This window comes from Lygodium microphyllum, chromosome 14, assembly GCF_053477565.2.
Source record: "Lygodium microphyllum isolate KBCC chromosome 14, Lygodium_microphyllum_v1.1.10, whole genome shotgun sequence".
NCBI lineage: Eukaryota > Viridiplantae > Streptophyta > Polypodiopsida > Schizaeales > Lygodiaceae > Lygodium > Lygodium microphyllum.
The window spans coordinates 15,390,821-15,534,999 of record NC_141148.1 but is presented as its reverse complement, the minus strand read 5'-3'; the positions used below and the strand labels follow the sequence as shown (position 1 = coordinate 15,534,999).

General features: G+C 41.4%; 1 protein-coding gene across 7 annotated transcripts; it reads right to left on the bottom strand.

Moving 5' to 3' along the window:
- Window positions 1–39,811: 39,811 nt before the first annotated feature.
- Window positions 39,812–130,319, bottom strand: LOC148025350 (kinesin-like protein KIN-UB). 7 transcript variants are annotated; one of them, XM_087692393.1, is made up of 19 exons: window positions 129,750–130,315; window positions 128,992–129,092; window positions 92,271–92,393; window positions 90,484–90,669; window positions 89,132–89,353; window positions 88,810–88,960; window positions 88,573–88,722; window positions 71,298–71,386; window positions 69,283–69,495; window positions 68,888–69,025; window positions 68,422–68,568; window positions 68,188–68,313; window positions 67,942–68,077; window positions 67,768–67,857; window positions 67,470–67,595; window positions 40,850–40,975; window positions 40,611–40,754; window positions 40,394–40,522; window positions 39,812–40,321 (listed from the first exon to the last, which is right to left on the bottom strand). In XM_087692393.1, exons 1-19 carry the CDS (start codon window positions 129,994–129,996, stop codon window positions 40,161–40,163), a joined length of 2,805 nt encoding a protein of 934 aa, XP_087548519.1. In that variant the 5' UTR covers window positions 129,997–130,315; the 3' UTR covers window positions 39,812–40,160. The 7 variants fall into 7 exon arrangements, 6 of the variants coding, with proteins under 6 accessions (XP_087548519.1, XP_087548516.1, XP_087548520.1 ...); XM_087692390.1 differs by having other exon boundaries at window positions 39,813–40,321; window positions 67,768–67,860; window positions 129,750–130,314; XM_087692392.1 differs by having other exon boundaries at window positions 39,814–40,321; window positions 67,768–67,860; window positions 68,188–68,310; window positions 129,750–130,313.
- Between the last annotated feature and the right edge of the window lie 13,860 nt (window positions 130,320–144,179).

The window sequence follows — 144,179 nt, the reverse complement described above, 5'->3', positions numbered from 1 at the left end:
AGCAATAACTACACCAACATTAGTAAAGAAACTCACATGCAAAGCATTAGTGCCCTTATCCATTGGATCCAACTTTGTCAATAGTACCCATATTCGGTCACCTATATATATACACCCGATAAAGACCCATTAGCATAGATAGAATTTCTTGCAAGAAAATATTATCATATCAACACAAGCAATGATTTGATCAATATGATGGCATGCCTTCTAAATCAATGTTGGAATGCTTATTTGTTGGTTATATCATATTCTTATTTCATAATTTTATGTCATAAAAAGAGGTCACGACCTAGATAAATAAATGTGCTAAGATTAAAATAAGCTTAATGATTGAAAGATGGTGGCAGTTGGTGCAAATGAAAATGTCTTGTGTGTTCTAGTGGCTTTCTCTCCTCCTAGAGCTAAACTAAAAAACATAAGCTCTATATATATATATATTTCATGGGGGTGATCTCCAATGAAGGAGAAGTTTGCTAAATGGACTTGGCACACATGTAGTAGCAAAGCACCACTCCTATAGTATAGATTTGTGGATAGAGTTCTTTTTCTAGTGGTGGTTATGGGCTCTTGTATTGAACAAAACTAGATTATTAACTCCATAGTGGGAGATAGGTACAACCTAGTTTATACTCTATCTTGGTTAGAAAGGTTCTTACTAGAGAGGTTTTGTGGCATAAGTGCCTAGTATGGGTTAGATTCCTAGCTTATTTGCATGGCTTGATGGTAAAGTAATTTGTCTCTACTTGAGGTGTTGAAGAGATGCTTTATGCCCCTACAATCAAACCCTAATTATTCTCAAAGACAAAAGGGGGTTTGCATCTTGCGAGACAAGAGAAAACACTAACTAGAGTTTTCAAAAGCCTTTGATGCCAACATCATTGAGCTAGTTATTGAGGTCAAAGATTTTTGCTTAACCTAATGCTTGTTTTAAAGTAACTTGTCTCTAGTTGAGGTGTTGAAGAGATGCTTTATGCCCCTACAATCACAACCCTAATTAATCTCAAAGACAAAAAGGGGTTTGCATCTTGTGGGACAAGAGAAAACACTAACTAGAGTTTTCAAAAGCCTTTGATGTCAACGTCATTGAGCTAGTTATTGAGGTCAAAGATTTTTGCTTACCCTAATGCTTGTTTTACCTATAGAGAGAATGGACATTTTGCTAATAGTCATCCAAAAAAGGATGATGCCTAGGAAAAGCGACATGAACCCAAGGTGATAGCTTAAGAGGCAAAGGTAGAAGGTGCAATGTCAAACTTGATTCAATTGGTTGATGGAAAGGGAAAGGTCAAAATTGACCAAAATAAGGCTAAAGGGAGAGTGACCAACCTGCCAAATATTAATAAAAAAGGTAAATCTCCATGGGGGAAGAGCAACAAGGGCAAACAAAGATTTTTTCCAAGAAGCTTGCACATAAACCACTATTTGGCTACAAGTACTTCATCACTCTTAAGGGTGACAACAAGACCTTTGAATATGTACATATCTCTACTAGTAGGACTTAGAGTAGGGTATGTTTCATATATTTTGTGAAATGTATGAGGTTTCATGGCACACTTTAGGAGAGAGATATGTTTCTCTTAAGAGAACAAAGCCTAATATTATTGCTCTCTAAGAAGTGAAGATGTGAAAATGTATAGAAGGTTGAATTCACTAGGTATAAAATGTTTGGAGACTATTACAGACAAGGCCGAAGAGGTACCATTGTATTGGTTAATGACACATTTGAGACCCAAGTGCTATGGATCACAGATGCTCATAGTGAGGGTGGCAACGAGCATGAGGATAGGATGCGAGAAGATTGATTTCTTCTCAATATATTCTCCCAACTCCTTAGTAAGAGCCATATTATGCTATAAGCTAAAATCAATGATAAGAAAATGAAATACTGTACTACTTAGAGATTGGAATATACTTGTAATTGAAATTGATAGGTTGCATGGAAAAGCTAATATGTTAAGACAAGAAAGGGATTGTTATGAAAATTTGGCATGAATATACAAGCTTGTTGATCCTATTGTGACCTTTAATAATGGGAGATTACCCCCCTTGACTTGGCATAATAGGCATATTGGGTCAACATGGATAGTAGCTTGAATTGATAGGTTGCACCTCAATCACGACAAATTGTGGGTAGTGTTTGGAGAGCTCCTTCACAATGCTAACATATATCTATTCATCAAATCACCCTCTACTTTTATGTACTATTATGATTTCCGAAGAGAGTGATGTCACAAATGGTCCTCCTCTCTTTTGGTTAAATTGAATTGATAAGTTGCACCTCAATCATGGTAGATTGTAGGTAGTGTTGGATAGCTCCTTCAAAACACTAATAGATATTTTCATCCAGTTAGCCTCTGATTTTGTGTACTATCACGATGTCCCAAGAGAGTGATGCCACTAATGGTCCTCCTCTCTTTCGGTTAAATACCTCCTTTTTGAAGGATGAGAGATTTGTTGAGAGAATGAAGGAGATTTGGATTGATAACATATGTTTAAAAGGAGATTTGATTAGTGTGTCTGGATTAATCATGTAGAGGAGATCACTAAAGGGACAAGGGGCTATGGCAAGCATAAGGCTAGAGAGTATAAATAATTGGAAGCTCTAACTGTTAGATGTAAGGAGTCTTATCTTGTTGTGCCTTAATGCTAATCCCAATGATGTTATTCTTCATCATCTACTCGAGGAGGTGGAGTTGCATGGAGGAGTAAGAATGGGTTGAGGCTAAAGTTGCAACTGAAATGGAATTGGGACCTTTGGGAGATGTCCCAACTATGAATGTATTAAAGAATAAATAGAGAGAACTCATCATAGTGATCAAGAGGGACAATGGAGTCATCCTTAAATATGAGAATGAAATCCTCAAGCTATTAACTACTCATCTATATGATTGTAAGTTTAGTACAATGGTGGGACTTAACATTTTAAAACATTTTTGCATATATTTTCATTAGAGATTTCATCCATGGAGTCTTCATACATTGTAGTGAAGCTTTTTAAAATTATGTTAACATTAACTTCAAAATTTTAATGAAAAAATGAAAAAAACACAGTTAGGATTTAATAATTCATGAAAGCTTATTTAAAATTTTGGAGTATTGGAACATGAGCATATATATATATACCTTCTAATATTGGGAAGTCTCTTTTTTATGGCTTTTCCTTTTGGGCAGAGTACTAGCAAGAACAAAATTGCCAAATCTAGTGAGCACTACCAAAACATGAACTTACTATTTTTTAGAATGCCATTCTTGTTTTTCAGGATAGTATTTTTGGGCCAATCCAAGTCTCTAAAATTTAAGGATCTCTTAAAATTTAGGGATCTTTCCAATATGAGTGTCATGTGAAAGCTCTTTATGAGTATATTGCAACACATTGCATTGCAATCTTCATGTGAGTTTTCCATGCAAAGATATGTGCATTTTAAGCTTTTAGCCTACACATATCCTACACATATACATTGTACAAATACTTCTTGATCATGCTATCTTACTTATTGTAACTATCTTTCTAGAAGATCTAGTCCATACTTCAAGGCATTAATCCTTTCTATGTGTGAGCTTGCATCTAATATGCTTGATTTCTAGTGATAGGTGCCTAATTAGTTCATATAAGTGAAAATGTGTGCATCATCCTTTCTTTCATCCATTGAATGGGCCCATTATAATCTATGACCACTCATTAATGCTGCAATGCACTCTTCTATATATTTAGTAAGTATAAAGAAAATACATTTAGTAAATAATTAAATATATAAAATAATAAAAAGAATAGAAAATATTTTTCTATGACATTATGATAGTCCTTTTGTTTTTATTTCATTATCTCTAAACTTTTTCACATGGTTAAAGAATGTGTGGATAATAAATCTTCATGATTTTTTGGTCTTTCGATTGCATAAATTTTTGTGGATAAATTTATGAATTTTAGCAAAGCTTTTCATGTCAGAAGGTCACTTCTTGTAGTTAGATCACTATGGAACAAAATCTCTTCAAGATTCAAGAGTTTCTATTTCTTTAACTTCTAAATAATCTTCAATAATGGGTTCCTCTAGTTCTGATCCTATGTAAGGCTTTAGCAAACTTACACGAAAATAATTATATTTTTCAATTGAGTAGGAAGCTCACTTTGATAAGAAACTTCATTCAATTACTTTGAAGGGTCCAAAGTATTTATTGGAGAGCTTTGAAAATATGAATTTTGTTCAAAACCTTATTTTAATCTACTTTTACCAAATTTCAACAAGATATATTGACCAATTTCACAAGCCAAATGTCTTATTTGTTTATTTGCTTGCTTCTTTTGTTGCTCTTGGGTAGCTTTAATAGTGGCTCAAATTTGAGTCATTTTTATTTTTAAATTTGAAGCAAGCTCATGAGCAACAAAAATCTTATCTTTAGTGTGAATGATTGGAGGATGAATAACTTTACCATATATTATATGATTTGGAGCTTTTTTGATGATTGAGTGCACAATATTATTGTAAGAAAACTCCAACAATGGAAGATACTTCTATCCTTGTGAACTTTAATGTGATACCAAGTTCTTAAATAAAATACGCCAAAAGTTACTTGTGAATTTAAAAGCTTTGTCCAAGATGATTTAAGAAAGTATACCATGTAATTTGAAGATATGTTGAATGAAAAGTCTTATTGTTTGTGAAGATTTTAATGTTTATGACATGTAACAAAATATTATTACTTGTTAAATCTATCAATTATAATCTAGATCATATCATAACATTAAGAAGTTCTTGGAATACATGTAATAGATTTCCATGGATCATTAGAAACTAGAAGAGATTGTAGCAATTTGAGAGTCTTCTTCCTATCATACTTGGATTTTTAACACACTAAACAAACTTGAATGAATTTATGTGTATTTGTTTGTAATGTTGGTCAGTAAAATACATGCTCAATTGCAGTTAAAGTTCTTAAATTGCCCTTTCTCCATGTCATTAAATAAGAAGATTCACAACTTTCTTTAAGTACTTTCATGGCCAATAAGAAAATGCTCAATCGTACTTAAAGTGGTCACCCTTTCTCCATGTCCTTTATAAGAATATCCATGACTTTCTTTAAACAATTTGTATTGAATAAACATAGTGACACAAATGTGATTATTCATGAGAAGGTAATTATCTTTTGATGGAAAAATTTGGATAAGAGCCTTGTTTCTTTAATATTTTCCAACTATTACAAAATCAACATTCTTGTTGTAAGTATTTTTGATTACTTGAAAATTTTCATGAAGAGCCACTATAATAGTTACAATGTGAGATACTCTAGAAAGTGCATTATCAATTACATTATGTTTTTCAAGAGTGTATATACTTAAAAAATAAAACATAGATAATAACTTTTTTCATCTTGCATATTTCTTTTATAAATGCTTTTAAGTCTTGAAATACATCAAGCTTTGATAATCAAATTTTATGATAAAGTCACTATTTAAAAGATAAATCTTTCATATCTTCAAGGCATGAACCACAACTAAAAGCTCATTTTCATAAATTTCATACATTTTCTCCATATCATATAGATGATAACTTTCAAAGGCTCTGACATGGCTTCTTGACTTAGTACTACATCAATACAATCACTACAAGTGTCCACTTTTACCACAAACAATTTTACCAAATATTGAATGATAAGAATAGGTTTAGAAGTAAGGATTCTTTTCAACTTTGTGAAGGGTACATTCTCTTTCTCCCTTCATTTTAAAGAGCTTTTTTTCTTTGTAAGGTCATGAAGAGAAGAAATTATATGTGCAGAATGCTTGATGAAATGGTGCTGATAGGAGTATAAGCCAAGAAAAGATTCATGTAGATTATGAAGGTCAAGCCATTCTTGAATAATCTTGATCTTTTTAGCATCCATCTAAATCCCTTCAAAAGAGATGACATGTCTAAGATAATTTATTTATGCATTAAATTTTATTATTTTTATCATTTATCAAGTGTTCTCTCTTGTTGAAGTAGGTAGAACAATCTTAAGTGTTAATGGCGCTTTTCTTCATTCTTGCTAAAAACAAGAATATCATCAAAGAAAGTATTGATATTTTGTTGATGATCTCTAAAAATTACTCTCCATCATTTGATTAAAGGTGGATGGATGGTAGTTAGTTAATCCAAAAGGAGCCACCAAGAAATGACAAAATAAAGTATGGAAAATAGTCTTATGTATATCTTGTAGTATTACCCTAATTTGGTGATAACCACTCTTTAGATCAATGTTATTGAACAAATTTGAGTCTCTTAGATGATCCAAATTTTGTTCAATTTTGGGAATAGGAAATGAAAATTTCATAGTGATTTTGTTGAGGGATCAATAACCAATGCACATCTTGAATGTGCCATTTTTTTTTTGAACTGTAAAGAAGTGAGCCAAGATAGAGATAACTACAAAAGAGAGAGAAGATGAGTCAAGAAGAGAGAAATATTGAAAATAAAGAGAGAAAGACAAGAAGAGAGAGAAGGAAGCTGAGAGAAAGGAGATGTAACATGAAGAGACTTTTGTATTGATTGAATGATGAAAAATAAATGTCCCTTACATCTTATTTGTCAACCAATGATGCAACTAGTATTTTTTCATATTATTATTTTTAGTCTCTTACATTTTATCTCCACTTGAATGTTTTTGTCCCAAAAGCAAAATTGAAAGTTATTACAAAGTATGGGATATAGCAAATCAAAGTACTACTTTGTTTCAATCATTACAATGGATGAATTGATGAATATTTCAAGATTTTGGAAAGAATAAAGAAGCTATGATCAAATATATTGTATATATATCAGTGGGGAATGAGGAAATCCAAAACTTGATCATTAATATTTAGTGAAATAAAGGTTGCAAAAATGGAATAGCATGTTGTCTAGTACAATACCCTACTGTAGTAAATCTGAAATAACTTTCAATAGGAAGCTTTGATCTAGGTGCGCTAGATATGAAAAAAATTCTCATTTGGAATACTTTTAGAGCCCATGCAGATTGTGTTTTGTTGAACATAATTAGAGTGAAATTTGCTTTAAAATAGAGAGCTATTTGTAGTCTATCTGAGCTAGAATAGGGCCATAAATGACTTTCTTCAGTCAAGATTGCTTCCTTAAGCTAAGGAAACTCCTCCATAATCGATACTAGCCTTAAAGAAGCTTCTTCTGAGGACAATCCTCACCATTTGATCAAATATTCCTTGATCATTGTTGATCTAAGCTTCTTATCTCACTGGCCAATGAACTCCTCAAGCACATATTGAATGATGCCCTCCTCATCCATAGGTGGAAGCTCCTCTGCATAATCCACAATAAATGCAATAAAAGATTTCAATAGACTCACATGGAAGATATTGTGAATCCTAGTGGATGAGGGAAGTATCGATCGATATTCCAAGTCATCCAATCTCTTCAAAATCCTATAGGGACCACAAAATCTCTGAGCCTAAATCCATCTTTAAGAGTAGTATAATGAGACTTGGGCACTTTCAAAAGTACTAAATTCTCCTTCTTGAAACTTTAGATTATGCCTTTTCTCATCAATATAAGTGTTCATTTGATCCTAGGCTTTCTTTAGATTCACTTTACATTGTTGAAGGAAAGCTTGCATACGATCCAATTCTTCCTTGCTCTAAGGGATGATCTTGTTGTTGAAAATAGCTATGGGAAGGGTACCCTATAGCCATATGAAGCCTCAAAAGGTAAAACTCCTATGTTGGAATGAGTGAAATTTTTATGAGAAAACTCAACCAAATGCAACCATGAATCCCACACATTCTATACATAATGGCAAAAGTGTCTCAACCACTTATTAACCCTATCTATCTGGACACATATTTCAGGATGGTAGGTTGTAGAAGGAGCTAATTTGGTGCCCATCAAGCTAAATATCGCTTGCCAAAATTTTCTTATAATTTGGCATCTCTATTATGCACTATAACCTCCAAAAATCCATATAACTTGAAGACATACTCCATAAATTGATTGACTACTTGAGACATTGTATATTGAACTTTTGTGGGGACAAAGTGAGCTACCTTGGTGAGTCTATCCACCACCACATAAATGCTATTCTATTTTTTCTTGGACATAGGTAATGCAATGAAAAAATCCATATTAATATGTGTCCATTTGGTTTCAAGGACACTTAATGGCTTTGCAATAAACCTCCTAGCTTCAATGTGTTGTCCTTGTTTTGTTGGCATGCCAAAATTCTTAACATCCTTCCAAAGGCCCTTCCAAAGAAAACTCTTAGTAATCCTGTCATAAGTCTTGAAGATACCAAAATGAGTAGTGGTAGGTGAGAAATGCCTCTTGGATATTTTTTTGTGTAAACGAAAAACTATAGAATGACAATATTGCTATGATACCATGTAAGACAATTTCTCAACTGAAATTGGGAGTTCTCATCCCCCCGGGGGTTCCACTAGGGTTTACCGTATGGTACCACGTGAGTGTAAGGGAGGGGGGTTATTTAAGGGAAGGAAGATACATTTTATAAGGTAAGGTCCCATAAATAGGGGGTAGATAAGGGGTATTTTCATATATTTCTTAAATGCAAGTGACGTCTCCTTATTACTACTAGTGAATCCCCTGTGTCTCATCCATAATGCCTTGCTACAATTTTTGAAATATAGGGTTGAATTCATGGTCTAAAGATAGGCGTGGAAGAATGGGAGAGCTTCTTACCCGTTGCTTGCTTGCTCGAATCTTGCTTCTTCTCCTTCACTTCAGCCTTTGAAATTAGCCTCTCTCAGTGGCGCGGCTCTGATACCATGTCAAGAATTGTGTGGTGGGGGGACTTGATTGAGGTGCTGCGCCAAACACACACTGTATACACAAGAGAAAGCTCACTCAAGAACACAAGAAGAGAGATGGAGGCCAAAACTTTTCTTGCTGGTTTCTTCTTCTTCTTCCACACACTATACAATGTACACAAAGTATAGATAAGATACATCGTAAAGGAAAGTGGCCTACTAAGTCAAACAATGCATAACCGACTACACTAATCGACTGGTGCTATGTCTTTGCAGCTGTAGGTAGGTGTAACAAACTAAATATAATAAGTGATAAGTCAGTGGCCATGTGAGTATCATAATGACCACCAAGGTGCTAAGTGTAGACATGCGGACCCATCTAGCCAGGCGGTCCATCATCAATGTCCGCACGTGTTGAGCTTGCCATCTCAACAATAAGATGTGGTGACCACTCATCAATGGCCAACTCTAGTATACTTTTTTTAAATATCTAGTGAGTGCAAAGAAAATAAATTTAAAAAATAATAATTATGCAAGATAGTAGAAAGAGTACAAATTCTTCTCGATTGTTTTATGATAGTATGTAGCATAAATTCATCCAAGGAAGAAGGATCCAAGACAAGACCTTGGATATGATATTTTGCATGAATTATGCTTTGGACATTGGGAGTCGATTTTGTTCTCATAAATATTGACTTTGAAACGTCTTATGACCAAATAAGTTGGGATTTCATAGTAGAAGTGATGAAAATTATAGGTTTTGGAAGATGATACTTGAGCATGATGACTTTGAGAAGTCTTATGACCAAATAAGTTGGGATTTCATAGTAGAAGTGATGAAAATTATAGGTTTTGGAAGATGATACTTCAGCATGATGCTCTTTGTCGACTCTTCGACAATCATTCATATTAATGGGTTCTATATATAGTTGTTTGAGTTGGCTAGGTCCACTCCAACAAGAGCGCTATTTGGCACTACTTCTATTTGGGATGGTGAATGATCTTCAATTGAGGGATTTGGACAAGAAGATTCAATGACATTAGATTAAATGCTTGCTACTAGAGAAGAGCTTGGAGATAGTGAGAAAGCTTGCTTAAGTGTGTTCTGATATGGCAACCCATGGAACAATTAGGATTCAAACCTCCTTACCAAGGATGTTATCCTTACAACTTGGATGAGGAAGCCTCCTATCTTCTATTCCCCTCCATTCCACACTATCTACCATTTCCCTCCAAGCATCCACCCATGCTTGTGCCACTTGTAAGCTTGAGAATTTTAACATTTTCACAAGGAGTAATACGTCCAACCAACCAACATCCTTTAGGGTGCACCCTCTTATAGTTAGCTTTGCTAGCCACTCCTTAAGCAAAGATATCCATGGCTATCAAAACACTATTCATTACAAGCCTTTGAATAAAAGCATTAAGGCATGCTAATGAGGAATCCCTTAATTAAAGTTCGGAATGTACTATGAGCTAACCAATGATTGGATCTTGAGAGGTCAGAATGCTAGGGTTTTGGAATAATTTACGACTAGACCAAACTAAAGCGGGAAACCCTACTGGTGGTTTTGAGGGTTGAAAGGTAGAAACCCTACCTTTAAAGTTGTGCTCAAGGTACTTAGCAAGGCCTATGTGCTTGTAGGTTTTGAGTGTCTTTACTCAACGATGCTCCTTTTGAGGTTTTGTAAATATTTTCTCTTAATACATACTAGCATAGCGCGCAAGGAATGCTATCGCTGCCCAAAGCGAGGCAATAGGGAGGCAAAGCTGCCCCCTATCGCACAATAATGTTGCCATCCTTGAGTGTAAAAATACCACACAATTCGCTTCCATTGCACAACCATAATATGTATATAGCTGTAACATCTACATAATTGCACAACTATAACATGAACACATACTCTTCTTTTGCACTTGACCACAACAAAAGACATATAAAATGCATATTTTGTATCCTTGAGTGCAAGAAACCACATGCTTGCTCACTATCTTCTCTCTCTCTCTCTCTCTCTCTCTCTCTCTCTCTCTCTCTTGCATATCTTCTCCTCGTTCCCTCCCTCCTCCCTTTTTATCTCTCTTCTCCCTCTACAACTCTATCACTTCCTTTCACCCTCTTTTTCACCTCTCCCCCTCCCTCCCCCTCCCTCCCCTTTCTTATCCCTCTCCTCTACCCCCAACCCCTTTATCTCTCACCCTCCTTATATCTCTTCCCCCTCTTTTCACACACACACACACTCTCTCTCTCTTCCTCTCTCTCGTATATGCATGTATAAAAGGCTAAACATGCATTTGTACCTCTATGTACAAACACTCATATATATGTGCAATGACTATGCACCAACCTTGTAAACTCGTATCCATACTTGCTCTGCGCAATAGTTAGAAGTACCTCTTTGGATGTCATAATTACAAAGTCCAAGTGTATCCAAGCATTACAAACAAACTCTCACCATTAATAATATACATAGGTGAAGTAGAGCCCAAAACCAAAGTTTGTTCCAAAGATTGCACCAATAACTTTGCACCAAAAAGTCAAGCATCAACAAACCACAAAGCACTACTCCCTGATTGTGCCTATGCATCTGTATCCAAATGTTACAAAAAGGGCCACAATGCGAATAGATAAAATAAAAAATTTCACATGGAGCCTAACCAAAATAAACCTTTCTCTTCTTCGAGGAATCACTGGGATAATTTCCATTCTTCAACACAACATGGTTAGGCGAAGCAAGTCCCGTTGCCACTCCTTGCCTTGGTGATGGTACAAGGGACATGACAGTCTTTTCTCTCTTTCTTGCACCTAAAATTTTAGAAAGCTACAATGTAAATGCAAATACATCTAATGATTGATAAAGATTACTTAAATTTAGAATAACAATACCTGGCCTAACACTCGCAAACCACTCAGTAGGCATCATCATAGCTTGATGTAGCATCACAAAGAAACCGAGGTCTTTAAATTCATACATCGGCCACCCCCTTGGTATTCTATCAGTGTGAGATCGTCGAACCTCTTATCTTGTTCAGCTTCACCCATATGCACTTGAAAACATTGAGTATATCCACAGTGCACCACCTCAATAAAAACTGGAAGTAAAATCTCTATATTGACATGATCATATAAAAACTTGATGCAAGCGTTCTTCTTATAATTTCATGCATTGTTAGTGCACACAAGATACATTGCAGCTCCCTCTGATACTCAAAAGCTGGATAATAGCTCCAACTTGGAGTAGGCATCCGCAAAAGTTGAGTAAACACTCAAATATAGTGTAGGAAATAATCAGTTACTATCGAGTATATGCCAACCGAATGTGGTATAAAGCCCACTTCACATATGAGCCAAGCAGTGACTACAAAGTTGTCAAATTTCAATGGATACATCATTGCAAAAAAGTAAGCATACCATTGCACCCTCCAAAAAACACATCTCAACATGCATCCTTGCAAAAAAGCTATACACCTTATTGCATCTTCTAAAGTACATCATTGTATACAATGTTCGTTGTGACATTCACAATGCTGCCATTTTCATCCAACAAGACTTTCACACCACATGAGGATTTCACCCTTGAAAATACAACATACAATGGTCCATGTGCAAATACAAGTGTCTTTAAGTAAAGACCAACAATAGAAAAAGTTTGGCCTTGCGACTTATTGATTGTCATAGCAAATGCCAATCAAATAGGAAACTGCCTCCGCCTCATAGTAAACGGAAATCGCAAAGTACTAGGAATAAAAGTGATTCTAGGAATGAAAACTTGTTTCCCTACATTTGTTCCCATTATTATCTCAACATCTATCACCTTTCTATTGGATGCCTTACATATCAACCGTGTACCATTACACAGACCTTTTCCCAGATTTAAGTTCCTAAGCAGAATAATATGTGTATTCATCTTTAATAGCAATAGATGGGGAGGAAACCCACCTCCAAGATCTAGTGTATTTAGATACTCTACAAAGTACAAAAATGAGCAGTCATCTCTCTTTGCAATTGAATCTGCACTATAATAATGTATAACCTCTCCACGCATCAATTGTAATGCATGATGATTCAAAGAAGCCACCTTTGTATTTCACACTACAAGTATAGCATGCTCACTGAAATATGCTCAAAAGTCTCTCACATTGGATACTTCACTGTACACACTATCAACCAAAGTTTCAATAGAGTGTCATTTTAATACCATGACAGATGGAATATGTAACTTATCACAATTCTCTGTAATACCCACTCCATCCCCTATCCCTTGAATCCAACCAATAAATCCATTATCCATTACATCACCAACGATTGACATCCGCATATTCCTAGACAACCTTAGTACCTTAAAACACTACCACAAATGAGAGTAACATAGTGTCGCATTATCTTCACGGGAGCCCTTCATCACAACAGGTAGGATCTATCTAAAATCACCTCCAAGTAAAGTGACCTTTCCACCAAATGGTTTATCACAACTCATAATATCCCTCAAAGTTCTATCAAATGGATACTTGTGCATCATAAAAGACCAAAATTGTAGCAAAAAAAGCATGTAATTGGGCACCAATCTATAAAGAGGCAGCTTCTTCTAAGCACATAGCACACTCATCATCACTCTCTAACACACCCTTTGCAATGCAAGCTTCCTTAAAAGTATTGTACATCACATTGCCAACAGTGCGCAAATCCTCAAAAGACATACATCCGCGAGACACTGTTAAGAGCATTCGCAAGTAGTAACTCTCACCATATGTAGGCAATATAAAGTATATTCGACCACATGTATTTCTGTGCTTTCTCTTTGTCCACATCTTTTGTTGTGCATTCCACACCCAGAACATCGAGAAGTCTTGATAGCAAATATAGCTCAACCCTCTAGATGAACACGATTGCATACAAACCACTCCGTAAGAGTGGTTTTCTTAATATCTTCATTTTGTATAACATCTGATATATTGTTACTATCTCGAAACACCACACAATTCTCACCAAGTAAGTGCATCTGCACCATTGTATATTAGGCTTCTCATTGTACAATGCATAGTCATATATTCGCCAATATGTTTCTGAAGTAGAAACATATCGTGCATCTAAATAACTCTCGATCTCATCCACTTCACAGATGCTCGTACCATTCAACCCTAAGCTTCCAATCGAAAACTTAATGGTTACTGTTAACCCCAAGTCAAAATGGAGAAAAATGAAAGCGAAAAATGGTGGAAAATGAAGGAAAAAGCAGAAAAAGCATGGAAGAAGAGAAAAGACACACATGCGACCTCTAAAAGCTAAGTCGAGACCGAAGGTGCAATTTTAAATGAAAGGCACCTCAAAAAACTTGGGAAACTCTTGTAAAAGAGCACCAGGCTCCCTCCTGTGCCAATTGTAAAATATTAGACGGTCATAGGCTAGAGGCGTAAGGCTAGAAGAGGGAAATTGAAAAAAGACCTTGCCACAATGGCCGGTCATGTAAAAAAGGAAATGGGTGCCCATGGGATTTTAGGGTTTGTATATAAAGTTCAAAAGTGAATGGAAGCTCATTCTTTTGGTGTGTGGCTAACAAGAGCTCTCTTCTTCTTCTCTTCTTCGCTTCTTCTTGCTTGTGTGTGCTCTTGAGAGAGGGAGTGTGAGAGTGTGAGGGAGTGAGTGTGTGGGAGTGAGGGATCAAGAGGGTGAAGCTCTTCACCATCTTCCTCTTCTCTTCTTCTCTTCTTTTCTCTTCTCTTCTCTCGCGTGCGCGGCTATGGAGGATGGAGCTTGGAGGTGGAGGAGGCTTGAGGATGCTTGAGCTAGCATCAAGAATTATGGAGCTACCGAGGTGTACGAGGGAGAAGGCTACTCACATCGGCACCAAAGTAAGCTCACTACACTCGTAGGATCGATGGTGCGTCTGCTAGGTGAGAGATAGCCATTAGAGCTCGCTTAAAACACTTGAAGCAATAAGCGGTCCGTGGGTCTTGGCGGTTGAGCGTGGACTCCCACTACATTTTGGTTCCATTGCCGGGACCAACGGATTCAAGCTTGAGCACTTGCGCGCCTCATATCGAGCATCGAAGTAGGGGATTCATCCCCGAAATGGAGCTTGAGATAGGTAGGAAGTTGGGTGTTTTTGATCTTCAAAACAAGTAAGTATTTTGGGATATTTTGGTTGTTTGATAATTGGAAAACATGGAGAATCTATTTTAGTTTTTTTCCTTCGATTTTTGTTGCATTTAGCATAGGCTAGAATTAGGAAATCAAACTGGAGAAGGGTAGGGTTTACTGTTTCAAAACAGGGCAAAACAGGGCAAAAATCATGCAAAAATGGGTAAAATGCTCGCTAGTGATGCCTAAGATTGGCAAGTGAGTGATTGGGGGCATCAACACCACACTTGGGAAGGGGTATAAGAGCCAGGAGGCCAAGGGAGAGCTCATTTGTGCCATTTCAATGTGAGAGAGAGAGAGAGAGAGAGAGAGAGAGAGAGAGAGAGAGAGAGAGAGAGAGAGAGAGAGAGAGAGAGAGAGAGAGAGAGAGAGAGAGAGAGAGAGAGAGAGAGAGAGAGAGAGAGAGAGAGAGAGAGAGAGAGAGAGAGAGAGAGAGACAGAGAGAGAGAGAGAGAGCTCCAGCCCGCATCGATTCGATCGCATCATTGACGCTCTTACCAGCCTGTTCAGGTATATGAATCTCTGCCTCTACTCCCCTAGATAGGATCTGGAAGTGCATGGCCATGGTGCTTGCCTACATCTTGTGAATCAATCAAATTTGTGTTCGCGCTGTTTACGCGCGCCGCACTCGGCCCGTCCGAGTGGCCTTTTCTAGGCCGAGTCCCAAAATTGACCCTTGGCCCCTGTCACTCGGCCCACTCGGCCCAAACCCTAGTCGGTCCTCGGACCACGACTGGCCCTCGGACTGCCGTCCGAATCAAAACTATCCGAGCCCACCCATTCGGCCCGTCTGAGTCAAACTTTAGGCCACGTGGCACATTCGGCCTCAGCCCATCTGAATGATCCGTCTGAGTCTCAAATTCGGCCCTTGGCCACTTTCCACATTCAGCCCTCGGCCCAAGTGCCATTCGGCCCGTCTGAATCAAAACCATCCGAGTCAAACCCTGAAATTCGGCCCTTGGCCCTGGGCCTCGGCCCGTTTGAGTAACCTACTCGGACCTTACAATTCGGACTAGTTGATCCGAGTGTAACTTTTTATCAAAATTTTCAAAAATTTGACTTGACCCGGCAAATACGCAACAGCGCAAACTATCGAAACCCTTCAGGTGCTCAAAACTTGATTCTGGCACACGTAATAAGAAAAAATCGTAGCGCGCAGCCGCTTAGCAGCTAGAAGTGGGCAGTTGTGAGACCCAAGGACTTAGACGCGAACCGCTGAGTTGTAAAACCTAATTGACCGAAAACGAACAAGGCAACATACGAGAAAAACCCTAAACCCTGACAAAATGGTCAGAATATTGATCTACAGGCCTATCAGGCCCGAAACAAGCGAGAGTGTATAAGATGCTGAGGAATTGCTTGCTGCACTCACATTGAATTTTCACACTTGAAGTACACTTAAGAAAGCTGAAAGCCTGATTGAGCACAAGTGCACGAGAATCGACACACACACTGAGTGATCATAAACTGAGGTTTGTATTCAATAACTAAAGGAACTCACTCAGATAAACCACTCAAGGAACCCACCAATAGGAGAGGACCCAAGACATAGACAAACCATCAAAGCGCAGATTAGGACCAAGCAAGGAGCGCCAACGATGTGGATTTAACAAGTCTACTGAACCTAATCGATAGCTTGGTGGAGCAAGACAACTTGACAATGGTAGAGGAAAGCTCAAACCGCTAGTCTAATGAGGAACTCGATTTGAACGTCTTCCTAGATGCTATTCAGCAGCAGTTGGTAAGCAGTTATGATGCACACGCCCGGTATGAGCACCGCGGTAGGACAACAGACGCTATCATCTCAGATCTAGAAGAGGAGAGAAACCTAGCCCGCAAAGCATTGCAAGGCATAGCCAAATATAATAGGGATCAACAGGCTAGAAGCCAAAGGCAAAGTACGGAGTTGCACGAGGTGCAGCGAGTGTTGAACTTAGCAGGTAGGAACCGAACAGATCACGAGAGAGCCCTAGAGGGGGACTTGACATTGAGCGAGCTTCTCATGAAGCTACTGCTAGATAACACGGCTGTAGAACAAAGTGCCGCGGCACTAGCGGCATCGCTGCTCGCAGGACTAGGGGCGAACCAAGGCTCAAAGAGCCAGTCTAAAATACTGATCGTTGCCAAGCAACTCGACAAGTACCAACCTCATGATGACCCATACAACTTTGTTGAGTAGTTTGAGCAAGTCTGCGAAGCCAACGGCCTCAATGACCTAACTCAATGCTTGCAAGCATTCGGGCTTTGCCTAGGCGCAAGGGTAGGACATGGTATATGAGCCTAGATGCTGTAGAGCGAGCCAACTCCACTGGCCTCAAGGATCTCTTCGTCAAGAGATTCGCCGAGCCCGGATACTTCGATAACCTACTAGTACGCTTGATGAACGTTAAGTAGAAAGAGAAGGAGGACATCCGCGACTATGTAACCCATGTGAGGAGTCTCTTCAAGAGAATCCCTCTGGGTGAGCGATCGACTAAAAGAGCAGTTTCGTCTGTATTCATCAACGAAATTCGAGATGAGGAGTTATATAAGGCTTTGACAGGCAATTCAAGCTTACAGCGAGACGTGGTAACTACAGTGTTTGAGGAAGCCATCAGAGTCGATGATCAGCTGAAAGAGCGGAGCTCTAGGAGCTCGAATGTAGAGGAGACCAACTCGCGAGGTTCAGAGAGAGTGTCAGCCCTCTAGTGAGCGATCAATCCCATCATCCCAAGATAAGGGGAAGGCCACCGAGACAGACCAAGGCTTGGCTGATGCCAAAATGGAATTAGCCAAGTTGCAAGACATGTTGAAACGACCAATGCGCCCGCATGTCCAATGCGTGTACTGTGGAGGAAACTACTTACCGGCTGAGTGTCAAGACCCTAGGTCAAGACCTTGTGCTAACTGCGGTAGGTTTGGCCATGATGTCGCGCATTGTAGATTACCAAGAAGACATCCATACTCGCAACCCTACAGCCAGCCTTACCTAGCGAACAAGCCGTAGCCATTCTTTGGAAGGGGAGCCCCATTGGCCCTTCCCGCGCCTAACGATGTGAAGCCAGCTGTTCCTAAGATGGAAATAAATCCTACGGGCATCCCTAGACTGCTTGGTCCTTACATGACCCATCCACCGAGCGATGCTCCAGTCCACTACGTGGAAGAGCCAAGTGAGGAAGAAACTTACATATACCCTTACATCTCGCATGATGACGAGGGCAACGCTGTCCTCATGGACTATCGACCCGTGCCAGTGATGGTGTTAGGAAGAGGACGAGGTAGAGGCCTAGGAGGGCAGATGTAGGATCCAGTCATCTGTTGGACTTATGGTCACCTCGGTCATGTCTCATCACGCTGCCCTAAAAGAGATCAGCAACACAGAGACAAGGCTGATCGAAGGTGCGCAGAGTGCGGAATCACCCATCTCTTCATAGATTGCCCAAAGCGAAAGCCATCTTCTAGCTCAGCCAATGTACCATCTGTCCCATTGGGACTGTTTGGTGTTGAAAACCTCGATGGGAAGGCCACACCTATCCCATTGCGGGTCATGACCCGAGCCCAAACAAAGCAGGCCGGCATCTCTCTCTGCCAGGACCTAGCAATCTTGATGTAGCCTCGATAGGGAAGAAAAGCTGCAGGCAGAAAATGAAGAGATTGGAAGCTAAAGTCGCACCAAAAATCGAGGGTGCTATGACTCTGCCTGCTGGAAAGAAGATTTCAGACGCAGAGGCAGAGACTTCATCCCTAAGACTACCGAAAAGGGAAGCGCTAAGGTAGGGGAATACCCGCATCCGAAGCGACAGTTAGAGGCCATAGAAAAGGTGAAGGAATGGGTGAAGGAGGCTCAAGAGCATCTCAAGGACGATGAGCCCATCATAGAGGATGAGATCGATGATCTCTCCAGTGTAAGCACGTCAATATCACCGCCTCAACCTAAGTCGGCAGAAGCAACCGCGCCACAAGCAATGCTACTAAGACCAACAAGCCTTGATGCTATAGAGCCACAGATCAGTCACGGCCATTGGCCAGGACAATCCAGGTTAAGGGAGAGATGAGTATCCAATGATCTCCTGACCACGCTAGTAACTATCCCTGTAACACTTAGCCTAGGAGATCTGCTTAGGCAGCATCCTACCCTATGGCAAGATCTTAAGTAGTGGGTCGAAGGGTCACGAGAGCAGGTCACGGCAGACCCTCAAGACCATGATGCAGAAACGCAAATACCGAGTTTGACGCTGCACTCTGTGCCTAAATCCTTGCATGTCAATGCCTTCTGGGAAGGTTCTGAGATGCATGCAGTCTTACCGGTCCTAGCCCTAGGCGACACAACAAGAAAGGAAATCGTAGACACGGGAGCTGGGGTTAGTGTGCTTAGCCACGCAGTGCTTCAGACTTGGGGAAACTCTCCTATCGAAACTGCTAGGTTTAATGTCACACTAGCGAACGGTATAAGAGTAAAGACATTCGGGGTACTTAAGAACTGGCCAGTGAAGATTGCAGGCGTCCAATTCTCTGTTGACTTTATAGTCATGAAGGGAGTAGACTACGATATCCTATTAGGTCGACCCTGGATGCGCAACGCTAGAGTCATCGAAGATTGGGGTAACAGATTGATCTTCCTTGGTAATAGAACGGATGTCATAAGGATAGAGATGGATACTTGGAAGACCTCACCAGTCGACCTAGACGCCATCTCTGCTATGCTCAAGGGTAACACTCAGGTCAAGGAGCCCTACAGGCCCTTGACCAAGTATATTCCATGCCCAGAGGATGAGCGGGATTGGATGCACGTTCTTGCTACAATCGACCTGCCATTTTCAGACCATGAGGTGTATGGGCAAACCATGAAAACGATCGGCAAGCCTAGCGACACACTCTCCGTACCAGTCTGCATGATGGCAGGAATCCTTCGGGGAAAGCCTAAGTCTGTCAACTTCCAAGTCCCAACTAACAAAAGGGAACTCCAGGAGATACTGGAATACTTGACAGACAAGCTAGCTGGCAATTTAGCTGCAAACTTCAAACCACTACAGGATCTCTTATGTGAATCCAAGTGGCAATGGACCAGAGTGCATGACTTAAACCTCATTTATAACGGACCCTACTCCCTGACCAACGACAAGAGGTGTACCAAGCCCTAGGAGATGACGAGCAGTCTGATGAAGGGGATTCTAACGACAAATACGAAGACTGCCAATCCTTCAGTGATGGAATTGAGGGTGAAGTAGATACCGTAGAATACGACACTAAAGGACAAGAAATAGAGCAAATACGAATAGACTCCAAGCTGCACAAAAGAAATATCTTTAGGATAGAGCGAGGGGTCATGCGCAGGGAATGTGACCGCGCCTGGTTGGAACACATAGGAGCCATAGACCTTGAACAAGCAGGCTTAGCCTAGCCAGGGATGACACCAGTCCTTAGGACAGAATCACCATCTGAACTACGTCCACCAGGGGAGACTACCTCTTCTAGCGAAGATAGGGAGTTTGACTCTGAGTCGGAGGTTAGTTCGGACAGTGATCCAGAAATCCCTAGGCCACCCACGGCTAGATGCACGAAGGGGGACCTACCCGTCCACTTGAGGCGCAGACGGTTAAGGCAAGAAAATGTAAAACAACCTAGGGATACGCGAATGAAAGAACAGCGAAAACCGCAGGACCTCCCTAAGCGCTTCACAAAATTCAAAAAAGGGGATAGGGTAGTAGTTCTGTTAGGTGCCAAACGTCAAGGACAAACCAACGAACCAATCGAGGGACCAGCCAAGGTCAAGGAGGTGAATCTGGCCCAAGAAGGGGAAACACCCCGACCAATCTTCATTGTCGACGACTTGACTGAGGAAGAATAAACTAGTCTTGTCGCTCTCTTGCGAGAGTACATAGACGTACTCACCTGGTCCTTGGAAAAGCTTAAGGGGATAGATCCGAGTGTTGTGACTCACAATATACCCATGACGCCAGACGCAACGCCGGTCAAGCAGCGACCGTACCTTATGAATCCAAAACACACTCATGCTGTCAAAGAGGAGATTGACAAGTTGATGAGAGCGGGATTCATTTATGAAATCGAGCACACAGACTGGGTATCACCCATAGTCATCGTGATGAAAAAGAATGGAAAAATCCGAGTGTGTGTAAATTACAAAAAGATGAATGCTGCTACGAAGAGGGATAACTATCCATTGCCGTACACCGAGCACATGCTTGAGAGGGTGGCAAGCAAGGAAGCCTACAGTTTTCTGGACGGATTCTCAGGGTACAACCAGGTGCAAGTGCATCCTGCGGACAGGCACAAGACTGCCTTCGCCACTGAGTGGGGCGTCTTTGTTTACATAGTCATGCCCTTCGGGTTGACTAACGCCCCTGCCACTTTCCAACGCCTCATGTGCACCATCTTTAAGGACATGCTTCGTAAGGAGTTAGAAGTCTTTGTCGATGACTTGTGTGTCCATTCGATCTGGATCGAACACTCAGACAAACTCCGCGTAGTCTTTGAACGGTGTCGCTTATATCGTCTCTCCTTGAACCCCTTAAAGTGCCAGTTTTGGGTAAAGCATGGATGTATCTTAGGGCATGTGGTGTCGAAGAACAGCATTGCCACTGACTTCTCGAAAGTCAAAGTTATTGTTGACCTTTCACCCCCAATTAATTACAAGGGAGTTCAATGCTTCTTAGGCCATACGGGGTACTATTGACGGTTTGTACTGAACTATGCGTTGATCGCTAGACCATTGTACAAGCTACTGATTGTCTTCGAGTGGACCAAGGCATGCCAATGAGCATACAAAGAATTAAAAAAGGCTCTAACCACAGCACCAATTCTACGAGCCCTAGATTGGACCACTACCTTCTACATGCACATCAATGCTTCTAAGTTTGCCATGGGGGTAGTGTTGTGCCAACTTGGTGAGCACAACTTAGATTATCCAGTGAGCTTTGCTAGTAGACAACTCACTGAGATGGAAATGAACTACTCGACAACATAGTGAGAGGGATTAGCCATGGTATTTGTTGTGAAGAAATTCCGGCATTATCTATTGGCCACACCCTTCATCTTTTTCGTGGACCATTAAGCCCTGCTCTATCTAGTAAACAAACCTTGTGCTACAGGACACATAGCTCGATGGCTCCTTCTGCTCTTGGAATTCGATTTCTCCGTGGTTGTGCGGAAGGGAAAACAACACTATATGGCTGACTATATGTCACGCATTCCCACGGGAGAAGCCGCTGGACAAGGTATCATTAATGAACTACCTGATGCCCATCTATTCCACCTATCCAACGAGAGGGATTTATTTAAGGCTGATCTAATGCCATATTGGACGGATGACATAGTCTAAGTGCTTGAGCACATACTACCTGATCGACCAATAGAAAAAGCCTGACTTAAGCGCTTAATCCTTAAGATCCAGCCCTATCAGCTCTAATTGCAGGCCAACTCTATAGGCTGGGGCAAGACAGATTGCTACGTAGATGTGTATGTGAGCATGAGATGCACGATGTGCTCTCTGAGACACAAGTGGCATTGCGGGAGGACACTTTAGCGAAGACACGACAGCACGGAAGGTGCTGCAGTCTCAACTATGGTGGCCCATGCTTTTCCGCGATGCCACACGATTCGTCAAGCATTGTGATGAGTGCCAATGGACAAAAGTCTTGATTCGCAAGGATCAGATGGAGTTGGCCCCAATTATTACTCAACCCTTCGAAAAATGGGGATTCGACTTCATAGGACCCATCAGTCCTGCGACGCAGTACTCACAAGCCAAGTACATCATTGTGGCCACGGATTACCTCATGAAATGGGCAGAGGCAAGAGCCACACATAAAAACAACGCTAGGATGACTGCCAAGTTCTTATGGGAGCAAGTAATCTCGCGATTCGGCTGCCCCATCAAACTGGTCAGTGACCAAGGCACGCACTTCATCAACGAAGTGATAGCGCATCTCCTATCCACCTTTCTCATTATCCATCATAAATCATCGCCATACTACCCTCAAGCGAATGGTCAGGTAGAATCCACGAATAAGATTTTCGTTCAATGTCCTCACCAAAGTAGTCTTAGCCTCACGTAGCGACTGGGACAACAAACTTATGGCGGCTTTGTGGGCTTACCGTACAACTTATAAAACGGATGTCGATCAAACCCCGTTCAGGCTGACCTATGGAACAGAAGCAATCCTACCCTTAGAATTCTTTGTTCCTAGCCTGAGAATAGCCCTTCAAGAACGATGGGAAGGGAAGGAGGCATGGGCGCAACGCCTGGTCGAGCTTGAAAGCCTATCAGAGACCCGTCTTCTAGCCACCCATACACTTATATGTGAGAAGGCCCATCGCAAGAGTTGGTTTGAAAAGCATGTCAAGCAACGCGACTTTGAACAGGGCGACTTAGTGCTCCTCTACTCCGTTAAGGGACATAAACAGAAAATGAAATTTCGAGGCCTTGGACCCTTCAAAGTTCGTGCGATCAGCCACACAGGCAATGTTGAACTCGAAATCTTAGACGGTGAGGGAATAGGCTTCTTCAATCCCACCCATCCTTTGCACGAGCCCCCGATGTTAGAACCGCCTGTCAAGGTACGAGTGGCCACAAAACTGAGATTGATGACGAGGATGAGGAAGCCGTAGAGCCCGCATACCTCCATATAACGGTCACTGCAAAACAAGCTTGCGCTTTCAACGCTCTTATCGCCGATGAGGGAGCAGACTTCAATATCCTATCTCACGATCATTGGACCAAACTTGGCAGACCACCACTTCAGCCCATGAATGCTAAATTAAGCCCCTATGGGACCTATTCCTACGCACTCATCGGCAAGTGCAAAGTAGCCATTTTTATCGAGTCTGAGACTGTCACAATGATTTTTTACGTGTTGCCAAACGCTAAAGACGCAGGCACGGAGTCGCTGCTAGGGCGCACTTTCAAAAAGCAGACTCACTGCAATGTCAATTATGAGTCGCAGCGCATCCACCTCGCAATAGGCAAGGTTCACATTGTCACAGCTTTCAGCAAGGGTTGCACAACTTCATCACCATCCGCAAAGCCACCGATAGAATTCTCCATGACCAAATCTATGGAGGGGGGTAGCCTCGAATTCAGGAATCACAGCCCACAGTAGCAAAACATTAGGCTCAACAGCTTAGATTTCAATGGAAGCCCAAGCAGTCGCAACCGCCGCCTAGGAGTCAACACTCCTATCCTCATAGGACAAAAAACTCTAACCCTAGGAGGCCAAGATGCAGTCACAAAAAGTGCCGCATGATCAAGCAACGATGGGTCCCTAAAGCCCTCTTATGTGCGCAAGGCTACTACGAGGGAAATCCCTGGGTGTGGATCCCTAAGACCCACATGGCACATGGCACCATTCATACACCGCCCTCAAGCTTGATCAAACCGCGTTCCATAAACCCTCAAAACCACAAGCCGCAGTGCTCTCCTGAACCCCAACCATCAGCCTCATCCACAACTAAGCCCAAGAGAGTCCCACAAGCCTACCGACCTGAACCGCAGGCTCCGTCACAAGAGTCATCACCTGCCGAAGTCAATCTGCCTCCCCAACTCCAACCTAAATGCAGCAGCCCATCCGTCGTGGCTGCTCCTAATCCACTCAACATCCAAGCGGCCCAACCACAAACTCACAAACCCTCCCAATCGCCCATCTTCGTTGTCAAAAGCTCTTGTTCTATCAAACCTCAACCACCTGCCGGCCTTACGCCCTCCTATAAAAGAAATTCCTTTTTAGCGCTAGTCGCTGATCTCGTTGAGGACACCAGGGATGATGTGGTGGATTGTATTAAAAGATTAGATGACACTTTCATGTCACTCGCGCTAAGCTACGACCGCTTGGACTTAGGTCTATTAGAAGAACCCTTTGCAACTGAAGTGCAAAATATGCCTTGCTCTTGGGAAACCTTTGAATTCGCTTTCACAAAAGCTGTTCGCTCCGCGGTTGAGTTACTTAACAGCAAAATCTCCGAGGAGCAAGCCATCAACCAGCACCTTATCATGTCATATGATCCACGAACCACTTCTGGTATCAGTGACCAAGAAATCGCGGAGTTATCACAACTCACTGATACTATCTCACCCTTCTTGAGGCAGTGGTACCCTCTTAGGTTGCAATGGGAAGTTGACGGATGTCGCATAATGACCAACGCTGAGCAACGCCGCGCCATCAAAATAGTAGAGTATGATCCCACTTACGTCGCGCACACCTCGTATAGAGTGTTAACCACTCTTTGGGGCCGACCCATGGAAGAACACCTCAAAGGACACCCCTACCTCGATCACTTGTTGATTGAGAAAGAGCTACGCATTGCTAGCCGTGTCAACTCTGGTGACTTCCTCACAAATGTTCTCACATACATCACGCACGTGGGAATTTGACCCTTTGATTTGGACCGCGCAGCTCAATTAGAATACAATCCAAATTTCTATACTTGGCTCCTTCACAAGTAACTCCTACCCCAACATACCGAAAGCCCTTGACCTTTTGACCCTCAATCCTAGGAAGGATTCTTCTCAAGATGGAAGGGGAGGGGATAAGGTGAAATGAATCAGATGAGAAATGAATCAAAGGGGGTAAATCAAAGCAAAATCAGTGAAAAACATAAACATATATTATGAAAAAACAGATGGGGTAGAAAAATGGGCATGAAAACTTTGAAGTAAAGTGCAAAAAGTCCAAGTCTAAAAATCAAAATCTACATTGCTTCTTAATGAATTCATCAAAAAAGCATAGAGTTTTTCTTTTCCAGCAATCAGCAAATTAATATGTGGAAAGCACTAACGAAAGTTACGATTTATGGCAGGAACATAAAATGTTGCAGCAAGACCGCACCCACTGACTCCAATTCATAGACGAGGAAAGGGAGCAATACCGTATCCACCTAGAGAACCGCGCCTTTAGTCAACTTAAATTTTGAACCATCCACAACATAGAAGTTGTGGTGGCCAAGGAGGAAGCAGCTAGGAGGGTGGTTGAACAATGCAACCTTACGAAGTATCTTGAAAAGTTCTCGCATGAGCCGAACCACCTGCAGTGCGTGGAGTTCCTCAGAATGTACAACCCAGATCAAGAATGTGGCACTATGACGGTGGGCAGAGGAGAAAATGCAAAGCAGGTACATGTCCGCTTAGACCGAGCCTTGGTGGAGAAGGCTTTGGGGTTGGTGCCAAAGATGGAGAGGAAACAGAAAAGGGATGTTTATGCCATGCTTAAAATGAAGAAGGAAGATGTGCTCACAAATGACGGCATAAGCATCCAAGATATCCCCGACGCAGAAGCCAGGATGCAAGCCAAGCTGATACATGTGCTCTTCTCTAGCCAGCGCTACAATTCATTGATGCATCGAATTAGCGTACCTGTGTTGGAGAATGTAGCATCCCATACCCTAGATGAAGTGGACTGGAACGGGTATGTGCGAAAAACGATCGACCAGGCAGCCAAAGCTTTGGCCCTAGGAAGTGTACCAGCAGGAGGAGAATCCCCGGCCTCTAAAGCTACAGAAAGAAAGAAAGCCTCCTCCAAAGCCTCCTTCATCGGGTATGCAGGTGTCTTGACTACGCTCATCCAGGAGGCAGTGAAGGAAGCACATGATGCAGAAGAAGGAGAAGGAGAAACGTCAGAAAGGTCGCCTCCTCACTAAGACAAGGATAGGTCCATTGATAGAACTGAGACAGAGGAAGAAGGGGAAGGACAGACAAGCAAAAAGACAACCAAGAAGCCCAAGAAGAAGACAACATAGAGAAAGAAGAAGGATGACGAAGGCAGAAAGAAGGAGAGAGAAGGCTTGGAAAAGGCAAAGAAAGAGTCTCTAAAAGAGACCAACGAGAGAGAGAGGAAGAAGAGACAGGAGAAAGAGAAGGAAAAAGAAGAATTACAGAAAGCAAAGAAGGCATTGAAACAGGAAGCAGAGGAGAAGAAAAGAAAGGAAAAAGAAGAAAAAGAGAAAAAGAAGGAAGAGCAGAAAAAAGCAGAGGAGGAAAGGAGAAGAAAGGCAGACGAGGAAGAGGAAGAACTAAAAAGAAAGGAGGAAGAGGACCTAGATGAAGCCACACACCGATCCATCGATCAACAAAGCCGAGCTGATGAATTGGGGAATTGGAGCCCACAGAGAGAAGAAAGGCCAGGGTCTAGCACACAAGTGCTAGAGATCGTGCCACCTATAGTTACTGAGGGCAAGGGCAAGGCCCCAATTCATCCAATTCCTATCCTCATGGTGCCTTCCACTGAACCCACCACCATCACCCCTAGCATCCCGACCAGTGCCGACGTATTAATTTTCGTGGCATGGATGCAATACTTCATCAACAAAGAGATGGCCCAAGGACAGAGCACAGGAACCATGGCCACAGAACAAAAGAGACCAGCTACTGATGCGGAATCCAGGCAAGATCCTAAAAGGCAAAAGGTAGAAGCCTCAACCTCACCCATCCACACAATGATGATGCCATCGGCTAACTACGACGAGTACGTCGCCGAGCTGCTGTCCCAATTGGAGAAAGCTGAGGAACGTAAGATAGCCGTGGTGGCTAAGTTGACAGCTGAGAAGGAATCAGTAGCCGCCTTCCAACTGGATAAAATGAGGATGATAGCTATGCAGCAAAGGGAGATCGCATATCTCAAACAAGAAATGAAGGCTAAGGATGATAGGGAGGAGCATTGGAGACAACAGCTTGAGAACAAAACACATGAGCTAGTGAAGATGCAAAGAGAGCACAAGCTCTTGATAGTGCAATATCAAGAGCTCGTTATGAAATCTGCTCAGGTGGATGCGCTCGTGGTTGAGATGAATGCCAGAGATGAGGAGAGAAAACAAGACATAGAGGAGCAGCAAGAAGAAATTGAGCGCCTGACAGAGCAACTAAACTCTGAAAAAGAAAAGCAAGAGAGACTGGTCAGGGAGTTGGAGAACCAAAAGCAAAGGCTCATGACACTAACCCTGAAGCAAGGAGAAAGCATGAAGGAGATGAACAAAAGAGCAGAGGAGTGGGATGTGCACAATGAAAAGAAGGTGAAGACACTGGCACGGTGCCTTGCTCTGGTAGAGAAGGAGAAAATCATTGCAGAGAGCAAGGCAGAAGCCGCCCAAGTGGCCTTCGGCACCCAATAAAAAGCCTTCCTCGACACCATCCTGGACACCACCCGTTCAGCGCAAGGAGAGTCGTTGGATGTGATGCAAAGAAAGCTCAGCATTGCACGCAAAGCCTTACATGATGGATTGCAGATGCCACTCCTACTTACGGAGGGTAGGCTGAGCTTGGACGAGTAACGAAAATACCTATTGCTGGCCAGCCTAATCCCCCAGGAAATCAATGCCCTTGGATTTAAAGAGGAAGCACCACAGGGAGAACGGCAGGGGGAGGAAGCAGAACTTGAGATCGACATGAACCGATTCAGGGAGGATGTAGTTCCACAACCCCCCTCTCAAGAGCCACCACAAGAGGACACATCTGCGGAAAGACAAGCCACATCTAGGGAAAGATGCAAAAAGCTAGTAGAGGAAGCCAGGAAACAGTTGAGAGCCAAACCAGCCATGCTGCCATCTGGACCCCTCCCACCTTGCCCTGATGATATCCCCGCGGGATTCCACGCAGAACTGGTGCTGTGGGAGATACAAGAATAAGGAAAGGATCCATTCACCTTTAGTTTTCTCCTATCCAACAATCTGCGGAGGGTCTTGCCGCTCAAGGTGATGGATGAGGTGATCGCAATCGGTGGCCGATTGGGGCAAAGATGGCTAGAAGAGCGAGAAAAAACCCTGACCTCTTGGGGAACAGAAGTGGCTGATTACTGGCAAAACAAAGTTTTTGAAGTCCCACACACTGTACAAGGCTACAAAAGCCAACCCGTGTGGAGGAGGCGAGTATGCGACATCAGTATGCTCGGATGGATGGCGTTTTGTAACACCCTGCCGTTCGAGCGGAACAACCCCACCTACATGGCATACCCTTAAAGGGTAGGTGTGGATTTTGATGCCACCCTCCACGGGCGGTACGACTTCCCTATTATTTATAACTCTAATGTAGTATCCTTCGAGCATGCCCTTCTCTTTACCTCCGAAAGCCTAGATGATTCTATGACACGCATTCTTGCGGATTTCTCCTCATGCCCTGACCCCGCCTTTGTAACAACTTGTAATTATCTTAGGTTACTTAAGCTACTCCTTAAGCAGGACCCGACTCCACAAGAGCACGGCCTACCTCCCCTCTTCTTTGACCCTAATGCTATTGACAGCTGCACCATGGCTCGTCTTATGATGAGGGCTAGTCTCCTCCCCTCTTTTTGCCTAGCCCTCCTAGAAGATATGAATGACAGCCAATTCACTAGGTGCAATCACCCTTTCCTCTCCACCACTTCTCTCCACGTCCGCATGAATCTGAAAGGATACATGCAAAACCACCAGTTTTTGAGCAAATCCATCCGACCCCCTTCCCCTCCTCATTCAGATGAAGACAATTAGGCCTAGCTATCATTCCACAACTGTTTTTTTTTTTAAACAAAGCAAAAAAAAGAATATTTGAAAGAAAAAACACACAAGCACTTACTTGCAAAAACACTTAAACACTACATAGAGCACTATCACTGCACCTAGGGGTTCTCAAGTTAGGTGTGCTCGGTGGCTTTGGTCAGTCGGCTCCGCTCCTAACCCCCTAGCCCTTTTTGCTTCCCCACTTCATGCTTAGGGCACATCAAGGGCAGGACATACCTAGGAAGTTAACACTCGCCTATGGTTAACCTGTCACCCTAAGCCACTTGCACTGCATCTTCTCCTTTCTGGCATCACACTAGCGGCAAACCACCAACTTCCAAGGGCCCCGTCAACCACTCGCTATCCATCTGGCTTCCCCACCAAACATCAGTTTCCACACGCACCTGAATCTACATGTGGCCCTTCCCTTTACACCATCATTGCCCAAGTGCCTACCACCCTACAACAACACAAAAGTGCCATGGGACTGGCACCCGTCTCGGAGGGGGGTAATGTTAACCCCAAGTCGAAATGGCAGAAAATGGAAAAAATGAAGGTGAAAAATAAAGAAAAAAGCGAAAAAAGCATGGAAGAATAGCAAAGACACGCAGGCGACCTCTAAAAGCTAAGCCGAGATCGAAGGCGCAATTTTAAATGAAAGGCGCCTCAAAAAACTTAGGAAACTCTTGTAAAAAAGCGCCAGGCTCCCTCCTGTGCCAATTGTAAAATATTAGACGGGCACAAGCTAGAGGCATAAGGCTAGAAGAGGGAAATGGAAAAAAGACCTTGCCACAATGGCCTGTCATGTAAAAAAGGGGATGGGTGCCCATGGGATTTTAGGGCTTGTATATAAAGTTCAAAAGTGAATGAAAGGTCATTCTTTTGGTGTGTGGCTAACAAGAGCTCTCTTTTTCTTCTCTTCTTCTCTTCTTCTTGCTTGTGTGTGCTCTTGAGAGAGGGAGTGTGAGAGTGTGAGGGAGTGAGTGTGTGGGAGTGAGGGATCAAGAGGGTGAAGCTCTTCACCATCTTCCTCTTCTCTTATCTTCCCTCGCACGCGCGGCTATGGAGGATGGAGCTTGGAGATGGAGGAGGCTTGAGGATGCTTGAGCTAGCATCAAGAATCGTGGAGCTACCGAGGTGTGCGAGGGAGAAGGCTACTCACATCGGCACCAAGGTAAGCTCACTACACTCGTAGGATCGACGGCACGTCGGCTAGGTGAGAGATAGCCATTAGAGCTCACTTGAAACGCTTAAAGCAATAAGCAGTCCATGGGTCTTGGCGGTTGAGCGTGGGCTCCCACTACAGTTACACGATCATGTCCCTTGTATATATACTTATACAAATACTTAACGGCTGCCATTGTTGAGCATAACTCAACATTTATATATACATTGTATTAATTACTTAAGTAAGGATTGTATGGAACAATCCATTGATTATCAATAGTATTACCCTTTATTGTGATTGTGTATCCATAATCCCATCTTCTATAAGCAGGATAGCCAGAGCTATCAATAGTTGTCACATTCACAAACCTCCTAGGAAAATTTTTAGTACATTGACCATCACGCATGCAAGGGCTCTTGGGATTCAACACACCGCAAGGTCCATGGACATTGCACTTCGAGATAGTTTCAAACAAAGCTGAAAACCTTGCTTTATTAGGAAATTCAGCACAAACAAACCTATCATAATGGCATGCTTCGGAGGGTTTAAAAGGGTACTCCAAAATCAGCAAAGTATGAGAATGCAGTAACCCTCGCTTTTGAAACTCAATTACACTAACATAGCCTATAACATTTCCAAACAAATTCCTTTTCAACAATGTATCTATCATATCAACATGTTTTTTATGAAAGACCCGAGTAGTCAAATCAAGACGATCATAAGCAGTTTGTCCGAGCAGCAAAGCATTAGTTATATCTGACCACTTGGGATTACATGTCATTCTTATAAAGAGATCTGGTTTTCCCTTGCTCCGCTCTATAGCCATGGCATCTTGATACAAGTGATACATGTGCCTTGGCCCACCAATAAAAGATGATGGCAAAACCACCCTTGTACCAACAGAGGCACTAATAACTTGTACTGGCCTATTATCCATCAATCCCATCATATCTGGCAAGCCTTTATAAACTTCCAAGCATAAAACTGATTGATTACGACGACACCAAGACAACCTACACTGCTCCACACTAGAATCAGCATCAATGATAAACTGTTGCAACAATTGACCACCACGCAACATGCAAACCTCAGTGTCCTTATGCAGATATAGTTGAAATGCATAAAATTGCATCTGAGTAACACAATCCTTATTAGACAATCCATGTACATTAACTTGAATATTAACATTACTATAAGGCACCTTTACATACCAACCATCATCACCCATAGGAAAAAGAAGAACATATAGCATTGGCATATACGCCCTATGCAAGTTTGAAATAGTAATGCATTGTCCATCTTGACTATAAACATGTATATCTCGATAATTGAGACTATTCTCATTGCCTTGTCCAAGCATGATAGTCGCAACTTCAATTGCCATTGGAGATGAGTATTGTCCATTAGCCTGCTGAATGCCAAAAATAATCATTCTTAAATCATGCAAGGGATTGTTTTGCAATTGCATACCCACGGATCTAAAAGCTTGTGCATATACATTGTGTTGATGCATCATAAAATGAAGCTCCCCAAGTAAATTTGGCAATAAATTAGGCATAACACCCAATCGATTAGATAACTCATGCTCAATATCATAAACATAAAGTTGTGCAAATCTTGGCATTTCCCGTCATTGCACATTAGGAGGCAGAGGGCCTATATGATGATAAACGGAGTTATGCACTCTAAAGGTATAAGAATTCCCCGTAACAAACAAAAACTCATCAACATTGGCACCAAGCGACACACATGCAAGAGCACTATTATAGACCTGTATATTATTCTTAAATACTCTACTTTAAGCATACATACCATGCAACAAATCGTGCAATGGTTGCGGTGGACATTGCAATGGTGGCAACATTACTTTTCCATTCTGACAACAATGTTTACCAAACAAAATTGATCCTTGTACTTGAGTCTCACATCTCCACAATTTAACAGAACATCACTTACACATCTCAGAAAGACTTCCATAGAATGTACAATTGGGTCTTGAAATAGCAATATTGTAGTTGCAGGATGAATATCCATTGTAGGTAAAGCATGCAAAATGGAACAAAAACCTCCATTTTGAGGGCTAAAGGTTGGAGCACTATTGACACACGACTCATTAATCACATGATTTTTTTGGATTTTGGCTATTTTCAATATTGCAATTATAATTCATAGCAAAAGAAAATTGATGATCCATCAATTCACTATTCCTATCTAGAATCCCCATGCAAGAAGGCATATTTTGCATACTATACAAGCTACTCTGAACTCCCTCATGAATCACACTATCATGACTTAGAGTTTCTCTGCATAAAATATTTTGGCACCCAACCATAACAGAACACATCTCTTTGTGCCCCCTTCGACCATGTTTTGCTCGTAGCTGAATCATTTGAGTCCTAAGCCTAGCAACTTGTCGTTTATGCCACGTAGAGTTTGAGTCTATGCCTATGAACACGTAATACATAATCTCTGCCACCTTCTATGCCTATGAACACGTAACACATAATCTCTGCCACACTATCATGACTTAGAGCTTCTATGCATGAAATGTTTTGGCACCCAACCATAGCAGAACATGTCTCTTTGTGCCCCCTTCGACCATGTTTTGTTCATAGTCGAATCATTTGAGTCCTAAGCCTAGCAACTTGTCATCGTCTATGCCGCGTAGAGTTGAGTCTATACCTATGAACACGTAACACATAATCTCTGCCAAGTTACCGATGTGAAAATCCCATATTGATTAGATTCTCACAAAGCCTACATACCAAGAGAGACCATGCATTCTTTCAAGGAGAGATTTGATTGGGATTTGTATTTTTAAAAAGACTTAAAAGTAGAATCAATCCAAAATCACAGAATTCAAAACACTGCAATAATTTATTAAAATTAGCACAGTGCTACGCGCAAGGAACGCTAGTAGTCAAAATAAAAACTATATATTTTTATATTCTACGTATAAAAATTATATATTTTTATATTCTACATATAATTAGATATTTGATCTAAAGAGAGACAAATCAAATTTCTATCTAACCAGCAAGCGATCCCCCAAGCCTATAACTCAAACCCAAACATATCATTCAACATGAATGCGCAGTATACCCAAAACATTAAGATTATGAAATTATTCCCAACACCAACAATCACGAAACTATGCCAGTACTTAGTAGAGACCTAATGAAGATTCAAGAATTACCTTTGCCATAATGAAAATAGCAGTAGAGTTATCTCTTCACAAATTGCAAGAGACAATAAATTTCTCTATAAGTTAATCTTGAAACTTGGCACATCAAAAGTGCTATATAATTTCTTAGCCCATGAAATGCAACTTCACAAAAAGAAAGCACACAACATTACAAAAAACACATGTTGATGCACTTTAAAACGCAAATTAAAAAAGGCCTAAAGACCATAACTATATTACATTGCAAAAATCAATTAAGTTTTCTCTCTAGATATTGCAAGAAAGAAACATCACATTGTATGTACCCATTAGATTTCACTCATTACATTTCAAAACCAATACAGGCTTCACAAAAAGAAAGCATATATCACCATAAGAAAGAGGCATCATATCACATTCAAAGTACCCAATACACTTTACTCAGTCTAGCTTTGCCACATCAAAACCAATGTAGGCTCCACAAAAAGGAAGCACATATTACCACAAAAAAGCGGTGGCCTAAGTACTTTAAATCAATAAGTGAGATAATAATAGCTTATAAGCTTGATCCCGAGCAAGTCCTCCTTAGTTGTGACTATTCATTTGACGACTCAATTGTTTCACCAAGGCATTAAACCTATTAACATTCGTTTGAAACTACAAGAATAGCAGTCGATAACCTCTCTGGCAAATCACGCGCTCTCGCAATTATCTCCAAGTCCCCAAAACGATGCCCATATATCATTCACCAACAAATTCATCAACCTTCTTGTCTCAGAGACAATTGTCGAAAGTTCCCTTCACCACCCAAACCACTCCAGACTTGTTGAAGAACACTTTGGGTGTACTTTGTCTCACACACAACACTATACAAATCCTTAGCTTGTTCATGTAGCTATGCAGAGTAAATGGCAAGTGCATAATCGACATGTGTGCATAAACTCATCTACAATTCCATCAACTCATACATCTTGGTCTTGAGACGTTTAAAATCCGAAGAACTTGAAGTAGTCTTTGTGTTCCTTTGAACCCTTGCTGCTCTTGTAGATTTAGCGACATGCGTTCCATGTTGCCTTGGCACCTCTTTCATTTTTCGCACAGTAACTTTACTAACTCTATTAGACTCCACATTTTGGCTGCAACAACATATACAAATAATTATCTCCAAAAAAAATACACAACACCTTAACGTAAATATAATTAGAACTATCTCTCATACCCATGTGAACATCTCCAAGCAGGCAAGCGTCGAAGAGATGATGTCGTGGTTGTTTTCTTTAATTCCATTGTATCAGTTGCAATCAATAGCGTCGAATGCAGTATGTCTGGAATATCGTCCATGACATTGCTTTATTCCATGATGACTACACAAAACTTTCAAAAGAGCATAAGAGTTTCAATATAGAATCAACCAAAGCTTTAATGAAAACCTACTAACAAACCAACCTACCACCGAATCCAATTAATTAATCAATAACCTATCAATAAAACTAATAATTAACCCAAAATTAATAGTTTCCATCTCTCTCTCTCTCTCTCTCTCTCTCTCTCTCTCTCTCTCTCTCTCTCATAACATAAACTCACCAATATACATGTGCATGCTTACTAACACAAACTACAATGATAAACTACTAACAAACCAACCCACCAACAATTTCAATTAATTAATTAAAATCAATTAATAAAACTAACCGATCAATAATTAATAAATCTCTCTCTCTCTCTCTCTCTCTCTCTCTCTCTCTCTCTCTCTCTCTCTCTCTCTCTCTCTCTCATAACAAACAAACTCATTAACACAAATACGCATGCTTACCAACGTAAAGTTGATAATAATAATAATAATAATAATAATAATAATAACGATTATGATTGAGATGATAAACTACTAATAAACCACACACACACACATTTTTTTTTTGGTAATATCCAGTGTAGTATATTTATGTGCTCACAAATTTACAAGCTGGGGACCCCCGGAAAAGGGGGCTATCCCAAACTATCAAAAACATAAAAAGAAAAGCTCTATGCAGGAAGCATCCATGTCACCCTCATCATAGCTGGCATCATATAGAGATTGCCGCAGTGAGGCTCGGAAGGATTCATATTACTGGTGGTTTTGGCGACCCAAGTATGCCAAATTATGATTACTCCAGATTGTCCAAAGAGCCCAATATCTCACCCAAAAAAGAAAGAGTGAGTATTGAGACAAAGAACACATAAATCTGCCAAAGAGCTAGAAATGTTTCCCAAAGCTATGACTCCAGAAACGAAGCCGAAGCGATTCCGAAATTCTCCTAAGGAGGATCCTGGAACAAGGACAATGCCAAAATAAATTAGGGACTGTCTCTGAGGGAGCCAAACATCTCAGACATCACACACACACACACACACACACACACATAAACACACACATACATGTATGCATGTATGTATCCATAAACACTAAACCAATAAGCTAATAAAAATAAAAATAATAATGATGATGATAATAATAAACCACTAATAATAATGATGATGATGATGATGATAAACTACCAAATAATATATTATTAATACTAAACTAACACCGACAAATAAACATACCAAAAAAATAAATATAATAAATACCAATCTCTCTCCAATAATAATAATAATATATTATTAATAAACCAATAAACTGATAAAAAACATCAACAATAAATTATTATAAACATAAACAAACATCACCTAACTAATAACTAATATTATTATTATTAACTAATAAACATGAACCACTAATAATAATAATAATAATCATCATCATAATGATGATAAACTACTAAATCAAAAATGAAACCGATAAACTAACATAAAATAATAATAATAACATAATAATAATAATATTATTATTACTAAACCAATAAAATCTTAATTCACTCACTCACTGTGTGTGTGTGTGTGTGTGTGTTAGGAGGGGGGGGGTGGGAAGGGGGAAAAGTCTACTAATAATATAATATAATAACAACAAATTATTATAAACATAAACTAACTAACAACTAATAATATTATTAATAACTAGTAAACATAAATCACTAATAATAATAATAATATGATAATAGTAATAATTTATATCTATAATAATAATAATGATAAACTACTAAATAAAACATGAAACCAATAAAATAATAATAATAACATATTATTATTATTATTATTACTAAACCAATACTAATAAATAAACACACCAAAACAAATAAATATAATAATAATAACAATAGCAATAATCTTGCTTCAATAATAATTTGTAATAATCTATATCTATAATTTATAATAATAAAATGATAAACTACCAAATAAAGCACTAAATTAATAAAATAATTTAAAAATAAGAATAACAATAATAATGATAATGATATAATAATAATCTATACGACAATGATAATAATAATAATAATAATAATAATGATGATAATGATAATGATAATGACAATAACAATAATAACTAAACCAATAATGTGTGTGTGTGCGTGTGTATGTGTTTTGAGGCCGGCGAGGGGAGAGGGTGCAGTCTACTAATAAAATAATAATAATATATAATCTAATATAATAACAATAATCTCTGTCTCTATCTCTGGGGGGGGGGCGGCCGGGGCGCCAAACGTATGGGAGTGGGGGAAATCATCAGGGTCGTCAATGGTGGCCTGACCTGATGCACCTGCTGCGCTTGCCTCCCCCTAGCCTACGACAACTGCTGCTGACGACCGTGACGCACCCCTGACAACCCGAGAGAGATTTACCTAAACGTCGATCCTCACATCCTCAGCACCCACTTAATCTCCCTTGGCACAGCACACGACCAACTCTCCTACTCGATCTCCCTCGGCACGACGCACGACCAGCAAGCAAGAGAGCAACAAGATTGCAAGCAGGTGCAGGAAGCCACCAATGAGTAATGTGGTAATGTGGAGGATGGCACGATGAGCGAGAATGAAGACCACACCTCTTCATCATCATGGCATATCCTTTTCCATGCGAGATTTGAAAAGTAGGCTCGGTCCACGGAAGATTTGAAAAGTAGGTGGTTTGGGCATCACCTAAGGTAGAGTTACAATAATAATATAGTATAGATTATTGCATTACGAAAAACTTACTATTTTAACAGATTTATTGACTTTATTCATATATAGTACATCGAGTCACGTTAAATCTCAGTTTGCCTAGTGATGTGGCACTCAATCACAACCGGTGACACGAGTCGTACGACGTTGCTGCTGCCAGGACCGGTGACAGTGCAAAGCCATCCCTTTGGACCAAGCTCTCGCTCAGCCCTCAAATTTGAAGGGCTACCCAACTTTTCATTTAGAAGGTCTTAGAGGACCTCTTCTTTTCTTTTTAAAGAGTTTGGAATGGCATTAACTATTTTTCTAAAATTCTTACTTTTTTTAAAGGGTAATATATGTATGACCCTTCTCTAGAAGGGCAAAACCCCCTTTGAAGGGTGTTGCAACCTTCAAATTTTAGGCCTACTCTCGCTTAACGGATCAAAGGTATACCGGGGATAACAAGCTGATGACCCCCAAGAGCTCTTATCGACGGGGTCGTTTGACACCTCGATGTGGACTCATCACATCCTGGGGTTGAATAAAGTCCCAAGGGTTCGGTTGTTCGCCGATGAAAGTGGTACGTGAGTTGGGTTTAGAACGTAGTGAGACAGTTCGGTTCCTATCTACCGTTGGTTTGTTGAGAAGTGTGAGAAGCTTACCCTAGTACGAGAGGACGACCAAAAAGGTACGACAGGAGATGAACTTGCGCCTCCTAGCTGGTAGACAATCATCTAAGCATCTCATCTGGGCACGCACAGTTGAAATACAGTGGATTTTCCAAATTTATATAACTTAAAAATAAAAACGAATGTGACCGATAGCCCATAGCAGGCCGATATATAACGTCAGCCACGTATGTCGGCGTCCTCACACACAATGAAGGCCTTGTGGTAGCTAGTGCCATCCGTAACCTGGCGCCGCTGTGTGGATGCCCCTGCCAATAGCCACATCGTACGACAGCGACCGTTGGAGCTCCGATGCCATCCTTGGCGTGTCCCATCAGGTGACAATACCGCGACCTGGAAGGCTTTTGATAACGGAACCATTATAACACACATTCAGGTTATATTCAAGCCCCTGCTCCCCCTCTCTCAGCCAACATGGAGAAAGGTGGGGGGCACTCGCATGGGCATGGATCCGGAAATAAGGTGATACAAAATAGAATAGAGTTCACGATGGATCGATCATCCAAGATGTCGTGCCTGTCAAGTACCTCCTCGACACCCAACATATTGAATCGTGGGAGTAGGGCCCGTAAGACCGTCCTCACGTTTTGCAAGGGCAGGATTAAATGTCCATGATGAGGCTAGAAAATGATCCAAGGGGGCTCGCATGCATGTGAAATTGTAATATTTGCATCGATCTATTTTATTCCATTTTTTCTAATGTACGAACTACAAGCGTCTAAAGTAGTTGTAGGAATGAAATGATTGAACTCCCGAGCGTGGATGCAATTGAGTGTCAAAATCGTCCACAGAGCCCAGAATGTGACCCAATAAAAAAACTAGGGAGTACTTTGATTGTCAGGTGCAGGAATGACTTTCAGTGCCAATAGGCATGTCCGGACTTTGATTCAAAGGAATCCGTAGGGCCTGTCACAGATGTGGAAATCCAGCGAGTGGTACAGCCGGGAGGAAATCGTTAAGGAAGGGTTGGAATATTAGAGTCATGTTGCACTCAATTCGAAAGGAGACATGGTACTATCTCTGTGGCATGTGAACATCCGAAACACTGTGGCAAGGCAATGCAGCGTTTTGCTCGTAGCACTCGTTACAGTTCAGTGTTGAAATGTAAGAGATGTCCTAGTGCAATGCAATAATTAACAGTGGCCGACTCCTCAGGCACAGTTGAGACTACCGGCAATGAGGTGAACCATCATATGTCTGTTGCAGAGAATCATCAAATATGAACAAGACATTACCTACTTCCTAAAGTAGCACTGAATATCTGATAGTTTGACCATCCACAATCTCAAAACCATCAAGAGATTAAGATTTGTCCACAATATGCAGAACACGCTTGTATATTTAATGACATGACCACCTATGTCTACTGGACTAAACTTTCAGATAAGGTTCAAACTTTCATATAGCCAATTTCTTCTCAAACAGGACATCCAAATGGATACCCTTTGATTCAATAGAAGAATTTCAAGATATTTTTGCACAACCATTTTTTACATTGGGAAAGAAGTGAAAAAATAAAAGCGAGGCTGCTTAGATCTCTCTAATAGGGACTTCCAAATTACAGCCATATCCACTCTCTTGCTTCTAAATGAAGTTTGACCAACGAGTCCATGGTCAAACCATTATTTGCATATCCAATTGGAGCTTCACATGCATTAAGCAACATATTTACAAGTGAGACCATGGAATATATAAGTTCGATTTTGCTGTCCAGAACTGCCAAAGAAGTGCTGCACGTTTACTTCACTCAAGGACATGCAGTCTCTTCAACTCCGTCCGAAATACAGGATTGGACATTAGCATGTGATGAGCAAGACTTTTAATATCCTCTCGAGAGGACTCCTTCGAAATGCACACAAGCTCCCACAAGGCACCACCAGCAACAAGATCCTTTGCATTAACATCTGATCAACATGCCAAGTAAGGTGGCAGGAAAGCTGAGCCTAGCTAAAGAACCCAAATAAGCTCATACTTACCTTGCTGTGCCAAGTGACACAGTGCCAGCTCTATATGCCTCCGAATAGGTGACACTTGATTGCCAGCATTAGCAACAATCCATGGCAAGGCACCTTCATCTATAAGTAATGATCGCTGTGCTTTTGCTCCTGCACACATAAAAATATCCAGGAATGCATTCATTGGAACTAGAATCAACTCGCAAAAAACTCAATTGCTATATACAAGCCTGGATACCTTGTGCAGCACCTCTAGACTCACATTTTGCAAAGTTTGCTATCCCTCGAGCAACTTGAGCAAGAACATCGGTATGATGAGACTTGACCATACTCAAAAGAGCCTTGATGCCCCCATCATCTCTAAGCTTCATCTGCAGCTTATCTGAATCAGCACCATTGTGCACTCTCATCATTAAAGAGGTCTTTGTGGGCATTAAAACACAAGATTCAGACATGGAAAGATTTGTGCAGCTATACCATTCCCACAAAGATTGGCTATCGCCCCTGCAACCATACGAAGAGTCTGTGGATCTTCAGCATTAGCTGCTGTTTTTGACAGTAGTTGTATGCCTCCGTGCAACATAATTAAATCTTGATTTGTTTCTGCAATAAAAGTGACACTTAAAAGGTCAATTTATCTGGTTCTGGCAAAAATGTTGTTTCACAAGCTTAGCTGCAGGCCTCATAACATCACAATCATGTAAGTTATAACTCCATATTCAATGCAAAAGATTAGTACCAAAACTTAAGCATTGAACTACGCAATGTCACACTTGTGTTTTGCTAGTTAATACAAATAAATAATTCCCCTTACAAGGGCAAGCATCGATCATCTAATTATAGAACAAACAGTAGACTATGCTTCTACTTCAGATGAGTCGTTCATAGGTTCAACAGTTTGTGACGAACCGTGAGCAATTCCAAGCTCCCATTCCCTCCATTCCATGTTGTTATGACTTTTCTAGATAGCTATTAATTACAAAGGTAACAAATTCGATAGATAATTGATTATGCAAATTAATTAAAAAGGACACAAATTCTTTTTTCCCTTAAGGATGAGCTCAATTACAATCAACCTGAGAATGAGAAGAAGCCTTTCACTCTGGAAAGATTGGACAAAGAATATACACATGCACATATGCATCACATGCATGTACTTTCTATGCAATAAAATCATTGATTTCCTTACAAGCTAAGCTTGTTCTTGACCTCACATTGGGATGTGCCCTTCTTTAGGTATACCACTAGATTGGGGAGGAGGATACAACAAATGAGCAAGATCAAAGTGGTGCTAGTTGCACCTCAGCCAAGGTATATCACAACCTTTCCTTGCAAAATTTTGGAGGAGATTGGAGTACAGCTTTAGACGAAGGAACATTTCACTCTTTCTTCAATTACTAGCACACAAGAGTTTAGCAGTTCATGCATGGCTTGGGTATGGTAGAGACTCTATCCCCTTGTGCTAGATGTGGAGAGTATGAGGAGACACAAAGGTACTACATATGGGATTGCCCAAGGGCTCACAAGGTTTGGAGGAGACCCCTTAGAATGGTGTTTCATGGCACTTTGTTTTATGGCACCATAGTTACACTAGTACGACATAGGAAAGGTTTGATACTATACCATACTTTAGGTACCGTACCTTACATATTAGTACCATAAGGTACCAACTTAATGGATACATCTTTCCCATTCAAACTGCACTTTGGGATGAGCTAAATGCTCCTTATATTAATATAATTCTTCCATGAGATTAGGTTATTTGAGATTCAAACAATTTCTCTCAACCTTCTCTCTCTCAAGCCCACACTTCTCTTATTTGTATGATCATTCATGTATGATGTATCCACTCCCATCTATGTAGTTATAAGTTGTAGGTAGCAATAGCGCATGTTGCACATCCAACATTAGGTTTTGGCCTGTTACCCTCAAGTACTCATCTTATATACTCTAATAGCATTGCTAGTTAGACTTGAAATACCTATTCTAGTATCTTTAGTCCAAAATAATAAAGTTTTTTTTTTTCCGTACTACTATCGTGCAGTACCTTATAAAATCTTAAGGTACCATTTAGTACCATATTTTATCATACCGTACCGTATCGTACCTTTCGTACATGACAACTATGTATGGCACTGTAGAATTTATAGTTGCTACATGGAGAATGGTTACTTGGGTCACAAACAAAGGCAATTGTCATGAATAGTGTGTACTCACAAGTATTGTCATAGATAGAATTATTGCTTGGTACATATGGACAACTAAATGTAGCCATACTACTGATTTTTTGAACATATTGCAAAGACTCTCTACAGGATTTGGATAGAGATCGTGCATACTCTCTATGGGAGATGGGAGAGAATACAAGGCAATTCAAAGACTTAAGGAGATAAGATGCTTTTCTGAGAACATGGAATTCAACTACTTTCTCACTTTTCTGAAACCACATGGTCTTGCATTATAGACCTCCTCATTGGTTATTCATTCAATCTTTATAATGGACCTTTCCTTGTTAGATATTTTTTTTAAATATGGAAGTCTCTTACAAGGCTGCATAGTATTTTGCAAATTACACTTGAATATCTTGTTCCAAGAACTTAGTAATTGAATTTTCTCTTTTTTTGGAAAAAAGAAAGAAAGAAGAGCTCAAAAAAGAGGTGTTGTAATTACAGGTCAGCTATCTTGTAAAATAGCAAAGCAAAGAGAAACTTTGAGAGATTTGATGCTAAGGAGTATAAGATGATGGTGGAGATGGTTGGAACCAACTTTGGGGCTATCTCCAACAAATGTATATGATTTTATAGCAAGGATCTGGCAATCACTCAAGAGGTCACATAGCTTACTAATATACGAATACCAAGTGAGCCATCCTATACCTTTTCGACACATGCACTTGACACTAGGCAAACGCCTTCTTCAGGGCATGTCATAGCTAGTCACCAAGTCAAGCACTTGGTGCTCGGTGCCGCATATCATAGGTAGTCAATCGCAAGCCTACCCAATGCCAACCAAATATCAAACACCTCACTCATCCTTCTATTCTTCCACTATGGACATGCATGCATTTAGTGGCAAGACCCACTTTAATCTAATGCAGCATATTTCGGGCTCCCAAGATTTGTGGAACTTATTCAAGGGTTGAAAACCCAATCTGACCCCCATTGGTCCTCGTATGAGGTAGTCCACTCTTTGAAAATTAGAAATGCCATAGCTATTACCAAGCGCATGCAAGGTTTCATACTAGACATTACTCACAATTACAATAGTTTGATCTTACACATAAGCATTGGGCATACTTTTTGTGGATCACTATGGAGCTCGTGATCATACATGACATATCAAACTTGACATCATTGAGAAGGACAACTTGATAGTCAAGTCGGTCGATTATTGTCGTTTACTTGCCAAAATTTATCATTGGCCACCAAAGTCGGATGAAAGCCAAGTTGCTTCGTCCTTGGATAAGCTAAGACCCAAATATTTCACATTCATGCAGTAGGCCATCTCATAGCCCCAATTGGCCACATTCTATCAAGTTGAATATGAAATATGGTAATACTCAAAGTTATTCGATCAAAATTCATAAGAATCCTCTTTGTCGACTTTAGAGGGAATCCTTGTTTTCACCTTTCAAACATAGTTTCCATACATTTCAGAAACGAAAGTTTCAGAAACTGTAAGAAATGGAGTTTCAAAGTTTCGACAATTTGAAATTTTTGTGGAAACAGAATTTTAAAAAATACCAATAAACTATAATATAAATAATAATATGTGTTTATAAATATACTAAGCATACTAGAGACTAGAGTCATTGAAAAATCTTAACTTTTAATACAAGAACCCAAGATCCATGATTCACATTGCACAATTTCACATTGTTATCAATTTTGTAGGCCACAATTCAAAATCAAGCATCCATAAAAACATCATCGACATCAATGGAGGTGCTATCATCCCGATCCTCCTTTAGCTCATCACTATACACATCAACTAATAAGCTAGAAGCATTAGAAGTCCCTAAATTTTCTAAATCAACCAAAATACTAGCTCCATCTAAGGCTCTCCGACGCTATGATGCAGTCTTGTTACGCATGGTATGACTCGAGGCTATCATCTCCTCATAGAGCATAGTATATATGTCATGCTTCTTTAGTGTGATATATGGAATAAACTTCACCTTCTCTATATAGATCTTGTCAATATTTACGTATGTTTTATCTAACATAGAGAAATATATATATATATATATATATCTTTAAAATTAGCATTCAAAAGTCAAAGACCATAAGCTATTAAGAAGATATACATACAACCACTTGTGTTGCTTGGTATGAATAACATTTCTCTGAAGTAGTTGGAGATTGCAATCACAAAAGACTAACCTCTCTAATTGAGCAATGGTAAGCTTATTTCTTTTCTTTGTACGGAAAAGAGCTCAAGTACTCCAATTTCTCTAATAAGAGCCTGAGCTAGTCTCATGAGAGCACTCATATAACAATGCGTTTCTATAAATCAAATACAAATAGAACCATAAGAATTAAACTATGCAATGATAAATTATATAGATGACATTATGTATAATAAAGGGTTCTTTAGATTACAAATTACTAGTGTAGGTGCATAATTTCCATACTTTTCCCACCATGAGACAGGTTGAAATTAAGTCTCTCTTAACTTCGTAGTCTCTCTACCAAAACGCAAGCTCTCATTGTGGAATGTTAAGAGATCATCATCAGTCCTTTGAAGTATGGATGCATCACCTCTTATAACCTTTGTCATATACTCCAAGAATGCCTCCTCTAGCTCCTCACTCTCACATTGCTCATCATCTCACCAAAGAGGATGCAAGGCATGGGCCATTGCATGAATTGGTCTATGAAACCAATTCCATCTCCTCTCCTACACAACCATAATTTGTGCAATCCTAAAGAATCAAGGTGTCAACATTGAATAAACATGTGAAATATCAATCCAAGAATGATTATTCAAATTTCATGTATATAATATCAATTTGTAAAATAAAGAGTACTTACTTGTCCAAGGGCAAAAAGTTGCTCTTTTTTAGAGCCTCTCCTATCTTATCCATATACTCATAAAGGAGACCAAGTTCTACCCTCCATATCAATGATGTGTGACACTGTGAGAGTTTCCACCATAGTCCCCCACCTCTTTTCACCGAGTATCATTCATGACATTTGTGACATGCCCGACTAAGGAGCCCTTATCAGCATGATTTAGTAGTCCCTTCAAAGACTTTTCCTAAATGATGTTGCCGGGTAATCCTTAGAATGACAAGGGGTTTATCACCTAGGCACTCTCGAGTCCACTTTGCGACGAAAGGTTTTGGCCATAACCCATAAAGATCGACCTGAATATGGGGTCTTGATTCAACACTAAGATCACCTAGTAGCTTGCGGTTCTTGAACCTTTGCATTCACAAAGACAACTTCCTTAATTAGCCATCAAACACTGGTTCCTTCACGTAAATTCTGTCAAGGACACAAGACAATATCAAAGCAATCTTTTGAAAGAAGATATAAAATAATGTACTTGTCTCGCACCTTCTCCAAGGTGCAATGCCAATCTAGCATTTCGTCCCATAATTCCGAACTCGTGTCTAGTTTTAGACACACAATCCACCAATCCGCCCTTATCTAGCATCAAGGCCTTCCAAAAAATCCATCTTGGGTCACACAAGGGTTAGAGGGATTTGCGACCAGAGCCGCACTGGTATCCTCATCACCTCCTAGCCTAACATCCTCCCTACGAAGAGACCTCTCACATCTAGAATTGGTCCTAGCCTCCAGCACGATCAAACAACCCCTTGGTGAAGAGCTCCCGCCACTAACCTTGGGGGAGGTTTAGTGCGTAATCAAAAATCCACCTATGAGGACACAAGAACTATCATGTGCAAATACACAGCTAAGTAATTAACCTATAATCAACAACTAGGAAAACATTTCCTCTTCATAATATTAATCATAATAATTACTTCGAATACCTTTTTTTAAAAAAGACACTTATCTTGGATAGCAAACTATCTCTTTCACAACAAGACTAGTCTTTTCTGTAAAGACAATTTCAACAAGCCCAAAAAAAAAAAAAAAAAAAACTTTGTCCGATACTTTGCAAGAAAGATGCAATCTACAACAATTTATCCTTCCATTAAAGTGCAATTTCAAGTGGTACATGCCAATCACATAGTAGAGTAGCATGTTTTCAACCTTGTTTTTTAAAGTATAATGATTCGTACCCATGCACAACTCCCTTTGTTTCAATCCCATGAATATTTCTTATTTTAATAAGAGACCTTTCCATCATTCCTATGCAATGGTAAGCTAACTTAGTAAAGAAAGCAACTTCTAGGGGAGCACTTGGGGTTTCTTTGCAAGTTGTGGATTACGGTCTCTAGCTCGATACTATCAAACTTTAGTGGTACTTTCGCTTATGAAGGCCTTGGTACTTGTACAACTTGAACTCCCGTCTTGCATCTATGGATTGCCTTCCAGTTTTGCTCGATACTACTGGACTTTAGTGATACTTCCACTTATGAAGGCCTTGGCACATGTACAACTTGAACTCTTGTCTTGCATCTATGGATTGCCTTCCAGTTTTGCTTGTTGCGCAATGATGATCAATGGGAGAACTTGTGAGGTGATGGAACTTACGCATAAAATATCCCTTTCTTCTCCCTATTCCTTACTTCTATCTCCTCTCTTCTCTTCTCTTCCTCTACCTTCTTCTAATTTCCTTCTCCTTTCTTCTTCTCCTCTCCTCCTCCTCTTCCCTTTTACTTTTCCTCGTCTTCTTATCTTACTCTTCTTCTCATCTCTCTTCTTTCCTTCTACTCCTCCTCCTTCTCTCTCTCTCTCTCTCTCTCTCTCTCTCTCTCTCTCTCTCTCTCTCTCTCTCGCATGGATCAGCCATGTATGACTTCAGTAGATCATTGGAAGAATGTTCAAGGGATTTAGCAGAGGCTATACATGGATCAGCCATGTATGCATTCCCACACACCTTGCCCCGATGTAGACCCACACGATCTACTGCTCCCCAAAATAGCTAGTATGATGATGAGTGTAGAGTTACTCGAGCTCGCTTACAGAGGGAAGTGGAGCTAGGCACTCAGACACATCGCCAAGCAAAGGCATTCTTCAAACGCCTTGTGCGGAATAAGAAAGCAGAAGTAGAGATATATCAGCTACTTTTGGGGTGGGATAGCAAAAGCGCATGGAAGATGTCTCATGAAAGACAGCCCCCCATACAAATTACATCACCAAGTGCTTGGCTTGACTATGGGAGACAGCTGTATGACCTGCTAGGACAGCCACCTATGCAGCCCCCACAAGCTTGTAGGCCAACACAGTGGTCATTCTTCACATGGAAAATGGCTAGGGATGCAATTTATAGATTACAAAATGGAAGGGCACAGGATGAAGATGGACTAGTAGCAGAACATTTCTCACATGCTTGTGACATATTAGCACCCATATTAGCACATATGTTCAATAGAGCAGTATGTGAAGGTTTCCCTATGAGTTGGTCAGACAATACTATAATTTCGCTATTTAACAGTGGTGATCCCCTGATTCCTAGCAACTACAGGACTATCATGATCGGTCATACTCTGGCCAAGATATATGGTTCTATATTGGAACATGAACTCAATGAGTGGGCTGAAATGCAAGGCAAGAGAGCACAAGGACAGGCAAGTTTCAGACGAGGATATACCACGCTAGACCATATTCTCACACTTGAGCCATTATTAAGGAGGCTCGAATCCAAGACAAGAGGATCTATTGTTGCTTTGTAGACTTTTGCAAAGCTTTTGATACAGTGCCTCGTACACGCATCATGTAGAGATTGCAGGACATTGGAGTACCAGAGGGTATACGATGGGGTGTCTATGCATTTTATGAGGGAGTGACAAGTCATGTACGAGCACCTGGGGAGCTATCTGAGAGGATTGACAGTACCATAGGAGTAAAACAAGGATGTCCACTTTCACCCACATTGTTTAGTCTATACATAGATGAAGTGTCTTATTACATAGACCGAAGAGGAGCTTGGACCCAGCCTAGCAGGGGTGTTGATACCGATATTACTATATGCAGATGATATTGTTCTCATTTCAGATTCACCGGAGGGATTGCAGTCCCGTGTAGATGCTTTGCACATCTTCTGTAGAGATAAAGACCTCACAATGAACCTTGGGAAGACCAAAACCATGGTTTTCAATACTTCAGCAACATGGGTTACTAGATCTATGTACCAATTCACATTTGGGGGAGACATACTGGAGCATGTGAGGGAATGTCTATTTGGGAGTCACCTTCTTTGGCCCACGTTTTTCATTGAGAGGGGCATCAGAGGCACACTTGGCACGTGGATACGCAGCACTAGGGGCACTCGAGAGTCAATGTGCTCACATACAGTTCAAGGAGCCCCACACCAAACTCTGGTTGTTTGACACCCTAGTCACACCTACATTACTATATGGAGCAGAGGTATGGGGTTGCAACTTGTACCACAGGCGTCTTAGCCCACTCACTGATAAGATTGGAGTAGAGAGGGATTATTATGATGATTGGGATAGCATGGAAAGGCCATTGATCATGATGATAGCCTAGGTCTCTTCCTCCTGGAGCTTGAGAGGTGCCGAACTGCACTACTGTGAGACAGGAGGTCAGCTCACCCAGAGGGACACGCACAAAGAGCAGTGACAGACTTCTTTTACAAAGCCGACCCTACTGACACTGCCCCTAGCACAGATAGAGCCACCCCGCCAAACACCTTATAGGCCACACCGTGGAGTCACATTGGATAGAGCCATTTCCCTTCGTCAAGCACGACGACCTCGTCTACCAGGACCACATCCGAGGAGGCCACACCACAGTCGGATTAGAGCCATTATCACAAGACACCGTAGACTCACCACTAGGCATATCAATGAGGCAGCTAGTGACCGCATCATAACTGAGATCATGTGCAGATCTTGAGATCAGCTATAGTTTATAGTCCCCACCACACTTTTGTACATGGTTCTATCAAATCTAGTTCTCCTTTCCTTTCCTTTTCTTTCTATCAGTGGAACAACACTACACATGGTTCAACCCTAGTATAGTCCCATCATATAGTTATTTTCAATATTGTTTCATAGGCCACCCACTTATTTGTAATGTTATCTTTTCCTTACTGATGGGATGACATTAGACATGGATGTACTCTGGATTTTGTCTCATAGGCAACATTGGCCTTATGTAGACGTTAATCTCTCTCTCTCTCTCTCTCTCTCTCTCTCTCTCTCTCTCTCTCTCTCTCTCTCTCTCTCGTAACAGCGGTTGTGTTACAGAAATTGAATCCTCTCCCCAAAAGCCCATTAAGCTATAATAATAAGGGTTTTATAGCCTTATACGGCTATTAACCTTCCGCTTGCTTGTTCTCTCTTTGTCTTCACAGTCAGAACCCGAAGGGAAGTTGAATGGCTATCACGGTCCTTTGGTGAGATTGAAAGTGATATGCACGAGGTTGGCTAGCAATCACACAGCTCGATACTGAAGCAAACATCGTGTAATGATCAAGGTGGATGGTCGTACGAACTATTTAATTCGTTTTTCAGCTTTCTTTTTATAGAAAGAAGAATTCACTAAGGTTAAGAGTTTAAAAGCCCACCCCCTCCTAAGTACCCATTCATGCAAATGGGGGGGAGGGGTGCCGAAATGCCATGGTCTTTGGATAATCATACTCATCTCACTATATGAACTCATCAGACCATATAGCGTGCACCAACTCTTTGTAAACACGAACCAACCTCTCGAGCACAATGAAGATGTATGCAAATCTTGTGGCAAAGGGTTTTAAGAGCTCAAGGTGGCTAAACGAGCTCAAGGTGGAAAGGACTTTGGGCCTGCTTCTCACAAAATTGACTATACTTGTGGCAATGCTGAAAATGGTCTCAACCCACTGAGTTTTGTTTGTATGCTCAATCAAAAGATCAATACAATGAGTAGCATATGGCATCCATACAACGGCTGGAAACTCCTCCTCTAACATGCTGCCCATGGAGACACAATTGCTTCCATTATCAATCACAACCTGCAAAACACATTTGGGCCCAATTCGCAAGATGATATCTCACAAGTGTTGTCATATAAATGTAGGTGTTGCCAGCATTGCCAATAGACAGTCATTTTGATGATGAGTGTTAGTAGTTATACAAAGGCCAAGGGTACCATGCTGCCCCTCCTTCACAACCAAGAGGGGGTCATGCTCCAACATTTGCAACTTATTCCCCACGTCCACAAGGTGCTCATACTCATTGGCATTGATTTGCTATCATATAGCTGCTAGAACATCCCTCAACCAACCTCCTTTCATGACACGCAAGGTTATTTGACTAGTCAAGTACCCCTCAAATGTGGGCTTTACTCCTCACGAACTCTTGGTCTTGCTTGAGGATGGACACAATGTATCCTTGAAATGTACTTTTGAAGTGCCATCTATCTCTAGTGCACGATTAGAAGTGGCAAAGTCCACTTTCCTAGGAGACCCTTCGGTCCAGTGGAGTATGGAGTGTAGCACTTTCCATAGTAACCAAAAAACCCATTTGGCTTGACAAAACGCAAAACCTTGAAATACACAAGCATTTCGTTTTCTTTAAAATAAATTTTCTTTTAAAGGCTTTCTTAGAAAAGAGAACATGGGTGCTCTTTCAGCTCACATTTTTTCCACACCCTCCTTCAGCATACCATTACATCCTCCTCATGCATCTCCTCCTCTTCTTTCTCTTCCTCCACCTCCATGTCATCTCTTCCTCTTCCTTCTCCTCACACTCTCCTCCTCTTTCATGCACTCCTTCACCACCTATTCCTTTGCCATGGGCCTCCACCTCCTCAAGTAACAAATGTCTCCCCACAAGTATTCCACTCATGAACATTTGTTTTCACTTTTACTTTGCATTATGCATATTACACATTTGTTGTAGCCTATATGCTGTGATTTGTAAATCATGAATGTAAAATGAATGTTTTTGTTTTAGGTTTTAGACTTTTGACTCTAGCATCCACGTGGTTTTAAAGCATATATTTCTTTCCCTGATATTATTAATAACGGTAATATACATTCTAATAGACAAAATCTTTTGAAACCTAGAAACCTTGAGGTAGCCAACGAAATGAAAAATCAAAACCTTGAAACATCAAACAAGTTGAAACATTTCTCATAACCATAGCGCCTCACTTGGTTCAATTGCCTTTGCCTCTAACTGAGAAATTACCCATCTTCCACCTATGTATCTTTGGATTCGCTCCCTACCAACACACTGCTGCCCACCATCGCACGCCATTGCGTTGCCCACCCGCCCGCTTGCCTACCATCGTGCCCCCTCCCTCAGCGCCTCTGTCCGCCAATCGCGCCCCCTCCCGTAGCATTCCTGCCCGCCTTTTGCGCCATACTCCCCCCCCCCCCCCCGCCCGACACGCCACCATGCATCCTCCCCCAACTGTCTTAGCGTCTCCCTCCCCCCCCCCCCCCCCCCCCCCCCCCCCGCCTGACTGCCTTCACACCCCCTCCTTCAACTGCCTGACGTCACGCCCTTCGCCTCCAGCTGCCTGATGTCACGCCCTTTGCCTCTAGCTGGACATCCATCACGCTGCGGCCAAACTCTCCAGACATGCAACGCGCCCCCCCCCCATGCACAGTTCCTCCCCTACATTGTCCCAGCCTTCATCGTTTGGTAGCTCCGCCCATTAGGCCACCCGCATGTCCCCATAGGGAGCTTGCCATACGTGGAGTCCACTGCCCGAAAACAACCGCCCTCCCCCCCCCCCCCCTATTGCTCCCTCCATCTGCAGCAACACCCCCCCTGCCGGCATCACAGCAGAGTGTTTGGGAGGTTCTCAGCAGGGTCGCACAATGGAAACCTCAGGTCAGATGCCGGTGCATTCTATGAGTGCCCCCCAATCAAATAGCTTGCGCGTCATCCTCTCTGAGGAACAACTCTTAGCCGTTCGTGTCACGGAGCTAGAGCTAAAGGAAACAACGATCTTTGTTCAGGTAATAGGACACTCTCCATCCAGGGCCCAACTTCGGGATTGGCTTCACTCCACACTGCGCATTGGCACAACACAAATCATGGAGGCAGTCCTCCTGGGCCAAGGGATCATGGTTCATCTCACCTCTGCAAATGCAGCTCATGAGTTAGTGGAGAGCTCACCATGTGCCTCCACGAAGGGGGTCATTTACATGGTTCCCTGGTATAGCCGCTTCATAGTGGAGACATTTGAGCTCCACAACAGATTTCTCAGACACCCAGTCACCTTACTTTTCCCTGAACTGGCGGTAGAGTACTGCCAGTTAGTGGACTTTGGATGCCTCTTCGGCACAATTCTTCCTATCTCCTTCGTGGATGCAGTGACAGCTGCAGAAGTCCCCAAGGTACAAGTGGCCGTGAAAGACACAAAGAGTATACCAAAGTTCCTAAAGATTGAGGCAAGAGGTCACTCCTTTAGGCAGCAGGTCACTGTGACTGGGCAACCAGGGCAATGTCTGCGCTGCCACGACTTTGGGCATTAGGCAGCAGATTGTACGCGCCTTGGAGCCAAGGCGGCCCAACTGATAGGCCCGCAGGTGGACGCTGACGGCTTCACACGGGTCCAGAGATGACAGAGAGGGAAATGGCAGGGGGGGCTACAGCCAGCTCCTCAGACATAGCCTCGACAGCAGGGAGTATGAGGGCGAGCGACGCCCCCTCAGCAGAGCGCTCCGCAGACCGTCCCACCCGGCAAGACCGCAATCTCCCACATCCACCACCCGCGCCATAGACTGCCTTACCAGAGCTCCCATAGCCCCCACAACCACCCCCCCCCCACTAACCATGGCTCACAGCCCCCCATCCCAGGGCCACCAACACCCGCCACGTACCTTCGACCATCCCTCGAGCTTCTTCCCCCCACCACCTCCCTGCCGAGCACCCTCCACCCCCCAATTTGCCCCCGGTTCAAGTGATCCCCCCCAGACCCACCCCCCTCCTCCCACAGGAGACGATGAGCCACACAAGCCTACATCCTCCTCACACCAATAGTTTTCCCCCTCCCACAGCCACCAACTCGTTTGCCCCTGCCGCCCGTCACACCTTTCCGAGACAGAGACAGCTGTTGCCACAAGAGTTCTTTCATAGTGGCCCATGGTCCTACCTGAGGGTTGCGGAGCGCGGAGAGTTCCACCACCTCTAGAGGTGGGGATCTTTGTGGTTTGTAAGTCAAGGAGAGGCAAGGTCCATCTACTAGCACCACCGGATGGATCAAACTGCACTTTTTTCCTTCAATCCTCTCAATTAGGGGATTGGACGACGACACAAATAGAGGAGTTGAAGAGTCAGCTAGAGAACCACATCTCCCAGTGGATGGGAGAAGAAGGACTAGCACTGTTTGCACAGCAGTGACTTGGTTGCATGATGGATATTAACTGGTGGGCTGGTGCCGAGGTTCCACACTTGAGCATTATCTTTCAAGCCCCTCCACAGTGGAGAGCTCTGTGGGATGTGATGGAGTAGCCCCTGGCACACGCGGCCCGTTTCTACCAGTGTACAGAGTCACAACTCTCAACATGACTAATAGATACATTGATAGTACCACTTGGAGCATCTATCACCCCTATGGTCTGGCCGAGGGCAACCATGGGGGATTGGAGTTCCCCATCTAGACCTGCGACAAAGCATGCTTGCATGCCCCATAATTTCTCCTCTACATCAGCAGCCTCCATACTGAACAGATGCTTGTTCAGTCAGTCACAGGTTTTCCCATGAGCTTACACCTTGCATCCTAGAATGTGAACAATCTCCAGTAAAGTGGGGCACGTGGTTCCAGGAAGTTGATTGTTCAACAGGAGCTGCAGCCTACCCTTGCTGGACGGATTGACATCCTACTTCTACAAGAGTACAAGTTTACGCTCACCCAGGCCCAACAGATAGGGAAGGTACTCCTAGGAAGCTCGCACACTTACTGGGAGCACGCCATAGGTGCCCACGGTAGGAGTGGAGGCGTATGCACCTCTATTAGCCTAAGTCTCACCGTCTATGTACGAGACCATAGGACGATAGTGGCAAGGAGGGTTCTACGGATCAGACTAGATATTAGGGACTCGTGCCTTGGAGTTCTCAATGTCTATGCCCCTATGGAGGTTAGGGCATGCAACAGGTTCTGGGTGGAGATCGCGGATGGACTCCCAAAGGTGGACTCTTGGATCGTTGGAGGAGACTTCAACAACCTAGAGGCTTTGGAGGACTAGCAGGGCAGAGGCAGAAACTACAAGGGCATGGCTGGGGAGAAGAAGGAGGCATGGGAGGTCTTTCTACTGGCGGTAGGAGCACGCCATGCTTGGAGAGACCCTGCCTTCCACAAGAGGGAGAGGTCGTTGGACTTCTCTTGGGGATACAGACGGCTAGGTGGAGTCCTGCTAGAGCGGTTGGATAGGTTTTATGCGGGAAAGTGGGAAGGCTCTCATGGAGGCCAGATTGGGCAGTTGGCGGGCACCACGTTGTCCAACCATTGCCCGGTTCTCTTGACACTTGATCCCCCAACATCTGCCCTAGACACACGATCTCTAACTCAATCTATAGGAAGAAGGATGTGACGAGACAGATAGAGAAGATTTGGACCAAGGAGTGGGGCATGAGGGACCGAATCGCACAGGAGATTGCAGAGATCCTAGCCGAGTCGAGCAGTATCTGCCAAGAGGCAGCCATACAGGCCAGGCAGCAAAGCTGGAAGGAGGAGAGAGCACTCCAGCCAGACCTTTGCAGCCACGCAGAGATTATTACAAGAGGCACCAAGGGATCCCACCCTCCACATAGGAGGTGCGCGCGCAAGCAGCCATTGCTGGCCTAGAGGACATGAGCTCGAAGTTCTCTTTCCGCACCTTAGCAGCTTTCTAGGCACGGAAGGGAAACACAATGTGCAGGGAGTTTTTCCACGTCCACCAACCTCGCACCTCAAGAGAGCAAATATGTAGCCTTCGAGATCAGTATGGGAGGATTCATTCTAGCCCAGACGAGGTGATGGAGATTGCCACCAACTACTACAGATGCCTTTTCTAGTAGGAGACAGCCTCAGCTAGAGGACAGTGATGTAGGCAGCAGGTCTGGCATCACATCCCGTCCCTCGTCACAAAGGAGATGGGACGCTCCCTCCTAGCCCCCTTCACAAGAAGGAACTAGAGGAGGCTTTCCATACACAGGACAGGCAAAAAATGCCCGGGAGAGGATGGCCTCTCTAAGGCCTTCTTCACTACCTACTAGGAGGTAGTGAAGGACCCCCTATTAATGGCCTTTCAAGAGATTTTCACTTCTGGACTGCCAGGGAGTCTTTCGGCCGGCCTTATCAGTCTCCTCCCCAAAGGGGGAGACCGGTTGAAGCTTTCCCAGTGGAGACCGATCACCTTATTGTCAGTGGCCTATAAGGCACTGGCAAAGATGATTTATAGGCGACTACGCCCTGTGCTTCCAGAGATCATCCATGACACACAAACAGGCTTTGTCCAGGATAGGAGCATCCTAGACAATGTATTCACCTTCTTTGAGGCGACAGAGTGGGCTTAGCACAGTGGGCAGAGACTAGTCGTACTACTCTTGGATTTTGAGAAAGCTTATGACAGGGTGGACTGGGATTTCCTGGAGGGCACCATGATGAGGTTGGGTTTTTCCCAGGCTTGGATTCGCGGGGTCTCCGCACTTTACAGATCGGCCACCAGCAGGATTCTCATAGGTGGTAGGCGAGGGGAGGAGTTTCGACTGGAGAGATTGGTCCAGCAGGGCTGCCCCTGGCCCCGTACCTGTTCCTACTCTTTGCAGAGGCGGTGTCTCATTTTCTCATATCACGAGTGAGCCGATTGCACGGCCTCCGACTTCCCGTGAGAGAGGAGACTGAGTTGTTAGACTCAAAGTATGCAAATGATACAACACTCTACATAGAGGACAATGAGTTGATGTTGGAGACAGTGAGGCTCGCTCTTGAGGTGTTCTATTCTACAGCGGGAGCGAAAATCAATTGGCGAAAGTCGGTTGATTTCCTCATAGACCCAAACTCTAGCACGGAGTGGAGCGTTCACCTGGGATTTAGATGGGTGAGCAGAGGGCAGACCGTCCGTTACCTAGGGTTCCGGGTGGGACTCGACATCACTCCTGCTCAACAGTTTCTTCCAGTCTTCGATTCTATTTGGAGGAAGCTGACCTACTGGGGCACGGCTTGTCTCTCGCTAGTAGCAGGCCAAGCCCTGGTATATAACCAGGTCCTCCTAGTGATCGCCTGGTACATCGCCTTGTGTTGGTGCTTCTCCTCATCTTGCGTAGTGCAGCTTTGCCGCCTAGTACGAAATTTCCTTTGGTCCAGGTCAGACGGCTCCAAGGATTCCAGTGCCAAGGTGGTGTGGGCGACCATCATACGGCATCGGTCAAAAGAAGGGCTGAGAATCATAGAACCAAAGTACCAAAGTATGGCCCTCTTGGGCAAGCTAGTTGTCTGTGGCCTCACACCAAGAGGGCAAACATGAAAGGTCCTATTGCAGAAGGGTCTTCAGGACTGTAGACCGAGGCTTGGCAGTAAGTGGAGGCCGTCCCTGAGATGGATCTTCACGTCAACCCAAATCACCCCACCTAGATCACCTTTCCTACGTAGCTTGCTCCACATGTGGCAGGGCCTCCATAAGGCTCTAATCCAAAGCCCCCCAAGCTACTAGGAGGAGATAGATTATCAACCAGTGATCTGGAACCCCTAGGTCAAAGATCGAGAAGGGGCACAAATTGGCGAGCACCCCCACATCCAATGGGCTGGTTGGGAGGCCGGCCCGGCTCGTACCATCAAGACATGGCGGGAGGTGTATAGGATGGTCGATGAGGAGGTGCTACAGCAAGTATCAGGCTGCCAGAGAGGAGTGGAGCTAAGGAGAAGGGAGATAGACGCAACAACACCTCAGGAGTGGATTGCTCCCCCGAGACGAGAGGCGATAGAGCCCAGGGAGATATGGGCCGCTAGGTTTTCACCGGCAAGCATCCCCCTACAAGTGGCAGGTAGAGCGGGCGGCGTCTGGCCCTTGATAGAGGACAACAGGATGAGGGGATAGCTATCCTTTCTTGGAGGAGGATCCAAGTGATTGGCCTTTAGGGGAACACATGGCGGCTAGACCCTTTTGTCTTCTGGCAAGAGCTCAAGGAGTGGTGCCTCTAGATCTGGGAGGACAGGCCACTTAATGAGCTGGAGTAGGACCCAGGAGAGTGACTATGGCCGGCCACAGCGGTCGCCAAGAAGCCACCGAGATTCCTGGAGTACACTACCAGGATTGGCAGACACGTACTGATATAGGAGGATATGGATTGGGTGCCGTCACGTAGCAGGCACTAGGCGGAGCACGGTATCACAGAGCCTTTCCGACGAACCTTCTAGCACCGCCTATGGGATAGTTGAAGACCGAGGAGGGTATCATATTTCATATGGTTGGTGGCACATGGAGGTTTGGCAGTGGAAGTTGGCTTGCCCAGATGTAGAAGGAGGGAGGTTGTAAGTGCTGCACATAGCAGCCTCTGAAAACACCGAAGCACTGCCTTTGGTCATGTGAGGCGGCGTAGCTCGTGTGGAGAGGTGCATGCCGCATCCTTCGCCGTATAGCACCCAGCCTTGTTGTATCTCATGGGGATCTTTCTGTTGGCAGGAAGTCAACCAGGACCACCACCTTTTGTACGAGGTCAGGATGCAGGACATGATATTCATTATCGAGGCAAGGTCATACACAATGGTCAGTTTGGAGGCTCTACCCATCCGCCAAGTACTGGAGCCCACAGTAGACTGCTTTGAGGTATGGGAGATCATGGGGAGTCTTATTGGTTGGCATATCTAAAAGGCACGGTGTCAGACAGCTTTCGGCGGAGAGAGACTTTCAGTACAGGTGACCTTAGCAGAGCTCTGGACCTCCATCATCCACTCCCTCCACAGCCGATGGGATCAGGTGCAGGGCGAATCCAAGGCTCATTAGGAGCTCCGATGTCATTTCATGCGCACTTGGGGCGGCCAGGACCTGTTTCTCGTGATGCAGGCAGGCAACCCTAGATGGCGATACACCCCCCCCTCCATGGCTTCTTGCCCCCATCCCCCCTAGACCACCTTGAGAGGCTTGTATACATGATGTATTTGTGACTTTCATCAACTCCAGCTAGTCTGTCGAGCATAAGCACTCCGTTGTAATTAGTTTTTCTAAGTAATATAATCAGCCACATTTTACTTTATATATATATATGTGTGTGTGTGTGTGTGTGTGTGTGTGTGTGTGTGTGTGTGTGTACATACATACATACATACATACATACACACACACACACACACACACACACACATATATATATATTTTATATATATATATATATATATGGATTCTAGCAAGGCTCACTCATGCTATACTCACTTTTCCACTATACATTCTTACTCTTAATACTTACATGTTAAACAGCCTATCCTTTAGTGGCTGAAACTCTTAACACTAAAGCACCTAAAGCATTTTCATTGAAGAAGAGGTACATCTATCCTATGGCCTTGTGTGGTACATATGCTCATTGCTTGTGTTTCAACCAAGAACTAAGAACTACAATGACCTATGGGCGTTGATCGAAGCAGAAACTTGGCTAGTTGATACTCCCATGTCGGATTTTTCTTTGCAATTGAGCATTGCAATCTTTGGACCAACAAGGAGACTCATCCTTGATCAAGATCCATGGTCTAGATTGCATCAAGTTTGATACTGACGAGCATCTAGATCTCGCTTTGTTGGACAATGTATATTATGTCTCCCAAATTGGAATAAACATTTTGTCCATTCAGCAACTTTGCTGATTGGAGCAAGCAGTTTTCTTTACTGCAACTACAATCAAGGTTACAGACTCTCGGTCTAGTTTAGTGATTGCTTCCAGCGAGGCACATCCTAGTGGCCTCTACATAATGACTCAATTTCGTCCCCAACCGAGAACTCAAAATTCCACTGCTTCTTGGCTTTAGCCACCACATGGAGCCTACAAACAATGAGCGCCTTTGGCATTATTGTTGTGGACACCTCAGGTATAACTCACTCTATGAGTTGTTGCCATAGTTGAGGGAAACAATGAAACAAAAACAAAAATGGAGATGGCAATTTTTGAGAAGGGGGAAACAAAAACGCCAGAAGCGACTTCCGGCTGTTGAGCTACCTGCTGCAAAGGATGGTCATGCATATCCAAATCACGATACAAAGACTGCTGCATTACCTCATGGCTTCTATCACATTCTGAAATAAAATGTCCCAATTGTCCACACCTGAAACACTGTCCTGCAAATGTGCCCCATTTGAGCTCATAGACCTAAGTTTGCAACCTCGGAACCTGAAAATGAACTTTATTCGGGCGAGGTTTCAATGTATCCCAAAGCATGCATGCCCTATTCTTGTTATGGGAGGCCAACCGAGGCTCCACCAACACCTCTCCAAGAGATCTCAACACGAAGGGAAGAAGTCACCAAAGATGGGTAGGGAAATCCACCACCTTGACCCAAATTGGGCATGCCTACCTCAGTATCTCCTCAGGATAACTCCTGGGTTTCGGTGGTTCGGCGTAATGCTAGACAAGAGGCTCGGTCTACTCCTGTTCACCCAGCTCCCCAAACTATTACCCAGACATTTCAACGCGAAGGTAGGGGATTCTATATAAATCCTCGATCTGCAATTGGTGGTAATGAAAAAAGGGTCTCTGATACAGTTTTGCACTTTGACTCGCGAGGGAGAATGGTGCCTCCTCGGGATGTTTTCCGTACCCAGCAACAGCAGTTTCCTTCTCATACTTCAATTGCTAGTTTGCAAAGGGCAGATCTGGTTGATGTGATTCGAAGCGAGATGGAAAGATATCAGGCAGCCAAAGCAATTGATATTAAAGGGAAAGGAAAGGTGAGGATCCAATAGTTTTCTTTTTTGTATTCCATCATGAGAATTGCGTTATGGAACATTAAAGGTATCTCTTCAAGTAGTAAGTAGTATCAATTGTGGAAAGTTGTGTTAGCCGGCAATCGGGATGTTCTATGTGTCATGGAGCATAAACAACATGCTTTGGCAAGATCATCTTATGTATATAAGGATTACTCGGTTTTCTATAGTGGGTGTGTTCCACATAAATCTGGAGTAATGTTCACTGTCAAATCTTCATTGCAACCATCTTTGATTTCTCAAGATCGTTAAGGAAGATTCATGATTATGGAAATCCAATATGAGGGAGAAGTTTTATGGTTGGTGGGAGTCTATGCTCCTACTTCTCGTGAATGTCGCCAGCTTTGGGATGACTTGCATTGCCTTGCTATGGCTCGTCAAGGCTTTGTAATGGGTGATTTCAATACATGTACATCTATGGATTCAAATTGCTGTCTAGAGCAAAGGCTTTGCACGATAACAACTGTCAATCTCACCAGTTCTTTGCTAGATTACATCATAAATATGCCTGAGAAAATATTGTGCATTTGAAGAATGAACAAGGTGTTATGGTGACAGAATCTGCATCCATCATTCAAATGTGTGTAGATTTTGACAAATCATTGTTAGGCCCTCAAGAGAGTCTGTCAGACGCTGTTCACTCTGCTCGCAGATACATTTGTGATATGGTTAGAAATCAGGTTCAATCAAAATGGGTAGCCTTAATGGAGGCAGATATTTCAAAGGATAAAGTGGAAGAGGTTCTTTCCCATTTGCCAAAATGAAAAAGTCTTGATTGGGATGGGCTTCCTAATGAGTTGTTTTCAACCAATGTTGAGCAACTTAAGGACCCGTTGACTCGCTTGTGTCAGCAAGTTTGGAATTCCGGTGTCATGCCTTCAAACTGGAAGATTGCAGTCATTCGGTTATTGCCCAAAGTTCCCTCTCCTACTTCTTTGAAACAATGGAGACCCATTTCCGTTATGGGCTCGTTATATAAAATCTTCTCAAAAATCATTGCCAACAGATTGCACAAATTATTTTCACATTTGGTTCATCCTCGCCAATACAATTTCATTTAGGGTCGGAGTATAATGCATAGCATTTTGAATGTTTAACTAGGGATTGACTTTGCAAAAGCTTCAGGCCAGTAGGTGGTCATACTTCAACTTGATATTGAAAAGGCATTTGATCATGTAAGCTGGTCTTTCTTGAGGCAGCTGATGTTCACCATGGGTTTTGGGCCTCGTATGGTTTCTCTTGTGGATACTATTGGCCAAGGGGCAGTGGCCCGTATTGCACTTAATGGAGGCATCATTGATGAATTTACCTTATCCCACTCTCTCTATCAAGGCTGCCCTCTCAGTCCTTTGTTGTTTGCATTAGTTACTCACCCAATGCTTTCTTTGTTGCATAAATTGGCCAATCAAAGTGAGATAGTTGGATTGTCTCTTCCCAGTGGGGCCCAACTTGTGTGTCAATCTTTGGCAAATGATTCCTTTATGTTTCTTAAGGATGATCATTCCAATGTTAATCGAGCAATGGTAGCGTGGAAACTTTTTGTTATGCCATCAAGACTCCATATTGATGCTCAAAAATCCACTCTACTCTCTTGTATAGAAAATGATTTGCAAGCTTTGGGTTGGAATGGTATTGTGATTCCCAAGGGGAATATAACTAGACATTTGGGTTATCCTATTGGGGTGGAGGTGGCTCCCCGTGCCTTGTTGGATTGGATGGCATCTCATATTTATGACCGGTTTATGTACTGGAAGTCACAAGGCTGGCCTCTCCATGTGAGACTTAAAGTTGCACAATGCATTATGATCAGTATGATTTCGTTTTTCTTGCCTTTGCTTCCTTGGACTAAGAAGTCCCTACTAGAATTGGTCCAACCTATCCAATTCATGTTATGGAAGAAGAAAGATAATCACTTGGGTCAGGTGTGGATTTCATAGCAACATGTGACTACTCCTAAAAGGATGGGAGAAGCAGCTCTATTCAATGTTAATTTTCATATGGCTGCTTTGAGGTTAGCTCTTCTACAGGCTCTTTGTCTACAAACTCATCCCTAGACAGATATAGCTAAATGTTTTATAGAAAAGACTATCATTTCTCATGGTAACACCGTTATTCATGCTTTTCGTGGCATGTGCTTAACTCCACAAGATCTATTAAGGTCTCTCAGTCTTTTCTCCTTTCCCATATGATCTCATCTTGGTAGGTGATGTTACGTTTCTCGATTTAGCGCCCCTCGGATTCTCGCAAGGAGGAGAATTCTCTCCCAGGTGAAGTACTAGCCTCTTCCAGGTTGTTGGACTGGCTTGACAAAGATCTCCAGAGAGACAAGTTTAACCGCATGGCTCAGGTGGGGTTGCGGTCAGTCTAGGATGGTGTCATTCCAGGACAAGCCTACCTTTATTCATTTCGGCGTATTCGCCAATACTTTCGGGTGCCTAGAGGGTATCATGTTATTTGGATGGCCATACAAGACAAAATTACGAGCTACTATCCTTTGCCTACATTACAGCTCGTCTCCCTGGCGTGATTGAATGAGGTTCCTCAACCTCTAGCTACATCTCATCACTAATATCCTCAAGCACATCACCACAGGAAAGGCCTAAAAAGACTCACATGAAAAGCATTGTGAATCTTCCAATGATCATGTAACCTCAACCCGATCCTTTGTAACACTTTGAAAAGGCCCATAATACCTCATGTTGAGTCTAGGGAAAAGTTGCTTTTTATCCTTCATTTTATTTAACCTGACCTTTTCAAAGCATAACAAGATCCAATCACCATCTAAAAATGCCAAAGCATTGTGGTGACGATTAGTTGCTTTCTTTTACTTTTCTTGAGTCTTTTGAAGATCTATCTGTACTTTAGCATAAGCTTCATTCATACTCTTGACATACTTGTCAACATCAAAGATCTTACCCTTTGTACGCAAAATGGGTGGCACTTTCTCTACCTCTTTCACAATCTCAAATTGTGCCTTACCAATCAAATTATGCACTATGTTGTTATAAGCATATGCCACAAGAGGTAAAAATTGTTTCCATTTGATTTTATACTCAAACACACAACATTTCAAAAGGTCCAAGACAATAATGTTTGCCTCTTTAAATTGCCCATCTATCTATGGATAGTAGAAGATGAGAAGTTTAGGGTCACACCCCTATTCTCAAAAATACATCTCCAAAAGAAACTCATCGTGTAAGGATCCACTCATAATAGACTATGACATGCCATGATATATAAAGATGTTTTGCATGAATAATCTTGCCATGTGATCCATATTTATATTTTTCCTCATTACGAAAACTACAAATAATGGTCTATATGCCACCATTTCCTATACATATCCTAAGAAGATCAAAGATAAAGTCCATGGCTATTTTATCCCATGGTCTTTCAAGAATAGACAAGGGCTGCAAAAAGCCCAGTATCTTTTGTCAGTCAAACTTCACCTTTTGACATACAATACATGTGCGCACAAAGTGATTCACATTATGCCTCAAAGCTAGCCAATAAAAGAAAGTCTCAATTACTTTACAGTAGCATCAATGTCACTATGCCTTGCATATGGAGATGCATGACTTTCAACCATAACCTTGGCCCTTAATTGCTTTGTAACACATAATCAACAATGCATTATAAGAAAGCCCTCTCTAAGAGTACAATGCTTGTGGTGTTGACCATCGAATAATAGATCATAGACTCTAGCAAAGTCCTTATCCTCTACATACCGTGTCTTCATCTCATCTAACTCATGATGATATGTTATAGACACTACTAAAATACGTGGTTTCCTAGACAATGCATCAGCCATAACATTCTTTTCATTCTCCTCCTGTACTATTTGAAAGTGAAACATGGATAAAATTTTGGCCAGGTGTTGTTAAGAAGAGTGCTAGGGTTTGCACTGAGGACACACAAAGTGTACGACCACGACAGAAACACAAAGACACAGATAGACACGGAGGGCAAAACTCAAACCCTAAACGCAAAACTCAAAACTCAAACATAAAAACTCAAACACAAACAGAAGAAGAGAGAGAGAGAACACAACTTTAAAGTGAATGAATGCTGTAAATGAATGTAAGAGTGTACAGTGTACTCAAGGCAGAGCAATGTCGGAGTGTAACGTCCACCGAAGACGGATCCCAAGTCTGTGACCACCAGTCGGAGTGTAGGAGTGTTGAATAGTGAATGGCAGCAAGCTGGTCACCAAAACGCAGCAGTCTAGAGGCTGGAAACTAGTAAACGCAGCAATGTACCACCGATTGGGGGCTGGAAACTGTGCACAGTCTGCTGTAAACAGCAGGCTAAAACAGTGTTTGAGAGTGTCAAGGCCTGCAATGCTGAAAACGCAGGCTGGTTGACCCTGGAGATGATGGACAGCAGGCTGAACGGCAATCTGGGATAGTCTAGAGCAATCGCCAGCAGCTGAAAGCTATCGCCTACAGCAATGGACAGGCTGAAGATGATGTGGCTGCAGTCGATGATGGCTGGACAGCAGATGGAGGCGGGCTGCAGGCTGGAAACTGGGTGCCAACAGCAGCAGAGGGTGTATAGGCTAGTGTAACCTACAAAACAAGGATGACTGCTGAATGGGGGCAGCCTGTCTATTTATAGATGTGGAAGGGTGCCCCAAAAATTAGGGTTTCCACTAAACTTTCTTGAACCACTCCCCGTTTTAGGGTTTCCACTGAACTCTCTCAAACCGCTCCCATTTTAGAGTTTTACTCTAAAAGAGCATTTTTAGTGTGTTTTGGGGCTGTTTAAGAGGCTAATCAGCAAGTAATGCATATTTTAGCTCAACAAGTGTTGCCAAGTTTTATTGAGCCATTCCACCATCACCACAAATTTCCACCAAGTGTTAATTTCATGAAGAACCCAAGTACAATTGCCCTTTTGAGCCATCCAATCCTTATCTCATATAAGAAGGTGGTATATATGATTCATGATGCATTGCCCAAACACAACGGCCAATTAAGCATCCAATCTTGCCAAGGGGTGTTTTGATTCAAGGGGAAAAAGGTTGCAAAGGACGTAAGGAAATTGAAATGGTGTCCCATAAATCATGATAACCCAAAGGTGAAATTCAGCAAAAGCCCCAAATTTTACCAAATTTTGAAGAGAATTTGAAGAAATTGGATAAAATTGTTACCCGATCGATGTCAAATGCTACACCTCAAGCTGAATTGAGCCACAATTTTGATGACCTTTGATGAATTTCAAAAAAGGCCCAAATTTTTTTAAGAAATTTGAGTAAAATTGAGCTCCAATGACAAAAAGCCCCAAACTTTATCGAAATTTTGAAGAGAAATTCAAATAATTTTTGCAAAAATTTTACTAAGATGATGCCAAATACACACTATAGATGAATTCGACATCAATTTTGATGAAGAAAGCCAAATTTAGGAAAAGCCCCAAATGTGGCAGCAAAATTGGAGTGAGCGACAGTCCACCACCATGTAGGCCTATACTTGCATCCGCCTTTGACCCGACAAAACTTTCAGTCGATTAAAAGAATAATTATTTTATTCTCTTATTTTTACACAAGCAAGAAAGCCCTTGTTCATCCATAAGCCCGCTTTCCAAACACAATTTGGGGCTTTTTCCAATATTTACTCAATTTCTACTTAAACTTCTTGAAAACTTGGAGCTTTCCATCAATTTCCCGAAATTCATAACCGAATTGAAGAAATTTGTTGTCGGTCATCACTAATTTCGGGGCTTTTCATTGGAAACCTTAAATTTCAATCATGTCAGCAAGAACATGATGACTGGTCGCGATAAGGGCGGCAAAAATGTGGAGCAAAAACGCCAGTTGGCGTGTCCCTAAGCAAACGAACCAAAGTGGCGCTTGAAGTAGCAGCATTTTGATGCTTGTCGGCTGAAAAACGGCAAGATACTGCATTGACGTGGCTGCTGGGATGTGGTGAGCGCTAAAGGCGGAGCACAGGTCGGCGTTTGACGGGCTTGAACGCTGGCGTAAAAACACCAACTGGGCGGCGTGTCAACACGATATGCAGCAAGGGGCGAGTGATCCGGCAGGCAATCTAACGTCTGACGTCGCGCAGAAGAGGCTGCTGATAATGTTGCACGTGCACAACCAGAGTGGCGCACGGCTGGTTTCAGAATGTGACATAGCAAGTTGGCAATCGGGGCGAATAGATGGCTGATTGTTGGCAGACTGGCGGGCAGTTATCAAAACTCAGCCACTGTTGGCCAACTGCTAATAGCAAAGACGGTGGCACAATGTTAGTGCAGGAGCTACAAGGCAGAGCCTGGGGCAGCGATTAGTAAAGAACAGGCGAAGATGGTGTCACGTAGTGCAATTGATGTGGCATGAAAAGACCAATTGGCGGTGACAATGGTTGAAATGGTGGCGTCCAGCCATCGATCGCCATCCATCGAAGTCGATAGACGCCGGCACAATGGCTAAGTGGATTCGGGCGGCAGCCGGCAGAGGTCTGGCGCTCAATGGCAACGGCTACGAGAAAGATGATGTCGCAATTGAGGCAATTGGCTCTAATACCCCTGTTGGCGCAAGAGTGGAGTAATTGCATGATTAATTTAATAAAGGATGAATAAGAATGAAAGAATTAGTCAATGCACAACAACACGATCACTAATGAGAAGCAATGTATTAATGAGTGAGAGATAATGCAATGCTCAAGGAGATCACAATGAAAATGTCATAAGTGCTAATGAGAGACACTGTCTTTTTTATTTTAAAAATGAAAACCTAATGGCTTAGCCATCATAGGAAACCCTAAATAAAACCCTAACCTTAGTGTCACTTAGTGCCTGGGACACTAGGAGCAACAACCACATTTAATGATAGTTTAAATGCCTAGGGAGTCCCGCTCATGGATCAAAGGGCATCAACACATAGCCCATGAGATAGCCTACATGTTAGGCCATAAATGATAACTACACTCAATTTCAAAATCCTCACATTACATGCACCAACATAGCAACCAGTATTCAATCCTTCACTCTGCAGAATTCACCACTTCTACAACTCAAATTTACTCAAACCATTCCTAGCATGAGGTGGACAATAAGTAAGAAAGAATAGAGATTGTTGATTCATGAGGAGTAGCTCACTTCCACATCTTACCATTCATAGCAAGATTGGCTATAGCACCAGCTGCCACACGACAAACAGTCTCATCTTTTGACCATTCCAAGAGCCTTAACATTGATGCGAGCCCTCCTGCCTCCACTATTTTTTCTTGGTTTGCTTCTGTACATAAGAAATACAGAATAAGAAAGCTGCAGAGAAGTCACAACCATTCAATCTTTAACATCCTTAGGCTTGGAATCTTGTAGAACATCCAGTGAACTAATCTTGTCCTTGTAGATTGATCTTTATGAAAGACATTACTGCCAATGACTTCGTGGATGGATGCCCATACCCTCTGCTGCAAGGTTCGCCACCACTTTCACAGCATGGACTTGAATAACGGGATCCTTTGAATCCAGTGACAGCAGCAGTTTGTGCAATCCTACTATGTTGTCCATATAAGCTAATCAGAAAGTAAGATTTACTAGATATACTTGGACACATCAAAAAGAGTTTTGATCCTTGCCATTCTCGAAGGGCTTGCTGATTGTCACTTTCTGGTGGTCTGATATATCACTGAAATTTGGAGTCTGTACATTTCTGGGACTATCTGACCTGAATGAATTTCCCCTAGAGCCTTGTTTTTCCAGGCCCCTCTTGGCCTATACAAGGGGAAGCTTCCCAAAGTTATTTAAAATGAACAACATCGATACAAAGACTCAAGATGAATAAAGCCATATGTAGTGATTTTAGGCATCCATCCAGAATGTACCTCATCAACATCAAAGTTAAGTTGTGAAAGTTGTTTTTGCAGATGTTTGACTTCGTCTTCCAGTTTTCTTCTGTGTTTTGTCTCCTCCTCCAGTTTTATGTTTAGCATAAGAAGCTCTTGATCCTGCTATACCTCGTCACACCATCCAGGGAATTCAAGAAGTAGGCTTTGGCAAACTGGCTAATCAAAACTGTCAAATGTCAAATCTAAGAGGCATTAAATGGTACATCTTACCTGTGAGGTTCTGTCCTGATCCCTCACTGTTCCCAAGCACAATGCATGAAGCTCCTTTTCTGCCTGAAATCTTAGCTGACTTTCATTTTCTAGTTGCAATCTCAATTCGAGCATTTCATCATCAAGCTGCTTAGCCTGTTGACTCATCTGCCAATCATATGAACACCATGATAAACAACAAAAGAATTGAATTTAATGTGACACAGTTCTAGTAAAAGTGCTTGATTTAAATAATTCAACATATCCACATAGCAGCTCTTGGCTTGTGATACCCGCATTCAAACATAGACAAGAAATAATGTAACCCATGCAAAGACCTCAAACATAACGTGGAAACCTTTTCATCTAACATGGTGATTCTGAACAAAGATCTGATTTGACTTGTTACGAAATTAACGTAATGATGATCACTAAAGCATCATGGAAATTTTAACTTTTCCTTGCTATGGCAAGTTCAAGGATCTACCTCTTTCTGCTGCTGTATATTCTGGATAGTAGTCTTAAGCTCCTTCTCCATCCTTTGCCTTTCTGCTCTTTCCATTTCTAACTTCTGCATGGCCTCAGTGTGCTCTTTCTTATGCTTAGCCCTCTCAATGGCCATTTTCTAGCGTTCACATCAATTTACTCAGATGTTTAGCTACAATTTATTATTTCAACTTTCAAAAACCTGGCACAATATTCTAGTACAAGGCATGGGAATAGAATTGTCTTTACAAAGTAAAATCTAAGAGAAAGGGAGGGGAAAGCAAAGTCATTTCACGAAAAACCAATAAGCTCCTACAAGGTACATCTTAAAGCAGAAACATTTTTCACGAAATGTGAAAGCTCTCTAAGTACTTGAGATGACAAGCTGTAACAAACCTCCAAAGTACTTGCAAGACTCCTTTCAGCTTGACTGACACAAGTCCGTGCTTCTTCCAGCCTTTCTTGCAACTTTTCTTCTGCATCTAGCATACACTTTCCTTGTCTCTCATTCTCTTCTATGAGTTGTTCTAACTCCATCTCCAGCCTGCGGCACAGGCTTTTATAGTCAAACTCTTCCTTGAGTTTCACCATATTTTCTACCTTCATTGCCTGTGCTGCATAAAAGTGGCACCAGAGTCAATACCTCATCAAAATCATTTTGTATTTGAAACATTAAAGCTTATCCATTGTACACACACATCTTATATACCTAGGGGACATTTCTCTCAATCTATTACTGATTTTGTATTTAAACATCATAAATGGATAGATATTATCTGCACATACAGTGGCATTATATTAACAGTCCTCTTAGTTGTTTTTTTTTCATCTTTGGCTTTTAATATCATAGGCTTGTTACTAAGAATTTCAGTCACTTGTCAAGAGTATGCCTCAAACAATTCTCCTTCTCACAACAATAAATCGATATTGAGTTGTGCTCTTTGAGATAATATGATCATTTCAGAATGGTAATTCTTGAAAAACAGCTTACTACATAAAACCATGAAAGACTGGGTTAATGGAAGCAATCAGCCTCACAGAAGTCATTTGGTATCCATAACGTTTTGGAGAAATTAGATATGTATGGGGAACAAGGACCTTCACACCATGGCCCTTAGAATTTCACCTGCTGTAAAGAGGTTTTCCTTTGTACACACAATGGATGGAAACTTTGGGCTTCCAAAAATAGGATATCAACATTTTGCATTTAAGGCTGCTTGAATGACTGTAAGCACCCTCAACTGAAGACGTAATTTTGACAGTCTGATTTACATTGCCATTTATTACAACAGTTCCAATATCTGCAATTCATCTCACTTTACTGATTGTCTGTTGGTTGGTGATAACAAGATGAGAAATCAAGCATGGCACTGGTAGGATTATCAAGCAATGCTCTCTGAAAAGAAGCTTTCATTTCTTGGGTCCCTATCATCCACAATAGTCTTTAGAAGTGCACATAACTAAGGAAATATAGCCGCAAGAACCTTTTAAACTAACAACACATATGTTTCATATGGTAGAGATATCATAGGCCTTCTTTTGACTCCTAGACGGGTCTGTTTTGGAAGTGATTTCCCAGGCGGATATAGAACTCTGCAAAGACTCAAACAATCCAATCTGTTAGACTTCACCTTCCACCTCTCCTCCATATCTGATGTATTTCTCCTCACTTTGCAATAGCATTTAAGCTTAATCTTGGGATAAACCCTCTTAGCAAAGCCTGTCTTTACCTTCTATGACAAGCTATAAACCAGGAAAGTTCCAATATTGTGCATTAGCTTCAGATTGGGATACCCTTAATTTTCTGAAGACCACAGGGTAGTATTTGCACATATTCTACAACATACTAAGGAAGAATTCACTCTTTTTGGCATTGACAGCTGACTGGTGCAATGAAGCTTCTTGAGTTCACCATATAAAGTCTGAGTATACTTTTTATGTTCTTCTTCTCTCTTACATACAGGATGGTACCATCAAAAAATGTCTTAGAGATTCCTTTTGAAAGCTCCAGAATCCCCTAGAATGTTGTAGGAGCATTGCTGAAACTATGTGGCTGTTCAAATGTTTTCCCAATGTATTCTAGTCAGGCAGATTCTGGATATGATGATGCCTGCTAAAAAGGCAAGCTAGAGGAATCACTTCAGGTGTGACGGAAGTACACGTGTAGAATGATGGTGTGAATTGCCCAAGATTATTTATGCAACTTTGCACAAAAAATGCCTGGAACAAACACCTTCAAGAAGGAGCATTGCATAAGTTTGCTAATGCAAGAACAAGCATGTGTTAGAAAAAACAGCCAAGTTTCCATGTTTTTTCTGGCCAAGTATGTAAATTTCTAGATTGGAAACAAATGATACCAAATACCAGATGCCTGTAAAAGAAATAGGCTGTCTGAAAAGCATGAAACTTACTCTCTGTCCAAACATGATTGTACTTGCTGTTTCTCCACGATGTCGTGGTGAAGGTCCTATTGTAATCACCAAGGATGTTCTTGCTGTACCTGCATGTGTGTAAAGAATTAAAGGTATTAAGTCCACACAACAGGGAGAAATTTAGGAACATGCTTTTCCCATTTAAAGATTAAACAAGAAGATGTTTTCCCATTTAAAGATTAAACAAGAAGATGCATTTCATTCTCAAAACTGAATTTGTTAAAATCTTTTACACAACACTTCCTATAGATTCTGCATCTGTACTAAGAAGTCATTGCAGGGAGTTCCAAGTCGATTCCAAATACATTGAGCAGAACAAAATCACAATGAATCTTACTTTTGCTTGCAATAGTTTTAGTAGAATCATCACCAAAAGCAACATGTATAAGGTGCAATCCAAAACTGCCACAATGTCTGCCACACATTCTTTGCAATCATGTCACATGTCTTATCATTCAGATGTAATGAGCAGAATCTGAATTTGAGCTTGGTAATACTGTTCATCGACTCCCCAAGTCATGCTCACAGTTCCGCAGATCTGTGCCTACGTCAGACAAGGCTTTCTGTCCCTGGTCAGTTCAGCCCTCTTGTACAAAATAAAAGTTAATCCCTCAATAGATACTTCACAATTAGTTTCCCTCCATGAAAGCATCAGCATTAGTTTCAAAACCAAGTTTTCAATTGGTTGGCTTCGACTACAATCTTTGTAGCAGATCTACACAGATAGATTGCTAATGTTCCCAAAGTCCCAAAAAGTGATTCGATCTGAGATATACGAACACACACCTATCCCATCAAGTACAGTGTGCAATTGGTCAGCTCCGTACATCCTCACACCAGTCACAGATCATAGCAGCTAAGAAACATGTTTCTTTGAATTTGAAACTTACGAAACGTCTCTTAAACTATGAAATGTTTTTGAGAGTAAAAAACGTGGGTGTTTTTTATTTATTTTTATTTTTTTGGTGAGTTTGAACCCAAAACATGGTTTTTTGGACAAAAACTATTGGGCAATGTTAAACATGATGATGATGATGTGTAATGACTCGTGAGGGCTCAAGATTTTGGACAAGAAACTGATTTTTTTGTGATTTTGTTTAGTTATTGAACTTTGTCAATCTAGTATCTATTCATGTCTTGAGATTTGAATATTATACGACTCTAGTCTCATGTATGAGTTATTTATGATATATTATGATTCATTCTTGATTTTGACATTTTGTCTGTTTGTTTTGAAATGAGAATTATGATGTTGCAACTTGACTCAGTCCATATTATACATAGGCTATTTACAAGTTAAATTCAAATTTTTTTTTATAAATAGACTATTTACAAGTTAATTTCAAAAAAAAATTTGTATGTTATGTATGAATCATAATGCTTGAGTTCTAAACCATAGTATAGCTTATCCAAAGACTGACTTTGACATAAGTGACAAGTCAATAATGGATCATGGATATATAATGTATAACGTATTATTCTCAATTGACTCTATTATCACTCAAGCTCAATTAGCCATTCTTTGTTTAAGAGAGAGTTCCATAGAGGTTTAGAACCTCTTTCTCTAGTCAAAATTATTAAAAATACCTAAATAAAAAAACCCGTGTCTCTTATTTTACCCCCTCTTGAAAGAAACTTACAAAACACGTTTCTGTTGTTTTGTTTCTAAACGTTTCTGACGTTTCTGGCTGCTATGTTACAGATAGAGACTGGTGGCTGTGAAGCAGATTCCCTCTCCCCAAAGGACCGGATCTGCCAGCTCTGCCAAATTGCTCCGCAGACCAAGAAGCATTACATATGAGATCAAAGGGAGCTTCCACCGCCTATCACGAGAGGGATTTTGACCACTTCCAAGATTACAGACTTCTCAGATCAGCACTGCCTTGGACTCTTCCTCTTGGAGCTATGCCAACATAGACAACAGCTCCTCCAGTCTAGAGGAGGCACCTTGGGGATACATGACATCACATCCTTACTAACTTGTTTAGAGCTACAGCTACATTTGACACTCCCCAACAACTCCAAATTGACATGTGGTTCCACCACAAGGAGTCACCTTATGTCACAGGGATGTGAAATTTTAAGATGCTTTAATCTTGTTGATAACATTCAATTAAGTTACTAATCAAATGTTCAAGGTTGTTTAGCACATGTGATGCATATGGCAATTATTCCATGATAACAGGCCAAGGACCCCAAGGATGTAGTGGGTGTCAAAGGCAAAAGTTGTAACAAGTTATACTCGTTGGGCTTCAATAGTCAGTCAGTATCAATTTCAACCCTAGGACAATTGTTTGGCCAATAACTGTCAGTGGTGACACCAGGGACTAGCATTAATTAATTAATTAATGCCAATCTAAGGGTCAATAGAGATTGGGGACCACTCCATGTTGCAAATGGCCTAGCCAATTTAATTATGGATGGGCACATTGAATTTTGGGCAAGGTTTGAAAAGCTGAAATTAAGTTTCAAAATTAGTTAATCCTGAAAATTAATTTAATAGCTAGATAATACTAAAAATTGGGTGCAAACTGAGAAAAAGCAAAAGGCCCATCAGGGGCTGGTGACAATATTTGGAGGCTGGTGACAGCTATTTTGGGCAACCTAGGCAACAGGTAACTATGTCTTGGACAGATTTGACATGTAGCAATCATTCTTGAGGGTTTCTCCCAAGAAGAATCTCTGAATTTTCTCTTTCTGGCATTCTCTCACATTCTCCAACCCATTCTCAAAATATCTTAGCTTATCTTAACCATTTGGAGCAGATCTCGACCAGATTTGGTGGAAAAAAGAGAAAATTCTACTGTGAGCCATAACTTTCTGCAAAAATTAGGATTTAGCAACCACCTTGGAACCCGTGCCATCAATATAAGGCATCGCACACTAAAATCGTTACTTGCAATTTGTGGTATTGTCAAGGATTTCAAATGCCAACCCATCCAGTGTGAATTTGGAGCAGCATTTAGCCATTTGGAGTCCAATTAGAGCAAGTCCTGGGTGAAATCTAAGGAGCGATTTGCCCAAATTTATGTGCTGATTGCATCTATAGCAAAGGGCTTTTGGATCAGCCAAGGAGATTGTGGAATCTAAGCTTGTATCCAATCCATTAGGCAATAAAGCTAAAGAAATACCGAAAGGGGCGCCAGTTTTGGGCATCAACAGGGTGTCTACTATCCAAGATGATTAAGGTAAAGTGTGCATTTCAATTTATGCTTATTTATTGATTGCTATAGCTGAGTATTTGATCAAGAATTACCACCCTATCCAAGAAGAAAGGCTAGTTTCACCTTAGCTAGAGCCATCAAGAGATGCATAATAGGTTGCCCAAAATCCACATCCCCACTTGAGGCACCACCAAAGAACATAGACGATACTAGCATCACGAGATGCCATCAAGCAACCATACCTTAACGCTTCAACTTATCCATGTGGGATAGACCTAGAGATATATTATCGAATGATATCAATCGTCCTTTTATCTCCATAGAACATCATATCAATTCCACTTTGTATCATATCCCTAATTTTTTAGTCCTTCCAATTATCTGGTGTTTCGTTGCTAGATGTATTTTTTCATTCTACTTGGGAAACATGATCATTTCTCAAATTCCTGATATATCTATTTTTGTCTCATAGGCTAATGGGACCTTTATCAAATGTTAATGCATACTATTGAACTAACTATTATTATGTAAGCAAATAATACTTATCCAAATAAATATTACCTTTGACTAGTAGATTTCAACTAAGCCTTCAGCGACAATAGACTCTATCTAAGCCCAACATGATGGTACGTTCTAAGCCCCAAGTGTAATAAGGAAGGTGGTATGCCTTGGAAAGGAGGAACGTGTTCTTGCGAGCTTAAGAACATAGACCTCTCTTTTTTTCTTCTCCCCTCTCACTCATAGACCAAGCTTTGGCATGCTAAGTTTGGTCACCACAACCACATTTACCTTCGAAAAGTGGATCGAGATTTGTTTGCAGCTAACTAGCAAAGGGTGATCGGCCTGTGTAACAACCCTCTAGACTAATGTGTTCTTGTTTTTAGCTTGCTGCCCTTTCATTTTCAGTATCATCTCAACTCCAACTCATGGATACAACCCTCGAGTTCTATCTCTGATGGTTGTCCCCAATGGACACTACCCTCTGACTACTCCCTCAACCTACTCTCTTTCCTTCATTTACAGCATTCATTCATTCATGTCAGAGTTATGTTTCTTCTCTGTTTGTGTTTTTGTGTTTTGACTTTTCCATTTAGATTTTTGTGTTTTGGCTTTTTGGTTTGAGTTAATGTGTTTTAGCCGTGTTCATACATTTTGTGCTTTCTCCACACAAACCCCAACATATCTTCATATGGTATTAAAAGCAATGCTCTTCTAAAGAGTAACTTGTGGCTATCGTGGGGGCTTGGTTAAAAAAATGCTCAACTATAGAATACAAACACAATCATACAACAAATGCACAGACTAGTAAAGAAACACAATTAGGGTTAGGATTAACACAATGACAATGAACACAAAAGATGAAAGAAATCTAAATAATGAATGAATACAATACAATGCTCAATGCAGCAGACACACTATAGGTGAAATATTGACCCCTACACTCCCATATCACTAGGACCAAGGAAAAGAGTATAAGAAAAGGAGTGTACAGTACTTAACAGTTTTGAAACTCAGCTAGGAACCTCCCAAGAAGTTTGGGAGCAACAAACACAACCTTAATGGAGGCTGGGGATCAGTGTCAGCAGATAGGCTATCGTTGCAAAAAACAACAAATGCAACAAAAACTGATGATGTGGCAGTTGGGTGACAGCAGAATGATCATATACAACAGTCTGATGACATGGCAGCACTAGGCGACTCCAAGAACAGCAAAACGCAGATAAGGACTGATCGTACAATTGCAAACACGACACTTTGTCCATATGGCAGCAAGCAGAGCTGATCAAGGTATAGACAACAGTCAACAAGCTCAATAACAAGCTGCAAAGGCTGAGAACAGTCATGAATAGTAGCAAAAGGTGGGACCGCAAACACTTGATGATAGGAAACAGTGGGCAGCAACTCGAACTGAGATATCCTCCGTGAATAGGGTATGGATAGCAAAGCGAAGGCACCTACAAGCTGCAAAAAATGAGATTAAGGTTGAGTGGTGGGCAGACCATATTTATAGGTGGCTAGGTCCTCCCAAATTAGGGTTTGCTTTATAGGACACTGACACTCCAGGAATGCATTTCTTTTTATGGAAATTTGGTACTTTGATTAATTAAGCTTGTTTTGGGGTTGTTTAATATGGCTAATCAATATGCAATGCATCCTTAGATCTAGATCCCCTCTGAGGTCTGAAATTGATACCAAAAAGGGACTCTAGTAACCCAAGCCCAATTTTGTTTTTATTTTCCCAATGTATCCCACTCCAAAGCAGCCCAGGCATTGAACAAAGGGTACATGTTGGCTGCCCAATGGCCTACCAAGACTATAGAGGCAATGGTTATCTTACCAAGGGAGCCCAAGTAATCACCCTAAAGAGGCCAAGCCATCAAACAAAGGGTACCCATGGACTCCCTAGTGGCCTACTAGGACCTACAAGGTGGATGGAACTGCATTGGACTTTTCTTTTTTCTTTTCTTAAAGGGCTTTTAATATTTAATTGGATTTAACAGGATGGTCAAACCCAACACATCACAAAACGGACAAAGCTATCCCAACCACCACTAGGCATCTATGATGAAGAAATCTATGGAGGGTATGTGAAGAAGCAAAAAATAAAGATGGAAGCAAAGAGAGACTGCCATGTGAGCTCCTGTAAATATGGTGGATCCAAGGTCCATGACTCTTTGATGGAAAAATGATAAATAACCACACATATATGTTTACAAGAACAAAATGCCAATGCATGGGTTTATGCAAGAGGCATTGAAATCGTCATACTCATGCAAAATACAATGCAATCGTGCCACTAGAACAATGCCCTCAGAAGGGAATCGTTCACTTGCCCAAGCGCCCTTTTAATAATGAACCAAAATCCTGTCACCCTCAAGAGAAGAAGGTTTCCCCTCTCAAATGAAAGGAAAAGCCAGAGGAAATCACTCTCCCCCCATCAATCTAAAGTAGTAGGGGAGGGTGTAGGCCAATCTTGGGTAGCAAGCATTGGAGAACTGGACAATTGACTACCTTGATCAATATTTTTGCAAATTATCTAATGAAGGTACAAACTATAGGCCTCTATGGACTAATGATAGGGTTACCACCAAGTGCAATAGCACTCTGGTTGTCACAATAGAGAATAGTCAATGAAGCACATGGAAAGTGAAGTGCCACTAGTAAGCTTATTAGCTAGAAAGCCTCTATGGTACCATTGGAGAGGGCCTGAGTCTCTACCTCAGCTATGCAAGTAGCCAACATCTCCATGGGAGTCGTGACCAAAGAATAGATGTAGCCACCGTAAGAATACGGAGTACTAGGATCTTTACCCCAATCCGAATCAATGTATCCCTGCAAAAGCAAACCATGATTGTGTGTCAAACCATAAGAACAAGTACACCGAACATATCTCAATATATGCACACAAACAATCCAATGTGACATCTTAGATGCATTGAAATATTGATTGAGTAAAGAAATTGAGTATGCAAGGTCTTGCCCTAGTATAAATCAACAAGAGTAATTTTCCTACAACTGACCTATAAGTGTGTTTATCGAAGGGCTAACCTAGGGAATCCTTAAAAAGGTTGGCCGGATCAAGAGATGTGGCCACATACCATGTCTACTACTTTTGCTATGAGATAAAAATACTATCCCCAAATCAAACTACCTCTATCCCTAAGAAGTAGGACACCAATCATCTCGAATGTAGAACAAAGCTGAGCCTATAGAAGATCCTCAACCAACTAACGGCGTGACATCTCATAAAGCATGTCATATCCAAGGTGTCCAAAGTGATAATGCCAAAGGTGCTCATTGTTCGTAAACTCCTGTATGGTGGCTAAAGCCTAGAAACAATGGAACTCTAGATCCTTGACTATCAGCCCGAAAAAAAATTTGAGAAATCATGTAGAGGCCCCTAAGACGTATCTCACCATGAGCAATCACTAGATCACTCTAAGAGTCTATGACCTCAACTGTGGTCACAATAAAGAAAGCTACTCACCCCAATCGACAAAGCTACAGAATGGACAAAGGGTTTACCCCAAGTTGGGGGACATCATAGACATCATCCAACAAAGTGAGATTCTAACCCTCATCGATATCAAACTTGATGCGACCTAGACTGTGATTTGGACCGAGAAGTTGTTCCCGTACCGAACATTCCCGACTGCAGGGGGTCAAGAGATAAAAATATCCTAGATGGGAATCATATGATAGATCACTCCACTATCTACAATCCAAACAAGAAAAGATGTGCTTGGTTGGGTAGAGTCAACCTCTACAGTCACCTCATCACGAGGTAACTTGCGAATGTGAACTAAGCTCACAACCTTTGATATCTCAATGGAGACAAGATGGGTCTCATATCCTATAGACCATTCAAACATGCCCTCTGGAGTTGAAAACAATACTCATTGTGATGATTGAATGATGGCAATGTAGGTCATCTAGTCTCACCACTATCCCTATTTTTGGTTGTCACCACCTTGCCTTTTCTATTAGGGTTTACTCGATTGAGGGACAGAGGTCTCAGTCTTTTATTTGGGTCAGGTGCCTCTAGCCTTGGATAAACACTCATCAAAATGGCCAACTTCTTAACTATATTGGAAATACCTATTTTTCTTTGTTGCATTCTGCCACTTGGTTTTCCAAGATGATTGGGAGTTCCCTTGGGACTCACTAGCTTGGTTTTGATTTTGAGTTTGATTTTAATTTTGAGTTTGTTTTTTATTTTGATTTTTTTTGCCTTTTCCTTGCTGCCCCTTCTAAGAAGAGACAATGAAAGCCCCCTCTACAGAGGTCACACTATAAAAATGGTTAAATAATTGAGTATAATGCAATAGGTGACACTCAAATTCATAGAGCATAGGTATTGTGCGGGTCCTATCTGGAGCCACATAGTGGTCAATAAAGTAATCCCACTCCTCTAAAGGTAGGTCAAAGTGTTGTAGCTATGACTAAAATTCCGAAAGTAGACCCTGCATCAACTCAACAATAGCAGAGGCATTTCTAACCTTTCAGGAGCAAACAACCTCTAGTGAAACAAGGCACAGGTTTGGTTGGGGTTTGAGCCCTTAGATAAGATCCCACAAGTTTCAGGAATCAAGTACATGTCTCATCAGATTTGACCAAGAGCTAATGAGAATGAAGAACTGTAATGTTCTAGGGAGGAGATCGATAGTAAAAATAAGGAGGGGAATAGGCAGACAAGGACCCATACATACATGTGGAGAAGGCACAGGGACTCTCACGCCTTGCGCAAATTGTCAAATGAGGCATAATAGCATAACCAAATGGTCCACTACGAATCGCCACGGTAGCAAACTATGGTATCAACTAGTTCATGTCTAGGTAAAAAGGGAAAGATATCTCATGCTGTAAGTATCCCAAAGGTACATAAGATGGAGGCTTAGCCTCCCCCAAAGGTGCATGAGTAGTATTCTAGAAATAAAGATGTAGAGATCCTAAAGCTTGTGGATATATTTGAAGAACCCGAAGAATCCCCCTCCCCCGGTGTAATGTGTGAAGGAACATGTGGTATCTAAAAGTGAAATGTAAATGGTGTGAAATGTAATTGTAGCAGAAGAAGTGGGTGGGATGGACATGTTTTAAAGTATGGTGTAAATAATATGGATGCAAATGCACTAAATTCAATTTGTTGATATAATGATGGAAATTGAAATGAAGATGATGATACAGAATGCATAAAAGATGAAACACCAAATTGATTCCGACTTTCAGAAGCATAATTCAAAGAAGGATAAGGAGAAAAAGTGTTACTAATGTTTTTATTATAATCACCTCTTCATGTATTAACATACAAGAATGGATCTTCAACATTACTTTTTCCATAATCAACATATAATACTATTATCTTCATCATGATCTTTATCAAAATGCCACAAACAAGGAGAAGTAAAAGAAAAAGGAAGAAAATTCAAAACTCATGTATCTTGCACCAGAGTAGATAAAAATATCCAAAAAAAAGAGACATGCTCCAAATCTCTTTCTCTAATAGGGAGGCCCATCCTTAATGGAGATCTCCACCTTGCAACATCACCAAATCTATACACAATATCTAATGAGAAAGAATCATTGTCGAAATGTTTTTCTTCCGTCAAGCTCTTCGATCTTCTTGGCTCTATAAGCCGTGATGAATTACAACTCCTCATTTGTAATAGGATTAAGGTCATGTCTCTTTAGGGTAGTCAAAAGTATCTCCACTCGTATCAAAATCATGCAAGGTAGGTCGTGGAACCCACTCCTACTCCGTTCTCGACATAGGTTACTTTGGCACAACTAGGTTGATATGGGAGTGTTTGATGCGATCTTCTCTTTGTAGTTCTTATTTCTAAAGCGGACCTTTCCAATCAAGGGCCTAGGTTTCTTTAATATGTACCTAGCTCTAGTACCATATAAAGAAATGTTGGACTACAGAATATAAACACAATCATAGGACAAACACAAAGATTGATAAAGAGATAGAGTTAGGATTATGGTTAACAAAAGACAATGAACACAAAAGATGAAAGAAATTTAAATAATGAATGAATACAACGCTAAAAGCAGCAAAAACGCTATGCTAGGTAAAATAGACCCCCAAACTCTTGTGTCTCTAGGACCGGGGTAGATACTATGAGTAAAAGAGTGTGTCATATTCCAATGGATCCCAAAACATAACATGCAACCTCCAAGTAAGTCTAGTAACAATAAATGCAACCTTAATGGAGGTCAAATCAATGTCAAGCATGTAGTCAGAACAAAAAACAAGATACACAAATGACACGTAACCAATTTACAATGTCTAAGACTCCTTCCTATTGGGATCTTAGAGTATCTTTTCAAGTTTGTCCATCAATGGAGACCTTGAGGAGACATTATACTCTCAAGGAGAAGGACGGCACACCAGCTTCTTTTTTACCTTCTTGGCCAGATGTAGGGCTCATGGCAAAAAGGGAGTTCAAAGAATCTCATGTGTATCAGATATTCTACTACAATCCGAACTCTCCTAGGAGACTTCTGTATCAAGCGGGATGAGTTGGTGATGCTAGCTAGCTCTCCATTCAAGGAGAACAAGGTACATTTTGGACAAACAATGACCCATCTTCTTCATCATAGCCAAGCCTTGTGGCAGGTTTGTATAACCCTTTTGAGTTATATGAAATAAAACCCTTCCTTGTTTCTTTGTTTGGTGTGCAAAATCCCGATCATGAAAGGTTTGATTATGTTAACTTCAATACAGAAGGCTCTAGATAGAGGTACATCCACAAGTATACTTGACATTGTACCTTTATTTTCATTTAAGCATGGAGTTGATATTGAAGATTTGTTATTCCCTCCCATCCCATCCTCTTCTGCGAATTCTCTTTCATTTTCTTTCAATAGCTTAGATCTAAACTCCACATCTGCATCAAGCATAATAGAATTAGGATCATCTATTTCCATTCCTAGCACTTTTTCTTTTTTAGTTAGATACCTACAGGTGAGTGTCACTCTGCAACCTGGTACATCACCATCAGGAGTCCCACCCATTACCATTGTCCCTTACACCCACTAGTGAGCACACGTCTATCCTGGGATGAATGTATTGTGAAGATATGCTAGGATTTGCACTGAGAAAACATAGCATGTACGACCAAGACGAAAACACAAAGACTTAGACTAAGACAAGCAAGACTCAAACCCTAAACACAAATCACAAAACACAAAACTCAAAACTCAAAACTCAAACATAGAGACAAACACAAAGAGAAGAAACTCTGAAGTGAATGAATGTAAGAGTGTATAAAATTCGTAAGGGCACAGCAATGCAGTGTCGGAGAGTGATGTCCACCGAAGACGGATCCCAAATGCTGTGACCACTAGTTTAAGTGTTGGAGTGCAAGAAACACCAAACGTTGATCACCAGAGTGTCAAAGGACTGAAGCGACAACAAGAGAGGTGTTTGCTGATGTAGACGGCTTGCAAGACAGCAAAAATGAAAGTACAACAACGCTGGCCCAATGGGAAAGATAGCAGCAGCCTATTGCCTCGCACCAAATGCTGAAAACACAGACTAATCAGGTGCTACGATGATGTAGTAGATGGAGACCTCCAAAAACCAGGGCGATGGCTGAAAACAAGCCACCTAGGGCTAGATAATGATGGGCTGCAGTCAGTGACGGTTGGACAACAGATGGTAGATGGCTGAAATCTACACGATAGAGTGAGAAACCTACACAAAAGGATAAAACCGAATGGTGGGCAACCTGTCTATTTATAGATGTCGAAGGGTGTCCCAAAATCTTAGGGTTTGGGGGGATCACTAAAACTCTCTCGGACCGCGCACCAAATTTGCATTTTCATTAATTAAGCGTGTTTTGTGGTTGTTTAAAAATGCTAATCAGCTGTAAGCATGTTTTAGCTCAACGCCCCCTCTCAAGCCCAAAACTGAGCCTAAAAGGAAAGGCCTGTAATGTTTATCCCAAGGCATCCCACCCCAAAGCAACCAAGGCATCGGACTAATGGTGCACGTCAACTACCCAATGGCCTACCAAGACTATAGATGCGATGGTTATCTTACCAAAGGAGTCTAAGTAGTCACCCCAGAGAGGACAGGGTATCAAAAAACGATGCTTGTCAACCGCCCAATGGCCTACCAAGCCCTACAAAGGCAGATGGAACCACATTGAACTTTTTTTTGTTTTCAGTAAAAAGTTGATTTTAGGGGTAGCAACCATTAAGTAACAATGACCCAAAAGACGGAAGTAGGAATGATACACCCAACACATCACAAAGCTATATAAGCTGACCCAACCACTCAAGAAAGTCAATGACGAGGAAAATGTGATGAAGTATCACGTGAAAAAAATGGTAGTGTAATCCATCAATGGAAACAGCTTAGGATCTGTCCAATAGTGCTCTACACAATGGAATGCATAGTATGTTACAAGCTGAAAAATGCTCATGCAGTAGGTGCCACTTGGACAATGTCCCTCGTGGGAAAATTGTTCACTTGCCCAAGCGCCCTAGTACAAAGATGATGAAATCATGCAATACATAGGAAAAGGTAAAACAGGGGGGGAAAGGCCAATGTTAAAGACAAGTGCCGAAACCTATAGAATACAAAGAAGGGTAGGAATCCCCTCTCAGCTTGAAGAAAGAGGAGCCTGAGGATGTCGGTCTTCATGTGGTACCGAGAACCATGTGGATGAAAATGCTAAAGCATCCCTACTAAAAGAGCAAGGATAGAAGTCACTATCATGATAGCATCAAGTGAGATGTTACATAATCCACCACGAGAGGAGAAGCCTCCATGCTATTAGAAGAGCAAAACTCCAAGTAGATGGAACCATGAAAGGAACGGCGCGCATCTCCTATCTCTAGCTCAAAAAGGACTAGTGCAAGTTGCATGTTAGCCCTACACTGAAAAACAAAACCCTAGAAAGGGATCATAATTTACAAGCACAAATGTAAGTAGTGAGATGCTCCAAAAAATAAAACTGAAAATAAAATAAAAGAAAGCAAAGCTAAGTGCAAAGCAATGAGTATGTAAATATCCAACAGAAGTCTAAAACTAAAAAGCTAAGTGTGTGGCCACCATCGACTGGACAATCGGAGTGGAGGCCGTCACAGCAATCTACTGTGGTTTTCTAGGAGGAAGACCCTGGACCTTGGTACAACACTCCTCGTCCACATGGTCCGGACCACAAGGAGTGTGTGTTAAACCTATTTTTCTTAGAAATTTGCTGCCAAAGGGGTCATGTTTCTTTGTTTTCATTGGAGGAAGTGGTATTACCCTTGTTTTGTTTTGCCTTCGCATCTTGTGAGTTCTTACCACTATTAGTTTTCCCTCCCGAAGAAGAGGCAACCAACCCTCACTCCCTGTGAATGGATATGTGTGGAGGACTTCTTGTGGACTTGATCATAAAACCTTGCATAATGCAAAAACTAACACTCAAACTTGTAGAAGGTTAGCAATCTAAGTAGTGAGATCATATGTAGATAAAATGGAAGTATTTATCGAGCAACTTGTTCAAGAAAAACATGACGAGATCATTGTCTGACTTTAGGGAGCTAGTACTAGCAAACTCAATGAGTAACGGTCAATATTTGGCCAACTTGACTTTCAAATCATCCCTAAGGCTCAAAATTGAGATTGATACATCGAGTGCGATCTCGAGCTGCATAGCAATCAATGAGATGACTTCAATGCTCAGATACAAGGGAAAAATGTTGTAATTGAGAGTGAAACTCAAGAAGCAACCCCTGCATTAACTCAACATTGGTTATAGCATTGCAGGCTCTCCATTGACAGATGTGATAAAGGTGATCTAATCGAGGGGCTCGATATCAACAACGAGATCCCAATATCCCTAAGATTTGAGCACTTATTGCATGAAGTTCAATCAAGTGGTGAAGTTCGAACCGTTAAAACGAGTTTTATCGGTAAAGGCATTATTGGACATGGCAACAGGAGTGGTAGTACTAGGAGATGGAGATGTGTAATGAAGGCAGGGTGGATTAAGAGGATACGAAATGGATTGGAGTACACTTGGGAAGTAATCCCAAAGTGCCCACCATGCATACAAGAAGTGTGCATAACGGATCCAAATGTGGGCAAGGGCGGATTGGATATGGGCATGGTAATTACCTATAGAGCCCATGGTGGAGGGATAGAGACATGGGGAGCAATGGATAGAAATCCCTACGTAGGAGTGATCCAAGGGATATGTGACGACAGTCCATAAGCAGAAGATGGATATCCCTGTGTTTGAAAGGTCGTGTGGGCAATTTGTGAGTGTCCAGGGATAGTGAGGGGGATTCCCATCACAACAATCCTAGAGTGGAAGAATGTGGTAAAGTAGGAATATGTGGAAGGCATAGTGTTAAAGGGTGGCATTCCCCCTAATGATACACCAAGAGGTGGAGTGAATGGAGGGTAAGTAGATGGTGGCAAGGAGAATGAGAAGGTATTAGGAGCAAAGATGGAAGATTCAACCCCTAGTTTGCTTTGAGCGGAAATGGAATGTAGATTTTGGAATGAATATGTAAGGTAAATCAAAATGTGGAGAAGATAGTGGTGGGATGGGAGGGAGTTTAGAAGTGTGGTTTACTTACTCAAATGAAACAAAATGGTAGAGATATACCTGATGAAGAGTGTTTGCTTCAAGAGTCTCCCCTATAAAAGTTAACATACTGAAAACCATTCGAATCATGCATACCAAAAGGAGAAACAAGATAGGGTTTTGGCTCATACAATTCAAAAGAGTTATATGAACCTAACATAAGGACTAGCTAAGATAACGGAGATGGATCACAAGACATGCCGAATATCGTGGTCCCTCCAAGATCAAAGAGATGGCCAATCTCACTCATCAGTCCAGATGAAGTAGTAGCACTTCTTGGAGGAGCACTTCTTGGAGGAGTGTAAAACGAATTGTATGTGATGCGCAAGTACTCTCAAACTCTTCATCTGTAAGATGACTAAAATGAGAAGAAGAAGATGGTAAAGGTGAAGGTGTGTCTACCTCCTCCTCCGAATCATAATGCCTTCTTAGAGCCTCCAATGATGGAGAAGGTTGATAGGGCGTCATAGAATCCAAAAAGACGAAGATGCCTCAGACATTATGAGTCAAAATCAAGTCGTTTCTGAGTCTCACACAAAGACTAGCCTCCACAATCACCGCAAGATACTCTTTAGAAAAGCACCGACTATGATATGATGTGAAGATATGCTAGCATTTGCACTAAGAAAACACAGCATGTACAACCAAGACTGAAACACAAAGACTTAGACAAAGACAAGCAAAACTTAAATCCTAAACACAAAACGCAAAACGCAAAAAACTCAAAACTCAAATACAAAGACAAACACAGAGAGAAGAAACTCTAAAGTGAATGAATGTTGTAAATAAATGTAAGAGTGTACAAAATGCCCAAGGACGGAGCAATGCAGGGTCGAAGAGTGACGTCAACCAGAGACGAATCCCAAGTGTTGTGACCACCAGTCAGTGTCAAAGTGCGAAAAATACCAAACGCTGATCACCAGAGTATCACGAACTAAAACGACAAAAAGAGAGATGTTTGTTGATATAGATGGCCTCCTAGACAACAAAAACACAGGTACTACAACAATGGCCTAGTGGGAGAGATGGCAACAGCCTATTACCTAGCACCAAATACTAAAAATGTAAGCTAATTAGGTGCTATGATGATGCAGCAGATAGACAACTAGATAATGTTCTCATATCTAACAAATGTCAGCAGCCTATTATCATATGGCATCTTCTACAGAAAACTCAACTGCAAAGGTATCAAATCGTTAAGCTGCATTGTGGACTACACCATAAAGGCAAAAAACAACCTTTAGTCCATCATTCATCCAAGGGCACTCCGGCGGCCACAGAAATTCATCTGCTGTGCACACCATTATGTACAAGCATGCAAGCAGGTTAGTTAATATCCAATGTATCTGAAAAATATCATACTCTTACAAAGTATGAACTTTATTGTATGCATTTACATAAATAAAAAGCTGTTTATCCCCCTATGCATTAAATGATTTATCTATAATGGATGTCTTCATGTTTCCAATGCAAAGAATTTCCACACTTGAGCCTCCTTTCTAAACAATCAGCTGTTGGGATAGGAGATGCCATATCTTGTTAATTTTCTGTCCATGCCCTCAACTGTAAGGGCCATAAATGCACTAAACCAATTCGTGTGTTCAGGAGTTTGTTAGTCTTACCTTCTGTCAAAGAATGAGCCATTCACATCACATTTTCCACTGTTACAATGCTTTCTGTGACAACCAATAGTGTCATAAAATAACAAGCTTTAGAGACACAGACTTAACAGTGAGATTTTGCACATTGTTGAAACTGGCTTCAGATGAACCATGCTGAAACTTGTGACAAATAATGCATCCAACACTTGCAACTTAACAAATATTTTCCTCCATAGGAGCATTTTCAGAATCCACAATAATAGAATCTGTAGCCTGATGTATATCCCACGTTGCAAGTTCTAGAGCAGGAGGATCTATGTGCTACACCTATCATGTTAGCCATGATTCAAGGGTTATAAATAACCTGTCCAAAATGTTTCTGCTAGTCCATGAAAAGCATCGTGAAACTGGGAATCTAGCACTTCTACCAAACTAACATTTTGTGTTCTGGTAAGTCCCTGATCCTTTAGTAGGTATGCATGGCAAAAAGTGTGCCATCTTACCACCACAAAATAATGGAATTTCCCAATAGTAGTTGTTTATGCTAAGCATCCAACAAAACCACCTTGAAAATGCCTCTAGTAGTATGTAGTACACAATTACCACAGCCAGTCCCCCCAATCCGGTTTGAGCCTCTGGGCTACATCATTGCAGGAATTCCTTCGCCTGGAAGAGTATGACTTCTGCACTGGTGGCAAGATACTTCTGACATTGTAAACTTCAGTCATATTTCTGTTCGGTTTGGATTTCATGATAGTCATCATGAAGCACCTCATCTGCCCAGAAACAAGGTTGAAAAGAGGGAGAAAACTGCAATATGCAGTGTGCCAGAGACCGTTTGAGAAGGGTGGAAATTTAAGATAACTGAAACGCATCATTTACCTACAAACAGGACTAACTGAATTGTTTCAGTGGCAGGAGGATGTGTATATGGAGGCACAGCTCAAACAGAAGAAGGAAAAGGAAAAACACTCATGAGCAGAAGTATCAGAAAAGGTAAGCCACCATCCTTATGCTCACCATAACCATTGTTCTGCATGGTTAGTGTAGTACAATACTGATTGCAGTCAGTAGAGTGTAACACAAACAAACTGTGGGAGCACATCTACTTCCTTGATCCTTGCACTCCAGCTGAAAAAAATCATAAAGAGATTGATGTAGGGAACATCTAATGACGCCAGGAATGGTCAAACTTTACACCTCTCCTCTTACACGCAAGTGGCAAAGCATCCCTCCCTCCCCCACCCCCTTCCTTGTCTCCCCTCCCTCCCCCAACCTCCGCACATGTGGTTGACAATAATTCAGAGCTCCTTTGCAAGAGCAGTCACACTATACATACTTAAAAGTTGAATATAGAACAATTTTTTTGAATAGCATCTATGGTTAAAGGGTAAACCTCCAAAAGAATCACGAAGAAGTCTTGTAAGCTTTGAATCTCTTGTAGGAACATGCATGCTTCCCTCAGCTAAAGCATTGATGCACTTGCCAAGTGCAGTGAGTGACAAATTTATTGACTTGGCTTCTTCCAAAGCATGCCCCTCACTTCCTACAAATGTGTAAACAGTTCGTGTCCATCCAGGCAATCAGTACTTCATCATAAGATATACTGGAGACATTACAGGTTAGCACATACCAGACTTGTCTAGCCGTTCAGATCCAGCAAGATCAACCACCACAAGTTTGCTCTTTCTTATGGTAGGAGCAAGAAAACCTTTACCCACACATAAAATAGCCCCATTGACTTCTCTTTCTACCATTCTCTTGACATGCCGCTTGATGTTGATCTTTGGTAAGAGTAAACGATCAAATAAGAATGTAAGCATGTCAAATGATTCAAAAGCATAAACATTAGAATATAAAAAAAAAGGTAAATGAAGTCCGGTGAAAAGCCTGGACAGGGAAAGAACCAATTTAACAATGGGATACTATTAAAACATCACCAATCCTGAAGTTACCATCAAAATTGCATGGCTACGTGAAGACTCTGTATTCAGTTTGGTGTTTGCTGCAAAACGGTTCGCTTCACCTAACTGCAGGAGCTTCACAAAGCTGGCTTGGTCTTCTATTTGTATGACAGTAGCTCCAGGCACAGATACATCCCCTGTTTTTGAATCTTCAACAATGGGAATATTGTCTTTACCAGGTGAAAGAAGATCTTGAACGGTTTCCATGTATAACTGATTCAACACATATACAGATAATCACTGGTACGCATTCCTTGGTAAATGTAAGAAAGGAATCACTAGGCAATGATCAGTTAGAAAAACGTAATGAGTATAATGAACATGTAAATACCAATAATATTTCTAGTTTGCAGCATAGAGTAACAATCAGATTCCCTAAACAATTAAGAGTTTTTTTTCCCCTGAAAATTTATTAAGAGTTCTGGACTATATTGACGATTGTCCCAACAACAGACTTCTTGCAGACAAGCATAGCAGATTGGGGTGCTTGGAACAAGACATATTGCAATCAGCCAATAGAGTCCTCTGAAATTACCAGTACCAGGGAAGCTACATGGCAATATCGAAGAAAGGGGAAAAGGCAAAAGCCCCTCTTACACATCTGTAAGCTGGGTCCTTTCTCCTTCAAAAACGGAAGGGAGATTAAGTTGCTCTACTAACATCCAACGACCATTGGGGCTTTTCCATCCCAATCCTTGTCTCTTTATGACATTGCTCTCCATCCAAGCTGCCAACCTGGTAATACCACTCTCTTCTGTTTGGTTGTATACCCTCATACAAAAGACATTGTAGACCTTTGGGAGTTTTATAGAAAGAGAAGGTTCTTATAATTTATAACAGCCCATTGCTAGCTTTTGGTTTGGCAAATCAAGTAAGCTATAATGCACTTCTTATCATTTCTAACAGGCTATGAGCAAGTCGCTAAATGCCAAATTATCTGCAAAAGTATACGTCACGTGCAGCTCTCTCTGTCACTCATCTAAATACACTTGTTTAAACCTCAACATATAAAACAATGTGAAACAGTGACTAATCACTAATTTACGCAACCTCCAGCCATGTCTTCTAATCAGAAACTACTCAAGCTTTGTTAGTTGGCCAATGGTCACTTATACAGATGATAGTCCTTAGGAAGTATGATAATGGTTGGCAAGTGTGATTAATGTATATTATCAGATTGCATTGGAAACAAACCACCGCCAACCTTAGTCTAATAAGCTAATAATGAGAAACTTGGGATTTCTCCCATCTTTTTGAGATGGTCATGTGCATTCAACCTACAGGTAAAGCAAGTATTCGATATATTTCTTTAGAAGCTTGATGAGAATATATAACACCTATACCTGCAAGTATGAGACATCTACAGAATCATGCTCTGGAGATATGTCTGCTAAAATGTCCTCCATAGAACGCACTATGATTCCGCGGGATGAGTTGTCCTCCTCGCTTAATCTTCCTAGTGTAAAAGTCTTGCCTGTTCCTGTCTGCCCATAAGCCATGATTGTCCCATTATAACCTTCCAGAACACTCTGCAAAACATTTGAGGTGACGTCGTCAGTCACTAATTCAAGATCCTTATAACAAAAGCATATTTTCTCAAAATTCTGTGTGTCACAAAAGATTAACATGGTTCATATTTATTCCTCATGATTAACATGGTTCATATTTATTCCTCTGGCATAACATTTCAAATCTATGATGCAGTATGATAGGGTGTCAAGTAAAAGCCAACTATATACTAATTGGAATTTCTTGCAGATTCTATAATTCACTTGTTTAAATATGGAAAGGCAAACTCCAATCTTCTTGCTGGTGCACTACATAAACAGCTACAAATGATTTCACCAAAAACTTGCCACTTACTAATAAAAGCACTCGGTATTGCACTATACAAAGAGCTCATACATTGGTTCGATAAAGCTTGGACCTTAGGCAAGTGAACAGAAAAAGAGGTAACACTTAAGAATGTAATGGTTAAAGTTGGGAATGAGGGATAAAGTGCCTGAAATGAATGAAGACAACTATTCCAATTTTGGACAAGTGAGATCCTAAAATTTGAATGATCAAGTCAACTGGAGGGCAGGGCAGATTGCTTACAGTTGCAACAGCAAGAAACTAGAATGGCCAAGAACTGCAAAGAGGCAGAAAGAATACATGAACCTCGGACTGCTGACAATATGTTGTGGCAGGCAACTTCAGTAGGTTTAAAATAATGCATGCTTATTCAGGCAGCAAGAGTTGTGGTATGCAACTCCAGTAGGATTAAAATAATGCATGCTCATTCAGAAGGCAGCAAGATGAATAATCTTTACGGCAGAAAGAGAAACAGCTAGAGGATGATCAGTGATCATTGATTTCAACAAGAGCAATGGAGAGAAGAAATTCTCTGAATCATAACTTCCTTGTAGCCATTCTCAAGAACGATAAGGTTAGATTCCTAGCTGGGCTATCTTGTAAAATGACAATAGTAATGGCCTCTGCATCTGCCTCAATAAGAGAACATCTTACTCCTTTAAACAGTTATAGACAATTGGAGGGTTATAACTTGCCAGGAGAAAGAAGATTGAAGCTCCCACATGGATCAGAGTAGAGGCCTGAACTATACTCAACTACGCTCCTCCAGGTGTTTTCCAATCTTTGAAAGACATGGCACCAGGATGGCTTGATATGCCAATTGCTTTCATGGCATTCATGGCATAAGTTACATTACTCAGCTGATTGATGCTCCTTGGTAACAGATGCATAAACTGCAACTTAAATTTGTTTACATTGCTTCTGGTGGCCTATTTCAAAGAGCTTTTGTTACAATAAGGAAACCATTTCTAGTACATCCATGAAAGAGACCATTGTTTTTTACCAAACCATCATGTGTGTAGGCATGCACACACAGAGAAGAAAGAAAGAAAGATATATTAACGTCTACATAAGGCCAATGTGGCCTATGAGACAAAATCCAAAGTACATCCATGTCTAGTGTCATCTAATCAGTAAGGTGAAGATAGCATTACAATAAGTGGCCTATGAAACAATCCACAGAGAGAGAGAGAGAGAGAGAATGTGTGTGTGTGTGTGTGTGTGTTACAATTGGCATAGGCACACTCCCACAATAGACATGTAGTAAGTCATTTACCTCAATAACTGGCTTTGCCACAGCTTCGTACACCCGTTTTTGAGAAGCAAATTCAGTTAAAACATCATCAAACTCATATGTTTCACAATCCCAATTGTTTTTTCGCAGCTTCAGTCGCTTCAACTGTCAACAAAGGTCCAAAGAATAAGATATAGACCAAATGTCCATCTAATCTCGAAAGTGATCTGCCTTCAACAATCAGCTTAGAGCTTGAACATCTAACTTTTACAGATCCTTTAATTAGACTGTAGGCAGGAAAGCTAGTGGAATCATCCACATTCATGCACATTTGTAAAGGGTTGTGTACAACTTAAACAATAGTATTCAAGAGTTCCACTGCCAACATCCAGACAAATGCACTACCCAGAGTGTTTACACAACCATCAAGCTCTTGAAGATCCTTTGAATTAGGATTGCACTGTTGTCCCAAGAAAAAAATACCTTGTTCTCAAACCTAAGAAAGCATTTTGGATTAAAATTTGTATAGGCCCAATTCACCTTGCAATTGAGATCATCTGCCCCATTGTAGAGAACATGCAAATGTCCTATAGGTTTTATTCCATGAAGTCAGATCTTTGTACATTGGAACATGCAAATGTGCTACAGCTTTCATTCTCATGGAATTAGTTCTTTGCATGTCAAAATGAAACAAGAATCGCATGAACACTCAGAAGCACAAACGAGCATGCGTGTCCTTACCATATTTGAAGGAAGATCAAAAATGGAAGATATGTGCAATCTCCCCTTCTTCCCCCCCCCCTCCCCCCCCCCCCCCCCCGGGAACAAAAAAAAAAACAAACAAGACACAAACAAAAAACATGGAACCACAAGCACGACTCACCGGGCTCTTGATCAAAGTTATTCCCATTTAATCAGATGGCGATGGGACTTGTACCCATTTAATCAAAAATACCCATCACATTTGCAGTATTCCAACCAAAATCTTTGCAGTTCTTTAATTGATTTTAACACAACTTCTACACATGAAGGAGCTGATGTGAGAACTAATAGACTTTGTGCATTACATGACTAAGAAAAAGCTTAAAAGAAAACAGTTCCTTATTCAAAGCTTAATAGGATGACAATAGAACCCAAAAGAAGTTCCAACAGACCCTTATGTTTTGTGAATGCTAAAGGACAAACTTTAAATCAACATGGTGCGCTATCAGTCGGGTAACAACCGGGGAGGTAGAGAGCACCGCGTCTAGCATGGATTCTGACTTAGAGGCGTTCAGTCATAATCCTACAAATGGTAGCTTCGCGCCACTGGCTTTTCAACCAAGCGCAATGACCAATTATGTGAATAAACGGTTCCTCTCGTACTAAGTTGAATTACTATTGCGGCACCGCTCATCAGTAGGGTAAAACTAGCCTGTCTCACGACAGTCTAAACCCAGCTCACGTTCCCTATTGGTGGGTGAACAATCCAACACTTGGCGAATTCTGCTTCGCAATGATAGGAAGAGCCGACATCGAAGGATCAAAAAGCAACGTCGCTATGAACGCTTGGTTGCCACAAGCCAGTTATCCCTGTGGTAACTTTTTTGACACCTCTAGCTTCAAATTCCGAAACACTAAAGGATCGATAGGCCATGCTTTCACAGTTTGTATTGGAGGTGACAGAATCACAGTGGAAACCAATCAGGAAAAACAGCTAGAAAATGGTCGACACCAAGTGTGTATGGTCACGAGTTGTGAACACTTTTACTCATTATATGCTAGGAGCCCATATCAAGGTAGTCATGTTTGTTTGTGAATAGCTTTTCGATTAGGGTCTCATTGGATTTGTCCGCTTTGCTCACCCAAACTAAGTGCTATCTACGAGCCAATTCTCACCATCCTAGTAGGGGAGTCAAGGCAGGCTTGACTCCTAGGAGAGTTTCATGACAGTATTTCCGAGGCGATTCTTGCAAGTACCTCAGGAGTTAACCAGCAGGCAAGATTTCCACTTTATAGTCATCCTATGTCTGGCCAGGAGTTTCAGAAAAAGGAGGTCTCATACATACAACGAGGCGATTCTTGCAAGTACCTCAGGAGTTAACCAGCAGGCAAGATTTCCACTTTATAGTCATCCTATGTCTGGCCAGGAGTTTCAGAAAAAGGAGGTCTCATACATACAAAATAGTTTCATAGAAGCTTAAGCAACAGCAAGAAACAAGTTTCATACAACAAGGTAAATAAATAAAACTGTGTACAAAAAACTTGAAGCAAAGATGTCACTATATCATAATTCATACTAAAGAAACTAATCCATATTACATGAACAAAGAACAGATGAGCAACTTGACTGCTTTAAAGCTTTTAAATACTCGAAGAAAGTCAGACTTTTTGCCCTCGAAAAAAAAAAGGTCAAAAGTTTAAGAAACATGTTCCATATATAAGAAAAGTTTAGAAACGTCTCATAGCTTTCAAACTGACATGAAATGGGTTCTCTGAAACATCACTAATGGCAGGTGGGCACCCCACAACTTTTAAAAATCTCCAAATCTCTCTCACAATAAGGAATCAACCACAATGGCAAAAAAAATTTGCCATCCTAAAGTTCCACGGCAAGTATAATATCAAGCTTATCCATGCTTGGACAAAGGAAGCAGATAGTGCCCTTGCATTAACGTGGCAAACTGGGGGAATTCAAAATTTAAGTGCAAAAGAATGTTATAAATGGAGCCACTCAATGGTGGGAATTGTATTTACGTACGCACAATGTGAGCACTTGATAACATAAAAGGTCACAAAAAAAAGGTTACAGACCCCCTTGAAATGTAGTTCATAAAGAGTCATAAAGAAAAGAAAGTACTAACCTTTTTGGATTAAAATCTGAACAGAGTACCCCACACAAGTGTTAAAAAGGTATTAACACATGTGTTGTGGTTTATCACATTGCCCAAGGACAATAATTGACCTGCAACCATAAGGGCCTTGTTGGATGTAGTGGGCGACTTATCTGGAACACTATCACTATTCAGGATCGAGTGAGTGGCCACATAATGCGCATGCTGCTTTTCTTGCTGCTTGCCCTCTTTTTGTTTCATTGTTCAACTATGTGACCATTATTACATTTGCAATATGTACACTTTGGCGGCAATTGGATCTTGTTGTAGAAACTCCCCAGCCACTTTAAGGGATGTCACAAACTCGCTGAATTTTGCTTCTTTCAACAAAAAACCTCCAAATTCTTCTTTGCACCATGGAGAACACGACTTTTATAGGTCATTGCATGCCCATCTTGCATTAAAACAACCCCAATGATGTTACCACAGGCATCACACTACACAACAAATGGCTTCCTAAGATCTTCCACTACAGGCATTGGATCTGAAGTCATCTTTTCTCTATAGCTGAAAATTATCGACCCCTACAATCTATCCATCATGTCATTGATCCTAGGAATTGGAAACCGATTCTTGATCATGATCTTGTTCAGTGCGCGATAGTCAATGCACATACACCATGAACCATCCTTCTTCAGCACCAATACCATTGGAGAGCAATAAGGAGAAGAACCAGGCTGAATCGGTAGCTTTTCCAACAGCTCATTAACCTAGCTCATGATCTCCTCCTACTAGGCTTCACTCTCTATGGCATGGTTGCCAAGCCTTTTAGGTGGCAACTATCCTGGTGGTGACTTTGAAAAGAAATCGGCATGCTCTTGCAAAAATGCCATGTGATCCTTATCCAACTTAGACAAATTACTCACAACTTCATTATCATCTTATCTTTAGCAAACACTAAATACACTGAAAGATGATTTTTCATTACTTTGGAGATGACCAAAGCTGATACAACAAGAATGGATTCCCCTTTAAGCTTTTCATCCAAAGTGTGAGTTTTTCCCTTATGCTAAATGGCAATAACTTTGTCATGGAAATTGATCATTGCATGCATACAATGACACCAAGGCATTCCAAGCAATACATCCCATTTCAATGTAGAAATAAAGAATTCCTTGAAGTCCACATAACTTTGAATGTGCAACCAAAGCTTTCCAATTAGGGATATGATCGGCTTTGCATGGCCTTTGCATGCCATACCAATCTCTCCCATGAAACCCATCTCATCCTCTGATGCCTAGAAAAGCAACCATGTCTATGGAAATAAAATTGGCATGCGTTCGTAGATCAAAGAAAAGCTCTATAGCATCATCATTGGGTGACCGAACCAATAGAGGTCTAGGGCTTCTTCGTCTTTGAACCACCCTGAAAGTAGCATTTACAAATTGCCTTTTTGGACATTGCTTTGCTACGTGCCCCTAATCTAACAAAGCATTTGCTACCAACCATTAGTTCCCTCCATTCAAAAGCATTTCTCCAAGACTCTTATTACAACCTTTGGCATCAACTAATATTTTGGGGTCCTAGGTCCCACATGATGAAATAACTACCATGTGCATCACATGTGCTTTACAACCTTGCACATTTTATGATTAAATTAATCAAATGTCACTAGCAAGATTAAAGCATCTCAAAAATTTCACATCCCCGTGACACAATGAAGTTCCTCCTGAATAGATCGTCTCAAACTACTAAATGAAGGTCAAAGCTTTAATCATTCTTGTGCACCACTAAAACTTTAAGCTTCACACCTTGTCATCCTCATTATAATCTTTTGCTTTTGCTTTCAATGACAAGTTATCATAAACATGTGGCTGCAAAGAAAGGTGCTTTGGCTGCATTCCCCTTACGACCAACATTAAATGGAGCATTTGAATGACCAGCATTAATTCCACAAGCCCCAAATATACCAGAAAAGCATGTGCATTACCATACATGCCAGATTGTGCACCAAGCATCATGCCAACATGTCTACACATTGGATTTCGCATTCCAATTTCCATTGCCGAATGCATTGGGCCTTGCATTCCATCCATTGCTTGCTGCATACCATAAGGATTTGGGTCATACATAGCTCAACCTTGACCAGCCATTGCATGGAAAATAGACAACACGCCAACATGTCTACACATTGGATTTCACATTCTAGTTGCCATTCCTGAACGCATTGGGCCTTGCATTCCATCCATTACTTGTTGCATACCATAAGGATTTGGCTCATACATATCCATAGCTGAACCTTGAGCCATTGCATGGAAAATAGATCCTCCACCAAAGTATCTCGGATAGCCAACATTTGTATGCATACATTGCTGTCTAAAATTCATTGGATTAGCTCTACCAAGATGGTCTTGCATCTATTGTGCTTGCCCCATTGGGATCATTTGCTTCTATATATTTTCAACATTGCATACATTTTGAGGCGGAACTACCTCTTCTTTCAAAAGCTCATGTTGTATCAAAGCTTTAGATGATGATCTCTTCTTCTTGTTGCTATTCTTTCTAAAAGCATTCAAGAATTACACAAACTGAGGTTCCTTTGTCACAAGGACATGAAATTTTGATGTTTTGCTTGGCATTTGATTAAGAATAAATCACATGTGCAAATGTGACTTGCACATGTGATGTGTAGGTTAGTTATTTCACTATGTGGGGCCTAAGATCCCAAGATACCAATCAATGCCAGAGGCAAAAGTTGTAACAAGTTGTACTTGAGAGGTGCTAGGTTGTACTTGTGTTTGTTTGAACCTACATCAATTATTTGACCAATAAGTATCAATGGTGACACTAGAAACTAGGCATTATTTAATTAGTGAATACATGTTCAAGGGTAAAAGAATGCATAGGATCACTTAGGGATCAAAATGGCCTAGACATTTAAATTATGGATGGGCACGATCAATTTTATGGGCAAGGTCAAAGGGATGAATTAGTTTTCAAAATTAACTAGTTTTGAAAATTAATTAAACGGCTAAAAATAGCTAAAGTATGGATTAGAAAGACTGCCACTTGGCAAAACTTGCCCATGCAAGTGGGAAAAAAGCTGTTGAAAGTTGAAGAGAGTGGATTCCAACCATTCTCAGTTTGGTAGAGGCTGACAAAGAGGAACACACTGCACCTGCAATGTGGAGACCATAGCAGCCCTAGGAGGAGCAAGTAACAGCAAACAACCCTAGAAAGACCCCGGAGAAGCAAGGGACAACAATTTTGGGCTAGTTACAACCATCCTAGAGCTCCTATGTAGTAGGTGACAGCAAATAGGGCAACTCCGATTAGGGCAGCAACAAATTTAAAGAGTTTTGGCAGTGCAACCCTGAATTTTCTCTCTCAACAGCATTCTCTCTTTTCCTCCAACCTTACCTCAAAATATCTTAGCAATTCTCAGCCATCAATACCACATTTCATCAAATTAGATGGACAACAAAGTGATTACTACTATAAACCCTAATTTGTTGGTTTAGCGGCCACCTTGAGACCGGTGCCAGAGATTGAATGCTTAGGCAGCAATTGCCAAGGATTTTAGAAGCCAAAATTTTAGAAGCCACATCCCAATCAGATTTGGGGCTAGATTTGACCTACCAATGGTCAATTGAAGGACAAGTCCCCAGGTGAAATCAAGGGGCAAACTAACAAGAAATCTTGCTAGTCATTTGTGACAGCAAGAGGCAATTGGAGAGCAAAGGAGATACAAGGAATCTAAGTGTATTCCATCCAGAAGCAATACAAGATAAAGAAATACCACAAGAGGCGTCAATTTTGGGACCAACAAGCTGCCCAGTTTCAAGATTCAGTGGTAATATTGCATTTTTCAATTTACATGAATTTTATTATTGTTGTAATTAATTGGTGGGCCTATGACACCTAATTGGAGGTCAAAAGCTTTGCTCTAGTGCTGAAATGGTATTCAGCTAAGCAATTACAACAAGGATGTCTTCTTGCACTCAAATGGGATCAACTAGTGGTGATACATCTCAAATCTGGAAAAGCACATAATGAATGGGAAATGCAATGACTAATCTTGGAATGGGTTCACAACATGGACAACAAGAAGAAAAAGCGGATGTTGACTAAGAAGGGGGCCCTTCCAAGCCATAGGATATTGGTGACCAACAAGGAAGTGAAGAATATAATAACTAGTTTAAGGCTCAATTGAGGCTAGCAAAAGACATCTTTGCCTAGTTGGCTAAGGATCCACTGTATGAGAGATTTTTGAATTCTTCTAAGAAGAAGAGCAAGGACAAGAAGAAGATGTCATCCTCAAAGGCTTTGGAACAACAAGAAGCTCCCAAAGAGTAGCCACCGCAGCCTCAAGATACACCAAAGGTTAGTGATAAGCCAATCCAATGAGTTTTGGACAATGAGGCATGCATGTATTGGACAATCATGATACTTTGGTGGTGGTACTATTTTTCATGCTATGGTGGGACAAGGATCGCGTACGGGGATATATGGTACAATTCCTTATGGTATGCAGCAACCAATGCATGGAATGCACAATCCAATGTATCCAAGTATAGCTAATGGTATGCACAACGTCATATATGATAGCATTGGCATGATGTATGGGGCGCAAAGTGGTATATATTGTAATGCATCTGCACCTCATAGTGGTTATGGGTCTCAAGAGATGAATGATGGTCATGCAAATGCTTCTTTTGGTGCTAGTTACAAAGCAAATACAGCAAGTGCACCCTTTTTGCAACAATCATTTTATAATAACTTGACTCCCAAAGACACATCAAATGGCTGAACTTATCTATGTTTCACTTTCAAATTGTACACAAAGTGTTGGGGTAAAGGCGCCTCCGCCGTGCCGCCCTGTATATTACTACATTGACAGTACCCGCCACTGCACACTGCAGGTGGCGGGCGCCCGTCACGTCACTTTATTCTTTACATTCATTTTTTAGTGACTAGTAAATAAAGGAAGGCCCAGTCACACATTGTGACTGTTGGAGTTCCCATTTCTTGTCTCTCTCTTTCTTGCTCTTGCTCTCCCTCCATAGCTCGTGTGCAAGCTTCGATCCTTCTCACCTTTCAACTGGTATCAGAGCTTGGCTTCCTCTTGCTTGAGCTCGACTCGGTGCTTCTCTACCTTCGCATCGACTCCCTTCACGCATTGGATCTCCATCCCGGCAGCCATATCCGATCTCCCCGAGCTCCCGTCACTCCCCGGCTTCCCGAGCACCTTCCCGGCCTATTGAGGCACCTTCAAGGCATTGATACTGAGGTATTTGATCATTCTTTCAGGGTTTTATTTCAGTCTATAGGTTGCAAACAACAAGGGCAGCCATGGCTTCAAACCCTTGAAGCTTATTCTCCTCATATTGTGCCTTACACCTATCAAGGCTCAAAGAGGCTTGTCATAGGCCTTTGATAGGCCCTTCTTGAGCCCCCCATTACCCCCTTTTCAGCCCATGTGAAGCAGCAGCAAGTTCAGCACCATCAGGGCAGATTGCACCATTTTTTTCCAAGCTGTTAGCACTCATCTACTTCAGCTCCACACTTGGCCATTGCTTCTTGCTCTCTACCTTGATCAAGAGGGCTATAGACTTCATGTTTGATGTCATTCAAGCTTTGGGCATTGGTCTTGATCATTCGGGGCTGATTTCTTCAGATTTGGAACTATCATAAACTGTCATAACAGGCTGAAAACAAGGCAGCACCATTGGCATTAGCATTTGTTGCTTATACTCCATTCCGGTTGTGCTATTTGATGCCCGTATGCGGTCTACATGATGCCTAGTGCCTTGGGAATGTATGCACATGATTATGCCATGATTTTGGCCTGAAATATTGGCTGATTTGGGACTGTTATTTACTGTTATACAGTGCTGGAAACAGGGCAGCCACACTTGGCATTGGCATTTGATGCTTATACTCTACTCCGGTTACCTTGTTTGATGCCCGTATGTGGTCTACATGATGCCTAATGTCTTGGGAATGTATGCATTCGATTTGCCCATGATTTGGCATTGTTTTTGGGCTGGAAATTGACAGTTTTGGACTGTTTAGAGCTGTTGTACATGAGCGGGCTGAAGCTCATTTGTCACATGTATTGCTTCTCTATTGATACCGGATGTATGCTATGGGTTATGTCATGATGTATTACACTTTGGGGATTGACTTCGAACTCATGATCGTGATTCCGGAATGCTTTTGAGCATCGCATTTGCTCCGTTGTTATCGGTTTGCCATTGGCAGTTTGGTCAACTTGACTGGCATTTGGGCCGCTTATTATGCCTATTGTCTGTACTTGACGGATAAGCTCTATGCATTACATGCTTTGGTCCATGGTTGATATCTCTTAGTTCGTCCATGCTTGACAGATATTTTGGAGCTCCGATTTGGATGTTTTGAGCACTTCTAACTCACAGGGATATTGGCTTTGACTTGCTACTGGATGTATTGACTTGACAGAGATCTTGCCATCATGTATGTCATGCTCTTGGGAAGCGTATGACACATTGACTTGGTCACTTGTCACTGGTACTTTGTCTTGGGTTACTTGAGCCCTTAACTCGATTGTACGCCTTTTGTGCCAGTGGGAGCATCTTGCATGCTTACTTGACCTTGAGCAGGGATTACATGCTATTGGAGCAGTCTATGTCATTGAGCAGTTATGGATGTATTGAGACTTTGGGATTATACTCCGACAATTGGATGTTGCATTGAGTATATGTCTTGGTTCACAGGATGCTTATGAGCTGAGTCTCAATTTCGGATCCGCTTTCTTTTGAGCAGACACCTATTTGTGTCAAGTTTTGGCAATTGGTTCTATATTTTGCCTAGATTGTCTGGGGTGTGCCTCTTACTGGCAGATGCTATTTGACATCTCTCGGTGTTATGCTCATGTATTTTCACTGTCATTTGGCTTTGCTTTGTCCTCTTTATGCTGGCTTTGGACCTAGCATTGTTTAGTTGACATTAGATCCAGTTTTGGGACAGTTTGCTCTCATTATTGCAATTCTGAAATTTATTACAGCAAGCATTTATTGGTGGACTGAGCAGTATTTTTTATGCTGAAATATCCTGATTTGGTGTACCGCACCTAGTACTAAGTGGGCAGCATCTTTTGGCACACTTTTCTCGCCATTTAGAGCTCATTTCAGTGGATTTTGGGCATTTTCTGCAGTAAAACAGCCAGCAGTTTTACATTGTCTGTGCATTTCCAGCCTGCATTATGGCATCCTCTTCAACTGCTAATGCCATATTTAACATCACAAAGTTGGATGGTACCAACTACTCTTATTGGAAGAGTCAAATTTGGCAGGTCTTGGTGCAGAAATCTCAGATTAAGCCACTTCAGTTGAGTGGGGAGCAACCTGAAACTATGGACAATGACGACTGGCTTGAACTTGATGAGCTATGCAAGTCCACGATTGTATTGTCTGTCACTGAACAGGTACATTATAATGTATTTGAGGAAGCACAGAGTGCATGGGATCTATGGAATAAGATCAAGAATCTTTATGATAAGAAAAGTCCGGCGAGTCAGATGTACTGGTTGAAGCAGCTTATGGATCTGCGCATGAAGGATAATGCGACTATGTCTGCTCACTTGAGCCAGTTCCATGCTATACTGAAGAACCTAACTTCGCAGGATATCACCTTTAGAGAGGAAGTAACTCCTCTTTTCTAGCTTAGGACTCTGAATGAGTCATGGGATGTATTCCGCACTGCCCTATGTGCCTCTAGTGCTACTCTAAAACTGAATGATGTTGAGAGTGCTCTTCTGCAGGAAGAGGTTAATCGCAAAAACCTGGATGCCTCTCGTATTTCACATGCTTTGACAGTTAGAAGCAGGAATGACAGGAATGATCGTGGTAATAACCGTGGCCGTGACTCGCAGAAGGGTCGGTCTAAATCTCGTGGAAAGTCGCGTAGTAAGTCGCGTGGGCGCAACGCTAATGTCACTTGTCATCATTGTGGGAAAAAGGGCCATATCAGACCACAGTTTCATGAGTTGCGCAATGAGAAGCGCAAGGATAAGGACAAAGAGAAAGTGCAGGAGAAGTCCTCTGATCGCAGCATAGTACCTGCGAAGTCCAGCGTCAAGATTGAAGAAATTAATGTCATGCAGACCGAGGATTCCGATGGTAGTGATGAGTTCATACTTGCAGCTAGTTCTTCTGATGCTTCACACTTGACTAAGACACCTAGTATGTATGCACAGTGCTGGTTATTGGATTCACGTGCGTCCTTCCATGTGACGCCTTACCGTGAGTGGTTTCACTCTTACCGTACTGTATCTGGATCAGTCAGACTTGGAGATGACAGGTCTCTTGATATTGTGGGCTATGGAGATATTCAGTTGCAGTTTTCCACTGGCAGTTCCTTTTTGCTCAGGGATGTACGTCATGTACCTGCGCTTATGCACAGTCTTATGTCTGCAAGACAATTGGATGATGCAGGGTTTCATGTCTGTTTTGGGGATTCTGCCTCTGTAAGATTACCAAAGGCAAACTTGTGCTTGCTAGAGGCGCCAAGGCTGGCAGCCTCTATCCTCTTGTTGTATCTGGGTCTTCTGTAGACCATGTTTTGGCAGTGGGCTCTATCCCACATGTATCACTTTAGCATGCCCGTTTGGGGCATATGTCTTTGAAGGGAATAAAAATGTTATCTGGTTTGCAGTATCTTCCGCCTTTGGACTATGCACGTTTTGACTCGTGTGATCATTGTTTTTATGGTAAGCAGAATAGGTCTACGCATAAGAAATCGGGTAGGCCATGCATGAGTGAGCCCTTGGCTTTGGTGCTTTCACATGTTTGTGGGCCCATGCGTGTATGTCTATGGGTGGTGCGAAGTACTTTGTTACCTTCATTGATGATTATTCTAGGAAAGTGTGGGCTTATCCCATAAAGTAAAAGTCCGATGTCTTGGCAGTCTTTCAGCGTTGGCTTGCTCTTGTTGAGAACCAGACTGGGTATAGGCTGAAATGCCTTAGGACTGACAATGGGGGAGAATATGTCTCACGTGCTTTTGAGCAGTTTTGTAATGACGGGTATTAAGCGTCAGTTGACCGCCCCTTACACCCCCGCCCAGAATGGTTTGGCTAAGCGCATGAACAGGACTATTCAGGAGCGTGTCCGCTCTATGCTTAGCCATACAGGCCTACCACAGAGCTTTTGGGCTGAGGCAGTTAGTACGGCAGTGCATGTCATAAACCGATCGCCTTCTAGTGGATTGGATTTCCAGGTTACAGAGGAAGTTTGGGCTGGTAAGCCACCCTCTTATGCGCATCTCCGTGTCTTTGGATGTGAGGCATTCTGCCATGTGCCCAAGGACAAGAGGAGTAAGTTGGATCCAAAGAGCATTAAATGCATCTTTCTTGGTTATGGTGATTCAAGAGAGATGGGCTATCGCCTATGGGATCCACAGGCGCGGAAAATAGTACGCAGCCATGATGTAGTCTTCCATGAAGACAAGATGCACAAGCAGCCTGAGAAATTGGTTGAGATCCGCAGAGTAATCTTTCAGGACGAGCCTAGAGCTCCTGCACAGCCGGTTGGACAGCCTACAGCTGCAGCAGATGCTCATGGTCAGGGTGTTGGACAGGCAGCTGGGCAGGAGCAAAGCCTGCAATGAGACGGTCTGCCAGAGACAGACGTCCACCTGATAGATTTCAGCCCTCTATGCATTATATTTTGGTTACAAATGCAGGAGAGCCTTTCACTTATGATGAGGCTATGCGCAAGGGTGACAGTCACTCCTGGGAGAGGGCTATGCAGTCTGAGATCGACTCCTTGCATAAGAATGAGACTTGGGATTTGGTTGCCTTGCCTAAGGGCAAGAAGGCTTTGCCATGCAAGTGGGTGTACAAGCTGAAAAGTATCCTTGGACACCCCAAGCCGGCATACAAGGCTAGATTGGTAGCAAAGGGTTTTAAGCAGGAGCATGGTGTAGACTTTGATAAGGTCTTTTCTCCTGTGGTTAAGATGACCACCCTGCACTTGGTCTTGGCTTTGGTTGCTCAGCTTGACTTAGATCTATATCAGATGGATGTCAAGACGGCTTTCTTACATGGAGACTTGCATGATGAGATCTATATGGAGCAGCCTAAGGGCTTTGCAGAACCTGGCAGGGAGCACCTAGTGTGCAAGTTGAAGAAAAGCCTTTATGGCTTGAAGCAGGCTTCTAGGAAATGGTATCATAAGTTTGATACCTTTATGCAGTCACAGGGCTACAGCAGGAGTGCTATGGATCCATGTCTTTACACGAAGAAAGCCCGTAATGGTTCATTGCTTATTTTGGTACTCTATGTGGATGATATGATGATAGCAGGGAAAGCTCATGATAAGCTAGATGCTCTTAAATCTCAGCTGAAGAAGAGCTTTGAGATGAAGGATTTGGGACAGGCCTCTCACATACTTGGTATGCGCATTAGACGCGACAGGCATCAGGGACTCCTCTACTTGTCACAGAGAGAGTAGGGAATATATTCATAAAGTCCTTGAGCGCTTCTGCATGCAGGACGTAAAGCCTATTGGCTGTCCATTGCCTTCTTATGTGAAGGTATCACAGGCCGATTGTCCGCAGATGCATGAGCAGAGGGCCGAGATGGCCCAGATCCCTTATGCTTCAGCCGTGGGCAGTTTGATGTATGCCATGATAGCCACTCGTCCAGATATTGCCTTTGCAGTTGGTGTTGTGGCACGCTATATGGCTACACCTGGTAGGAAACATTGGGATGCCGTGAAGGGTATCATGAGGTACCTGAAGGGCACAACAGATATGTGTATTTGCTATGGCAACCAGGATACAGGGGTCGTGGGGTACACCGACTCCGATTATGCAGGACATGCAGATAGTAGGAAGTCCACTTCTGGCTATGTATTCACCTATGCTGGAGGTGCTGTCTCTTGGATGTCCAGGGTTCAGAAGTGTACGGCTTTGTCTACCACTGAGGCCGAGTATGTTGCAGCCACTGAGGCTTGCAAGGAGGCCATATGGCTAGGCCGTCTAGTTGCTAACCTTGGGATTGATGCTATACCTACACTGTATTCGGATTCTATGAGTGCCATTCTGTTGGCTAAGAATCCGATCTTCCATGTGAAGACAAAACACATTGAGGTGAGGTATCACTTCATACGTGGTGTCGTGGAGGACAAGTCTGTTGACCTTGTCAAGATCTCCACTGACGAGAATCCTGCAGATCTGTTCACGAAAAGCCTCACTACTGAGCGCTTTGCCTTCCTCAGGAGATTGATGGGCATTGGATGAGATGTTGCCTTTCCTCATCCCTTGCACCTATGTACAGTTGTACTGTCTTTTTCTTTTCTTTCTCTCTCACTGGAGCAGATTCGCCTTTAAGTGGGAGGTTGTTGGGGTAAAGGCGCCTCTGCCGTACCGCCCTGTGTATTACTACACTGACAGTACCCGCCACTGCACACTGCAAGTGGCGGGCGCCCGTCACGTCACTTTATTCTTTACATTCATTTTTTAGTGACTAGTAAATAAAGGAAGGCCCGGTCACACATTGTGACTGTTGGAGTTCCCATTTCTTGTCTCTCTCTTTCTTGCTCTTACTCTCCCTCCATAGCTCGTGTGCAAGCTTCGATCCTTCTCACCTTTCACAAAGATGGAAAAAAGAATATAGTGGTTGATGCATTATCACATAAGCCTCACATTTCAACTATCAGCATGATATATCATACTAAATTGTATGGTATGAAAGATTAGTATGCTACTAATTCAAATTTTGTGAATGTATATAATCAGTTTTTCAATGGCCAAAGGCATGATCACTTAGTGCTTCAAGATGGTTTTTTGATGATGCATAGGCAACTATGCATGACGAAGCAGTTGAAGCCTAAGGTGATGACTAAGAGTCATGCTCCTTCTTATGTAGGGCATAGAGGTATAGATACCACAGTGAAGGTAGTGGAGCACTTTTTTTATTGGCTTGCTTTGAGACACGATGTAAAGGAGTTCGTCGGGACACACATCATATGTCGAAAAGTGAAGTATGATAGGCAAAAAATGCCAGGTTTATTGCAACCCTTGCCTATTTCTGATAGGCCTTGGCAAAGCATGGTTATGAACTTTTTCTTTGAGCTTCCTTGGATACCTATAGAGAATGATAGGATATGAACTATTATTTGCAAGTTCAATAAGTAGGCCCATTTCATTCCGGTAAGGAAGAAGATATAGATTGATCATCATGCTTATTTTTTGCAATACGTTTTCAAGTATCATGGCATACAAAAGTTGACCATCAGTGATCAAGATCTACAGATGACCAGTTTGTTTTGGCAAGGGCTCTTTGAAAACATGGGTACCACATTGAAATTTTCTTCATCCTTCCATCTGCAAACTAATGGTCAATCTAAAGAGGTTAACTACATAGTGTCAGATCTCTTGAGATGCTATATATCTGAGCATAAGTCACAATGGAAGCAATATTTGCCTTTGGTAGAGTTTACATATAATAATATAGTGCATAGTTCCACTGGCAAGGCTCCATTTGAGGTCAAGAATCGAGTAAGAATGAGTTAGTCAAGCTACCAAGCCAGTATCAAGAATTCCAAGATGTCTTTGATAAAAAGAATGCAGATCTCTTACCCAAGCACAAACCATATGATTGTGTTGTAGAACTCCATGAGTAGGCTCAACTGCCTTTTGGACCCATCTACATACTATCCCCTGATGAGCTAGCTGAACTACGCAAGAACATTGATGAGAACTTAGCCAAGGGGTTCATTAGGCACTAGAAGCCTCCTGCTAGAGCTCCAATTCTATTCGTGAAGAAGAAAGACGGATCACTTCGAATGTGTATGGATTATCGAGGACTCAACGAGATAACAATCAAGAATCGATACCCTTTGTTGTTGATACCATAGATCTTGGAATGCCTTGGAAAAGCCAAGATCTTCACAAAGATTGATCTACGAGGAGCTTACAATCTTATACGGATCAGAGAAAAAGACGAATGGAAGACAACCTTCCACACAAGGTATAGTCACTTCCAGTATGTTGTTATGCCATTCAGTCTCACCAATGCTCCTGTAGTGTTTCAACATATGATGAATGATATCTTCCAAGAGCATCTAGATGATTTTGCAATTATATACTTGGATGATATCTTGATATTCTCAAAAGATTCAAAGAAGCATGAGCACTATGTAAAATTAGTTTTGGAAAAGCTCCAAGAAAAAGGACTATACGCAAAACTTGAGAAGTGTTTTTTCCATCAAACAGAAGTGAAATTATTGGGATACAACTCCCAGAGAGGAATCTTCATGGATCCCAAGATGATCGAGACTATTACTGATTGCAAACATCCCCATGTGTCCGTGATGTTCAATGTTTCCTTGGCTTTGCCAACTTCTACATGATATTTATCAAGGATTACTCAAAGATAGTCACACCACTTACCAAACTCACAAGAAACTGAAAGTTCTCATGGACCCCAAAAGCCGAGAAGGCCTTCCAAACCTTGACGATCGCTTTCATCACTGCCCCAATCCTAGTCCACCCAAATCCTACCAAGCTCTTTTTCTTAGAGACCAATGCATCATTCCACTCGAGGAAGTGTTGGGTATAAAGGCCCTTTACGTGCTCTCCCATGTATATATTACTTCACACATGTGAACTCACCCTAGCGGATGTAAGTGTACCGTACCCTAAGTATAAATACATTCTTTTATTCTTTGTGTGTACCACACTCGTACACACCTATCTGTCGACTCACTCTCACTGTTAAACAATATTCAATTTTGTCATTGAGCTCCTTGATTAACGTGCCTGCTCTCAGCTCTCTTTCTCTATCTGCTTCCGCCTCAACTCTTCAAGAAGTTCTCCCCTCCAGAGATAAACTATGAGATCCATGACAAAGAACTCCTTGCCATTGTAGATGCCTTTGATACTTGGTGTCATCACCTAGAGGGTGCAGCCCATAAAGTTATTGTCTATATAGACCACAAAAATCTAGAATACTTTATGACAACCCGCATCCTCGATCGAAGATAATCCCGCTAGAGTAACTTCTTATCTAGGTTTGACATTGTCATTACCTATCACCAAGGACACCAACAGTGCCAATCAGATGCTTTATCAAGAAGATCCTACCTAGCACCTAAGAAGGGAAAATAAGCTTTTGATCAACAACGAGCACTACTACTCAAGCTAGAGCACCTCCAGCTAGCAACCATCTCCAGTTGTCACCAAGACAACCCTACCTTAATCTAGTTAATCCATAAAGCCTTGCCACATGGTGATTTAGCCAACAATGTCAAGAGAAAAAATCAAGAGGGAAAAGAAAATGAAGTTTATGAGTTTCAGAAAACTAATGGATTGTTATACTATAACGATTTACTTTACATCCCTCCAAGAAACTTGAGATTCCAAGTACTCCAACAATGCCATGACACCCCAACAACAAGACACTTTGGAGTTAATAAAACCTTAAAGTTTATTTCAAGAGATTATTGGTGGCCCCAGATATGGAAAGAAGTTAAGAAATATATAAAATCATGTAATACCTGCAACAGGGCCAAAGTACCTTGTCACAAACCACATGGCCTCCTACAATCCTTGCCCATTCTAGCACGACCCTGGTCCATTCTAGCACGACCCTGGTCTTCTGTGTCCATGGATTTCATAACAAATCTTCCCAAATCAGATAAATATGACTCTATTCTTGTTGTGTTAGATAGGTTCACAAAAATGGCACATTTCATCCCTACTACCAAGACCATCACAAGCGCAACTACCACTAGACTCTTCCCCAGATACGTTTTTAGATTACAAGGACTCTCAGAGAGCATCATCACTGATCGGGGTCCCCAATCATATCTAGTTTTTGGAAGAGCCTTCGCGATCTCCTTGAAGTCCAAGTTAAGTTCTCCATAGCAAATCATCCACAAGCTGATGGTCAAACAAAACGGCTAAAATCAAGTCTTGGAACAATATCTCTGTTGCACCATCAACTACCATCTCAAGATTGGTTTGAGCTCTTTATAATAATAGTATACATGCATCTACCAAGCAAACTCTCTTCTTTGCAAACTATGGCCAACATCCAAGGATGGATGTCCATCTCTCTAATCAATTAAAGAACCCTGCCGCCCAAGATAAAGCTCAACACCGAATAAATATACACCAAGAACTCAAGCAACAAATCCAAAAGACTCAAAATCAATACAAGCACTATACCAATCAGCATCATCTCCAACATCCAACATACAAAGTCCGTGATAAAGTATGGTTTGTCTAGCCTTCCTTCCATGGATGGATGGTAAATCCCTGATTACAACTTAATTATAGCAGCAAACAATTAGTGCAAATCTGAAAATACAAATTTACCTACTGATATTGGACAATGCACACCTGATTGGCCCCAAAATTGGCACCCCTTTTGGTATTTCTTTAGCTTTATTAAAGAAGAAGTTGATTTACGATGGGATTCTTCCCAATCCCTTTCGGTATTCCAACTCCCCTTGCTGTTGAAAATCACCAGCAAGTCTTTAATCTGATTTGCCCCTTGATTTTGGGCAATCAATTGGCCTTCACCCGCTTTGATGGAGATGGAAAATGCCCCAAATTCAATTATTTGCTAGTCCCTCCACTTGAATAGGCTAAAAAACAGCTTCAGCCCTACTAAATCCAAGTCTTTGAGCTTCTAATTTTTGGCACGCTTCTCGAGGCTACTGCTAAACCCTAATTTCTGCTATAGATTAGGGTTTACAACAGAGAAATCTAGAATTTCTCAGCCTCCAAGGGTCCACATGCTGAGATCTTCGGAGCAACAATGTGAAACGGCTAGGAGATGAGAGGGAAAGCTGTAGAGAGAGAAAATTTAGAGTTTTGTCGCCAAGAATAACTGAAAATCAATCAAATGCAGCTGCTGCTGCTCTGCCACAATAGCGTGTAGATACAAAGAACTAAAGAAAATCGGTCATTTACTGCTGCTGCCCTATCTCAACAGCCCATAGATGCTATCGCCTGCTGTTGATTGGTCTTCTTCTGTCCCTGGCTGCCTCTAAAGGTCCTCCAATAGCTACAAATCAGACCAGCAGTCTCTCCTCCTCTCCCTCTTGCAGGCTCAATCATAAAAATGCCTCTCTCCAACCTCTAAAGACGTTTTCAGTCTCACATGGGCAATTTTGATAAGTGGCAACCTTCCCAAATGGTATTTTCAGTATTTTTCATAGTTAAATATTAATTTTCAGTCTTTAAATACGAAAAATTAATCTAATAATTATTTCGGTGCCCTGAAAATTAATCTAACTAGCCAATAATTAAATTAACTGAGCAACTTCCATTCCTGAGTGTATCTGCACCATCTTTGACCATCAGATTGGCGTTAGGTACCATTAAACGCCACTTCTCTAATGTCACCAACTATCACTTATGGCCAAATGAATGACCTAGGTCAACAACTGACACCAAATACCACCAAGTACCTGTGCGGCATAACTTATAGCAACTTTTGCCTTTGACATCCCGTCATTTCTTCGGGTTCCAAGCTCGTAAATTTACTTTAATCCCAATTGCACCTCACATGTGCAACATGTACTTAATCATGTGATTAAAAATTAATACACATGTTAAGTGAGGTTTCAAAAATACATGTCCTCATGACAGCCCTCCCTCTTGAAATCTTTGCAATCATCTTCGATTGCGCTACCAAATGCATTATAAGCCTTTACTACACTTGAATTTTCATAGGGCATCATAGTCAATAAAACATTGCGCACTACTGTTCAACCATTCCTATGCCTAACATATGCTGAAAATTACCATCCAACATAACATAGCATAAGACTCACAAAGAATCTCAAAAACATTACCAGATTATCATGTGACATGTCCATTTCTCATGAGCTCAACTCATCTGGCAAGACCAAACCATAGTATAACGAAAACCAAGCATAAACCATGGCTAAAATATCAATGGCATCATAACATATGCTGTTGTCCATGGAACTAGATGTAAACCATTGAAAACTAAGCATAATCTGATAATAAACTGAACACCTTCTGATCTAAGAACTAATCGCAAACTGTTGCAAATGTGATCCCAAACTGATCACAAACTCATTGCAAAAACTGACCAACAATCAGTACAAAAACTGATGCACAATTGATCCAAAAAGTGACCTTAAATGGTCCTCAAGCTGATCAAAAATTGAGCTGAAACTAGTCAGAATTTTTGTCTCAAAATTGAGGCAAAATTCATGCTAAATTGATCATAAGTTGATGCAAAAGTATAGTTCCAATGCCCGGGTGAAACTCATACTCACCTGCATACATCTCACAGTGACTAGTACACTAAGTAGTGACCTCATGGCAAGCGAATTGTCAGCGCAGTACCTTGGATGTCGTAACATTCCGTTCTGCCCCGCTTCCGCATTGGAGCCACCACCCCCCCTTTTAAATTAAAGGAAATCCCCCCCCCCCCCCTTATGTCGTCGCCGATGATAGGTGGTGAATGGGAGGGAAGGGAAGGAAGGAAAAGACGGCGCCATCAGCGATGATCGCGAGGGGAGGAAGGCAAGGTTGACGACGTAGGCGAGAAGGGAGGCCACATCTACACATTCCACGACCACCTGGAGGGCCTAAGGAGCCCTGCCGCTTTGCAGACAGCGACACCTAGTGATTAGCACCACCACAACCCCCCCACTAATAACCCCCTTTCCCATTATATAAACACCCCTCCCAATCGCAATAAAAAAAGGCCTTGGAAGGACTGGAACGGCACGCCGAAGGGTGGTAGAGAGAGAGAGAGAGAGAGAGAGAGAGGAAGAAGAAGAGAAAGAAGAAGAAGAAAGAGAAGAGAAAAGAGAGAGGAAGAGGGAGAGAGAGAGAGAGAGAGAGAGAGAGAGAGCGAAAGTTTTGGGAGATTCCTCCCTTCCCCTCCTTACAGGGTGACCACACACTCTGTCTCTTCCCCCCGCAACCTATTCCCTTTTTCTACGGGTTAAACCCCCTTCGTGATGGAGGAGAGTCACCCCAGCACGCTACCTCTCTGACGAGAGAGAGAGAGAGAGAAAGATATATATTTATTTTTTTATTTTTTTTAATAAGCCGAAAGTATGGCCCCCAAACAAAGGGAGACACACACCAATGGTAATCTCGCATCCAACAATGGAGCCACCGGCAAGGGCATTACTGTTAATACAAATACAACGTCGGGTATGGATGATTCATATCCCAATATCCAAGTACTAATTGCCATCTCCGCTATTCATTGAGACATAGGGTTTATCGCTTTGGTATGCACATGAGTTCATTTTAACAAGTAATCTAAATTTATTTCTCAATAGTCAATGAACTCATAGGGAATTATGGGATAACTCTTTCCGCAACTAAAGATGACCTTGCATAGATTTATGTATATGGCGCGTTGAGATTCGCACAAAACCTTGTGTACCCAAATACAATCATTCCATCCCAGTGCTACATGACAAAATCAAACGTAGCATGAAGGGCATATAAGGTTACCTTGAGGTTGTACACATAGACCGTACATACATGGAAAAGGTTATACGAAATAAGCATCGATGGTACATAAGTTGATCTTGCATTAAAGTCTTGCATCCATCCTATGAAGGTTTCGCATTGAGTAATGGTTAAAGGGTTGTCTTGTGTTGCCAAACCATGAGTTGAGTACAACTCGCACAATAATTCAAGGATTACTTTGCATTAGAAGATAGTCTTGCATCGTTACAATTTTGTGTCGCATTCTTTAGGGGAGAGGAAAATAAAGTCGATTAAAATTCTGCATAGTATCGCTCCTTCATCCCAAGGGGGAGAGCGGATATGCAATGGAAATGATATCATTGCATTGTTTGGAAAAAGATACAATCGGTTGTTGGTTGATCATCGAACAACACCCTAAATGTTTTTACATTTAGTCGATTGTTGGATTGAGATTTGGATGATTCTTCCAAGTGCTTGCGTTTGATGATAAATGCATGGCAAGAGTCAATAATGACAAGTTGCCATGGAAAAATAAAGAAATATTTTCTTGGAAGATGATATTAGGCTGATTGCCTTGATTGTGCTGATTCTTAATTGGATTAATTAAGAAAGCATATTTTGTGCGGGTGAATCATCTCCAAGGTCACACCGCATTTCAACCCAATAGAGCACCGCTCAATTCACGGGCCGAAGGTCAAGTGGTGAAAAGGCCAACCACGGAAGTTGTGTCTCACTTCTAGGTCGCTTGGGATCAATGGAGCTCTCGACACCCCTTTCCTAGTCCGGAACAGAGTTGTAGACTGCTGTGAGCCTAACGTCTAGGGCGTTGAAAGATCCTATTCTAGATAATGGATGGAAATTATGGTGCCATGTGATTTGAACGGTGTGTAGCAAAACATGGATTAAAACTATCGAAGGCCCCAGAAGGATTAACAGTAACATTCGCACAAGGAGAAGCCAAGGAAGTGAAACAAGTCTTTGCAGTCCAAGTAGAAGCCGACAAGTGAAAAGCAAAACTCAACTTCTTAGTAATCCCCATGGATGATTTTGAAGTGATATTGGACTCATTGCAATGTTTGGTAAAGGTGTAAATGAAATGATGCTAGATATGCAAGGAGAAGGCGTCAGAGTACCATGTGAAAGAATGCAACTGCCTGGCAGGACCCCAATCAAAGTGCAAATGAAGGAGAATAAGCCAGGAGTATCATGCCAAACAGTGAAGCCAACTACAACCCAACCAAAGGGCCAGACCCAAAATGCACCAGCCCAAGGGACTATTATCAAGCCACGTATCATGACATGCAGTGCCAAGCAGGTCAAAAAATCAATCAAACAAGGAGATATGGTCTATCTGTGTATGATCCGACCAATTGAAGAAGAAGAAAATGGCAAGAAACCCAAACAACAGAACAGGAACACAGAGGTGGCAGAAATACTTGAAGAATTCAAAGATGTAATGCCAGCCGAGCTACCCAAGGGTCTACCACCCAGGCGAGATGTGAATCACAAAATTGAGCTGATCCAAGGGTCTGCCCCACCGGCCCGAGCTCCCTATCACATGAACCACACTGAGCTCATGGAATTGAAGAAGCAACTACATGAACTAGAAGAACAAGGGTTCATTCGCCCTAGCAAATCCCCCTTTGGTGCCCCAGTGTTATTTGTAAAGAAGAAGGATGGGGGACTTAGACTCTGTGTAGATTATAGGGCTCTTAACAAAATCACCATAAAAAGCAAATACCCCATGTGGAAGATCTCTTAGATTGACTGCACAGGGCCAAGTACTTCAGCCGTATTGATCTTAGATCAAGATACCACCAAATCTGCATAGTCGAAAAAGATATCCCAAAAACAGCCTTCCGCACCCGATATGGTAGTTTTGAGTGGTTAGTATTAGGATTCGGCCTAAGCAATGGGTCAGGCACATTTTATGGCCTCATGGATGGAGTCTTTAGACCGGAGATAGATATCTTTGTCATTATCTACATAGATGACCTCCTTGCCTACAGCAAAACCTTAGAAAAGCACAAGCAACACTTACGCCGAGTTTTTGAGAAATTGCGGCAGCATCAGTTACATGCCAAGCCTGAAAAATGTGAGTTCGCAGTGAAAGAGTTGGAGTTCTTAAGCTTTATTGTAGGAGCAGATGGAATCAAAGTGGACCCTAAGAAAGTGGAAGCCGTCCAAAGATAGCCTGTATTGAAAACTGTAAGAGAAGTGCGGGAGTTCCTCGGCTTCACAGTATTTTATCGGAGATTCATCAAAGATTACAGCCTCATCACTGCCCCCCTCTCCCACCTCACCAAAGAAGATCACTCTTTTACATGGGGGAACACGCAACAAGAAGCCTTTGAGCAGATGAAGAAGTGCATGAGCCAAACTCCCGTCCTAAAAGTGTCGAATTTCACCAAACCCTTTGAAATCTCTACAGATGCATCCGACCACGGCATAGAAGGTGTACCGGTACAAGAAGGTCACCCCATTGCTTATGAGTCAAAGAAATTTACCAATGCTGAAACAAGGCGGAGCACACATGAGAAGGAAATGTTGGCAGTCATCCACTGCCTTAGAAAATGGAAGCACTATGTTCAAGACAAGCATACAATAGTCTTCACCGACAATATCTCCCTCAAATACCTCCAATCTCAACCCAAGTTATCGGCAAAGCAAGCCCGCTGGCTAGACTTCCTAGCCGAATTCGACCTGGAGATTAAGCACAAGCTTGGCTCCACTAACAAGATAGCAAATGCCTTGATCCGGAAAGCTGACCTGAAAGCTGTCAGTGTGGTCAGCAACAACTTCATAGAACTAGTCAAAGAGGCCCTAGAGCAAGACCAAGAAATGCACAAGATAATTAGAGATGTGGAAGCAGAGAAGACCCCACATAGAATGTACACCTTAGAGGAGGATATCCTATTTTTAGGCAAGAGATTGTATATTCCCAACAATTTGGAGTTGAAGAAACTCATCCTGCATGAGATACATGATGGCAAAATTGGAGGCCACAAAGGGCAAAGCAAAACCTTGGAGGCCCTTAGAAAGCAGTTCTTTTGGCCGAATATGAAGGAAGAAGAAATAGACTACATCAAAACTTGCCCCACTTGCCAACTGGTCAAAGCACCACGATCAAGACCAGCAAGACTACTACAACCATTACCGATACCCAACCGCCCATGGGACGTCATCAGCATGGACTTCATTGTGGAACTACCTGAGCGGACTATTTTTCCAAACAAGCCCACTTCATCCCGGCCAAACCACCACTGAATGCCAAGGAGATAGCACGCCTCTTTTTCACACATGTATTCAAACTTCATGGCTTACCATTGGCCATTGTATCAAATAGAGATGGAAGATTCATGAGCGACATGTGGAAGGAACTTTTCAAGACCTTGGAAACACAACTGAGATTCTCATCATCCTTCCACCCGGAGACAAATGGACAAACAAAACGAGTCAACCAAGGCATCGAAGACTATCTCTGGAGCTATGCCCTAGTGGACCAAAAAGATTGGGCCTTGTACCTTGATGTCTTGGAATTCCACTATAATAGCTCCATCCACTCAGCAACGGGGTACACCCCCTTTGAGTTAGCCAAAGGAAAAGAAGTCATTACCCCACTGGCCTTAGCATCCGGAGCGGCCAACGCGGAAGATCAAGATGCAGAAGAATTCTTGAAGAAATGGAGAGACCGAAATGCAGCAGCTAAGCAAAGCCTCGAGCAAAGCAAGATCACCATGACCGAGCAAGCCAACAAGAAGAGAAAGGCTGTACTATTCGCCAAAGGAGACATGGTCCTAGTTAGCTCTAAGAATATGTCACTCCCCAAAAACATGACCCTCAAGTTCAATCACCGCTACTATGGACCCTACCGAATCACTCGAGTGCTGAACGAAGTCACCTACAAATAAATTGGACCTGCCAGACAGTGTTTGTGTTCATAATGCGTTTCATGCTCGTCTTCTGCACAGGTTCTATCCCGACTACCAATGGGGACGGCGCGTACCAATGCTCCATTCCAACGGTCCCTTTGAAGTAGAAGCATTCCTCCGACACCAGGAACAAAGAGGCTTCCTTGAATACCTCACCAAGTGGCGCGGGCATCTACTCAAGGAGGCCACTTGGATCTCAGAAGCGGAGGCCTGCGAACATGGAAAGGATGCCTTCGCCCTTTGGCTCAAGAAGAACCCCCCTGCCCCTTCCAACGACCCTTAAGCCTCTCCAAAAAACCAAAAAACAATGCGGTTCTCAATCATAGACCCCAACGTGCCTCCACTCCTCAAATGTAATCGAGTCGAGGGTGGACCCGCATGGTAACAATCATCAAATAACTCCAAAACCAAAGCCCCACTTTTCCAGTCTAGATGGGTAGACACTGACCAGCTTGCTAGAAAAGGCTGTGTTAAGACCCCCAAGTCCTAGTGCGGCAGACACTGGCCAGTCTGATAGTATAGACTGTGTTAAGACCCCACAGTCCCCTTAGACCGACAGACACTAACCAACTTGCTAGGAAAAGCTGTGTTAAGACCCCGGATGAGTCAAATAACAAACACTACCCTTAGATTGCTGAGGACAGCAATCCAGTAAGCGGGGGTGAGTGTAAGGGCTTTGTAGCTATACCAGCACCTATATAGGGAGTAGTAGTGACTCAAAGCCCTGCCTTGTTTCCACTCTACGTGTGATTCCCTATACCCAGTGGTAAACCCTCTTATGTGCGGCGTCACGAGGGTGTAGTCCTGGGATGTGTCTTTGTTGTCCCGCTTTTTGGATTGAATAATACAAGAGTATACCTTGAGCTCATATATCGTGTTATCCTTTCTGTGCTGTGTTGAGTGCGTAACGAGTGCAGGTTTATCAAGGGGGGGGCCCGTCACCACGCAACCAGTCGCATGTACGCCCACACACTGTGTTGCCCACTCAGCGTCCAACTCTCCTTACTGAAGATCCAACTCCTTGCAGTTGTCGCCTTGGTCTTGGGAAGCGTGCAAAACCTTGGGCTTTGATACCAGCTGTTGGAGCTCAATTGGAGTAAACAGGAGCTCAAGGAGTGAGAGTGATAGAGAGAGAGAGAGAGTGAAGGTGTGATTTAATTTTGGGTGTACCAACAATGTGTTGGTACACAAAGAATAAAATGTATTTATATTTAGGACACGTAAGAATGCATTCAGATATACAACTAAATAATACACATGTACTATACACGAAGGTGAATAAAGGGCCTTTACCCCAACAAAGATCTCAATCTCCATAAACCCCGAGGGCAATCTCCATGGTTTGCAACCTAAAAACTGGGAGCACAACTAACTGAGACTATGAAGACTAAGGCCAATACATAGGCTAGCAAGAAAATGTCAAAAATAACAGGTCAGCTGCATTAAATGCAACCAACTCGCCATAAAAACCTGGCCGTGTCCGACCTGCCACATCAACTACCACGTGTCGCCTATTGTACTTGCTGCTCCTGCCTATCCAGGGAATATCCAACTCTAATACATATACCCTCTTCTTTTGCTGCTACTTTTACAAGAAAGCCCTTCCTCTTCGAGCTTTTCTTCTTTCCAAGACCAAGAACCAAGCCATATCAATGTACTACTGATCAATGATGGAAAAATGCTAATTTTCCCTCTTTGTACTCACATCTTGCAAAGAAATATCATGTTTTTATTGCATACTAAGTAATGCATGTATGTATGTACATCTTTTTATGATCATGTAAGGGCGAGAACTACTTCTCCTCGACTCTCTGGTTGATTATAACCGACTCTTTCCTAAAGGACTTGGATTGAGCAATCCATCTTCAAACCTCAATCTTGTCTCCATTACTTTTACATTTCCATTGCCGTAAATTGTCATATTTTGCTTTAAGTATTTGCTCTCTCCATTTCTTGAAATATTAAGTCTTGAAAAAAAATATTATAATTATTAAGCATACTACATTATTCGGGGCATTTACAAACCAATATTGCTTGTACTATGATGCCTTATGGAAATTCCAATGCAATATTAGCTTTTGGCACATTGCAATGCAATCAAGGATGATTGCTAGATTTCAAGGGGAAGGTCTGTCATCACAATGACGTGAATTTTTGATACTTTGTGTAGCATTTGATTAAGAGTTGCTCCAATATGCAAATATGACTTGCACATGTAATGTATAGGTTAGTTATTTCACAATGTGTAACCTAAGACCCCAAGATATTAGTTGGTGTCAAAGGCAAGTTATAACAAGTTGTACTTAATAAGTACTAGGTGATACTTGGTGTTAGTTTCAGCCTACAGCAATTATTTGACCAATAAATGTTAGTGGTGACACTAGGAATTAGGCATTAATTAATTAATGCATGTTCAAGGGTCAAATAATACATAGGACCAATCGGGGGTCAAAATGGCCTAGCCAATTAAAGTGTGGATGGGCATATCAATTTTGTGGGCAAGACCAAAGGGCTGAATTAATTTTCAGAATTAATTAAATGACTGAAAATTATTAAACAAGTTTGGTAAAGACTAAGAGAGAGGGAGAACAAGCTGCACCTGCAATGTGGAGGCCATAGCAACCCTAGGAGGAGCAAGGAACAGCAAGCGACAACCCCAAAAGACCCTAGAGAAGCAAGTGACAATAATTTTAGGTTGGCAATAGCCAACCTGGAGCTCTCAAGTAGTAAGCAACAGCAAATAGGGCACCTCTGATCAGGGCAGCAAGAGAGTTTTCGGCGATGAAACTCTGAATTTTCTATCTCACCAACATTCTCTCTCTTCCTCCACCTTGCCTCAAAATATCTCAACCATTGGTACAAGATATCAACCAAATTTGGTGGACAATAGAGTGCATTCTATTGTAAGCCCTAATTTACAGCAGTAATTAGGGTTTAGCAGCCACATTGGGACTGTTCCAAATATTGAAGGCATACTACACAGAAATCAACAACTGAAATTGAAGCAATTGCCAAGGATTTCAGAAGCCAACCCATCCCGATCATATTCGGGGCTAGATTTAACCCACCAATGGTCATTTGAAGGACAAGTCCTAGGTGACATCAAGGGGCAAACTGACAAGAAAGCCTGCTGGTCATTTGTGACAAGAAGAGGCAATTGGAGAGCAAAGGAGATTCGAGGAATCTTAGTGCAAACTACAAGGCAAGATTTTTAAAAATACCACAAGGGGCGGCAATTTTGGGACCAATGGGCTGTCCATTGTCCAAGATTGAGTGGTAATGTTGCATTTCCAGTTTATGTGAATTTTATTATTGCTGTAATTAGTGTAAATCAGATCATTACAACCCTTTCCCCGAAAGGAAGGCTGGTTTCATCTTTTGCCAATCGTGTAAAGATATCAGCTGATGCCCAATCCCACATTCTCAGCATGGTGCCCAAGCTGCATGCCCATACCAAGATCGCATTTTTCATTTCTACCAATGCTCTTTGATCCTTCCGATTGTGATGCATCATCATTGCTTGAACCCAGTTTACTACCGTATGATCACGTGATTGTTATCTTGCACTTAGCTGATCACGAATTCAACAAAAAGCAATCACAGTAGCTTGCAATCACATGCCTTGGGCCCAACTACTCGAATGAATTGATGTTTCCCAGAAATGGAACCTTGTAACCAGCCTTCCTTCTTGGTCAAGGTGGTATTTGACCTAATTTAACTTAAATTACAGCAAGCAATAAATTCACAAATCTGAAATCAACATTGTACCACCTAAATATTGGACAATCGACACCCAATTCGCCCCAACAACTAGCGCCCCTAGCCGTATTTCTTTAGATTGTATTGCTCCATTTGAAGTACACAGAGATATAGGCTGATCTCTCTTCAAATCCAACACAGCGAGCTGTCACAGATGACCAGCAGCATCAAAGATCAATTTGTGCCCTTGACTAGGCTACAATTTGGGCACATATTGGTCCACGAACACTTGAATGCATGCCAATTTAAATGGAGATGGGCTCCCCCCTTCAAATCAGCTACAAAATCTCCAATTACAGCTGCTGCTCTGATCATAAGGGCTAATTAATGAGCAACGGTTCCCAAGGTCGCTGAGAAACCCAGATTTCTGTTGCAAATTAGGGTTTTGACAGCATTAACACTACTCTGCACATTCAAGCTATAGGGAATTTTTGAGAATGGCTGAGGAAAATGTCAAAGAGATTAGAAATAGCCAAGAAAAGCGAATTCCGATTTTTGTCAGTAGAAATGGCTCCAATCAGCTTCTGTCCACTGCCAAACAGCCCAACCAGCTGTCGCTTGTTGCCCAAAGCCAAGAAAATGTTATCACCTGCCCCTAGTCAGGGCAGAAACAGTCACATACTGATTAACAGCCTCTTGGGGCTGCGCCCTGCAGCCTAAAGCCTCGTGTCAGCTAGTGCCTAGTTCCTAGCTGCTTTTGGTGACTAAAATCCACTCTCTCAGCACCAGCCACATCCAAAATGACCAACCTTGGCTTCCATCCGCCCCCAAACAGCCTTCCCTTAGTTTGCATGGCAGGTTTTCTCTCAATGACTAACAAATAGCACATCTTCTAGATCAAAACTCAGCCTCTAGACTTAATTTTCAGCCATTAATAATTGGCTGAAAATTAATTATCCTCTTGTCCCTACCCATTAATTGGCTGGTGCCAATCCAAATTTAATGCACTAAGCCCCTTGGAACTTGAATGTTGTTTAAACTTTCATTTGGCTAGCCTTTGGCCTTAGCCTTTGGCCTTAGCCTTTGGCCTTAGCCTTTGGCCTTAGCCTTTGGCCTTAACCTAACATTAAATGTTTGATTGCCTAGGCCACAACACCACAAGTCATTCTATAGGCCCAATTAATGCTCTAGGCAAAAATGGACACCACGCACCTGCAAGTACCTATCCAACAACTTTTGTCAATGTCTCACAATGGCTTTCTTGGGCTTTGGACTATCACCATGCCCGAAAAGCAACTTGCACTTCACATGTGCACAACTTCATAATGCCAAACCTAAGCATTAAAATACACATCCCTATGACAATTATTATGCCTATGCCTAGTCAACCCACACACAAATGGACCCACTAAGCACATCTCTGATACATGGTGGGTACTTTGGGGCAAATTCCCAAAGTAAACTCCAATCCCCCACCCCACTCACCCGACTAACCACTCAAAATGCACAATCCACTTGCTACGGCCAAGAACGCGTTCAATGATAAGGCTCGTTTAAATGAGTCAAATGTCACAACTTGGCGGAATCTAATGCAACAAGTGCCTGAGTCTCAAGGTCTTTGGGATCTAGTAATTGGTCCACTGGCTATGTCGACTATCCTACCCTAATCATATCCCTCAATGGAAGTTTGCAATGCTATAGCAAATGTCACGTTGATGCAAGGGTTTTCCTTCTCGAGTTTCACTAACAATTACAACACTTTTCCCTTACATCTAATCATTGGAATCGTCTCATTAACCACTATGCAGCAAGACATTAAACCCAGTGTATCAATCTTGATCACAAGCTGCAAGAGTTCTCCATTTAGGAAGGAAATGATCTAAAAGTCAAGATGGTTGAATAGAGACTGTTACTAAGTTCGCCATCACTAGCTCACCAAAGTTAGATGACCATCAAATCACACTATTTTTTAACAAGTTGTCTCCAAGATACTTCCACTTCATAGAGAAAATCATTTCATTAACTTTAAATTTTCAGCTAATTAAACATCCCCAAAACTCAAATATTAAGTACCTAAAGTGTCCATGCACTCATAGTGTCCAAGAGCCACTTGAGATAGCCTGAACACCACCCTAGACAATTGGCTGGCTCATTTGTCTATAAATAGGGGTCTGTCTAGTCACTTTGCACAACCCAAATCCTTTTGCATCTCCAGTCTCTCTAGTCTACCCCTCCTCTTCGATTGTTGTCATGACTTTCCCGATGCTTTCCACACCTACATTTGGCTCTAGCTATTGTTGCCATCACTCCAACCCTCTTTCGACTATTGCAGTCCCTATTCCCAACTACTACCCTGATCGTTATGACCTGGTGGACGTGTTTTCATCCATAGAAGCTGCCCTGTTGTTGTTCATCATCAAGAGCACCTTTTCAACATCAGCTTGATCTGTATTTGCATTTACAGCAAGTCGTTTTGGAGTTTGCAGCACTTTTCAACATCGGCATGATCTACATTTGCATGTACAGCAGGTCGTTTTTTAGTTTTCATCACTTGTCTACATCATTCTCTACTCAAATTGGTGGTTACCACACATATGATCCATCTTCGGTGGATGTCACACTCACACACCTCTTTCATTTACACCCAACATTCATTCAATTTCATCAAATCCCCTTTTTCTCTAGTTTGCGCTTTCATGTTTTTGCCCGAGTTATTGTGTTTTAGTCATGTTCCTACCTTTCTATGTTTTCTCATTGCAAACCCTAGTATATCTTCACACTTCTCCATATTGAGCTCAAATAACCTATGGAAGTTCTCAATCCAATCAACGAATGGAAAATCCCTTCCTAAAAAGGGATTGCAACTCCACTCAAGTCCTAGGCCTGGGGCATAGCCCTACCCACCAAGTGTATGTCTTCCCCTAAAGCATGATTTTTATGTGTCTAATGGCTATGCATCATCCGATGGATGCGCATTATCGAACCAATACAAACCAAAGAAGGTTGTCCACTCGGCCAACCTGCATTTTGTGCAATATGGGGCAAATTTTGAGTCATCATCGCCTCCAATAGTGAAGAAAACCCTGTGATTGAGCGGAGAAAGTCCTAGCCATGTGCATTTTCATAACCAAAGGGGGGCTACAACACTCTACGGGCAAAGAAAGATGTCTACCAAAGTGAACATGGATTTCCAAGCCCACCATAAGGCCCTCGTCCTACCTACACTTCCCCTAGACCAAAAACTAGATGGTGACAACTTTAGCTCATGGAAGGTTATGATGGAGGCCATCTTGGAGTCCTATCATCTAGCAAAGATGAGAACAAAGAGGGTTGACCATTCGATGATTAAGGATCCCAATTCTCTTTCAGTATCGAAGAAAGCTAACTTCGAGAAGGCCTAGGTGCATTGGGATAAAGCTTGATGCTTACATTCATTCTTTCATGTTTCTCTCATGCACACTGGCAATCATTGCTCAATTCAAGCGTATGACGGCGGGTGCCAAACAGATTTGGCTACATTTGGAGCAACAATACAATAGAATGAAGCCACGAAACGGATGTTCTTGGAGGTTCAAAGGGACTTTTTAACTAACAAAGGTTGCTTTGACGAAAAATCACATTAACAAACTACAACAACTGCAACAAGAGATTCTTCAGGTGGGGAAGGGGATCTCCTCCAAAGACATGGCTGTGAAACTTCTTGCATAGCTAACCTCCCAATATGGTGGATTTTACTATTGTTTGATCACTTCCGAGATGGTTGATACTATCATCTCGAAGAAGTTGGTGCCCATGGAGTTGGACCAAGAGGACTAACTAGTTGAAGCAACATTTGGTCCTCAAAACTCAAAGAAGAAGGGCAAGGAGAAGAAGAAGGGCATCAAATCCAAGAAGCTAAAAAATGCCACCTACCATAAGTGTGGCAAGACATGTCATTTTAAGAACTGCTTGAATAAGGACAAGGAGGACAAGCAAGACATCAAAGAAGGATTCCAAATCATCAAGGGCATCAACTACATCATCATCATCTGTGTTTCTAGATCCAAAGGTTTTGGAGTCACACAACTCTCTCACAGGATGGGATTTTGCACTTAGGTTTAATGCAAGGCAATGTGCTCATTGGCAACAATTCCTTAGTACTTGTTCACGGCATAGGAGAGATTCAAATCATCCCAGATGGACATGGCGGTATCTTCAACTTGGAGGTGCTTTACGTGCCAAGTCTTGGCCCCTTCGTCAGTGAGCAAGATGTACAACCTGGGGCCGCTAGTGAAGTTTGATGCATCAGTGCCCATGATGTTGGACCAGAGGACCGGTTCAAGCAACATTTGCCCCCCCCAAAACTCGAAGAAGAAGAAGAGCAAGGAGAAGAAGAAGAAGGGCATAAAATCCAAGAAGAAAAATGATATCACCTACCACAAGTGTAGCAAGCCATGTCATTTCAAGAAGAATTGCATGGATGAGCAACAGCAACAGCAACAGCAATAGGACATCTTAGAGGGATTCTAAGTCATCAAGAGCAACAACTGCTCCATCATCATTTGCATTTTAGCTTTTCATGGTATTTGCCATAGCAACTACCATCAAAAAGGCTAGAAGATCATGCCATACATTTAATCCCTAGTAGCAGTCCACCGAATAAACCATCGTATGGGTGAGTGCAGCCTAATGAGAGATTATGAGCCACGTACATGAGCTGTTAAAAAAGGGGCCTGATTCAGCCCATTTCATTCCCCTACTGCTCATCAATGTTATTTGTGCAGAAAAAAGGATGACTCATGGAGCATGTGCATTGATTACCATTTTTTTTTTTAATAAGATCATGATCAAGAATCACTTTCCGTTTCCTCCAATCAATGATGTAATGGATAAATTGCAAGGGTCTACCATTTTCAGTCATATTGACTTGAAAAGTGGTTATCATCAGATTCGGATAAGCCCTAAGGATGTGCACAAGAGACCCTTCCATACTTCTTTAGCTTGTAATTGTACAATTTCTAGTTATGCCATTTGGACTCACGACTACTCCAACCACATTTAATCATATGATGGAGAGGATTTTTTGGCCACACATGGCATTTTGGATACATTCTTTTATGACATGATTGTTCACTCAAAAAATAAAGAGGAGCATTGTTAAAACTAAGCCATTTTGTTCATTGAGCTAAGGAAACATCTCTTGGTTATTAATGATAAAAAGAGAGAATTTTTCTTCCATGAAATTCATATTTCAAGAATGATCATGAGGTTCCAATTTCTTGGGGCTATGCTCATATCGTAGATAGTGTATTCACCACTTTCCTGAAATTGCATATCCATTACATGCCTTACAAAAGAAAGGTATATTTTTCAATGGATAAGAGATGGAAATATCAACATTTGAGAAGTTGAAAGAAAAGTTGACTTCAAATCTAGTGCTTACCTTGCCAGATCTTTGAAAGTCATTTGCGATAAAATATGATGCACATAGTAACAACATTGGGTTCTTTTACTACAAGAGGGCCATGCCATTGCCTATAAGAGTTGTGTTCTACATGGTGCTAAAAGAAATTTACAAGTGTATAAGAAAGTATTGCTTGTTGTACCTCATGCACTCTCTACATGGAATCATTACCTTTTGGGGGCAAATTAGACTATGTATACATGACTAACCATTGAACTTTACAATATTTTCTTACTTAGGCAAATGAAACCAATCTAATTTCTATCAAAAATCTATTAAATGCGTACATATTAAATGTGTAATTCTACCATTTCATGTGGCATTTCAGATAGAACCCATCTAAGGGTGATAAGTTTCATGCAAAATCAAAGGTGAAACATTTCACAGTTACCTTGGATGGAGCCTTTTTGGCAGCGATGAAGCAACTCATGCCACACTACTCAGCACCTCCACCCAAAGCATAAGTTTACCGCTTTACTTGTCATCCTTTGGGATAGCAGGCTCCCCTCCATGGACATTTCTTGCTTCTTGGTAAGGGAGATAGCTATTGAGGAAAGGCTTGTCCTAACTACAAAATGTAGATCTGTAGGACACTCAATTTTCTTGAAATGCCAAACAGCCATGGAAAAGATGGAGAAAGGAAGGAGGGGGATGAAAGATCTGAAGAAGTAGACAAGCACTCTTATTTGCCATGAAAAACTGTGAAGGAGTAGCAAGTGCTCCCATTCGCCATGGAAGGATCCTTTTGCAAGCTAGGAGGGGAAGAACTCCTAAACTCTATTAGGCACCCTCTCACTGCTATATACCCTTCCATCGACTTAGTGCCCAAGCTACCAAAAATTCCCATCTATTGCACCTAGGATCACCAAATGCTTGATCCAATCCAATCTTTGCTCCATGCACCTCCAAATGTAGACAACCCACCTTCAAAGTCCATAAACCACCAAGTATGAAGAAGTCATTCAGCTTTGGAGGGCAATGAGCTCCTAACAAAGGACCACCACCTCCAAAAACGTTGCCCCTACATTTGCATCACAAGCTCTTCACATGGAGCACCCACAGCAAGGAAGAAACCTTTGTACTATGGTTGTGAAAAAAAAGGAAAGTTTGGAATCAAAGAAGCTCCAACTCTTGGTAAAATCTTTAATATTGTGATGAAGCTAGGGATGGAAAATGAGAGCCATTGACCCAATGTGTAATGTCAGTCTCAATAGGTGTGACTATCAAGTGTTTGTTGCAATAATTAGTTTGCGATATGGCCCATGGTATCTTATTCAAAATCAATTTATGGCTCCTATGCTTCACCCAGTCACTAAGTTTGGCATTAGAGCCAACTATAGAACACAACTCTCAAATTAGATAAGAGAATCCGAAGGGTGGGTATGATCCTCCTCATATATCTGTTGTTTTCACAACCACAAAGTACACCTACTATCTGATCCAGAACAAATCATCACTCACTGCGGTCCCAAAGTGCAACCTGCAAAGCCTCTAATCACAATCCACGTTTTCAACACCACGAGGGTACATGTGTACAGCCACCAAGGAAGTTGATGAATAAGAAAAGATTGCCTTAAATAGACATGGAAGGGCTAAAACAATCTAGCTAATTCTTGTCCTTGCCTAACCAATCCAACTATCCAAGTGATTGGGATATCCAAACATTGTGTCATGGGCTACATGCATGCCCAATACTCGCATGTACCAGCCTACCACATCATCCAGGCATCCCTAATCATGGACCATAAATAACCACTTTGGTTGGCAGCAGCACCCGGATCCATTATGCTTAGTCCTTTTGCATGTTATTTTCTCTTTAATACTCCTTTGAGATACAAACACTAGCCAGCCTTGTAAGGGGCCTAAATTTTGCAATAATTTGAATGCTTCCTGCCTGTAAATTTTTGCATACATAATCGGCAATTCATAGATGGGTTCATTCTGGCAAGGCCTATGCTACCATCCTTGGATCTCAAATACGAGATCTCATACATAATCATCAAAAGCAACAGCAAAGCTCCCAAATGAAACTCATACCTATCTTCTGAGAATATATCATCTAAAGTGGTTAAAACAAACTGACTTCCCGTGTGACACCACTTACTGCCTAATTGTGATTAGATACAAGCTAGGAGTAGTCAAAAACTGGGTATCACACAAACCAGTAAATCCTCCTCTTCTCATAGCTAAGAATATGATATGGTGCTTCCAAAGAACCAATCCCAAACCTAAGTCATAAAATGCACAATTCAGAAAAGTTTGTTGTGAAAATTAATGGTGAGAGATCATGATGCAAATGGATTATATAGGTCAAAACTCATTGCGATGCTAAAAAGGAGCACGAAAAACACAGACTTTGGTGAAACACTCAGAATAGAATAGAAAAAAACCTCAGGTTGCAACTCAACACAATCAGCAAAATCAGCGTCTGCAACCAGCTCTTCTGCATTTGGAGGTCGCAATCTCACAGCTACTCGCACTCTGCCTGATACTGCTAAAATATACAGAACAGAGGATTAGTTTTATGTATGTATTGGTTACTGATATTAAACTCAGATGCTCACTGCTGCAAGTATTATCTTTCGATAAATATGCGAAGGTAAACGCATGGTTAAGTACGTACAGAGCGTATGTCGGCTTAGAGGTTTTTCTCTGAATTGATTAAAAAGAGCACCTAATTAATTGCACCTCTCTTAAGGACCTATTGTCAACGAATTCGTCAATACGTTTGGAAAGTTGGTTAAGGCATGAGCAGCGTCCCTATCACAGTAAGGCAAAGATGGCAGTCCTTACCCTTGCACAGTAGTACAAGAAGTATAGACAGAGCAGATAAAAATCAGACCTTCGTATCCACAATCGAATAATAAGTGCTATATCACTAAAATTGACAAGCAAATCTTTCATGCCACACAAACCATCAACTCCATCACAGTTTTGTATCATTGCAACAGTCGATGAATACGGCAGACGGACGAGATCGAAGCTGCAAGCACGCAAGAAATGCAAGCACATTTGCTGTGACGTCAATGTTCTTTGATAAATTCATTTACAATATGGGACTGTCCTCAGAATGGTACACGTGTACGTGCCTCTCTCTCTCTCTCTCTCTCTCTCTCTCTCTCTCTCTCTCTCTCTCTCATATATCGACCTGATCCTGAGGCACTCTTCCCATTTCTTTGAGTGCCTGCCGCGAGGCGCTTCCCAGTAGCTGATGCAGGATGAGAAGGAGAAGATGGCTTTTGGTGTTGTGCCGGGGAAGGCGATGATGACGGTGAAGGGGGAGAAGGAACGAAGGATTTCACACTGGCGGAATTGTTGAAGGCAAATGATCTATGATCAGGCCTTGCTGAAGCGCGAGAAACTGCTGCTAAGGATCCGTTTCTGTAGGAAGCCATCCCTCGTTGATCAATCGCACGTGGATCCAAGTTGAAACGCGGCCATGGCAGCTACTGTGCTTGAGATAATAATTGAACCTAAAGCTTCGATCAAGGAAAAACCGTTACCAACAATGAATGGCGGTGGGAAGCAAGCGCAAACGCGTGCAATGTCAGATTCTCAGAGATGATCACAGGCACTACGTCGCTTTGCGACTGCAATGAGTAAGACAGAGAGAGCAGAGAAAGGAGATAAAGGTATGCTGGCGATAACGGGACAAGATGGCGACAGAAGACAATAGCGAAGAGCGGTACATATACTCCTGATGTAGAGAGTAGTTGCTAGCAAATCCCGGGCTTCGCTCTTCTGGTTCGGATTAACTATTATTTGGTTCTTCTTAACTGATATTTGTTATGTTATTATTTTTAATCTCCGTTATCAATTGTTCATGTCACGTGACATGAAGACAGCCATGTTGCATCATGATTCATGAATAGCTATGTTCACATGGGCACCAAGAACCCTTGAACTCGCAACCTCATTGCTTGAGATGGCCATACCCAACACCTTGATGCCTTCATAAAGATAACTCAATGCATGAGCAAAGATATCTCAAGCATCATAAGCCACACGCATTAAGGTTATCCCAATATAAATTACAACATTGGTCAGGCCCGGTAACCATGCATTGCATAGTTTGCAATCTTGCAAAGCTCATGATGCTTCACCTCATTCGCTTTGCTCTTTTGTGAGCGTTGCTTTCCCTTACTCACAAATGACCAACAATGCACTTCACGTACAATGAACAATGCATCCTACCTTGTGTAAGAAAGCATAAGTTACCTTCGTCTAGGGTTAAGTATAAAAGGTGGAGATGTAACATGTGAAGGATATTTTTGCCATTTTTCAAGCAATACATGCTTTGAGATTCCTTCCTTCCACCAACTAAGAGGGTGCATGCTCTTAGCCACCAAGATATGGGGTGCATACCATGTTCCACCTTGATATGAGGTGAGTATTCATGTTGCAGCATACATCTATGATTCTCAGCCTTCCATGGCAATACTATTTCATGCCTAGCTACCTTGGCTATGGCTTCCTTGCAAACATGGTGTATTTCATGTATTTCTTTGCGAGTATGGTGTATTTCATGAATTTCTAGTTATTTGATTTGCTGTGAAAACTAGTATATTACATTGATATCAAAGCATCAACTTCGATCCATGGGAAGAGTCATTTTCATGGTAGATCTAGTCATAGCATGGTTACAGGGTAAGTGGGAGCCAAAAATTTAGTCACATGGTCTACACATTTCAAACCGTGACTAGTGGGAGTCTTCTATAGCAAGTCGGGATCAAATTGGTGGATCTTGAAGAAGGCATGAGGGAGAAATGGCGGCTTCAAGGTCATTTTGGCAGCTCGTGGTCCATTTGAGGGTCATTTTGGGGGTTTTTGATCCTAAATGTGGTCTAACTATGGATTAGAGGGGTTGAACCCTAGATTACTTTTTGAAACAAGCCTCTTTCCTCTTTCTCAAGCTTTCTTCTTCAAGCTGCCATGGAGGAAATTACTCATCTCTCTCTCTCCCATTGTTTCTATAATCTATGCAACCTATCTAGGACCAAAATAGGCATCCTAAGCTTGTCATCAAACACCTATATGCTTGGATTTTGCGAAGTATTCATCACGATGTTGAAGAAGCAAGCTTGCAACAGTTTGCACCATTTTTATAGCACTTGAAATTGCTTTTTGATCAAACATGTAGAGATCGGAGGCTACAAGCTCTTCTACAAGGTCATTTAGATCACTAAGGTGATGTACAATGCATCAATGGCATTCTTCATTCTCTTCTCTTCAAGATTGAAGCTCTTTTCAAACCCTAGCCATAGCTGAAAATGTACAATATGAGGAATCCTTCAATTTCTTAAAGATTTGGCCTCTTCTTGACTTCTCCTAGCTTCCTAATAGCAAGGGCAAGCATCTACATCAAGCATTGGACCGAGATTGAAGATTTCTTGTAAGATTTAAGCATTCTTTTCTCTCGAATTTGGGCAAAACATGGCACCCACTTGATTCTTCAAATTTCTTGACCTTTGAAGGTTGGAATCATGGGGCTTTTGGTTCTTAATGCCTCCTAAGGCTTCTATGCATGGGATTTGGTCAAGAATTGATGGTCTTGCTTCAATATTGTATGAATAGGGCTTGTTCTTAGCATTACAAGTGTATGGGCAGCATATGCAAGCTTATGTGCTTCAATGGAAGAGTTCTCTATCAAAGATTGAAGTCTTCTACCCTTTTGGATGCTCATCATTGATTCCCTTTCAAATTTTCAACCACATTTGGAGCAACAAGCATCACTTCTATCAAGCTTATGGATATTGAAGCTTTCTTGAAGGAGAAATTGAAGTCTATGAGCTACATATTCATCATGGGAATTGCAATTTGAGGATATTCTTGGCTACATCAAGCAGGAGATCAAGAATTTCAAGTATCAAACGGTTATTGGAGCTTCCATAATCATCTACTCTAACAATAAAAGAGATATTTCTAAATTTTTCTCTTAATCCCTTTAATATCCAATTGCTTAAGCCATCCAATTGTTGAAAAGGAAGAATTAAGAGTTATTTCATTTTAGAATTACCAATTGAATGCATATAGACCCAACTTAGGATTGAATGATGTTATGTTGAATTCTCTTCATCTTGCTCAATAAAAATCAGTAGCTAATTGTTACTAATCTCTTCCATTTATTGGAAACTTTATGCATAATCTTAACCTTGGTTGCTTGATATGATTCATTGCAATTTGGCTCAAAGTAAAATCAAGTGGTAAGTGGAATAAAATTGTAAAGCAGTGAGTCAACGATGTAGGTATTCCTTACCTATACCCATTTCATTTTCAGCCCTATTTTATCCCAATTCTTGCATATCATGAAATGGCAAATTTTTTATTCAGCCATGTATATTATGCTTTGATTGTTAGAATACTAGCTTTGCCATGTATATTATGACCAAGGAAAAAGGTCAAGCCAGATGAGATAGCAAGACAATAGTGAGGTGACCCCCTCCCTTGCTATTTAAGACTCCGTAGGGGTGACAACTTTGCACACCTTCTAGAGTTTTAGAGCCCATTTAGGTGCTTATCATGCCATTTTATCCCTCAACACAAGTGGTGGACTACGGAAGACCACTTGAGAAAGAGTGGATGAAGATTTGAAGACTAGTAGTACCAAACATGGCAGTTTGTGACATCCTTGAGTAGATATACAAGTCTTTCTAACATGTATCTATCAGTTGTTGCAAGTGTTTCTTGGATATTTATAGGTTTCCTACAACCATCACATATCTATTAGTTGTTTTGGGGGGTCTACAAGTACTACAATACCCATTTCAGGGTGAAATAGGGCTTCTACAGGGTGCATGAATTCACAAGACATGTTCACAGTTTCTATTATAGGAATTTCTATCATGATCTGATTTGGGAGCTTGATAGCTTGATTTGAAGAGGAGATATCAGACTTTGATTTAAATCAAAAATTTCAGTAATCAGACTCTGGGAGCAAAAGTTATAACAAATTTTTTGATAGGGGATCTAGTGGGACTACACCTAGATAGACTAGACCAGGGTGAACTGTTTGAGTTCATTTCACCTATATACCCTATTACAAGCTGAGATCTCACTAAATCTAGAGTATCCCTACTATATAATCTTCCTTTTGATCAAGAAACCATTGTCATTGGTGCAATACTAAGCAAGTTATTTACAGTTTTCTTCCCCTCAATCATCTTTGACAACACCTATCCATAATGGCCAAAAACAAAAGAAAATATCAAGTCATTGAGACCATTCAAGAAGACATTAGAGAATATATTAATGATCAAAACAACACTAATGAATCCCTCAATCATAACCAACAAGATGATGTTGTAAGTGTTGGTAATGCTCATAGTGCACGAGTGGGTAATAATGGAAATTCCTTGTCTCATGAACTGTTTGAAGACTCTATGCTTTCAAGAGGGATGCATATGTTGAACATTGGGATGAATGATCATTATGAGCAACTATCTAAATCCTTGGGAAAGGTTGAGAGCACATCCAACAAAGTGGATGAAGGACTTCAGTAGCTGGTCAAGTTTATGAAGAGTGGAATTGAAGATGTAATAGCAGCTATCAAGGACTTGAAGACTCAAACCACATATTTCCCACCAAATGTACCCACTTCTCATATTGAAAATGCTTCAGCTCAGCCCTCCAACATGAAAAGAAAGGGGATTTATCAACCTATTATGTCAACCTTTGAGAAAGGAGAGTCATCAACATTGAGGAATGCTCATTATCAGTCACCAATGTCATCAAAGTATCATGCCCGTCCTCAATTCAATTCAAGATATGAGGCTGCTTATTATGAACCAGAGGAGGACCTAAGAGAAGAAGAGAATGAAGAGTCTCATGGATGTGACCCCTTCTACAAATATTTTCCCTCTCAATCTACTATCAAGCAAAAAAAATCGAACTTTCATGATAAGAGTGGAAGATTTGATGAAAGAATGTCATTTCATGATATCACCAACAAAGACACGTCATTTCATGGTCATCCCACTAATGGACAGCATCATTCTTTTGGATTGAGACAACCAAATCATGGTGTTAATAATTCTAGACCAAAATCTTTTGGAAGAGATTCAATGAATAGAGATTATTGGAGGCAATCATCTTTTGGGTAACACTCTAACAATTTTCAGCCAACCTATAATGAAAGGGAGTACAAATAAAATATTACCATTTCCAACTTCAATGGGGATAATCTATCTCCAACGGAGTGGGAAGAATGGGCAAACAAATTAGAGATGTACTTCACACTTTTCCCTTGCCATGATGAAGCCAATATCTATTTTATAGCACTCCATCTTGAAGGCTATGCGTATACATGGTGGATATATATGCAAATAGTTGGTCACAATTTTGCTTCTTGAGAGGATTTTAAGAAGGCAATATTGGAAGTGTTTGTCTCTCTGATGGAGAAAGAAAGATTGAAAAGAAGATGGTACAGTCTTTAACAAAGGGCATGTCCGTTCGTGATTACTCTAATATGTTTCTTAATCTTTCTATATACATTGAAGGGGTTGATGATTTGGCCAAGTTAAACAAATACATCTTTGGTCTAGATTCAACCCTCTCTTCGGAAGTAGGTGCAATGCAGCCCAAGACAATTCATGAAGCCATTTTATATGCTGAAATGTATGAGTAAAAATATAGAAGAGAATCAATGGGGGTTCAACCAAAAAGTGTAGGGTATTCATTACCTAATCAGCCTTCAAGGGTTGGAGCACATTTCAACCAACAAAGGGATGTTTATAGGCAAGAAAGCAAGGGAACTAGTACCTCTTTGCAAGGACTGAAAATACACAAAAGGGATCTCAAAACAACACTTACAGCAAGGTACTTTCAAATGATCAAATAAGGGACATGAGGGCCAAAGGGTTATATTTCAAGTGTGGAGAAAAGTGGACACAAGACCATAGGCTGAAATGCAAATCCAAAAATAGCAAGCTTAACTTTGTCATCATTGATGAACCGGATGAAGATGAAAGTGAAGAGGAGAATATATTTCATGTGGAAGCAAACCCCATGGTTGAAGAAATGCACGATGAGGATGAAGAAAATAATGATAAAATTTATGATATTGTGGATAGCTTTCCTTTTGATCTGGGTAGTTCTTTATGTGCAATTTCTCATGATACATGGATCGATTGTAAGGGAGAAAACACCCTTAGACTTGAGGGGTTGATCAATGAAAGAATGGTTCACCTTTTGATTGATACGGGCAGCACCCATAGCTTCATTAATGCCAAATCTTTGCATGGGTTGAGATTGCTTCCTCAACAAATGCAACTACCGTTGAAGATCCAAGTTGTTAATGGAGCTTATAAGTCAAGTAATGAAGCCTACCTACACACTCATATTACTCTATCTCCATCATGTACTTTGGAAGTGGACTTGATCACCTTGGAAATAGGACCCATAGATATTGTTATTGACTGCGCTTGGTTGAAAACCATTGGAATATTTTATTTGGACTTGAAAAACGTGCTGATGGAGTTCAAATGGAATGGACAGCATATTATATTGAATGACATTGGTCAAAAGTAAATGGAACTCATTTCTATGAAGAAGATGCATAAAGAAATCAATGCACGGTCATGCATATTCACTCTTTTGCTTGCGAAAGTGGATGAAGAGCAGCCACCAAATCAGCCATCATCTTCTTCAAAGTAAAAGGATTCAAGATGGAAGAGTTATTGAAGGAATACAAAGATTTATTTTAGCAACCATCATCTTTGCCTCCAAAGAGAGGGGTAGACCACCCTATTGACTTGTTGCCCAACACAACACCCATCAACAAGCCTCCCTCTCGCTTGTTAAAGTTTGAAAGATAAGAGGTGAAAAGACAAGTTAAAGAGTTTCTGCAAATGGGTTTAATTCAACCAATCCAATCTCCGTTTGCTTCTCCTATGCTCTTAGTAAAGAAGAAAGATGGATCTTTTCTCATGTGCATTGATTATAGGGAGCTTAACAAGACCACGGTGAAGAATAGATACACGATTCCTCACATTGATGGCCTTTTGGATGAGCTCAAAGATGCAAAGGTCTTCACCAAGATTGATCTTCGTTTGGGCTATCATAAAATCTGAATGAAGGAAGGGGATGAGTACAAAACAGCCTTTAGGATTGAAAGAGGGTTATACCACTTCTTGGTCATGCCATTTGGGCTTTCAAATGCGCCCGCTCCTTTTCAAGCACTCATGAATAAGATATTGCAACCTTTCTTGTTTTAAATAGTCCTTGTATTCTTTGATGATATCATCATTTATAGCAAATCCAAGGATGAGCATTCAATGCATGTGCGAGAGGTCTTTGACACATTACGAAGACACACACTCTTTGCCAAAATGTCAAAGTGTTATTTCAAGAAAGATGAAGTGGAATATTTGGGTTACATTATGGGAGAGCAAGGCATTCGTGTGGATCCTAACAAGGTGAAATGTGTCAAAGATTGGCTTTCAACACCTATTTTGTATGCTTGAATTTCTCTAAGGAATTCATTATATGTGTGGATGCTAGTGGAAGAGGAGTTGGGGCTGTTTTGTATCAATACCATGGAGTTATAACCTATGAAAGTCGCAAGCTTGATGACAAGGAGCATCAATTACATGTCTATGAACAAGAGATGTTGGCAATTTTGCACGCTATCAAAAAGTGACATCATTGCATGTATGGTAGCCATTTCAAGGTGAAGAGAAATCATCGTGTGCTGAAATACTTTCTTTCCCAACCAAATTTACCCCCTAAGCAAAGGAGGTGGCCAGCTACTCTTCAGAGCTATGATTTTGAAATATCTTACATGATTGGAAAAGATAATGTTGTGGCAGATGCTTTATCACAGATGTGATCATGTTCTATCTCTTCAATTTCAATTGTACATAAAGATTGGATTCATGACATCCAAGAAGAATATTTGCTTGATGATCAAGCATCAAAGATGATGAAGGAATTTTAGCAATCTAAAGAAGAAGAGTATTCCAATTTCACTTGGCACAACGGTCTTTTATGGTATCATTGTAGAGTCTACTTGACGCAACAATCCTCTTTCAAAGATTGTATTTTGCATGAGATGCATCCTTCACCTTTAGTGGGGAATTATGGGCTATTCAAAACATCTGACAACATCCATAAGAGCTTCTATTGGAAGGGCATTTGGCGAGATGTCAAGGATTATGTGATGCAATGTCTTCCGTGTCAACAAAATAAAGACTCATCTCTTCTACCCAATGTCTTACTTCAATTACTCCCTATTCCTTAAGGCAAGTGGACTAATATTTCTATGGATTTTATTGTGGAATTGCCTACAACTAAGCATGGGTGGAATAGCATTTGTATGGTAGTTGATCAGTTGATTAAATCAATCCATTTCATTCCAACTAAGGCCCAATTTACAACAAAGCAAGTGGCTCAACAATTCATGGAATGTATTTTCAAGCTTCATGGTTTGCCAATGAAGATTGTGTCCGATTGAGACACCAAGTTTATGGGAAGCTTTTGGAGGATTTTGTTCTCTTCAATGGGAACTCTTTTGACTCCTAGTACCACATATCACCCACAAACGGATAGGCAAACCGAAAGAGTTAACAAATGGCTAGACATTTATTTGAGGCAATTTTGCCATGAGACACAAAATGCATGGGACCAATGGCTCCATCTTGCAGAGTTTTGTTACAATAATACTTTCCATATGAGCATTGGAATGTCTCCTTTTGAAGCTTTATATGGCTACAAAGTACAAGTACCCTCCACATTGTTTCATGAAAATGTAAATCCACAAGCTTGTGAGGAGTTGGAAAAGATGGAGGCTCTTATGAAGTAATGTAAGGACAACATTCATAAAGCTCAAGAGACAATAAAGGTTATGCGGATGAGAAAAGAAGACATGTGGAGTTTGAGGAAGATGAATGGGTATTTTTGAAGGTTCCTAAGTCACGTTATGCTTTTCTTAAAGGAGGAAACAACAAACTTACTCATAGGTTTTATGGTCCTTATCGTATTGTCAAGCGATTTGGGGATCTTGCTTAACAACTAGATTTACCTTCAAACACAAGAATCCATAATGCCTTTCATGTGTCTCAGCTTAAAAAGTATGTGGGTCCTCAAATTCAAATTCTTGAAGAATTACCTCCCTTGGATGATGATGGTTTGATCATCTATGAGTCCGAGAAGATTATTGGCAATCGGGAGAAGGTTCTAAGGAAGTGTATTCTTGTGGAATACCTTGTCAAATGGAAGGGTTTTCCTATTGAAGAGTCTTCAAGGCAAGCATCATATTTGGAACAATTTCCATGGCTTAAGCAAGAGGACAGTTCATAAACAGGGCAGTAAACATCTTGTTGTATTAAATTTCTGTGAGAAAGTAAATTGTCTCATCGGCATCAAAATTCAATTTTGAAGGCATGGCTGGATACTACATATTGTCCTCTATAATTCTATATCTCGCACATGGAAATCGGCCACTTCTAGCTCAAGATATGGCCAATTTTGTCCTATAGCTTGTTTTGGATAGTTTACAATAGTCTATTCCATTTATGTGGTCCATCTTCATCAACTTCTTTGATCTTCATCAACATGGAGCTTTATTTCAGCATGATTCCAAATGCTTCAAGCTATCTTTATAATCATCCTTGTAATTTGTTCCCCATTCAACTTTGAGGACAAAGCCCTTTTAGGCCAGGATGGCTTGTAATAAAGCATAAGTTACCTTAGTCTAGGGTTAAGTATAAAAGGTGGAGATGTAATATGCGAAGGATCTTTTTACCATTTTTCAAGCAATACATGCTTTGAGGTTCCTTCCTCCCACCAACTAAGAGGGTGTATGCTCTTAGCCGCCAAGATATGGGGTGTATACCATGTCCCACCTTGACATGAGGTGAGTATTCATGTTGCAGCATACATCTATGATTCTCAGCCTTCTATGACAATACTATTTAATGCCTAGCTACCTTAGCTATGGCTTCCTTGCAAACATGGTGTATTTCTTGTATTTCTTTGTAAGTATGGTGTATTTCATGAATTTCCAGTCATTTGATTTGTTGTGAGAACTACTATATTACACCATGAATAAAATCCCACCAATCTAAAGGGACTTTGACACATGTGTTGAGACTATATACATATAGGCATATAATTAATAATGTATACTAGTTTTGACATATGTTTGTCTATGTATAATAATGCATTCACATGTGTTTTTCAACATTTATAATCTCTCACTCACTCACACACACACACACACACACTCTCTCTCTCTCTCTCTCATACGTACTATTGCACCACTAGTACGCCTCTTTCTATGCATGTCAATGCTAATTGTTCTCCACAAATTTTACATAAAGTTATAACATCAAGGAGTGCATACTATGAATTTTATATGAGTAACAAGTTATAATTTTTCCACGTTTATTTTAGAAAGACTTTCAAAAAAGGTATTAATTACTCTCTTCACAAAGGCCTCTCATTTTTTACTATACATAATGCAAAAGAGAAAAATCATGAATTTTCTTGTATTTGGTAAGCTTGATTTTCCAAAAACTTTGCAATTGAGGTTTTTGAGACCCAATAGATTGTTACTTTTAAAGAAAGAAGAATAAAATATAGAGAAGAGAACCTAGCAAGTAATGTTAGGTAGTTGTATAGTTGCTCATCCTAAGCAACACCACCTAGATCCTATGGAATACATGGGCTTAAACTGTTGGGTTGCTTTTAGGTCTATCTTGTAAGGGACCATCTGGATTGATCCACGAGAATCGACTTGAGATTTATAATGACCCAACTACAATTGCTAATAGCATTCTAGAGTCAAGAAAACCACTTGTGTGATCAATTAAATTCGAAGCGGGCAAGCATCACACTTGGATCAATAAGCCTTGATAAACAAGAAAATGCATCAACCCCTCTATCCATATGACATACTACAAGGGTGCAAAGATATATATCGACGGCCATTTTTTATGAAAATTTGCGATATCTCTAAGAGCATTGCAAAATGTGTCATTCATCATGAAATACATAATGACACATTTTGTGACACGAATAGTGACGCCAATAGCAATGGTGTTCAAAGAAAAAAAAAAGGGCAAAAAACTCGAGCATGGCATTTTTAGTACAGCAAAATGAGAGAGAGAGAGAGAGAGAGAGAGAGAGAGAGAGAGAGAGAGAGAGAGAGAGAGAGAGAGAGAGAGAGAGAGAGAGAGAGAGAGAGAGATAGAGGGGGGAGAGAGAAAAAGAAATCGAGGGAGTGAGGGAAAGAATCAAAAGCAAAGAAATAAAAAGGAACAGAAACAAAGAGGGGAGGAGTGGGGGGGAGAGAAATATAGAGAGATGGAGGGAAAGAAAGAGAGGAGAGGAAGAGGGAGAGAGAGAGATAAAATGGGAGAGGAGCAAAGAGGGGGAGAGAGAGACAAATAGAGAGGAATGGAGGTAGAGAGAGACAAATAGAGAGAAGAGGAGAGAACAAGTAGAGAGAGAGAGAGAGAGAGAGAGAGAGAGAGAATAAAAGAAGCCAAGAGAAAGGGACGAGGGATATAGAAACAAAGAGGTAGAGAGAAGGGGAAAAGAAAAAAATAGAGAGATGAAGGGATGGAGAGAGAAATAGAAACAAAGAGATAGGATGAGAGAAATAGAAATATAGAGAGGAGAGAAATAAAAAAATAGAGGGAGGGAGGGAAAGAAACAAAAACAAAAACAATTAAAAATTTTAAAAAATAAAGAGAGAGAAGGGGAGGGAGAGAGAAATAAAGATATGAGGAAAGAGGGGAAAAGAGAGAGATAAAGAGAGGGAGATAGGAGGGGAGAGAAAGGAGGTAGAAATAAAGATGTGAAGGGAGGGAGAGGGGAGAGAGAGAAAAATAGAGAGATGGAGAGAAAAACAAAGAAAGAGAGGGGAGGGAGAAAGAAAGAAAAATAGAGAGAGAGAGAGAGAGAGAGAAACAAACAAAAACAAAGATAAATAAAAATATAAAAATAATTTAAAAATAAAATAAAATAAAAAATAGAGGGAGAAAGAAAGAGAGAGGAGAGAAGAGAGAGAAAGAAAGGAAGGGGAGGGAGATAAACAAAAAGAGATGGGGGAGATAGAAATAAGATTGCAAAGGAGGGGGAAGAGAGAGAAAAAAAGGGAGCGGGAGAGAAACAAAGAGAGAGGATGGGGGGAGAAATAAACATGTGAAGGGAAGGAGAAAGGGGTGAGAGAGAAAAATAGAGAGAGTGAGAAAGAAAAATACAGAGAGGAAAAAGAGAGAGAATGAGAGAGGGGGAGAGAAATAAAGAGGAAGGGATAGGAGGATAGAGAAACAAAGAGGGTGAGAGTGAAGGAGAGAGAGAAGTATAACACCTGCCATGACATAGAGAAAATGAACAACGATGAGAGTCCCAACATTCTAGATTGAGAGGCATATTTCAATCAGTGTGTTCCATGTCCATGCACCCAATGTAAGCTTGTAATTTGACGAAAACATCACTTGTTTATAGACCGCATGCGATGCTTCGGCGAGCTTTAATAAAAAATCATCAATCGAGTGGTCTTAGACTTTAAGTTAATAACAGTGAGCACAGTGTGTATCGTTCATGCTTTGTAATCAAAACTCTAGTTGACATAAACTTCAATAATATTAAATATGACCTACAAAGGACCATAGAGAGGTGCCAGTCTATCTCAAGCAATGCACATAATACAGCCTTCATGGTGGCTGTACAATGGAAGGAGCGCCCAAGCTGATAAACCCATTAGAGGATACTTTGACAACTATGCTCTTGACACTAGAAGACATTGGGAACTATCCAGGGACCTTTCTCAAAACTTGGAGCCTGAGATGGAGGCTATGATCAATGCATCACTACCCATCGATACAGGGTCATCTAATCCATTAAGAGATGAGGCCTCCATACCATTATGTGATGGGTGCCGAGTATCTTGCTTAGGATGCTCCTTATGCTCCTAATTATACAAGTAAAAGTAGAATGTAACAATGCAAGTATGACCGAGTTATTCATGCACATATTATACTCTTTTGTATTCATGTATAAATAAGAATAATTTTTTATTTCTTCAAAGATGTTTGGATTTTTTAAAGGCTTTTAAAATGTTACATATACTACCATTTGAAAACATGATACTCGAGTCGCGTGAATGATGTGTGACAAGTGTTGTAAAATCTTGGCACGGATTATAGCAGCATTCATGCATGTCTCAATGATTGTGTGCTCTTTTGAGGAGAATATGAGTCCATGGAAATACATCCAAAGTGTGGTGCTCATAAGTATAACCAAGACTTGCAAGAGAAAACCGTCTCTCAAAAGTTTCTCATATACTTTTCACTTATACTGCACATCCATCACATGTTTCGCATAGCAAGCATGGTGAGATTGACAACGTGGCGCGTGCAAAATAGGTCCACAAATGGAATTCAGCGAATACCAACAAACTTGCAAGCATGGGATCACTTTGACTCCACCTTTCCAAGCTTTGCACAAAAGCCAATAAATATTTGGCTAATCTTGCTATGGATAGTGTGAATCCATTTGGACTCCACTCGACTTCTTACAATGTGTGGCTAGTAGTCCTTGTGAATTACAACATTCCATTGTGGATTTCTACAAAAAGGGACACTTGATCCTTAGCTTGCTCATTCATGGGTGCTACAAAGTCAAGAATATGGATATTTATCTTCGTTCATTAGTTGATGAGCTCAAGATTTTGCGGAAGGAGGGAATTACTATAGAAGACATGAGCAAGCATATTGGGAGATCATACATGACTTTGTGGGATTTGACAAGTGCTCAAATAGGCTTGCTTTTGTTCTCATTGTTGGCGTCTCACATGGCTCTTTTATGTTTGTGTTGACTAGATATACATACTGTGGCAGGCTTGGTCCTATCGGGTTACCATGATATCCGTTATCTGGGACCAAAGTTAGACTCCCAAAGGTCATGAACCATGAAGTAGATGGTCTATCAGGGGTATGCCATATTCTTGCGGGAGGGCCTGATTTGAGAGTAGGATTCCTTGGATAACCTCCCACAAGAATGAATGCCCAAAGCTTGTATGAGTGAAAGATGGTCCACAAAGAGTCACTTCCAAGTGGAATGTGATAGTTTTTAGTTTTCTACAAGTTGCCATATAAGATACATTTACATATCAATATTTGTTGGATCCCATGCACATTTTCAAGAATGTTGGTAGCTTGCTATGGGACTATATCACAAGAAAGAGAGACACCATAGGGGCACGAATGGATTTAAAGGAGGTAGGGAAGATGGAGATGCTTTGGCCAGAAATGACCTCTAATGGTTGTGTACAACTACCTCATGCTCCTTGGGTCCTATCCAATAAAGAGAACCGCATGGTGAAGCAAATTATCAAATCTATTTGTATAGTAACGGATATGATGTGTTCTTTAAAGTCCACATTTTCTAAAGGCAACCCACTAATAGGACTAAAATCCCATGATTAGCATAAGATATTCCAGGTTTGTCTCTTCCCTAGTAGGAAGACCATCCAATACTTCATTACCTTGTGTGGATCTATAGTTTTGGTAGTTCATACTCTCGATTGCAATTGCAAGGTGTCTCATTTCAGAGATATGTTCAACTATTTATA

Coding starts and splice junctions, on each gene's coding strand:
- LOC148025350 (XM_087692390.1), bottom strand. CDS start 129,996: ATGGCTTCCTACAGAAACGGATCCTTAGCAGCAGTTTCTCGCGCTTCA. Junction 88,723..88,809: donor TGAACGGCTAGACAAGTCTG/GTATGTGCTAAC, acceptor ACACATTTGTAG/GAAGTGAGGGGCATGCTTTG. Junction 71,387..88,572: donor TCTTCGTGATTCTTTTGGAG/GTTTACCCTTTA, acceptor ACACACATGCAG/GTACAGCAAGAACATCCTTG.